Source organism: Castor canadensis, chromosome 1 (genome assembly GCF_047511655.1).
Source record: "Castor canadensis chromosome 1, mCasCan1.hap1v2, whole genome shotgun sequence".
NCBI lineage: Eukaryota > Metazoa > Chordata > Mammalia > Rodentia > Castoridae > Castor > Castor canadensis.
The window spans coordinates 149,198,610-149,342,788 of NC_133386.1; the positions used below are offsets into that span (position 1 = coordinate 149,198,610).

The window sequence follows — 144,179 nt, forward strand, 5'->3', positions numbered from 1 at the left end:
TCAAAGGAAAGCAGCAAATATGAAATACCCAGGTCAGTTTTCTTATTCCCTGGATATGGAAGACACCAGTAGAAGTTCATAGGTCAGCAGACAGCAAGGTGACATAGCTGGGTCTAATAAGGAAGACTGAGCTTAACTCAGAGATCATAGACTTGGGTAAGATTTTTAATTGCTTATTTAATCTGAAACATTCATTTGCAAATTTAAATAAAGTACACATTTGAAATGTGGCAAAAAGGAAGGAAATATCCAGAGTCCTAGATATAGGATAATATCCAAATTTTAGTTTAAATTCTAACACTAATAATCTGTGTGACCTTGAGAAAGTCACTTAACTTCCCTGGGCTTCAGTTTTTATCACCTGTCAAAGAAGGAAACTATATTATATGAACATAAAAATAACATAACAGTATAATTTTATGGTACTTGCTATTACAAGGATTACTTTATATAAGTGAGTGTAGTTTACTATAACAAAACCATCTCCATGGTTTAATTAATTTAAAAGTTACGTAGTACAACCCAGTGACTGACAGGTGGTGGCAGGTATGGTGATAATGGTAGGCGTGTATGTATGGGGGAGATTTTACCACACATATTATTCAGATCTGGTGGCTCCTTCAGAGTCTGTGTGGCTCTGTGATCACCTGGTACCTCTTTTTATTTATTTATTTTTTGGTGGTATTGGGGTTTAAACTCACGGCTTCATGCTTGCAAGTCAAGCTGTCTTCCACTTGAGCCATACCTCCAGCCCTCAATTAGTAGTTCTGAGTTCTCTCCAGGACCTTCACATTGAACCAGCAATCAAATAAAGAGTGTACAGATAATGGTCCTGGAGATTGTTTTAAGGGTCAGGCCTGGGATAAGCACTTCTATCAATAGTCCATTGACCAGGACTTTGTCATATGTTCCCACCCAACTCCAGAGGAGTCTTAAGCTATCTATTGTGCCCAATAGTAAAAGGAAAAATGATTTGGTGAACACAGAGCAGTCTCTGCCACAGCTTACCCTTCTGATCACCCAATTTTGGGTTCATTGTTGCCTCTATTCTCAAGGGAGGCAATCCAAGGTCCTAGCCAGCTCAAAGTTCACAATGTGAGATGTGCTTAGTTTTCTCCATCAGGTCTAGCTATGGTACTCTGTGGTCTGGTGACCTATGAACTAAAAAAGTTATACACCACCTCCAAATGCAATGGTGGAACAGGACCTGTATGACCTCACTATGATTCCCCACATTTGAAGGGGAAGAATGGGAGTCACAGCAATCACTGGGCCACACTAGCTCAGGAACACTAATGAGAGACACTGGAGAGGTCTCTGCTATGGACCAGGTGTGGTTTGCACGTCTGTCCATTGTAATTGAAGAATTGATCTCCAGGATGGCACTGTGTTGGGAGGTAGAGCCTAGTGAGAGGTTCTTAGGTCACTGGAGACAGGAGGTGTTTCTTGTTTAATCCCTTTGGTTGTTCTCATGAGAGAGCTGTTGTACAAGGAATAGTCTGGCTCTCCTGTCTCATTTCCCTCTGCTTCTTAGCTTGGTGTGTGATTGCTTGCTCTGACATCCACTCTTGTCATTGCCATCTGCTCTTTGCTATGAGGTCCTCACCAGAACTGAACTGAAGCAGGCACCATGCCCTTGAACCTCTGGCACCATCAGGTAAATAAGCCTCTTTTTCAGCTTGTATCTCAGCTGCATGCTTGTAATCCCAGCACTGAGGAGGCTGAGGCAGGGAGATCATGAATTTGAGGCTAGTCTGAGTAATGTAGCAAGACACTGTCTCAGAAAACCAAGGACTAGGGATGTAGCTCAGTGGTAGAGCACTTTGCCTAGCATGCTCAGGTCCCTGGGTTTAATCCCAACACTGCAAAACCAACAAAACTTCTTCATCAGTAGCCTGTGTCAGGTATTTCATTATAGTAATGAAAAGCTGACTAATATAGCCATTGTATCAGTTCTCTATTGCTGTACAACAAATTACCACATATTTAGTGACTTAACACAACAACCATTTCATATCTCACAGTTCCCATGGGTTAGAAGTCTGTTTGGGTTCAGCTGGGTCCTCTGCTTTGGTTCTCACCAGACTGAAATCAAGATGTCTGCTGGGCTAAGCTTGTATCTAGAGGCTCTGGAGAAGAATCCACTTTCAAACTCATTCGGGTACATGGCAAAATTCATTTCTTTGGGGTTGTAGAAACGAGGTCTGTGTTTCTCAGAGGCCCCTCCATTTCATAGCTGTATGACACACTGAGTCCTCATAGTTCTCATCCTCTGTCTTTCATTTCTACTCTTAACCAGAGCAAGCTCTCTGCTTTTAAAGGGCTGATGTGATTCCATTGGGCTAACCTGGATAATCTCCTTAAGGGTCAACTGTACCATGCAATGTAACATGATAAAAGAACTTACAGTTCATATTTTAAAACTCTAGGGGTTGGGATGGGAGATCCTTAGGGGACTATTTTAGAAATTCTGCCTATCACAGACATTGATTAGGTCCTGGTTCTGCTTTCTGGGAGAAACTTCCACATCCACTGTTCTCTGTGGCCTTTGACTTTTCTGGGAGGCCACATATGAAGTAGACATTAGGGAGCATGCTGTTTTTGTGGGGAACATAGCTTTTGCAGTTTGTTTCCCACTGGTATAAGCTTAAGATCCCAAAAGTTGTTTTCTACTTGAGCAGTTGAAGGAGTTTTTAGTCCTGGCTTGTGTTGCTTTGCAAATAGGATTCCCTCACAAACATAGATATCTGCTCTATTTGCTTCCATGTGTCCACAATCACACTCCAAATTCTCTCTCAGTCATTATTCCTCAGATGTATTTCTTTCCTGTCCTTACCCCATGCCATTCTGTCTCTCTGACTCAATATACCAAGTTCATTTGGACTGCAAATGGAAGGACTATGCTCTGAATCTATTCTTGCCATAAGGCTGAGTTGATCCATTTAACTGAGAATTTTATCAGTTCTTTTTTTCTTTCAAAGCTCTTTTTAGTCTGTTTGGGATTTAGAAAGAGTCAGGTTTTCTAATCCTTCAATCCCTCAAAGTTCTGAATACTCTATATTCTTTTTCATTTCTGATTCCAAATAGCCAATTCTTTCCCAAGTGCTTCTTTTTCTTAAAATATCTTGTCAAAATCAGCCAATAGATGATCAAATACTTTGACACCTGATTGCCTCCAAACACTTCTAGAGCTATGGGCTATCTACCTACTGCTATTTGAGTCATCATGGGTAAGACATTACCAAATGTTTTTGTTTAGTTTACAACATGGGTCACTATGTTTCCAGCCCCTGATATTTGTTTTCTGATACTTGACTGCTAAGCCACTTCCTCATATTTTGTAATTAAAGCACCCCATTTTTGGTTCAAGTGTATACATTAGTCAGGGTAGGCTAGCTGCAATAACAAAGATTCCTGACTCTCAGTAGCTTAACCCACTAAATTTTTACTTCTTACTCATGTTACAGTTTAACGTTGTGAGTACCCATCAAAGACCCTGCTCCACCCAGTGGTTCTACCATCTTCTCAAGCTTGAGAGATCTCACCAGAATCCTCAGATTTTGGTAGGCAGAGAAGGGAATAAAGAGGATGTAGAATATTGTGTATGAGAGTTTGTGTTTAGGGAATGAGACACAACAGGTCCACATTCCCCTGTACCTGCTTGAAGAAAGACCAAAAACTGCAGGCAAGTCGTGGAAACAGGGTTGGTGAAAACTCAGCAGCCTCGACCATAGCAAAATGTATTAATTAAAAAAAAAAGTCATAGACCAGGAAAGTACAGGAAATTAGGACGAGGATCTGAAGAGGAACTGATCAGGTCCCTGTGAGGTGACCCAGGGTCCAATGACCCAGTGGCTAGGAATCTCTGGCTTGGTTCTGGAGGCACTAGTATCTGAAGAAAGCTAATTCAGGGCTGGAGTATGATTGTGGCTTGGCTCCATAAAATGAGGAGGCATTTGGCTACTGCCAAAGGGTTTGGAAATATGCTTTTATTTTAAACTCAGATATGTGACACTCTACAGTTCAATGTTAGCACACCTGTGTGAGGCTTAACAGTGTTAGGGGCTGACAGCCAGTGATACCCATATCCAGCATCTCCCTCTCCATTCCCCTTGCCAGGCTATGTGAGGGGATCAACACGTATGGTTTTGTAGCAACCAGAAAGTGAAGGCTCTACTATGAGGTGATGTCAACAATTATACAAGCAACATATCACTCTGCAACTGGAGGTAGGTGACCAGACTCCCAGGGCTAAGCAGAAATGTCATGTTTCAGAGGCATTTTGAGGGAACTTTTATTTAGATCAAAGTCATGTTGGAAGTACAGGGCGTTTCCATGCCATGACTGCTTTGGCACAGCCACAACTGCTTCAGGCCGATCTTTGCTTTCCGGAAAAGATGGACTGATGAGTACTTTTTCAGCCATATCCTTGTAAATATGGCTACTCTTATGCTCCCTGTTGGAGACGTCCTTTTCTTTGATGTTTTTTACTTACAATGGAGTATAGATGAGAGCCTGTGCTTAAAATACACTTGCAGGCCTCTCTATGGGGCTGCTGGGGGTGTAGGAGCTCTTTGCACCTGCCTTCCTTGCCTTTGTCTCACCTGGAAACAGGGGCAGGAACTTGTGGTCAAGTGGACAATGGATCAACTCAGCCTGGTCCTCCTTTTATGGAGGCTGAGATTGGACATTGGTCACCCAGAGTCCTGCCCCACAGCTGCTCTTTCTCTAGATCTCCATTCACAGCTTGTCTCTGGCTCTGAGAGGCTCATACACCTTATGATCCTTCAGTTGTATCTGGCCCCTCTGGAAGAGGCCAGGTAACCATCCACCTGTGCCCCAAAGTACCTCTGCCGTGCTCAGCACCTCTTTACCTTAATGACACATCCTTGGTCAACCCTGGCTTGGGTTTCTCTCTCAGTCATTTCCCAGCCACTGCAAAGGATGCCCTTTTCAATAAATATGCTGTTTTAAAGTGGAGCCTAGTCTGGGGATGTGCGTGGGAGTGTCTCTCTGACTGTGAGCCCTTGAGCTTGGAAATGGTGTTGTTGCTAGTCTAGTTTCAGCTACTCAGAGTAGAATGAGAAATATTGCAACAAGCTGAGGTCACAAGAAAGATGTGACTTTTCTCATGGAGATGGAGTGGTGATGGTGCTGTTATTAGAAAACTGAAAAATGTCACCTATCCAAGGCTCTCCACCACCTTGAATGTTCACTTGTTCTTTTGTCCAGCAATTAATGACACTCTCCGAAGTGTCAGCCACCCTGTTAGGTACCTACCCATGACAGGGGTAAGACATGGTGCTTGTCTTTGAGGAAAAAGAGGAGATAGATGCATAAATAAGTTATGATGATAGACTGTAGGTGCAGGTCAAAAATAAAGATACTTAACAGGTGCCAGAAAGCACAGAGGAGGGAAGTGGCCAGAAGAAAAGAGAATGGCTGGAGAAAAACTAGTGAGTGGAGATACAGAGCAATGAGAGAAACAGTTTAGTTTGGGAATCAGAGATGATCTGAGTAACTAAGGATGATTGGGGGAGTAGGACTGGAATGGAAGGCATGCAGTTTTGGAGGAGGCAACATGGTGTAGGGCTCAGGAGCATAGCCTCTAGAGCCAGGCCATTGGGGTTTCAGTGCTGCTCCATGATTCCTAGCTGCAGGTGCTTGACAAGTTTGTCTTTTTATGCTTCAGTTTTCTTGTCTGAAAATAGGAAGAGCACTATCCATTTCAGAGTTTTCTTTTTGTCGAGGACTAAGTGAGTGAATATCTATACAGTACCAAAACAGTGTGTGTGGCTCATAATAAGTTCTATATGAGTGTTAGCAACAAAAGCAAACAGTAACAAAACCAAAACAAAAGCAACCACAGCAGAGCTCACAGAGAAACCAATGCCCTGGCAAAATGGATGAGGGGTGAATAAAGGCAGTGGCTGAAAAGGTGGGGAGAGATGTCAAATGGGAGATGGGATGTGCTCCTTGGTTTTATGCTACATAATGGGGGCTTCTCTGGAGCATACACTTGGCTTGCAAGTCCCTTGTGCACTGAAGCCCTGGGGTGTACCTGCCCCTTGCATGTGGATACACACAGAGTGAGAGATGGAAGCAGAAGGCATGTTCTCCTTGCTCTCTGGAGAGGCGGGTTCACTGTCTACAATTACAGTTGAAGGGAGAAAACAAACAGGAAACAGACTGTGCTGTACAGTAGTTTAGAACTGGCTTCTGAATTTGCCATTTGAAGGCATGAGTTTTCAGTGTTTTTCAAAACATCTTCAGTTCATGTGGACAGCTCACTGAATAGGTGCCCAGTGACTGTCCCACACCCAGTGAAAATCTGTGGATTGGCTTGACATGGGTCTTATTGATCCAGAGCACACACCCAGAGCACATTTTCATAGGGTTGTTGGCTTTGTGCACATGCGTGTTGTGTGTGTGGAACGTGTACTGATGCATACATATTAATTCACATCTTTCCATTTCATTTCAAGCACTGAGCTAAATTCAGCATATGCATTTTTCTGAGAAACCTTTCCTACTCTGTGAAAAGAGGCTGTGAGTTCAAAAGGGAGAAGGGGAAGCTGAAAGATAGTCATGGAAAATGGGGAGATATTCATGTTGTCACTCCAAATTCCAGGTCTGATCCTTACAGTCAGTATTGGTTTTCAAGCACAATTCTTCCTGATAACTGACTCCAGAGAGAAAAAAAGAGGACAGTGAGCTTCTAACTGTCCCTTAGTGAAGGTGTTTCAGTTCTCCTGAACCATCTGAGCTAGGGTAGGAGACTTTTCCTTCAGCTAGAGTTCCTTGGTGAAGGTCACTTCATCCACTGCCTGTTTTCCCAGGGCAGTTTTGTTGATCTTTCAAGAACATTAAGTTACTGTGTTTGAATAGCTCTTCACTATGGCTACTCCAAACCAGGCACTGAGTGTGAAGGAAGCCCTCCTCATTCCATGATGAGATGGGTGGCAGCATGTCCACACCTGGGCCTGACACACTATACTCAGGGGCAGGGTCGTGGGCTGAATTAGGTTTCCTACTGTTCTGTAGGTTGCTCTTGCTGGAGTCCTGAGCTCCACCAGGAGTCCCTCTGGGCTGCCGAGCAGGTGGATCTTCCTAGGGGCCCATCAGCCTGCTCCACACAAGAGTTATAGGATTTGTAGAGCCCCAGCACGATAGTCAAGACCAGCATCACAGCAGCCATCATCCAGATCACTTGCCAGTGCTGACACAGTTTGGGATACATGACTTGTAAGAAATGGACCAATTCTTCAAGTTTGCTGTCAATAAAAAAACAGGCAGAGATTTAATAGTGGGCACATATATGACGTCTCTGTCTGGGAATACCTTCTATGCTGCCAAGAGCAGCTTTTAGCATCACCTGGCAGCGATTATTCAAAATACCCCAGGCCTCCTGAATGAGAATCTTTGAAGTTATGGTGTAGGAATCTGTAGTCAAACTTCCTTAGGTGATTTTGTGGTCCATAACTTTGATGGTGGGTGCTACTGATCTGGAACACTCTATTGCTTCTTTATCATTTACCTACTCACACATGCTCGCAGCTACTGATAGCTGCCTCAGTGTAGAAGGTTAGCCAATGTACGCTCCCATGGATCCAGACAGGACCAGCATCTTCTCTGCACTCAGCTGTATTAGTGATTAGTTCCAAGTCTTAAACTAATCCCTTCCTCGGTAATGAGATGCATAATTCATTGTTCTCAGTCCCACCTCTGAGTCCAGAGTGGAAGAACTGTGCTGAACTCTCAGCAGTAACTTGATTTCCAGTGATAAATGACAAGATGAACCTCAAGAGTTCACTTTGAACCACTCCAAAGGCAACCAGAATATGGGTAGCCTCTAAACAACCTGAGTGGCTCATTTAGATGTTTTCTAAACTTCATATTCTTTCTCCAATTTCTCCCTCCTCCTCCTCTTCCTTCACTCTCTCCCTAATCTCTGCTCTCTCTTCCTTCCTTCCCCTTCATCTCGCTCTCCTTTGTACCTCTCTCCCCCTCCTCTTTTGTTTTGTTTTGTTACTTGTTACTTGCTACGTGGTCCAGGATGGCCTAGGACTCTGCATCAGTGCTGGGATTACACAGTGGCATGCACCACCATGCCCAGCTCCCCTCCATTTTTGTTGCTTTTCCCTCTTGTTTCTTTCCCAACTGCCTTTCAAAATAGTGACTAGTGAGAAGATGTTTGGTCAGAGCCCCATACCAGTGCTCTCTAGAGAAGGCCTGAACACATTCATCAAGCTAGATCCTGTTTTTATTTATTTTTTATTGGTTACAGAAGTAAAACTTTTGTCTTGCTGAGTGACTCTTGGGTGTTTCTTCTGATCATTGTTTTAGATCCTGTTTTTAATCATAGTTTTTTTTTTCTTTTAATAAATTGAGATATGAGACTACGGAGGATTACCAAACCAAATAGGTGGGGGAGGTGACTGAAGGATTCCTGAAGACCCCAAGGCTCACAGAGATATGGCAGCACTCTGGCCAGTTGGAAGCTCTAACGCAGAGTTAGTAAAAAATGGATGACTTGCCATGGATTGAAAACTCAAAAAACACCTCCTTTAGAAATTGGCCAGATGGCCAGACTGCTTGCCTCAGATTCTAAGGCTAAGTCAAGAGAACAGTGATTGGTTTCTCGTCCATGTGGGAACCCCATCAGGTCATTTCAGGTACAATTAAACAAAGCAAGAAAGTGAGCACATTAGCTGATGTGAAAATCATTGACTATTTTCACAATTGCTGGGAAGGGAGGCATCAGAAATGCAAGCTTATTTCCTTTCAGCTCTATTTAGATTAATTAGATTCTACTTAAACATAGTTGGAAGCCAAAATGGAGTTTTTCTTTGCAGCTGTATTTCCATGCTCCCAAACAGGCTGCTGGAGTTGGGGAGAATTCCCCTCTAAATCCACACTTAAGAGACGCCACAAAGCAGGAGGCCAAGGTCAGCTTTGTGATTCTTGGCTGGTCACCCATTCCAGCCTATTTTAGGTTAGATACAGAATTTACATTCTTCTGTTTTTTGTCCAGCTACCAAGCCATCAGCACTTGACAATGGTGACATACAGCACAACTTCTGTTTTCTGACTGTTGTTGGAAGACATCAGCCGTAAGTAAAGTCATCTGCCACAGCATCATTCTAACCCTGTGGAGCAGGTTTGAACAGGTGCTAGGAGAAAATCTAATTTTATGTCACACGTTATGGGTCTCAGTTGTTCAGTGTATTATAAATGTCAGAAGACTGTGTTCTCTGTTTTACTATTGTTAAGATACTGAGTTGATTCACCTAAAGTTCCTTTAAACTAATCCTCCAGAAAGCAATATTTATAATGGATTGCATTCTTACATATAACAGTGAAGAAACTCAGACTTTTGAGTTTGAGGTTGAAGCTCTTAAAATACGGGGCCAGCTGCTGGGCTTAGCTCAGTATTATAAAAGTAGGACACAGAACTTGTAATAACTTCAGACATTGCTTGTTAGTGAGGTACCAACATTTCATGGGGAAGTCATGTTAGAGTGCAGGAGCCTGCAGGCAACTCTGGGTGTAAGAGACTCAGGATGAGATTGTCTGGCATTGAAGATGACAGCACTCAGGGCTGTCTGTCTTGGGTTACAGGTGAGGAAGGGACCTTGTGACCATGTGTGGCCAATTTGTATGATAGCAATGTCATCCCTTATAGAGAAGATGTTGCCACACTGCTGGGCTTGAAAGGGTGAAGCTACATCCCTGTACTGAAGGATGAGGACACTTGTGAGCACCATGCTTAGGCCTGCTAACTGCCACCTAAGGAACACATATGCTCTCAAAACCAAAATGTAAAACTGAGAAGGAGTAAAGGTTGGAAGACCAGACAAGGCCGCTCAGGATTAGCAGGACCAAGAGGACATTCTCAGAAAGAGACCCAGACAAAGCCATAAAGCTTTCACTGGGGTTTCATGAAAGGGGTGATTGCTGCCAATTGCTGAGATAAGTTAGCTAGATAAGGCCTCTGCTTTGTAAACCAGACTGTTTATATTCTATGTACGCTCTCTGTTTATTTCTCTTTTGTTCTTTCTCAGTGTTTGGAAGCTCTAGCCTGTTTTAGCTATTTTCAGGGTGCCAAAGGAAGGCACCTTTTGTTCAGGCTTGGGCTTAACAATTTTAGAGGAGAAGAAGGCAGTATGGTGGCTTGAAAAATAAAAGCAGAGGACACCCAGAGGGAGGTGGGGTGGAGAGAGAACAGGACTCAGTTGCTTGGAGAAGGGGCTGTGCTTTCATTGTTAAACTTGAGCTTCTTTTATTAGGGGAGGAAGTGCCGGCACAGGCTGGGATAGCATTTTCCCCATTTCTCCTGGAGAGCTCTTCCCTTGAACAATGGGGTTGGACCCAGGTAGGCTGGGACAGCTCCTTCTAGTTGAATTGTCCACCAGTCGGCTCCGGTGATGGCTCCTATATGCTTTGAGGCATAGCCATCTGGCTTCTAATCTTCACTTACTACCTAATTCTTTGTGAGTGAGTGAGTGAGTTCCAGGGTTTGCCAGCAAGGAGGCATAGACATGTGCTCTGTCCCAAGTTCAGCAGCTGACCAGGTAATTATTTTGTCTGTAGATAGCCCAAACATCTAAAATTAAAGATTTCTGTGCATTGTTCCAAGTTTTCTGTGACTGTATTTTTAAAAAGAAAAATTCATGACTTGTGGTGTAAATGTCCTAATAGAAATAGTAGGGCAGAATATATGCAATTGGGACCATCCTGAAAATCCAAGATGTTGGTGTGGTCACTAGATCTATAAGGCAGAAGGACTTCTATGGGTACCAGTTTATTCTGTCCCTAAGGGCATACTTCTATGGGATAATCTCGGCCTAGCAGGGCTGAGACCTCATCACACAGAATGCCCTTGAACAAGATGAGGTGATTTCTCCTATTCTGCCTTCTCAAGACTGGGTAGCACTATAAATGGGACAAGATGCAGCACATATCAGCTCTTTATCTTCATGTTATGTTTCCCCCAATGCTTTACAGACAAATACACTTGCAACATGAAGTATCTTTAAGAAAAACCCAAATATTTCCAGTTCAAAGTGAAGAAGCTGTGTAGATGACCACACAAGATGGAAGGGGCCTGTTGGAGTCTCTCCTTTGCCACTGAGCTAAGTTTGTCCCAGTGTGTTCCCTATTCTTGTGCTTGTAAGAAACCCCCTTTAGTGTCTCAGTCAGCTCCCTTTGTCATGGCTCTTTTGTGGGAATGGCTGGGAAATGAGCTGACCACAGCATGGCTAGAAGGGAGTCAACTAATTGTCCTTCGTCCTTTTTTGGCTCCTAAGAGCTCTTGATGACTGTCTGCTCTGCCCATGACCATCTTGACCCCTCAGCTCTTGCAAATGTCCCAGTTGTTAACTATTTTGACTCTTGATTTCTTCTACTTCCTTCTCAAGTAAGTGCCCTGCTGGTTTCTGTTAGCCACTCACTTGGGATCCAGACCCACGGCTATCCCAAACTGGCATTTCCAGAGATTTTTGGGCAATTCGTTAATTAAATGAATTGTAACTCATTTCAGCAATGGCATGGTCTCCAAATGCAGGCTTCCCACCTGCTTCTCTGGTCCTTTTCCTCGTCCTCAGTTTCTTCTACTTCCTCAGGTTCCTCAGGACTCTCACTCTTCTGTTCTTCTTCATCCTCCTTCAGGTCTTGAAGTTCTTTGTTCTTCTTGAGACCTTCCTGGTATCTGGAGATTAAAAAAAATAATAATAAAAGCAATTGAGTCTGAAATGGCCAGACATGGAGCATCCTTTCCTGAGTTCCTGGAGGAGGGGACTCAAGCACCTTCAATAATAACGCACTTCCTGTGGTTCCACACAACAGGAAAAAGCTGGGAAGCTCTACTGGACCCCAGCATGGCTCATGTCAGTACAATTTCCCTCAATCCTCAGTCATCCTTCCTGTTTATGTGACAGTGAGACAAACTGACAGGGAAAAAATGTGAGACAGGGTCTCCTGCCTGGGTTCTTGTCCTACAAAACATTCTACAGAGATAAGATTGCATCTGCTCTCTGTGTAATCTGTGGCTTCAGCTTTGCAGCTGTAAAACAGAGAAGGTGACCCCAGTGCACAGGGCATTAGAATGTTTTTCAGACATGTCAGGGCCTGACCTAGAATGGCATTCAGTAAATGGTCACAAATCCCAAGCTTTCTGAGGGCGGACTACAGTTGTGGGTGAAAAGACAGACTTTCCTAGAGAGAACCTTCTGATTTCCTTCTTCAGGGACTAGTGCTGCCCTGAACATACTCTGTTTACTTGTCCTACAACTGGGTTTTTAACTCCAGCAGTCTGGCTTGGACGACTTTACCACTGTGTGTGACTGACACATAGAAGGCCCTGGATTTTGTGCCCATGGGAAGCTGCCTCTTCCTCAGGGATCACAGGGGTGTCATGCCAGGTTGGAGGTGATTTTCTTCCTGGAGGTCTAGGCTTGTGCCCTGCTCCATGCTGTCTTCCAGTGGCTGACAGCTGTCCCTAGCGCTACTGAAGCTCATTTAGAGAGGGGGATGGGTGAGGTAGAGGGACTCCAGTTCACAGGAGGAAAGGACGACCAGGGCAGTTCTAGGAAGCGGAGTTGCAGCTGCTCCTGGACATCGCTGGCACATGTGTCAGGAAGCCTCAGGCACCACCAAGAGGAACCTACCCTGGGCCCCTGATTTCCAGACCATTCTGGGCAGTAGCACTCTTGTGGCTTTGAGCCCAAAAAGAGAGTAGTCTAATTATCGACCTACCACACCCACTGACCCTGCTTCCTTCTGTCCTTCCTGTGGAACAATCTCACTCCTTCCTATGTAGTTCCTCCCTGAGGCAAGGAGGCCCTGGGGCCACTGGTTGCTTCCCTAAGAAACAGGAGAGGCCGTGGGAAGTTATCTTCTGAGACCTGCCAGGTGCCCTTAGGGTGGCTGAGGTCTGACTCACCCCTTGTTGTAGGCTTCTTCCTCCACCCTGGTCTTGGTCTCTTGGCTTATCTCCTCCAGGCAGCTCGGCGGTGGCACGGGAGCTGAGGCTTCACAGTCTGCCTCCCCATTTGTCTTTCCACTAGTGAGAAGAGGAAAGTATAGGGCGTCATTTCAGGGAGAGGATGAACATCTGCAAACAAAACCATGTCTTTGGCCTGATTCCTGGTTAGAAGTGAGGAAGCCAAGTTTAGGACTCTTTCAGTACATTTCAGATTTTTAAAAATCCTTCTACCCTGAGATAAGATTTTATAAAAGGCCCCACTCCATGAACCCTCCCCAGACCAACAAACACTGCATCACCTCCTCTTTTCCTTGTGCTCCCAATCCACCTTTATGCTTATTCCAAGTGCTGTGGTGAGTGGACAGATATGAGGAGCTACACAGTACTGAGATGAGAAAAACAAGAGCAGACCAAGACATTCTAGATCATTCTGTAGTCTACCTTGATCCTCATGACCCTATAGTCAATCTTTCAACTGTCTTCTCAGTATAATTACAATGAAGTCATAGGTTCATGACAATGAGGAATTGCAAAGGAGAAAATAAGAAAATGGTTTTTGCAAAGGTGGAACCTAGCAGAAGAGAATGAGCACTCCCCCTCCAAAAAAAGGGAAAGAAGAAAATGCAAGTAGTTACAATTTATAACATTTATGAACAGAAAATAACAAGGAGAGAATGTATTTATTGTAGATGGTCAGAAAAGGCTGGAATCAAAGCATGGGCCTGAAAGATGAAAGATGGTCAGCCATATACATAGCACTAGAAGACCATCTCAGGCAGGACAGGCAGGATGTCTGAAGATTGAGACACAATAGTGCTAGGAAACCTGAGGTGCTCAGTGTGGCAAGAGTTAAGTTTTAGACAGGATGAATTTGTGGTATGTGTTGAGGTATCCAGAAGAGATACCAAGTGGACAGTTGGATATGGCCAAGTGAGGCAGAGAAGTGGTCTCAACTGGAGATATTCACCTGGTGTCATCAGAATATGAATGCTGTTCAAAGCTAGGGGAATGGATAAGATTGTGGCGGGGGGAGTCAGCAAGAGGAAAGATGAGAGGAGGATTCCAGATATTTACTTAGCTCAGGTAGAGAAGGAGGAACACACAGAGCTGAAGAGGCAGGAGGAAGCCAGGAGAGTGTACAGTTTTGGGAGCCAGGGGACAAATGTATGTCACTATTTTCTGAGAGTGTGAATCTGAAGGGGACAAACTGACTTATTAAATTTGATAATGGAGAGGTCATGAGGAGCCTTGAGGTAACATTGGGAGGCAAGGACAGGTTGATGGGTTAATAAAGAAAAAAGAGGTGAGCAAGGCGGAGCCACAGGCAGTCATTTGACTTGGAAGGGGAATAGAGGAGTGTGTTGGAGTGCTGCTTCAGAGATGAAACCCCATCTGAATGCAGGCAGAAATGATCCAGCATAGAGGATGAGAGAAGGCAATGACCAAAGGAACCAAGACCTTAGAAAGGCAGAGAAACCTTTCATTGATTATAACAAAGGGAGGAAGAAGGTAAAGAGAGTGGGATGGAGATTGGTGAAGGAAGAGGTCCTATTGGTGGCTGAAAAGTTCTCTGTTAAGTGGAAGGCAAGGTTGTCTGCTGAGGGTGAAAAGTAGAGGGCCTGGGAAAGGTTGAGGAGAGACTAGAAAATGTAAGAGGGACACATGGGAACAAAGCGAAATAAAACATTCTAGAAAAATCATAGTAGGATGGCTGGGCATGCTGGGACCTCACTGGTGGTATGAATGGGATCACAAGTTTGAAGGAAGTGTCCTGACAGCCATGTTTTCCTACAGATCTGGCAGTCCACTGGGGTGTCCAAAATCCCAATGAGAGTAATGTTGTCATGGAGGAGGCCTCAAATAAGGCAAAACTGTGAGCAGAGCTTTCCAGCCGGGACACTGAGACATCACAGCTGCCAGCCACCCCCCTCACCTCTCAGGCAGAGCTTGGGAGTGCGCCTTCTGTCTGTTCCCCATTCTTGGCCTCAGTGTTCCATCTCTCAGTTTTCCCTCAGACCTTGAAAATTTACATTTCATTAGGCTGGAAACCAAAACCCATTGTGAACAAGAAAGATAACACTCTAAAAATACCACTATTCATAACATTACTCCCTTTGCAAATTCATTATCCACTCCCTTCCATGTGACCCTTGTCTAACGTGCAGTTTCCTATTTGTCCAAATGATTGGAGCAAGAGAAGAAAAACATAGCTACAGCCAAGGGCAGGATAGTAATTCCTTCATGAAATATATTTATATATTAGAAATGAAATATTGACATCAGACTTTTAATTTCTTTCCTCTACAGCTGTAGAGGTTCCTTAATGTTAAGTAAGTATGAAGGATGTGTAGAGGAAGAGAACTTGCCTGAGGTGAGCTTGGGTTCAAACCTCAGCTCCAACACACACAAATTATTTAACCCCCTTGAACTTCAGCTTCCTTAACTGTAAAATGGGATTAATAATACAGACTTGATGGTGATGGTATAAGAATTAAAGAAGATATAAGTAAACTTTCTGAAATAGGATACTCAACAAATTATACCTATTATTGTTATATAGTAAATTTATTGGTAAATGTTAGAAGCAATTTGAGCTTCTTCTAAACATGATCCATTAAAAAATATAAACTGATAAACTATCAGGCAATTATTCATATCTTAAAGAGAGAACTTGAAGCCAGGCACTGGTGGCTCATACCTATAATGGGTGACCGAGATTGGGAGGATCAAAGTTCAAGGAGAGCCTGGACAAATACTTTGAGAGAATCCATTTTCAAAATAACCAGAGCAAAATGGACTGGTGATGTGGCTCATGAGGTACAGCACCTGCTTTGCAAACATGAAGCCCTGAGTTCAAATCCTAGTCCTATCAAAATAAATAGATAAACAGATAGAGAACTTGATATGTATTACTGACACTTTAGAGTCAAATTAACCCTAAATGTGAACCTTAAATTTACATAAAGTTGTTCTAACAAATTTCTCAGGTGTATGTCCAATGTGTGTCTAACATGCTCATGCACCTTAGAGTTTTGTTGACAAAAATGACCACAAACAAGACTTTCACTGTGCTTGGATCACTGCTCTCTTGAGACTGGGACATTTTGCTGACAGAACCAGGAAGCCAGTTTTACTCAGCCTTCTACATATGGGTCTTCTGTCCATTTCAGCTGTCCTATGGGGCCTTCATATACAGTCTCTCATTGGTCTTCCCAATGTAAGAAGAACTAATACTGCATGTAGGGCTCTGTTCTGAGATCTCAACGTTAATGGATGACTCTATAAGGTATTGTCCTCAGTTTGACAGGTGAGGAAACCAAGCTATAAAAAATTAAATAACAAGCCCAGGATCATACAATCAGTGTGTGAAAGAGCTTGAATTCAACTCTATTCAGGTAGACACTCATCCATGCTTTTGGCTGCACCATGTGCCACCTATACAGGGTGTTATACTTCCTGATAGGCAAGAAACTCAAACTCATGTTAAGTGACTTGTCTATGATCATATTATTAGTGCTGGGACTCTCACTTTGGTCTTCTAATTTCATGTCACCTTCCAGGCCTCCTTAAGCCCTCCCTTTCTTTTTTTTTTTATTATTCATATGTGCATACAATGCTTGGGTCATTTCTCCTCCCTGCCCCCACCCCCTCCCTTACGACCCACTCCGTCCCCTCCCTCTCCTCCCACCCCCTCATACCTGGCAAAAACTATTTTGCCCTTATCTCTAATTTTGTTGAAGAGCGAGTATAAGCAATAATAGGAAGGACCAAGGGTTTTTGCTAGTTGAGATAAGGATAGCTATACAGGGAGTTGACTCACATCGATTTCCTGTGCGTGTGTGTTACCTTCTAGGTTAATTCTTTTTGATCTAACCTTTTCTCTAGTACCTGGTCCCCTTTTCCTATTGGCCTCAGTTGCTTTTAAGGTATCTGCTTTAATTTCTCTGCATTAAGGGCAACAAATGCTAGCTAGGTTTTTAGGTGTGTTACCTATCCTCATATCTCCCTTGTGTGCTCTCGCTTTTATCATGTGATCAAAGTCCAATCCCCTTGTTGTGTTTGCCCTTGATCTAATGTCCGCATATGAGGGAGAACATATGATTTTTGGTCTTTTGAAGCCCTCCCTTTCAATAGAAGTCTTTTCCTGGAGCTAAGTGGTGTATGGGGTATAAGGTATGTATTGTGTGAAGCCAATTTCAGCTGTAGGCTGGACCACAACCAAGGACACTGTCCTTCCTCCACAGGCTGCTGGCTAGAGTACGAGATGGGTGGGAGGGCCTTTGTTTAATCTGGGGCAGGGGGGTAGGAGTGAGGGTGGGGGGATTGCACAGTGTTTTCAGTGTTTGTCATCATCTTCTGAACTTTAGACTTGGCAATTAGTTCCCTAAATATCTTCTTCAACTACTTGAAAGTTTCTCCTCATGCACCTTTAAGACTCAGCTCAAACCCTTCTCCTCTGTGAAAGTTTTGCTGATGTCTTCCCCTCTCCCACAGTCTCTGGTTAAAGTGGATTGGATATTTCTGTCTCTCTGTCTCTGTCTCTGTCTTTCCCTATAATAGCATGGATCAAGAAGGCATTTTTTTCATATGTCTGTGATCACATGGGAGGGTCTGTGTTTGAGTCAGAACAATGCTCGGTGCACAGGAGGTGCCTTTAAGTGTTCATCGAGTTTCCTTGACTTCACTATAATTTATCTATTCCCTACCTACGAATCTTGTGAAATGGACAGGTCCCCTTGGTAAATTGTGATTTCTTGAGAACTTGGTGTTTGGGTTGGGCTAAAAGGAATCTGCATTCATGCTTATAAAGTAGAACTGAGCACAACTTGTGCCTACCCTAGGGATCTCTGGGCCAAACCCTCACGGAGCTAGGCATCTACTCCCAGCCTGACATCCTGTGCCTTTTTTCTGAGGTGGTTCATTAAAATGTGGTTCACTGTTTTCTCAGAGCTACCAAGTCAAAAGTGTTTGTCATTGTGCTCAGCTCTTAGTAATAAAAGGGGCTGATTCATCAAAATATGTTGTTGGCCAGGTAGGTATATTAGATTCAGTTTTCCCCACATAGCAAATAATATTTGAAAGTGACTCCTATCCTTTCCAATAGACATATCTATCTCTTGGGCACAGCAGTGTTTCTGAGACCCCTCCTCCCCCCAGCTCCTTCTACTAAGCCCAGTCCAGTGGACCTGAGGAAGAGAATCTTCTTACTCTCTGTTACTCAGTCCCACATTCCCAGGTTCATATGAGTTTATTGGGGGATAATTTGCTCCAGAATATTACCAACAGGAGGGCTTGCTTACTGTACAAGTTTAATGTCATATAAGATCTTTAAATAATTTACCTTGACTGCTTCCAAAGTACAGATGTGCTGTTAGAGATCATAGTTAACACTGCAGTGTGATTCACCAGCATAATGGCCACTTTTATGAAACTTGTTCTGGGCCTTCTTTCTGAGGTGATTCAGTCCCACCCCAGTTTTGCTGGTCCCTCAGTGACTGGCTCTGCACACACCCTATCTTTGCTACCCCCAGTCAACCCTCCTCTCCATTCCCATCCAGTTATAGGTTCTTCCAAAAGAGCCCTTAAATCCATCCTCTTCTCTTTAGTCATCCTGAACTTTTCCCTGTTCTTCTAATAAGAGATCAAGAGCACAAGCTATGCTATCTACTGCTGTGTAAACTCAGGCAAGTGACCATGTCTCTGCACATCAGTTCCTCATCTATAAGAGAGGGATAGTAATGTATACCTACTTCATGGAATTATTATGAGGATTAGATAAGATTCTTAATATACAGTAATTAGTGATGTGCTCAGCATATAGTGAGTATGTACTAAATAGTAATTGTAATTATCATCATCATTATCATTCTTGAATACTCCGTACTTTATTTGGTAAGATCCTGGAAGACTGTTAACCTCTTGTTCACCAACTTTATCATGTAACCTTTAGGTTTCAAGTAAGTTCCTAGGGGGAAATCTTTTCTAAGCCTTTCCTTGCGCCATCCTACACCCATACTGGGTTAGATGCTCATTTCCTTGTGTGTTGTTCTCTTAGCAACTTATACTTATGGCAACACCCACTACACTGTCTGACTTTTCCCACTAGAGTAGAGCTCCTTGAGAGCATTCCATGTGCCTGGCCCTTGATGAGTGATTGTCAAAGGAATGAAAGAATAAAAGATTATGAATATGCAGATCTTCCTAAGTGTGAAACTGCTCTTGACTTTGTTCTGTTTTAACTTTCAATGTTAACTTTAAACATCGCTCTCTATCTATATATTTCTTTAAGTCTACAGGTTCCCAAGCCATTGTTAAGTAGAGAGCATTTTCTTATGAAATGACCTAGAAGAACAAGGCTCAGAATTCTCTCACATCACACTGGGTATGCAGTCAGCTCCCCTGCATGTGCTTGTGATCTGGCCACAGGCTATTTGCTCTTCCTATCATGTGCCTAGCCAGTTCCCTTCCTACTTAGTTACTGAATGCTTGAGAAATAAAGAATCATTTTAATGTGAAGTTGAATGCAGCAATGTGGAAAGCAATGCCTATTAAATTAAACTCATTATTTCTCTTCAACATTCGGATAGGGTAGCTAGAATTCATGATCACTGTATAGAACAGAACATATGAATTCATTTTCATATTGTTTCTTATTGTTAGCTACTTGAGAATCTAATAGTTTCCAGTTTCATGAATTCAGATGGAAATCACTTAGCACGTTTTATAAATCCAGAGGGACAAGCTGTCATTAGTCTCGAGTCACTCCTCTTTTCAATATTCCCTTCCCTCTTTGCAGAGATCTCATTTGGGTGCATTCCCAGCAGGTGAGTCAGCTGCAGGCCACATGACTAGTAGCGACTTCTGGTCAGCCTTTGGAAAGAGCTTCAGACTCTTTGCTGGGAGCCTTTTGCCTGACACGCCTTGATTCTCACTCTGGGCCTTTCTCTCCTGATCCTAAACCCCTGGAAAGTTGATGCCACCAATAATCTTCATTGACACTCTAGATTTGGGGCTGCTGTCTGCTGTCCCCAACTTTGCACCCTAGATTCTCCTACCAAGGACAGCTCATGTGATAATCTCCACTGCCTTGTACAGAAGCTCAAAGCTAGGTGAACAGTAGCTATAGAGCCCAGGCCTTGCCCCACTGCATTAGGGTCTGTTGCGGGAGAGGAAGGTCTTCTGCCTTGACTGGCTCTGTAGGCCTAGAACTGGGGATAGGGAATGATGGGGGCCCTCTGGAATGGGATTAGTGTGCCCAAAAGTGAGGTTGACAGGGACCATTTTGGTGATCTCACTGAGAGTATATTTATGGAGCAATTTAGAGACCATGGACTAGGCACTATCCCTCTAGGGACTTGGTAAGATTATGCAGCCTGGTTACTTCCACATGGTGGTTAGTTCATCACCTCTTGACAATTTCCCTGCAGTGATGGAGAAGAGAGAGGAGGGGGGAAGATATACTTCATAACATGGAGGACCTGTAAACTTGTAGGCAGTGAGGTGTCAAAGGGGGTAAATACTAGGCAAACTGTGACACTAATCCAAGGGAGTCACTGAGAGAGGAGTGGGCAGTTGCACACACAGAGAGGTGAGAAACAGGCTGAGCTTGGAAGTGGGGAGTTTGGGAGATTGTCTACATTGACAAGGGGACCGGCATTTACATTCCTTGTCAGGTCAAGCAAAATTTTCTAACAGCAATGGTAAATGAAGGACTAAAGCTGTCTCAAGGCAAGGAAGAAGGAAGGATAAGGTGTAAGTTCCACCAAGTGAGGAAAGACACGAGGGGAAGGTTCTGAGAGGCGGCAGCTGCAATCCAGATGTTTTTCAACAAGCAAATGAAAGAACTTGAAAAGTAAGTTATAAACTTCTCTGAGTACATAGAAACAGTCTGTCTTCCTCTGGCTGAAGATGAAAAGACCTACAAATAGCCTAGGTGCCTAGAAAAGTCAGGCAAATCAGACACAGTTGGCTGCCAACCCAATACTCATCTTCCTTCCTCCTTTCTATCAGCAATACAATTTTGTTTGGGAATTTACTCTTCTTCATGAAGTTGCTGTGTTTCCGGAGAAGGTGATCCTCCCCCCAACTCCAGGAGTAGTTTAAGCCCTTAATGACAATTCCTTTCCCAAAGCCTATGGTTGGTTTAGAAAGCTACTATCTTCCCAGCTTGCCAATGAAGTAAGAGGGAAGGCTGTGAAAGCCTTCTGGGTTCATGCCCAAGAAAGAAAATGGGGGAGAAATGGTGCCTATCATATTCTAGAGATATTGTCCTGTCTAAGATCCCTGGAATTAGCAGCTATGATGAAGTCAACATGCAAAGTGGCCAGAGGCAAGGAATTGTAGGACTGAGCTGGAGCCCTGCCATGCCCCACAGCAGCAGCCCCACCTCTGTACTTGTTATTCAAGTCCTATTGAGTTGGGGCTTTCTTGTGTCCCTAAACCAAAGAACCCCAACCAACATCTCCCTTGGGCTCTTCTTACATTGGGTGCCCTGGGCCTCATTCACAGCATCTTCGTGGTCTGAGAATTTTGCAAAGTGGGTCTGAAATCTCTGTGGGTCTCAGAGTCTCGTTCATTTCCTCTAGAACTTAATTTTCTTTCCATTGCATTTTGGGGTTGAGGATAGGAGGAAAGACGATGAGCTAGGGAAACTTTCCTTAGGGATCCCCAAACATTAACAGAAAAATTGACAAACTTACTTTTCCAAAAGTGCAGGCAGTGCTGGGGTGACAGGTAGGTTGCCTTTCCCATTGGGTGATTCTGACTGGAGACAGAAAATTAAGGATGAGCAATGAAGGAGGAACCCAGGGCTGCTGGGTGATGATGGGGAAAGGCTGCTACTACCTCTCCTTTTTCCCTCATTCTTCCACTTTCAATCTGCATCAGAGTCCATGTGTTCACCCTTTCCCTCAGGCCTTCCCTGTCCTCTTGTCCCCAGGGTCCTGTCCCTCTAGGGCACCTATGGCTTGCTCCTTTTCTTCTCCTCTTCTATATTTCCTTGAGTGAAGAGCAGAGTTTATACTCTAAGGCTCCATTCTGGAGGGAAGCCATGAGTTTTTCTATGTCCTGTTTCCTGACTATGACAGAACACCAATGGGCAGGCTACCAAATGCAAGTCTTATGTTCCCCAGAATGGACCTGCACAAGTCATTCACTGCCCCCAGAGATAGGGCTCCAAGCACAACTGTCAGGAGATACCTGTCATGCTACATGCTCAAGCCAGCAGAATTTCTGTATAATCAATTCCCCAAGTTGCCCATGTTCTGTTGTTGCAGTGGATATGACTTAAGAAGTGTTTCTCAACTCTGGCTTCACCAGAATCATCTGGGGGAACCTTTTAAAAGTACAGAACCACTCCAGAGTCTTAGTGTAGGCAAGGTGTTTTCCAAATACTCTTTGTGGTTTTAATGTAGAACATTGGTTGCTGACCACTGGTCTAAAGAAATCTGTATTTGGAAAGCATATTTATGCATTTAGGTAGAATATGGAAAATAGGTCTGTTGAAACACACTAAGCAGCTCTTCCCATTCTCCTTTTCAATTTTTTCAGGTTGCTTTGTATTAGTGATTTGCGAGTTCAAGTTCATTTCATAGATGGCTGAAATACTGAATGTGAAAAGAGGTGAAAGAAACTTGAGAGCTATTGTTACCCATCAATGCCACAATACAGCTGGAATCTACTCTACCAACAGCTTTACACAATCAAATTGTTTCTTTATTATATAGTAGTGTTAATTAAGGATTTAGAGAAACCACTGGAGAAAGAATAGTTTCAGAGAGAAGTAACCATATATATGTAGGATGGGGATATGGAAAATGTTTTCTTATATAGAAACTATCTTTGTTTAAAGACATTGAAATGGATACTTTATTATCTATACATTCTTTCTATAGAAATATAAAGTCATCAAGAATAAAAGCTATCTTTTGTGCCATTGTCCAGAGATAACCATTACTAATAGTTTCACATATATCCTTCCTGAACTTTGTCTCTCTACAGATAGACACACATTTGGAATTATACAATAAATATACTAGTTTGCATATATATATAATTTAAATTTCTATTTATAGAATAAATTATAGACAGTAATTCTATCCAATAGAAACTCTTTACAGTGATATCCATAATTTATTCACCAGTCTCTGGTTCACTGGGTTGTTTTCAGTGTTTTGTTGTTATAGACAATGCTGAAATGAATCAAGGCAGGACAACACTGGGTTTAAGAACTTAGGCTCTAGGATCAGAGAGCTGAGGTTCAAAAGGCTCTGTCACTCACCATACATTACCACCTTCCACGGCAGAGCTGAACAAAACCATACCCACCTTAGAGAACTGTGATTCAAGCATGAAAGAGTGCTGTTCAGAAAGAACACTTTCTGAGCTCTTCAAGCCTTGCTCAAGGGCATCATGACCTCTTTTCGGAGTAGTTGAATACAGTTGTAGCCTGGGCTACATTGAGTTTTTTAGGCCATTACTCAAATTCTGTGCTGGAAATTTGCTCTCCTTGTTTTCCCTGCCCCGATCTTGGTCTCCCCACAATAATGACCATGAAGGAAAGGTCAAAGAGGATGGTCAGTCGACCTCATCATACTCACCAGGACTGGTAAGGAGGGGATGGGTGATGAGCTGGGTGATTGGCCAGGCAGGTTCAAGGCATTAAACTTGGGAACCACAGCAACACTGACCCTTCGGCGGGGCATGTTCTGTGGAAAGAGAAGCGACCCAGGCCTGCTGTCTCAGAGGTAGTCATAGTTCTAAGAGACCTGGAAAAACCTTATTAGGTCTCTAATATTCACTGGACATTTTGGGACATTGATGGTATTGGGAATTGGTGTGGAAAGAGTAACCAAGGTGGACCTGTTTGTGGTGAGTGATTTTTCAACATGTTCCTATTGTAGATTATGGATCCTCAAGAAGCAGAATGGAAATCACTCCCCCCTCCCCACTGTCTGAGTAACATTCTGATAATGTATACTGCCTATAGCAACCCCATGGCCTATTCATCATGTCCTGTTCATTTAAGGGATAGAGAGTCAGGGAAGGTGCATATAGGAGGAAAAGTGAGATGGCAGAGGCTAAACTAGCATTAAAGCTGAATGGAAACTCTGGATCCAATAGCGAAGGATTGCTTGGGTATCATGGAAACTTCTGTCACATGCCATCGGGGAGCCCCAGTACTCCTTGAACATGCATACCTTTCCCATCGTGAGGGACATGGACCGTGCTGTGCGGGGGACACCGTCTTCTGTAGCAGGAGGAAACAGAGAAGAGAACTCATGTAAGTTTCAGGTGAGACTCCAACAGGACCCAGGCAGTCAGAAACTAAGTCAAGGTATTTATGGGCCAGAACAGAACTCCAAGGGATGGCCTAAGATCTGGCCCAACACTCCAGTGGTCTGAGTGTTGGGGACACTGAGTTTGACACTTCACCCTCTGAGATGATCATCTGCAGAGTGGGGACTCTTAGACAAAACCCGTGTCATTGACCAACGATAATGATTTTTTTGTCATTGATTTTTTTCTAATCCCTCTTCCACCCACACATTGGTTTGGACATTATCTATTCAAGTTCCAATCTTTAATGCATGCCTTTATTATTTGACTTTAAAATTAATCAAGATCTCTATTCTTTTCCTGAATTGACCTTAAAGCAATAACAATCCTCTTCAACCTTAATTATCTTGTTTTTTACTCTTTTTTATTTCACCTTATTTTATATCCCTTAATTATTTGTTACGATTATTATTTTCTACAGTGGATGCTTATTTTGATACACCCACCTGCTTATGGGTATCTTTGATCATCATTCTTTCTAGCATTCTATTCTTTCTTTTGGACTCAATTTCATTCTTCCCTGACTACATTCTATAGCTGTTCTTTCAGCAAGGACCTGTGAGAGGTAAACTTTCTCATTACTTGTCTTAAAATGTCTTTACCTCGCCCTCAACCCTGCGTGATAGTTTGTATCTAAGTGTAATCTATAGGTTGACCATTATTTTCTCTCATACTTTAGGAGGTTACCCCATTTTCTTCTGGTACTCTTATTGCTTTTGTGGATTACATTCCTTTGTAAACAATCTTCTCTCTCTGGTTACTTTTAGACCTTCATTCATCTTGCTCTTCCGAGGTTTCCATTTTGCATGCTTTTATTTCTTCTGCTTGGAATTCACTATGCTTTCTGAATCCAACAAATTAGATCTTTCTTTAGTTTTAGAAATCTACAGCTATTCTTTCTTTGAATACTTTTTGTCCCTGATTTTCTCCTTATGGACCACCTAATAGATAGGTTACAGACTTTCTGACTCTATATCATATGTATCATGATGCTTCTTTTATTTTTTTAAGTTGCTGCATTCTGGGTAACTATCTGAAATCTATCTTCCAGTCATGATGGAGCTTCTAGTATTCTGGAATAGAATGGGTGTCAGGTGAGGAGGAAGAAATGCCGGGCAAACTGCACTCTGGTTCTTAGAGCCTCAGCTCAGCTGTGACACATTTCATTCACAAAGCCTGCCACATGCCTTGCCTAACTTCAAGGAGATGGTGAAGAATCTCAGAAGAAGGAGATCTGAAATACTGAGAAATCATCTTATCTATAGTAGCCACATCTACCACAACTAAACTGAGTTTTCTAATTCCATAACTCTAGTTCTTTTTTTGAAGAGTTCAATTTCAACTTTTTGATAACTGTATCATTTTGTTCTCATACTTTCCATCCATCTTTTTATGCCTCTAATAATTAAAAAATTTCTGGTGGTTCTGGCGTTTGAACTCAGGGCTTTGCACTTGCTAGAAAGGTACTCTACCACTTGAGCCACACCCTCAGTCCTTTTGCTTTTAGTTTTCTTTTCAGGTAGGGTCTCAAGTTAACTTTGCCTCAGTTGGCCTTAAGCCACGATCCTCCAGCCTCTGCTCCCTGAAAACTTGTGATTACAGGTGTGCTCCACCATATCTGGCCTTTAAATGCATCCTTTTTTAAAATTCAGATTATTTTACTATCTGATGTTTTTAGGATATAATTCAATAGTTTGGTGGGTCTGATGATTCTCATTCCTGATAGATTGTTTTCTTGTGTGTTTTATTATTTTACACTGTGAACTGGTCTTCAGTGAAGGATCCTACGTGCCCTGGGTACAGGGTGTATCTCTCCAGCGTGGCTGATAGTGTTCCTAGAGCTACCATCTTGCTGTTCTTTCAGATTTTTGCACATTGCATCATCGCTGCTGTCACTCTGGGCATGTACTTTTCCTATGAGGAAGGAGAAAGTATTTTTTCCTACTATAGCACAGAAGGAAACAGTCAAGCTTCCTTGTTTCTCTGCTGGCTGGTGATTGCTTTTACCTTATGCAAATCCTGTCCCAAGATACAGTCCTTGAAAGGTCTCTCTCTGTGTGAGTCTAGTGTCAACTCTACCAGGAGGGTTCAAGGCCTTATCTCAGATCACCTTGGAAGTGAATGCTCAGCCCCCAAATAACTGAGACTGACTCTATCTATCTCCAAGGAAGCTGCAGGGTCACAGCTTGGTTTCAGTTCTCTCTTTTCTTGTTCCTGCGTATTTCAATTTCTCTTCTTGTGGATTCAGCTATTCTTTGAGACTGCTTGCTTTACTTTTGTCCAGCAGCAAGTTTTGCAGTCAGCCAAAATAGCAGAACCAGGAAATATTCTTTATATATGAAGAGTTCAAATAAATTAATAAAACACCTATTTTACAAGTAAGTAGGTAAAGATCTTATAAAAGAATTTACAGGTGAGGCCCTGTGTTCAAATCCCAGGAACGCCAAAAAAAAAAAAAAGGAATTTACAAAATTGGAGGTATATATGTTTAATAAATATTTCAAAAAGCACAGAAACACAAATTATATTTTGGATCTAAAAAGTCATAGTTTTTAAAAAAAACAAGAATTGTGGTCAATGGCACAATGAATTAAGAACAATGATGGGCTGAAAGTTAATTAAATGGAAACCCAATGAGTTATATGACAATAATTTGCTCTAAAACCTTATACATATTTCCCAGAGCTAGTTTTTATACTTCTAGAAATCTAGCTTAAGGAAATAATCCCAAAGGCAGATAATCAGCATGTTGCATTAAAAATATTTTTTGAAGTACATCATTTTTGAAATCAGGGATTTTTATATCACTATAGTCTTTAAAGTCTCAGTGATAGACAAAGATTGCCAGAGTCATTTAAAGGCTTAAAAACACAAACACTATTAGAGAATTGTCAAAGCACATCTTATGGAACACCTCCTGAGTGGGTTCTGCCTGTCTGTCTGCCCCAGCCCAAGCCCATGTGGAGATACAGCCTGGAGAAACTGAGGTAGGTCTGACTATCCCCCAAACCATTGGCTCATGAGTCAAGCTCAGCTGTCATGCCTTTCCTATGAACATTCTTTTCATTCCCAGACTGAATGTGGGGTCTCAGCACACTCCCCATAAGAGTCTGTTTTCTTCTGTCACAGCAATGGCTATGCTGCCCTGGCCTCCCATAAGCTGGGAGCCCCTTTGGATCTGGGACTGTATGCCCTTTAACTCCACATTCCAGTATCATGTCGGGCATACCAAAGGTGCCCAATAAATGTAGATAGAATGAATAAATGAGACTCATGGGTAACTGTTCATCCCATAAATCTTTTTTGTTTGGTTGTTTTTTTTTGAGATAGGGTCTTGCTATGTAGCTGGCCTTAGACTCACCATCCTCCTCCCTCAGTATCTCAAGTACTGGGATTACAGGGGTGTGTCATCATGCACAAAGGTAGTTGCTAAGGTGGTTGGCAGGAGACCTTGGAACTTGCAGGGAAATAATAGGAGAACCCATGCACTAGCGTCCTAGGATTTTCTTTGGGGCAACTTTTACTTGCATTGCCAGTCAGGAGAGGTTTGTTAGAGGCCAGATGCCTGTGGGTCAAGGAGCCTGGCTGTTGAGATCCAAAGCAGACAGGAGCATGTGTACACTGCCTTTGGACTCTGGGACGTGTCACTGATATTCCCCAGGAAACTTGTGAACCTCCTGTTTACAAAGGTTTCTCCATCTGTTATACTTTCCCTCCTCCCGCCCTTGGTAACACGGATGTTTGCATTCCCCAGGGATTCCTGATGTGACAGCCTTTTCTCCAGCTTGGCACCCTCCTCAGACCAAGCCCAGACCCTGGCAGCACCCGAGGAGAGATTCTGGTCAGAGGTACTGTCATCTCCCTCCTGGGTTAAGCAAGAGCTTCCTAGCTCACCTTTTTCTACTCCAACTTTTACACACTGACTGCACTGTGTACACAGTCAATCCTCTAAAAATAAAACCTGGTCACGGCACGTGACGTAGGTGCACCATGACTTTCTGTGCTCTGGGACAAAGGCATGCTTGTTTGCATGGCCTGGCAGGTACTCCTGGTATGCCCAGTGTCACCTCCAACACGTCACCACCCTAACCCAGCATTGCAAACACATCAAACTGTTTTACCTTCTCTCACCCCAATCTTATGCTGTTTCTTTCCCACCCTCTTGACTGCAGAACTCCGATTTGTACACGAAGCCCCGACCAGGTGCCCTTAATTCCTGCAAGCAGAATCAGCCAACCTTCCTCCCTGCTCCGATAGCAATTTGTACAGAACTTACAAAAGTAGACTATTTCTTTAAAACATTTGCTGTTTTTTGGGTTTTTTAAAAAATCTAAACAAGATCTCCTTTAGCCAGGTCCTCACTCCACCCCCACTGCCCGGACTTCCTGCCACTTGGGCCGTGGTAACAGCATCTCTGTGGGGTTTGCTGCTGCTGGCTTGCCCCAATGGTGTAACTGGCATCCTGGGTTAGAGGGAGCCTGCTTAGACTACATATGTGATCATGCCATTTCCCTGATTAGAATCTTTGGTTGGATCCATAATGCTTTCAGAATAAAGCCCAAATTCCTTAGCATGTGCTACCTAAAATGTTCCAAAGCACAGAGACTCAAGGGTCTGAGGTGACTCTCACAAAGTAGAGGGGGCTGTTACAGCTTGTGGGCTTTGCACCTGCAGCCAGCCACTCTGGCTGGGTAGGGAGTCAGGTCACTTTGAGTCCCCAATGCCCCCGGCTCATGGGAGAATAGCTGCTCCAAGGGCCCGGAGGGCAGCATTGGGCAGAAGCAGGGAGACTTGCCCTACTAGAAATAGGTCCTGGGGCTGTCCTGATTCTTCTGCTCTTAGCTGAGAGCCACCAGAGGCCCACAATGCATGAACAACATGGGGGCTATAGGCTAGTTCCTTACCAGAAGGGCCACAACTGCGGCTTGAATTCTGATTTGCAAGTTTCTTAAACTCCATGAGTTCCGCGTGGTCCTTCTCGTACGTCCTCTTCAGATTTTCCACGTACTGCATCATCACCTCGGTTGCTTTGGACATGCGCTTTTCCTGCAGGGAAGAAGAGTGTGAGTGCAGGGGTAGTTGGAGAAAAGGTGCCATCGGTACTTGTCAAGCTCTGACTGAGGCTTTGGGTTGTGAGAATGGAAAGGACACAGGGACCCGTCAGCTGTGAATCTTCCCTGAGAGTCCGCTGCCCTCCATGTTGGGCTGAGAGCTGGTCAGACAGCTGTGTCCAAGGAGAACAAGAAAAGCATAGCCACCTGTTGCAGGTGGTGAGAGGAGGAAGGGATTGGGTAACATCCAGGCACCTAAAAATGGGAAAGAGGGACAATGATCATAAGCCAGGGAATCCCAAAAGGAGTCCAGTGGCAAGATCTCCCAGGGCTTATGTGCAGGTGAGGATTTATCCTCTCGACAGGAATCTTTTGGAGAGTAAAAGGGGGCTCCATTACAAATTATGCTAGGGCAATAGGCATGAACCAGGGCTGTCAGTGAGCCAGCACAGTGTAGTCATCCTGCTCATGTAGAAATCAAAAAGCAAATGGGTATGCTTGGAAGAGGAGCAGATGTATTAGGACTGGGTTGTGAAGGACCTTGGTGCAGGAACTGGGTCTTATTCTGAAGGAAAAGAAGACCTACTGAATGTCTTAAAGGTATGGCACAGTCAGATCATGAGTGAAGATAGCACTGAAGTCAGTGAGACTGGTGGCAGTGAGAGAACAGGGAAAGACAGAACATAAGCCTGAACTAGTCCAGTGGAACCAGAGAAGAAGGTGAGGATTGAGATGCAGAAGTCAGGGTTAGGGAGCCATTTAAAAAAGGGTGAAAGCATAGTGATACATGCCTGTAATCTCAGCACTTGGGAGGCTAGAACAGGAGGATTGCCAGTTTAAGGCTAGCCTGGGCTACAGAGAGAGACCAAATAAATAAATAATACAGAAGCCTGAAGATGGAATGAATAACAATGAGACTATCAACACACTGGAAAGTACACAGTGAGGATGGCTTTTCTTTGTTCTTCCCCTCTTCACGGGTCCCTAAGAGGACCTTGCTCAGGCCCTGTTTTTCCTTGAGGGATGTTCCCCTTAATTTCACTGGTAAAGGTCCCCACAACCATGTGGAGCTGAGACCAGCCACTTCCCAACATCCTCCTTATATTGCCTCTCCCAGCTGGGTGACTTCCTGGGCCACACTACTAAGTCAGGAGCACTTTCTCCAGAAGGACACAAGGGTGGATCAGCCATGTGGCTTGGCCTTCTTTCATTTCACAGGAGGTGCCCAGGGATGCACCCCAAGAACACTCTTTCACACCAGCTGGACCGCCAGACACAGGTCCATGATAGCAGCAACAGTTATAATGACATCCAAGTGCCTGCATGGCAGACAGCACAATCATCCCTCTTACAGCTAGGGTGTAGGGAGCGTTGTAACTGGCCCACGGTCACACAGCAAAAGAGGGGTGGAGCCAGGGTGGCCCCTCAACATCATGCTGGAGCTCTGTGTACTCTAGGACTTCAGAGGCCAAGAGGGAGCCCCATCTGGGCCTGAACCCCAGCTCTGCCACTTGCTAGAGCCATTACAGGTTTGGTATCCCTTATCTGAAGTGCTTGGGACCAGAGGATTTTAGGTTTTGGATTTTTTGGAGGTTTTGGAGTACTTGCATATACATTACGAGATCTCAGGGATGGGACTCAAATCTAAACATGATTCATTTGTGTTCCATACATATCTTATATGCATAACTTGAAGATAACTTTATACAGTATTTTTAGTACATGTGTTTTGTCTGTGACTTGTTGCATAAAGTCAGGTTTGGAATTTTCTATTTGTGGCAACATGTAGGTACTCAAAAACTTTGGATTTTCAGATGAGAGATGCTCAACCTGTATCTTTCTGAGTCTGCCTCTTCATCTGGGGAAAAGAATGGCCACTTTATAGGGTTACTACTGGAATAAAGTTTCCTAAAAGCATGCTTTTAGGAGTTCCATAGGAGTTGAACAGATATTTTATAAGAGCAGACAGGCAGGTTCTTCAGTCAAATACATTTGAGACATATTCAGACATAACAGGTCATGTTAAACAGGCCCTAGACCCAGCTATCACCAGGTGGTATCTCTTGTTGTCCCTGATCATGTCATCATGCTGGTTCCTGTGGGTAGAGCAGAGCCAGTCACCAAGTCTGGGCATTGTCTGGGCTCACCTGGCGGACAGCCCCCACCACCTCGGCTCGGCTGGAAAGACGGGCAGCCAGGCGGTGCAGGACTGCGATGTCCTCCAGCAGCTTCTGGTAGGTCTCACGGTGCTCACAGTGGTGCCAGAGTGATGCTGAGGACTGAGGAGCAACAAGGAGCATCACCTGCAGTGCTCACATAGTGCTATGGACCCAATGTCTGTGCCCTCCAAAATGTATATTCTGAGATCCTAATCCCCAATGTGAGGGATTAGGCCGTGGGGCCTTTGGGTGGTGATTAGGTCACAGGGTGGATCCCTCACAAGTGGGATTGGAACCCTCATAAAAGGGGCTCTAGAGAATTCTTTTGTTCTACCATGTCAGGGTAGAATGAGAAGTCAGCAGTCTGCAAGCCTGAAGAGGGCCCTCACCAAAACCTGACCAGGCTGCAACCTTGATCTTGGACTTCCAGCCTCCAGAACCATTAGAAATAAATGTTTATTGCTTAAGCCCCCAGCCTAGGACACTTTGTCATAGCAGCCAAGCTAACTAAAACACATTCCAAGCCTGGACTTGACCTCATCCTGACTGGGAGAAGAGGCCTCAGAAGGGCCCAGGCCAGTGTCTTCTAGGGACCGGAGAGGCCCATTGTGGATGCTCTCTACGTGGCTAACCTAACAGAATGAGTCATATCCAGGCCTCTGGTCCCCTCCTGAGAGGCTCCCAAGGGCTCAGAGACCTGACCACCAAGCCTTCAGAATCTCTGCTCTAGCTCCTCCAAGATCTCTGTGGACAACTGTCAGGATTTTGGCCTGATTTCTTATTTCAGGAAACTCTACTGAGTAACTGAGAGAAGCATAACACTCAGCATGGCCCTAATGACAGTCTCTCCTGCAGCAGTTCCTGAAATCAGGCCCCATAATTACCGTAATGGAAGTTTTGAAGTTTTCCAGTTCCTTTTCTGTGTTCTCCTCTGTCAGGTTGCGTTCTCTTTCAGCCTGGTTAATTCTAGATTCCAGGGTGTAGCTGTCATTTCTAAAGGCCAAGGACAGTTGCACAAACACGTTCTGTTGGGAACAAGAGTGTGGGAGAGGTGCTAGGAGGAGTTACCGCAGGGACTAAGGCTGCAGTGGGCTTCTTCCTTGAATTTTACAGCAGTCACCAAGGCAGCCATGTGCAAGTGCCTCCCAGTAAACCACACAAAAGATGGAAAAGTAGTAAACTGAGGTCCATGCTTGGCCTTCCCCAGGACCAGAAGGCCAAATGCATTTTACTAACAGGAGAGAATGACATTCTGTTTTTCTCTGAGTCTCAAGAAAATGAGATCTTGGGTTTGGGTTTCTATAAACATAGGCTAGTGCAGCGGATTGTATAAGCAGTTTGGATTTATTGCATGGGGGATTTTGCATAAAACCTCTGTATTTAAAGAAGCCCCATCTGAGATTTAAACCTTGATGATTTAAAGCAAACTTCAACTAGCATCTAGCCTGGGTATTCTAAGTTCTACATTCATAGCAGCCTTAAGTAGCTGCCAGGGGATTAAATAAAGCCAGGTGTGACTCAGTTAGGATAAGCTTTCTGGAATAAATATTCCATGCCCAAATGTTGTGGCATTCATGAATGAATTTTGAAAGGTCATATTGATTGTACATGCAATTCTTGGAATAATAGGAAGCTGCTGGTAAAGAGAAATAGACAAATGGACTCCATAAGAAGGAAGGACGGAAAGGAGAGAGGGAGAGAGGGAGGGAGGGAGGAAGGCAGGGAGGGAGGGAGGAAGGCTCTTTACAGCCTTCACCTGCTCTTCCTGAGCCAAGTGGTAGCAGATTTATACTCTGTGGTCCCTGACTCTGCTTGAGCTTCTGAAGTTCATATAACATGGCCCATGGCAAGCCATCTCCAGAGAACTGAAGGCATTGAACTGACTCCATGAAGATGATGGTAGAAATATCGAAAACAACTCCTGATCGCTTACTATCTGCTAGTACTACTGTGAGTTTTATGAACCTTACCTCATTTAATCTCACACGACCCTCTAGGTTATATCCATTTTATGGGTGAAGACTCTGAGACCCCAGAGGTCATTAACATGTTTGAGGTAACACAGGGAGCAGCAGAGCCAGGACTTAACTTTAGACTGTCTGATTCCAAAGCCTATTTTACTTCCACCTTGCTGACAGCTGACTGTGTTAGTATACACTTGAGGACAGGATCTGGCCATTAAGTTAACTGCCCGTGGCCCATCTCTACAGATGTTAGGGTGGGGTTTACGCTCACAGGCCAGTGGCGACCTACCAAATCTGTCAAGTCTGTGAATGAGGCTCAATGCTCAGTTCCCTCTGCCTGGTTATCCCCTTAAAGGAAGAATGACACAAAGAATTCTGAATTCAGTCAAAACACTTGGGTCCAAAATGTGGTTTTACTAAGGACTGGATTTGGAACATTTTGGGTAAATTATTTTATCACTTAGCTTTCTCCTCTGTTTTAATTCCTGCTCTGCCTGCTTTCAGAACTGAAAGTGTGACCCAGGAGTGTCTTGTGAACTGGTACAAGGCTCTTGCTGCTATCCTGTGATAGGCATTTCATGCTGATCTACCCTGTCACTAGGATGGAACAGAAGTTCCTCTTAGCTCACTTGCCACCCATACTGGGACAAGGAGTCATGATCAATTCAGGGGAGGCTGTGCTGTGGGCGATCCCACTGTCAGCCAACTTGGCTTTCTTGTAGTGGAAGCCCTCCAAAGGTAAGCATCATTTTCCTCTATACCAAAGTTTGAAACTTGAAATCTGGCCACCTTTTAATAATTTTGAAATAAATTTGGTACAATTCTGCAGCCTTCCAGCTGACTTTGTCACACATTTAAAGAACATAAATAGTTCTTGAAGGAATGTGGAATTCCCAACTACCTTCTCACCTCTGGCCTAATTTGTCAAAATCCTCCATTAACTGGGCAGGAGTGGGATTTCAGCACTTCAGGAGGGCTGGGTATGGCCATCCATGTTATCCCACAGTCACTCATTCTCACTTTTGTTTAAAAATGGGAGGGCCAGAGTCTGAGGCAGGAATGTTTTGAATAAGCCCAGTCAAGCAGAGGCACTGAATTTCATAAAGCAGTTGAGTCACTTACCTCAACTTCCTTTTCAGTAAGTGGAGGGGCACTGCAAAGATAAAAAAAGAAAAAGAAAAAATGCACAAATGAACTTTATCCAACCTGTTAAACAAACCCACAGGTGTCTCCAGGAATGGAGCAAGCTGAATTGATGAGATGGAAGCAACATGGAGTCCCTTTGTGTGCTCTGTCATCAGACACATTGACCCTCACAGAGGTAGTGTGGCAGAAAATAACAGACGCTGATGTCACTCCTTCAGCAGTGTCTCTACTGTCTCCATGACTTTACACAGCTGTTCTTCAACTGTAACATGGAAACAATACCATCTACTTTGCAGAAGTTTTATTATGAATATTTATATATGTATGTACATACATATATATATACACATACATGTATGGATAAACACGTGTGTGTGTATATGTGAATACGGTCACCCTCCATATCACTGGATTCAATAACTGTAAATTGAAAACATTCAAACAAATTGTGTCTGTACAAAGCACATTCAGACTTTTGGGGCATCACGACTGCTAAATAATATACATAACACCTATTTACATAGAATATGCATGGCGTTAGTCATCTAGAGATGACTTAAGGTACACAGGAGGAAACTCTTAAGTTGATACAAGAAAGAGTAGGAAATACTCTGGAGTTAGTAGGTATAGGTAAGAACTTTCTCAATGAAACCCCAGCAGCACAGCAACTAAGAGATAGCATAGATACATGGGACCTCATAAAACTAAAAAGCTTCTGTTCATCAAAAGAAATGGTCTCTAAACTGAAGAGAACACCCACAGAGTGGGAGAAAATATTTGCCAACTATACATCAGACAAAGGACTGATAACCAGAATATACAGGGAACTTAAAAAACTAAATTCTCCCAAAACTAATGAACCAATAAAGAAATGGGCAGGTGAACTAAACAGAACTTTCTCAAAAGAAGAAATTCAAATGGCCAGAAAACACATGAAAAAATGCTCACCATCTCTAGCAATAAAGGAAATGCAAATTAAAACCACACTAAGATTCCACCTCACCCCTGTTAGAATAGCCATCATCAGCAACACCACCAACAACAGGTGTTGGCGAGGATGCGGGGAAAAAGGAACCCTCTTACACTGTTGGTGGGAATGTAGACTAGTACAACCACTCTGGAAAAAAATTTGGAGGCTACTTAAAAAGCTGGACATCGATCTACCATTTGATCCAGCAATACCACTCTTGGGGATATACCCAAAAGACTGTTACTCCAGAGGCACCTGCACATCCATGTTTATTGCGGCACTATTCACAATAGCCAAGTTATGGAAACAGCCAAGATGCCCCAGCACTGACGAATGAATTAAGAAAATGTGGTATCTATACACAATGGAATTTTATGCAGCCATGAAGAAGAACGAAATGTTATCATTCGCTGGTAAATGGATGGAATTGGAGAACATCATTCTGAGTGAGGTTAGCCTGGCCCAAAAGACCAAAAATCGTATGTTCTCCCTCATATGTGGACATTAGATCAAGGGCAAACACAACAAGGGGATTGGACTATGAGCACATGATAAAAGCGAGAGCACACAAGGGAGGGGTGAGGATAGGTAAGACACCTAAAAAACTAGCTAGCATTTGTTGCCCTTAATGCAGAGAAACTAAAGCAAATACCTTAAAGCAACTGAGGCCAATAGGAAAAGGGGACCAGGAACTAGAGAAAAGGTTAGATTAAAAAGAATTAACCTAGAAGGTAACACCCACGCACAGGAAATCAATGTGAGTCAATGCCCTGTATAGCTATCCTTATCTCAACCAGCAAAACCCCTTGTTCCTTCCTATTATTGCTTATACTCTCTCTACAACAAAATTAGAGATAAGGGCAAAATAGTTTCTGCTGGGTATTGAGGGGGGGAGCGGGAGGGGGTGGAGTGGGTGGTAAGGGAGGGGGTGGGGGGGCAGGGGGGAGAAATAAACCAAGCCTTGTATGCACCTATGAATAATAAAAGAAAAATGAAAAAAAAAAAAAAAGGTACACAGGAGGATGTGATTTTTCTCTGCAGATACTGCCCCGTTTTATACAAGGGACTTAAGCATTTACGGATTTTGGTATCCATTCAGAGAGTGGGGTGGGGGTCCTGGAACTAATCCCCCACAGGATGACTGTATATGACATTCACAATCAATAGGCACTCAGGAAATGTTAGCTATTATCACAGGTCTGCTGTGAAGAATTAATAGGAAAATGCATGTGCATTTGTAATTTACAAACTGTACACCTTTGAGTTGCATTATAATTTTTCTGGAACTACCTAGGCCTGAAAAAGCCAACCCTCCCTGTCTCTGTGGGCTGGGCTAGAGAATAAAAGAGTGTGGCTGGAGTTCTTCTCCTTTGAGAAGCCCTCCGATGACTGGATTGAGAGTGACAAGAGAATCCCCGCTGGCACAGAGGTGACCTTCTGTAAGGTTCCTGTGCAGTTCCCACAGTCTGTGCCCAGTAAGCAGCACCCTTATCTGCACACTCACTCTGTGTGACTGACGCTGCTACCCTTGTTAATAACTAAAGCTGGCCCCATTCAAAGCCCAGATAATGTAAATAACACAAGGTCCTTTCCTGTGCTGGGTGGGGAGGCCAGGAGGGGTCCCAGCAGCATCACAGGACTTGGCGAGAGAGCACACCATCAATAAACTTCTCAGGAAACACAGCTTCCTCCCTTTGACGGGTGCAGAGGGACCCGAGAGCAAAGGTAGGGGGTCAGCCATCTCTGCAAGGGGCTGGTTCTCACCCTTCGTCAGGGACGGTGAGGGCCTTCCTGTCAGGATGAGGCAGCAAGACCCCATGGCTACCAAGTCAGCAGAGAACAGAACATGGGATAAACAACTGCAAAGATGTCTGATGCTTACAATTCTTGTCCCAACTGCACCCAGCAGGCCCCTTCCTCTGAGGGCCAACACTCTGTTCACTGGTGCGCGGAGCATACACACTGTCTGAATGATTTATCAAGGCCCCTGAGGGTGCCTCTGACTCCCAGGTTTGTTTGGATACTATGTGAAATTTACATACTTTCATAAATAATTAATCCAACTTACTTTCCCCTTTCCATGACTCACATGCTGCTTTTTTTGCTATCCAGCACATCAGCTCTGTTTTGTTTTTTTAATGTTGAAAACTGGAGACTCAGGGAGGCGTGATTTAGGCAAAGAAGCCACCCAACATGGTCAGCACCTGAGTCAGCTGTGCCTTAAAAACTGGTGTAGGCAGCTAGGAGGCAGAGGCGTGGACCAATGAAAGGTGAGAGAACCTTTCACATGACCCCTTGTGTATCTTCTTTTGATGAAATGTGTATTTAAATCCTCTGTCCATTTTGAGAACTTGGTCCTTTTTATTGAGTTACAATTATTCTTTATATATTCTAGAAACAAGTCCCTTATCAGATAAATGACTTGTAAGTAGTATTTTCTCCCATTCTTGGGTTGCCTTTTTTGTTGTTGGTGGTGGTGGTACTGGGGTTTGAACTCAGATCCTTGAGCTTGCTAGGCAGGTGCTCTACCACTTGAGCCACACCCCCAGCTTATCTTTCACTTTCTTGGTGCATTGTTTGGCAGCACAGACTTGTTATTTTGATGAGGCGATTCATCTATTTTTTAATCTTGCTGCTTGTGTTTTTGGTGTCATATCTTAAAAAAAAACAAACCATGGACTAACTGTAAAGATTTACTCCTCTGTTTTCTTCTAAGAGTTCTATAGTATTAATCTCTTACATTTAGGCCACTGGTCCATTTTGTGTTTAATTTTGTGCATTGTGCATTGTATGTGGCTTTCAGTTGTCTCAGCACCATTTGTTGACATTACTATTGTTTTTTTTGTTGTTTGTTTAATCTATTTGTCAAAAGTTTTGCATGGAAAGCTTCTTTTTGTCATTTGTATGTCTCAGATTCATTATTATTTATCATAATTGTCTTCCTCAACTCCCTACCCAGTGTTTTCACTCCTATGTCATTCTCTGTTTATGCTCTATTTCATGATCTTGCAACTTCACTATCGCAAATCTCAAACTGTTCACTTTTCAACCCATTTATAACTTGGGCTAACACCATCCCAAGTCCCAACTCACCCATGGTCTCATTTAGCCAGCACCACATCGTACCAACAACAGAGAACTTAGGACCCTTACTGTAAAAGCAATGAAGCCAACAAGACTTAGAAAGAAAAAGGACTTTCTCCCCACAAGAGAGGGGAGTCTGGTAGGTTTTCCAAGTAATTCTTCATATGGTTCTAAATCGTTCTACATCTCTGTCTATACAGGTATCAGTCCTAGAATCTCCCAGTTAGAGGTAAATGATGTATCTGGATTGAAACCCATGTTTCCTGGCTCAAAGTCCACCATCCTCTGCTACCATGAACCTCTGGTGAACTTCACGTCCTCAATGGCTGCACCCACTTGTGAACCCACATGCTCTTAGAGTTGGAAACACCCAGTCTGGCCCTTCTTATTCTTTTGTTTTGGATGCATTACCATTGTCTGGACCACTGGCCTTTCTGGGGGATAGGAACCAAGACTGATTCTCCGCTGTGTTCAACTGAGACTCTAACCCAGGGGCCACCCAATACAGGGTCTGCTGTAGCCCACATTCAGATTTTACCTTCCAGAGAGAGACTTGTGGACCCGCAGTTTGCGCAGCAGCACATCAGAAATATTGGGCATGACATCTAAGCCACTTTTTGACTCTTCATCCTCCATCGGTGGGGAGAATTCAGAAGGGAGCCCTGAAAAACAAAAGTGCTTCCTTAGAAAATGTCTGTTTGAAATCACAGCAGTACTATTGGCAACTGGTTTCAGGGGACAAGGAAGAGCCTCAAAACTTATTAGTACCTCATTATAAGCCAGTGGCTTTATACTTTTCATCTTACTTTATTCTCATAACGACCCACTGAAGTAGTACTTAATCACCTTATTTTACAGGTAGGAAATCCTAGTAAATAACAGACCTAGTAAATAATGCAGCTAGATTTCATTCTTCCCAAAGCACCCCACAGTACCAATCACAATCTCTCTCTCTGCTTATTTTTTTTTTTTTTTGAGACAGGTTCTTGCTATGTAGTCTAGGCTGGCTTTAAACTCACAATTCCCCTGCTTCAGTCTCCCAAGTGCTATCAAGCAAGATCTTGTGTCTGGGGTCAGATGCTGGTTTCTAAAAACTGGAAGCTGCTGAGTTTTAATGTTTGGAGAAAGAAACCTTCTATTTGACCAGCCTCTCAGGAAATTATCTTACCAAATTCTTCTTTCTCAAATAAATTCAAAAGTTCTATCTTCCAGATCCTGCCTAGAAATCTAATTTCCTACTCCCAGAAATAGGAATAGAAACAGGGATTTTCCAGGATAAAGCTAAGGTCACTAGACCTTTCACAGATCTCAGAAATACAGGTGCCTTCTGGTCAACAGAGCCAACAAAGAGCTTTTTGTTACCTCCTGAAATCATTGGTCTGTGCTGTAATGGCAGAAAGAGCAAACCAAGTATGCCCTTGCCCATAGATCTATCTTTCTCCTGTTTGAAAACAGCTCTGTGCCTCTCCAAAACATCCCTTCTGCAGCCACTAGCTCCATTTTTCCAGCTGTTCATTGTGGCCTAGTGTGGCCCATGATGAACAGATACCACCCATTACTTCACATTCTGTTCTGCTGCTATTCCAGATGTGCTCTGACAAGTTTTACACAGGAGGACACTGACATTTGTTATTCAAGCAGCGTAGACTTGCTCACCTTGCTATGGGCTCACAGTATATTTAGAGTTAAGTAAAGCCTCAAATCTGTTTTATTTGAGCCAGTTCAGTTATCCTCATCATACACAATGATTGCTCTCCATTTATATGCAAGAATTTACACTTATCCATGTGCTACTGTCCCTGATGACTGTTCATCTAGTAGCTTTCTGACCTGCTTGGTCATTTTCCAGGATTGTAGGCCGGGCTGAAGATCAAGACTATAGACACAGTTGTAGCAACCATCTAAATGGAGCTAAGACTAGGACTAGTGTGGATAGAAGCTTCATGAGGGAGACTAAGCAGACAGAAGAGGAGAGATAGTTGGGTTCAAGGTAAATAGTCTTTAAATATTTTGAGCTTTTAAATAACTGAATGGTATTTATAAGTTTCCTGATATTTAAAGTGCCCAAATAAAGGCTAGAGAGCCATTTGTCAGAGATGAGACAGTTCTTCTCTGGGTATAACCTTGGACTAGCTGGTCTCTTAACTACCTGTCAACTCTTGGGTTCAGTCCTGGCATTTATTGCTCTCTACATTTCCATGTGACAGATGGTAAACCTCATGTTGTCTCTGGCTTTTATTGTATGTTTGTATATCCCAACCACACGGAGTAGAGAACCAATTGAGCAGCGGGCCTCTGAGAACTCTGTATGATTGACTGAATCATCCAAAGGCTAATAATCAAGTGAAAGTCATATCAAAGCCTTTTGCCTGGAAGACTCCTCTAAGTTGGGCCAAAAAAAGAAAAAAAGAAAGAAAGAAGAAATAAACCAGTTTAGTTATGGCTTCTAGCATCTCCCTCCTGAATGCAACCCAAGTAACCTCAAAAAATTTAAAACCAGTCAGAAATATACCAGCGATGTTCAAATACAGGAAAAGGCAATAGTCTTTAAAAAATAGGGCTAGAAAAAGACAGAAATTACTAGGAGTAAATGTGGGGATCCTATTCTTTTCTTCTTCCCTACTGAATGAGTTCTAAAAGGCAGATGTGAAAGGCCAACTTTTGCCAGCATACCACAACAACATGAAGGGAAGTGGACAAGAGGGGGTGAGGAGGCAGCCCGTGGAGGAGTTCAGAGTGTTCCTCTAGAGTGGAACAGTCTCCATTCCACCATCCCAACACTTCAAAGAGAGAGAAAAATCTGCCTGTGTTGCCATTGAGATTTTCCTACTGGGGAGGAAAAAAGAGGAAAGACAGAATGATTGCACAGTGTTCTATCAGAGTTGCTTACCTTGAACAGTATGTAGGGATTTACCAGAGCAAAGACCAAAAATAAATAAAGCAAGCCCTTCTGATGGAGTGAGTGGCAGGAAACACATGGAAAGCCCCCAACTGAAGCCATCCTCTCCCCACTTTCCACTTCTGAAAAATAGCACAGTGACAGATTTCCTTGGATTTTTGTCTATCTTTTTCCTTCTTTTGCCTGGCAGAATAGTGAATGGATACTGGCAAGGGCTGGGTACAGTCTGGAAAACACATACCTAGGTATGCTGTCTCTACGATTCCACCCCAAATTGATGAAGCAGTCTAAAACCCACTACTGTCCACCCAATTTGGTATAATAAATTCAAGTTTTAGACTATGAACAAGAAAAGAAAATAAGCAGAAACCAGCCCTAAAAATACTGCTACTGATAGCTCTATCTAAACTTCCCCTTTTCTCTACCACCCAAGCACCCAAAGCAGACACAAAACACCCAATCTTCAACTAAAGGGCTGAGGAGAGAACAAAGAGATCACAGGTGAGGTAGGAAGGAGCCAACTCAATTATTAGACTAAATGGAAAATCCAGGTAAAAACATCCAGGTCACAAAGAATCAAAATAAAAACAAATGACATGGCAACTATACAAAAAATACTAAAGTCAAAAGAGGAAGGAAAGACGGAAGGAAGGTAGAAAGGGAAACACGTAGAACACAGATGTCAGGACGGAAACACATAGCTGCAAGAGACACACCAAAAATGCAACAATGCATTTCTGTGCAAAATATATGCCACAAATGCTTGACTCTAGGAGAAATTAGAACCTGAAAAAAAAATCAGGATGCAGATGAGAAGATCATACAGAGATGGAAGAGGATTTCTATTTAAGGAAAAAAACTGAAAACCAAAATAACTGAATGAACCAAGACATTGGAAAATTTGGAACTAGTAAGTATATTAAAAAATGAAGGAATATAACATATATAGATCCAAATTGAAATAGTAAAGAGGGTAGGAGAAGTTTAATGATCACAAAGAATGTAAAGAAGGAAAGAAGTGGGACTGGTGGAGTGGCTAAAGTGGTAGAGTGCCCTCCTAGCAAATGTGAAACCCTGAGTTCAAACCCCAGCACCACCAAAAGAAAACCAAAGTTAACCAAACAATGGAACAAAGAATCCATTCAAAGACATAATAGGAGAAACTTTGTCCTCAGTTGAGGAGAGTTTTGAACTTATAGGTTGGCTGAGTATATTATGCTTTTTTTTTTTTTTTTTAAAAAGAGATATATATAAAGAAGTACTTCTCCAGCTACCCTCACAGAACAAGTAAGATACCTACAGGGGGAGGTGGGGGCTAAGGGATACAGGCAACCAACAGGGAATACAGTTGGATCAACATGTTCTGAGTTCCAAGGGAAAGAGTTATCTAAGAATTACATAACCATGTAAGGTGGTCTTCAAGAATAGGACATTTTTAAACAAGTTGAACTCAAGGAACTTAGAACCTCTGCTCCCTCCTAAGAGAACTATTGGATAATGAAATCCAGCTAAACAAGGTATAAATTAAGATAATAAACTTGGGAGTGGTGAGCTATGGTAAAGGGACTAGAGGTGAGCAGGAGTTCTAATCTACTGAAAACCATGGTGGCAGGATGGAATAGAAATGTCATAACCTTGATGCTGTACAAAGAATTCAGCATTTGTATAGGTGGAGGTAGGAAGGCAGGGGGAAGTATGGAAGTGAGAAGAAAGGCTGCCTTTCTCATCTTTTCCTGCTGGAAGTCAGTAGGTGCCATTGTAGTGAGAAAATGTTCTGAATGTCAGTATTCCTGCTACTTTGGCATTTGGGGCCTTAATCCTAAAGACACTGTCTCTCCTAAGGCTAGCTAGTTCCTGGAGATAGGAAGCAGCTCTCCTTCAAGTGCCATCTTTGACATGCAAACCAATTGAGCTAGAACCTACACCCCCAACCATCTCTCACACACCAAGCGAATATCCCTGTCCTAAATCACTCTAGGCCCAGGTGTCTCACAACTAGATCCCTCCTCTCTAATCCAGAGTCTGCCAAAATTATTCAAATTATCCAATCCTAAACTTACTCAGGATACCTACCTCCCCAGCCCAACTCTTCCCATGAAAACCCAGTAATAGCTTGGGGACATGCTTCCCCTCCCCCTTCTTCTGCTACTTGTCCACTCCCACATGGGCCTAGGTGATGTGCTGTGCCTCCAGTTTTTAGGAATCTGTGAATAAAAACTTCCTTCATGACATTCATTTATGTGTCTGCTTGCCTTACCAAATCTGCTTAAAACAAATGCTGGGTACAAAGTTTAGAACCATCCAAAAACAGAAAAAAAAAAAAAAAAAAACAACCCTACCACAATGACTCCAGACCCTTATTGCATTTCATAATACATTTTTCATAACTAATTTCTACTCTTTGGAGGAAGCAATTACAAAAATTTAGCAAGTCCCACAGTTTCACTTCACTTTAATTTAAACTCAATTAAATTATAATAGTTTTGTTTCAAAAAAGTACATCTAGTGCAATCTCCTTCCTCCCTCCTTCTGTATTTATGGGTAAGGGGTGCTTGGTATAAGCTATTTTAAAATTTTTTCATTGTATTTGTCATTATTAGTTGAAATTTTTGATAGTTAACATGAACTATTTCTAACAAATACAATAAAATTATTTTCAAAATAATTTTTAAAAGCCTATACTTGCTCATCCCAAGGAAAACATTTCCTTCTAGCCATCATAGGGACACAGAAAAGTAACTTTTGGGGCTCTTGTTGAAGATGTTCTGATGACAGAATGGCCCACCCCAAAACCAAAGCTAGTGGTTGTGATAAACTTTCTTTGCATCTCTTCTCAGGAAGGCCTCTTCCCTGCATGAAATGTGAGGTTCCAAGCCCAGCCTTGGGGTGTCTGGACGGACCACCCGTTTCGTGCACCTCCCTGTCTCCACTCCCAACTCCATCAGAATCAAGGTCCACATAACCAACCACCACTTAGAACATTAGACTAAAAATAACTTCAGCATATGAACATCAGCTCCACATGGGATGCTCTTTCTTGTTTATTCCTCATTGTAGCTCTGTAAAGTAGAGCTTGCTATGCTTTTTTTCTGGGGAAACTGAAGCTCAGCTAAGTTAAGTTGAGTCCCCAGGGCCCAGCAAGCTAGTAGTGGAGCCCAGATGTGAGGCAGGTCTGCTAGCCTGTTGCACCTCTACTGCTTCCCAGGGCCATCCAACGTGTCCAAACCCAAACACACTGTCTTTGTCTCAAGTGAGTGCTCCTTCCCGTGCTCCTGGGCCTGACTGCTGTCACAGCCATGCACAGGCGCCTGGTGGTCTTCCTGGTCTCCCCCTTGACTCCACCCCCTCACCATGTCCTGCCAAGCTCACCTTCAAATAGCTCCCACATTCTGACCGTCTCACCACCCTCACCAGGCTGTTTTTCTGTTCTTTCTTTCTTTTATTTTTCCAGTGGTACTGGGGCTTAACTTTGACCTGGGCAAGCGCTTGAACCACACCCACAACCTTTTTTGCTGTGGTGATTTTTTCAGACAGGGTCTCAAGTTTTTGCCAGAGCCATCCTCAGAGTGTGATCCTCTGCTGAGATGCACGCAGCTGGGATCACAGGTGCGCACCACCTCTAACTGTTTGCCCAGGCTGGCCTTGAACTGCCTTCTTCCCTGTCTCTGCCTCCTGAGTAGTTGGGATCACAGGCATGTTCCACCATACTTGGCACCACCAGGCTGCCTCCATATCCTCTTAGACAGTGTCTTTTCTCTGGCCAGCTTTTGTCATCTATTATTCTAAAACACAGGTTTGATTCTAAGCTTCTGTGACCTACAAGCTTCTCTGGCTTTTCAAAATGTCCTAAATGAAATTCAGACTCATGAATTGTCACCCTCCCTGACCCCAGCCACTCTGTCAGCCTGGCTGCCAGTCTTTTGGGGGCAGATAGAACACACTTGGTTCACACAGGATTCCTTTTGTTCCTAAAACAAGCACTGGAAGTTGCCTGCATGCTTTGGTTCCCACTTTCTCCCTGTGTGAGATGCCTTCCTCTCCCTCAGATCAAAGCTGCTCCTCCTGGAAACTTCCCTGGCTTCCCTTTCTGAGCTGGCTGCTTCTTCCTCTCTGTTCCTAAGCACTTGATGTTCTGCTAATGTCTTACCACATTACATTGTAGTGACTTTGTCCACCCTCGTGATTTCCTCTCCTGGTCAGGAAGGCGAGCTCATTCATTCATGACTCCATCTCATATTCATTGAGGGCTTACTGTGTCCCAGGGGCTTCAAACTAAGGACATGGTGCTATACAAAACTGGCCCACCACTCTCCTCTGGGAGCTGGTTATTTTAGGGGACAGGGATTAATCAGAGAAAAATTCAAACATTTCATTTCACCTGGTAATTGTTTTTACAAAGGAGAAGGGATCTGGAAGTGCCAGGAAAGGGACATTTGGTGAAATGGGAGATCATCGGGCAAAGAAGAGGAGAAGAATACTCCACATACGTGCCAAGTCTAAGGTGTGTGGGGTGTGAGTTGCAGAAGGAAAGCCAAAGTGTTAACAGTGGGGTGGGGTCGGGGAGAGTGGTTCCAGAAGATGCTGGAATGGGGCCAACCACAAAAGGCCTTGCACGTCCTGCTAAGGATTCCAGCACTCATTTTTGAAACAGAATGCAGACACTGAAACAGATTTATACTCCAGAGACTCCTCTGGCTGCTGCCTGGGTCCTGGTTTGAGCCGGGTGAGAGGGTCAGGAGTGCACACTGAGGGACAAACTCTGAGGTGGTGGAATAGCTAAATGACTAATGACAGGAGCTGGGAAAAGGCTCCATCCTTGATGGTAGGGCCTGAACACAAGCCAGAAGCTTGCCCACATTTGCGTCTCCTTGGTCTTGAAATCACCTGCAAGTGATCAAAGAATGGAACGTTGTACAAAATGGTCCCAGAGAAGGGAGCTTGTTGGGTTGTTGGGAAACTCAGATCCAGCAGGGAAAAGAGCCTCCCAGTGCTCTCAGCACCTTAAGGACAGCCAAAACTCTCAAGACTCCAGAATGTTCTGATAAGGATCTTCCCATCTCCCAGAGGAACAGTCAACAAGCATCATAAGAGAGCCGAGTTTTCCGCATGAGCTCATGTGTACTGTTGAACTTAGAGCCTGTAACTCCTCTTGGGCCAGCACTCAGCATGCTCACAAGTCTTTGTCCTGGGTGTAGGAGGGGAAGAGGCTTTCAGAATATTAGAGAAGGAAGTTTCAGCTCTGCAGAGAGCGATGTCTTCCCCATCTCCAACACTGTCCTACGAACTGTGGAGCACGGAGTACACAAATGTCCCAGTTGGTTGACAAGATAGAGTGCTACAACCACGATGACAGACATCAAAATGAATGTGAGAACCAGATGCTGAGGTGCGTGCCTGTAATCCCAGTTACTTGGGAAGCAGAGATCAGGAGTATCAGCATTTGAGGACCGTCTGGGCAAAAAATTATCAAGACCCCATTTCCACCAACAAGCTGGGCTGTAATGCCAGCTACATGGGAGGCACAGATTAAGAGGCTCATGATTTAAGCCCAGACTGGGGCAAAAAACATGAAACTGAAAAACACCATCTGAAAATTAACTAAGGTAAAAAGGGCTGGCAGAGTAGCTCAAGTGGTAAGCCTTGCAAGCATGAGGCCCTGAGTTCAAACCCCAGTCCCATCAACAAAAAGGAGGAAGCGGAGGAGGAAAAGGAGGACAGGCTCCAGCTAAAGTCTAGTATCATCTAAAACACCAGCTCAGTGGTGCTGTTTAAACTGAGGAGGAAGAAAATGAGCAACTTGCCCAAGGCACTGCAGCTGGGAAATGATGAACTTGGGCTTCTAACCCCCAGCGCCCCAGACCTGAGCGGAAACTGGAGGAGGGGGAGTTCACAGAGCACCTGCCATGGTTAGTTTCTTCCTAAAGTCTCATGTTCATGGGAGTGAAATTCACTGACCTGATAATTGGACTTCAGAGATCCAGTGTATTCCCTATTAATATTGGATGTGAGGGTTTTTGGGTAGGCACTGGGCATCTAAATGGGCACAACTCCTATCAGCTAAGTTGGCAGTATGTGTGCACAAAATTAGAAATAGCTTTTGCTCAATCACTTGCACTTGTAGGAGAGGACCGCACAGAAAAGCGTGCATTTATATGAAGACATGTAGGAGAAAGTCCATTGGATCGTCGTTTAGAGAGAGAAATGGTGGAAGCAATACAGACATGAATAAGATATGGGTGGGGAACTATTTGTATCAGTTCAATTTTTAATTTAAAGATTAAAAAGTTCTATATGTATTAAGTGTGAGAAACTGTCTGAGTTTATTATTAAAAATGTCAATGTGACAGGCACCGAATGATCCACCAAGTCTGACCTCGTGGCTTTTAGCCAATGGTCCTGCTGGCAGCCAGCTGGCCCGCTTCCCTTCTGCTGGGCCTGGCGGCATGGCCACGTCAGCACCGGAAAATAGAAGCGAAAGGGATGGATACAATTTCTACTCTACTTATTCAACAACAACCACGGAAGTCTGCTCTGGACTTCTGCCCTCTCCTTCCCCCTAGCAGGAACCCAGATCTGCCTGTGACCACCTTTCACTTGTTCCAAGTCTTTTAGAATATTTGTTTGTTTGTTTGGCAGAACTGGGGTTTGAACTCAGGGCCTTGTGCTTGTTAAGCAAGCACTCTACCACTTAAGCCACACCTCTGACTCTTTTTGCTTTAGGTTATTTTTCAGAAGCCAACTTCCTGTGTAGCTGGGATTACAGACGTGTACCGCCATTTCTAGCATTTTTGTTACCCTGTTGCCCAAGCTAGCTTTGAAGCTCAGTCCTCTTGATCTCTGCCTCCCAAGTGGCTGGGATTATAGAAGCGTGCCACCATGCCCAGTTCACTTTGGAATTATTACTCATTTCTTCTTTCTACTATATATTGTTTTGGGCTTCTTTATGTCACGATGATTTAGATTTTATCTTAGCTAATTTAGGAAAGTTGCAAAATACTTTTTTTTATTTTGGGCAATACTGGGGTTTGAACTCAGGGCCTCACACTTGCTATTCTTGCTATAAGCCACTCTGCCAGCCTTGTTTTGTGGTGGGTATTTTTGAGATAGGGTCTCTCAAACTATCTGCCTGGGTGGCTTTGAACCTTGATCCTTCTGATCTCTGCCTCCCAAGTAGCTAGTATTACAGGTATGAGCCACTGGCACCTGGCTACAAAATACTGTAAAAAGAGATATTGATATACAGAATTTAATAGTATGTATAAAAGAAAAATGCCAAGACAAAATGAACGAATATCTGTACCCAGAAACAAGAAATCCAGAAAAGGGGGTTCATTTCCATATATGGAAAATTATTAACTTATATGATACACATGATTTTTTCAAGTACATTTGATAAAATTCAACATCAATCTTAAAACTTGCAAGGGAAAAATACTAATTTGAGGAAATATATAAAATAAGTAAAATACATACACATAGAGTATATTTTATTCCATATTACAAATTTTAGAATATCGAATAACATAAGAAAAATTTGAATAGTGCATTTATTTAATAAGACACATGATTCTTGAGAGAAAAAGGCAAAAATATCAATTCAATTAAAAGAAGAAGGGCTGGTGGAGTGGCTCAAGTGGTAGAGCACATGCCTAGCAAGTGTGAGGCCCTGAGTTCAAACCTCAGTATTGCCAGAAAAAAAGAAGAAGAAGAAAAAGGAAGGAAGGAAGGAAGGAAGAAAAAAGAAATAGAGGGAGAAGGAAAGAAAGAAAAAAGAAAGAAAGAAAGAACCATGCATGGTGGCACTTGGGAGGCTAAGGCAGAAGGATCTTGAGTCCAAGGCCAGCCTGAGCTACAGAGAGAAACTCTGTCTACAAAGGAAGGAAAGGAGAGAGGGAGGGAGGGAGACAGACAGACAAATGTTCTTAGCACCATTACTGAATTAGAGCATAGTGGGCTAGAGGAGTGTAAAGCACCTGCCTAGCAAGCATGAAGCCCTGAGTTCAAACCCTGGTACTACCAAAAAGAAAAAAAAGAAAGAGAATGGTGCTGAAGTAATGACACATACAGATAGACTCAGAGAAACACACACCCACTCACACACACAGGTGAACAACTGAGACAAATGGTGAACTGGATAAGATAAAAACAACTGATGGTTTGATTGTGAATTTGAAAAAGAAAGATGTTCTGCAAAGTGGTCAAGAGCCTTTGAAGTGAGACACATCTGGACTCTAATCCCAGGTTCAACAGTTGTGACTACGTGGCCTTACCTTCCATCAGCCTCAACTTCCTCATTTGCAAAGTGAGTATAGTAAGGTGACTATGTGAGCATTGAGTCAAATACTGTCAAGTGCTCAGCACAGTATCAGGCATAGAGTAATTACTCTAGTTACACCAGTGACACCACGAGTTAGTCACTGCAGTAATCACCCTGTCTTTTGTTAATAGACAAACATCACACCCAGCAGTGTTCATCTATGCCACTTATTATCAGCTAGAAAATCTAATGGAAAAACAGTCTTCTTCAAAACTCACATGTAATGTATTTCCATAAGACATAGAAGAGACATATACAAAGGACCTTAAGCCAGGCATGGTGGGGCATGCCTGTAATCTCAGCACTAAGGAGGTGGAGGCAGAAGGATCACATGTTCAAGGTCAACCTGGGTTACATGGTAAGATCTAAGGCAAAAAATTGTAAATCTTTTAGAGGCAAAAAAAAAAGGAATACCTAAATTAATAGAAAGACATACCATGTGCTTGAATGAGCAATGAATGCTTGCAAATTGTCGATTAGAGATCTATAATTGTAGAACAAACAGAACTGCCATTTGATCCAGTGATACCACTCTTGGGCATTACCTGAAGGAATGTAAGTCAGGATACAACAGAGACACCTGCACACCCAAGTTTATTGCAGCACTATTTGCAAAAGCCAAGCTATGGAAACAGCCAAGATGCCTTACAACAGATGGGTAGATTAAGAAAATGTGGTGTTTATATACAATGGAATTTTCTCAGCCATAAGGAAGAATGACACTATGTGATTTGAAAGTAAATGAATGCAATTGGAGGACATCATTTTAAGTAAAGAAAGTCAGGTTCAGAAAGACAAAAGCTGCATGTTTTCTCTCATACATAGAACATAGATCCAAAGATAAACATATACACAAAAACAAGCATGATCATATGGAAACTCATACGTAGAACGTTTGTAACAGTGGAACTCGGGGAAGGAGGGAGAGGAAAAGAGAACGATAGAGCATCAGTAATTCTGCATCCCATAAGATGTGAAGGTAGATGATATAAGGATGTGTACTGAAAACTGTGGAAAATGGGGGATGGGAGTAATAGAAAGGAAGCAATGGAAGGGGTTGAATGGACCAAAGTATAGTATTCTCACAGCGGGGATACACTGAGAAACCCCTTTGAACATCGACTTTGGAATTAATAATGAAAGACAAGACTGTAAAATAGGTACTGTGTGTGTGGGTACTAGTGTGGGGGGTGAGTGCAGGAGATGAAGGTGAGGGTGTATGGGTGATGGACTTCATATACATATACAAAATGGAACAAAGAAACCTCTTGCAACTGCTTTAAGTGGGCTGGGGGGGCTGTTGAGGGGGAGAGACGATGGGGCGACCTAACCAATGTACAGTATAAGCCTATTCAGAATTGTCACAATGAATTCCCCGTGTTCGACAAATACATCCTTAAAAAAAATGGGAAAAAATTCAGGCAGCTCTTTCTGAATCTAGTGCATGGGTTACAGCAGCCACAATTAAAATGTTGGTCAGATGGTATAGATGTCAAATGTGAATTGAGTTTCCGGAGCTTGCATACATTTAAACATCCATTTGTTTGTTTCTAGGTTGGAACACAAACTCCAATCTGCTGACCTTTTTTTTGGTGGTATTCAGGACCTCACCCTTGCTAGGCAGGCGCTCTACCAGTTGAGCCATGCCCTCAGCCCTTTTCTACATTAGTTATTTTTGCCTGAGCTGGCCTTATACTGTGAACCTCCTGCACAGTAGGATATATTATCATAAAGCAGTGCTTGAAATGGTGTGGTATTGAGAAGACTAAAGCAGAATGGGGGCCCATTACTAGCCTTTCGTATATATAAAAAGAATGCAATGTATGTGCCTGTCTAAGCACAAAACAAATACAAACACTATTAAAACATCATTGCAGTAATGCGATCAAAGTCTTAAAATAATTCTAGCTTAAAATGCAGTTCAGTGGCATTATCAAATAATAGATGAACTAGTTAGTAGAGAACAAATCTATTTTCCCACAGAGGGAGAAGTAATGTTTTTGTAATTATTGAGCCAATGGAAGACATCTCAAAGAAAGAGATAGGCAAAATGATTATATAAACAATTTACAATTTCTCTAAAATAACACTCCTTAAAGAGCAAAAAATGCTGGAATAAAAAATGTTGAGAAAATACAGCAATGAAGGGTTAATATCTGCCATGCATAGAGTTTACATTGATTACTAACAAAATCTAGGACTCAAATGGATCCATGGGCAAAGGAACACAAAGATAAATATTTAAAATTTTTAAGTTTGAATTTGCCAGGAAATTAATTGAAATAATAATGAAGTAGCATTTCACGTTAGTAATACATCATAATTGTGTCAGGGTTTTTTTTTTTTGCTTTTGGGACAGGGTCTCACCCTATAGCCCACGCTGGCTTCAAACTCTCCATCCTCCAGTCTCAGCCTACCAAGTGCTGGGATTACAGGAGTGAACCACCACTCCCAGCCGTAATGTTGTTGTTATTATTGATTATCTGGTTTTTACTATACAACATTGTGGCCATACAGACCAAAAGCAAAACAAAACCAAGAGCTGAGCACAGTGCTCACTCTTGTAATTCCAGCTACTCAGGAGGCAGAGATGGGGAGGATCTCAGTTCCAGGACAGCCCAGGCAAGAAGTTAGCAAGATCCCATTTCAACCAATAAGCTAGGCGTGGTAGTACTTACTTGTGATCCCAGCATGCAAGAGGATGTAAGTCAGAGGATTGGAGGCTGGCCTGGGCAAAAACCTGAGCCTCTACCTGAAAAATAACTAAAGCAGAAAAGGGCTGGAGGCGTGCTCAAGGGGGAGAACACCCGTCTATCAAGCACGAGGCCCTGAGCTCAAGCCCCAACCAGAACTAGTCATGCTTAGAAGAAAACCCTACACAAATATTGGTGGCACATAAACACTGGAGGAAATTTGGTAAAAGTAAGTGTTTGTACACTTTGATCCGCAGAATCTTAAGTCTTAGCATTTACTGCAAAGGAGCAACTTAAAGGAAGAAAGAAAAAACTCCAAGTACCAAATTGTTTGTAGTAGAGTTGTTAGTCACAGTTAAAGCAACTGTAAACATCTGAAGTACCCAACAAACAGATGCACCAATACAAAAGGAAATAGGCGCCCTGGAATTAGTTATGGAATAACTTAGGTGAGAAAAATTGAAAGGTAAAGTTATGCCTATATCATCAAATCAACTTATGGAAAATTACAAATATGGGAAAATAATGGGAATAAAAATTGTTACTTTTTCAGAATTTATGGGGTTGTCTATGAAATTTTAAGATCAGTTTTTCCTAGTGTTTTAAATCTCCTTTAATAAACAAATTTTAAAAATTAAAAGTAGAGAAGTGAACATCTGAAAAGATTCCTTTAAAGGTAGTTAATTTAAAAAAAAAACTAGTCTTTAACAAAACATGTTGGAAATTTTACTTCTGGGAACCTTTTTGTTTATGTTAATCACTGTATTTCAGATGGGGTTTTCCAATCATTTTGGCGACACCCCCAAAACAATCTGTAAGCAGACTTCCCCCTGAACACCAAGCATAGACAGCGTGGTAGGTGTGGGGCTTTTCAAAGGTAGTTCTGTGAGGCCTTGGGCCCACCCGGGTGCCTCAGCACCATGGGGGAAGACAGAAAGAAGGTTCCAGAAGGTGCCCCCGTACCTACTGACCTCTTCTCTGTTAATTTGTTGGAAGCGCCATACAGCTAAAAAAATGCTCCAGGCTGGTACTGGTGGCTCACGTCTATAATCCAAGCTACTCAGGAGGCTGAGATTGGGAAGATCATGGCTCAAAGCCAGCCCCAGGCACCCCCACCATCTCCAAAATAAGCAGAGCAAATGGATTGGAGGTATAGCTGAAGTGGTGGAGTACCTGCTTTGTAAGTGTGAAGCCCTGAGTTCAAACCCCAGTCCCACCAACAAAACAGAACAAAAACCGTGCCCCAGAACTGCTCCTGTGATGGCAAAATCAAAGTGGAGTGAGAGCCCTTTTCCTCCACTGTAGGAGCAATCCTGCCTCGCAGTCCACTGGAATGAACTGCCAATGATAACTTAGTTATTGTGGTTACCTTTAAAGGAGTGTATAAATCGTGTATGAATCCATTTCTGTGAGGGACCCAGAGAACTCCAATCTACAGAGACAGAAAGAAAGGTAGTGGCCAGCAGCCGGGGGTGGGATGATGGGCAGCTACTGTTTCAGAGATGTAAAAGTTGTGAAGGTGGATGGTGGTGACAGATGCACAATGAGGATGCACTTACTAACTGAACTCTGCTTAAAATGGCTAAAATAGAAATTTTATGTTACATAATTTTACCACAGTAAAAAATTAAAACCAAAGTGGGGGGGAGGGTTAGGATAAAGCTAATGAACTAGGAAAGACATTGGGAAGGAAAGGATTTCAGAGCTGGTGGGACTTACCCTCTGTTATAGGGACAGGTGTGAGGACTCAGAGGAGAAGAGTGACCACAGGTCAGGAGGGAGACAAGGACAAAGGCACAGAGGCAAGAGGGTGAGTGCCTCTGGGAGGAGGCCTGGGGAAAGGGAAGCACAAAGAGCCTGGCCTGCTGGGATCCCATCCCTCTGAATGCGCCCTCGTCCCTTACCATGCTTACGGTCACAGATTGCTTTTATGTACATGTCTCAGCGGCTCCCTGCCATGTCACACACAGTTTCATGCATTCACTTCTTCAATAAATACTTATTCGGGGCCTCCTCGTGCCCCCACTGCTGTGTGCACTTAGCAGTGGGGCTACAAGCATGCACGTGTGTGTACACACACACACACGCGCACACACACGATAATAATGGCTGACACTAAGCACCAGGTACTATTCTAGGTACATAGCAAATATAGTTTATTTAATTCATTTAATCTCCCTTACAACCTCCCCTCCCCTCCATTCCTCTCCTCTTCCCAAGTCCTGACTTAAAAAACTATGTAGCCCAGGTTGGCCTGGAACTCAAGGTCCTTCTGCCTCAAGCTCCTGAGTGCTGAGATTATAGATGTGCCTCACCATGCCTGGCTCCTGATAACCTTTCAGACAACTCTTAGCTCCATTTCACATGTGTGGTCGGGGGAGAGATCAGGCACAGAAGGGTCAAGTAGCCTGCCCAGACCACATGGCAGAGCCAGGACTCAAACTGGACAGTTGTGACTTGCAGTGGGGCTTTGTGGGTGTATGCTGAGGACGGTGTGGGGGTTGCCAAGAGCCAGGCTGGATCCCTGAGTCAGATCCAGGCGGGCCAGGACTCTACCTGTATTTTTGGATGATTGTGGTGGGGATGGGTGGTGAAGCAGAGAACAAGAGGCTTGGAGGAAGGGATGTGCAGTCACCCTGCAGGGTGGAGCTGGCCTATGGACTTTGTAGTGACAGCAGATTAGGAAGAGGTGGGTCTGGTGCCTTGAAAAGAGGAACTGGCCCATTTGGGTGGCTTCCTGGGTGTGAGGGGAAAGGCAGTGTCAGAGGTTCAGGCTGGGGGCACCTTCCAGATTCACTGTTGCTAACAGGGCTCAGGGGAGGCTGGTGGAAGGAGAAAGGCTTGGGGGGTGCTCTGCCTGGGCAGGAAACACCAGCTTCCCCCTTCACTCATCTGCAAATAGTAACTGAGTACCTGCTCCATGTCCAGTCTGCTAGCAGGAAGTCTAGTACTCACCGGCTTACCACCCTTGACCTGTGCACACAGTCCCCGTCCACCTACCTTTCTCTTGCTCAGCTGCCTCACTCAGTTCAGGAAGCTTGAGCCCCACCAGATTCTGATTCCTCATCAGGATGTGCTCCTTTGTGAGAGGAGAGAGACACGTGTCAGAGGATGACATCAGACTTCATTCTTCTCTGGGCCCCTCGGTGGTTCTGTAACCACTCAGCCTTAGCTGGGAATCACAGGGACAAAGGCAAAAGTGGGTGGGCAGGCATGGCATGGCGAGGCCTGAGGAACACCAGTTCCCCTCCCAGCTTATAAAGAAGCCATTGGCACCACATGGTTTGGGCATGGCTTGCTTATAAAGTCCGTGGGCCTCAGGGTAAATGCACAACTCAGTCACACTGTGGCTGGGGTTTGTAGAAGGCTGGAGGACAAACAGGAGAGCTAAGGGCCCCCTGAGGCTGCTCCTGGAAACAATCTTTGGTGACCTTGTGACTACCTGCAGCCTCCTGGCTGCCTTGGGGCTTCAGCAGGCAGAGCTGGGGAGATTTGGGATGCTGACCACAGGTAGGTGGCACAGGTAGGTTCACACCTGCTCTAAGTCAATTAGCATCAGAACCGGGTCCTTAAGTGGAAATGCTTGGGAGGATTTCTTGCCTCTTTCATTTGTGCCATCAATAGATTTTCAGCATCCTAGGCGGCAGAAGACCCTTGAGTGGTTGACCCCTGGGTGAAGAAGGACAGAAAGGGGCCAGCAGAGGGTGCTCATGATCCAAATGGAAGTCACAGGCCAGGCCCTTTGCCTGTATACCAAGCCAGAGGCCCACGTGTGCTCAGCTGCCAGGGTAGAGGTTAGTATTACAGGGCCTCTTGGCTGTCTAACTTTTTTTCTGGGCGAGAGAAACCTGCAGAGTGTGGCAGGGGGTGTTGGCTTGTCACCAAGGCCTTTGAGGTCCATGAAGGCAAATCCTTGGCAGTCTTGTCCATTCCATTTGGCTCCACCTTCCTTCAGAGATTTGGGAATGGGGCCCTTCATGGGTCGCTCCTCCAGGCCCTGTTCTGATCCACTAGTGACTTAGGGCTTTCTGGCCAGGGAATGTGGGGGAGGGGAGGACGGGGACATGTCTGTGTAAAGCATTCACATCAGCAGCAGGGCCCCAGCTCTCTCCCTGAGCCTCCACCTAGAACAGCATGGGAGATTTCTGAATTGGACAGTGGCCAGTGCTGGAATGTGTCCCCACTAGCACAGAAGTGCCCTCGCTTGTGCTGCAATGGTATCAGGGTCCTTGTTTCCTTTCCTGCCCCACACTCCTCTCTGCAGGGGAGCCAAGCTCCCTCTATGGAACCCCAATCGCCTTGGCTTGGCTTAGGCTTAGGTTGGCCTTCCAGGGAAGACAGGACTGGACCAGGACTTCATCCAATTATCTCTTCTGTTCTTCACAATCTGGTGTTCCCCTACATCTTTGGACATCCCGAGTCTCCCCTTTATAGCATGGCAGCTCTATGAGTGACCACTGGGCCCAGGTTGGTGGCCGGTGGAAGTTGAGGGACACTATGGGTGTTGGAAGGAATTCATCATGGACGGAGTGACAGCCCCTCATGGCCATTGTCAGAGCTATACCTAGATCTGTGGCCCTTGGTTAACAAGCAACAGGACAGAAAGCTGGGCACCATTACAAAAGGAAAACCTACTTTATCCTGGCCTCGCCCAGTCCTAGGCATGTTCACGCATTCCACCAGGGGGTCCTGTTTATGAGCCACTAGCTCCAACTGGAGGACCCAAATTGAGGGCCCATGTCTCCCTCCCCACATCCACCTTCCCTGAAGTGTGGCTTTGTGTGAAATGTGGCTACATCTCACAACTGACCTCTGCCTAGTAACAGGAGTAAAAACGGTAGAGAATTCACATGAGTGGGCCTGACTTCTCAGGGTTGGGAAGTTTTGGGCCCTGTGAGGTTCAAGTCCAGACCAGGGCTGTTCTGCCCCAAAGCCTGGCATCAGTCCAGAGGCCTGCAGCCCAGGGAGACCCTCCCCAGCTGGCCGCAGGAACCCACCTCACGGAGCTTGGTCAGTTTTTGCATGCGCACTGGCTGCACTTGGATCTGGAAATCTTTGAGTCCAGGAGCCTTGGCCAGCTTGCTGATGGCTTTGCCTGGAAACCGCTTCTCGTCCTCTGCCTGTGGCAGCTTGGCAAGCACTTTCTGCAGCCGGGGGCCAGGTTCTTCAGGGCTGCTGTCCCAGGAGACACCCCGTATCAGGGGGGGCCGAGACACAGGGGGCCGGAGCTCAGCTTTGGAGCTGACCTTGGAGCCCAGGGGCTCTTCAGCTGAGCCTTTTCCCTGGGAGGGAGGAGCCACCCCTCCTGAGCCCTGGGCTGGACTTCTTGGCAGAGGGTTGCCTTCCTTGGCTGTCTTCAGGAGTGGCCTCCCCAGCTCGCTGTCAGCAGGGCCAGGCTGGGGGCTGTTCAGGGCCATTTTCCCACTGCAGATTGCACCAGAAGCTGGGCCCTTGGGTGAGGTCTCGGAGTGTTGGAGGGGATCGAAGTTTTCCTTTTGTTCTATTGCAAGCTCTTTGGACTTCTCAACCATGGGAGAGCAAGGAGCCAGCTTGCCCTGAGACATTTTCCTCTGGTCATTCTGCTTCCGGTCAGCTAGCCCTTTGGGGACATTCTGAAAGAGACAAGGTAGATTTGAGACCCCGGAAGCTGAATAAGAAGGAGATGCAGATGCTGCCATGGGGCCCATTTGTGTATGAGTGTGTTTGTGTCGGGGGGGGCGGGGGGGAAGGGTTGTTTGGAATGTGGACCACGTAGAAAGGAATGGCTTCTCAGTCAGATCTGTGCTAGCAAAGAGGACCCACAAACAAGCCTGGGATCTGTAACACAGAGGGGACACAGGAACTGGCAATTCAAAGAGACCCACCCAAGGGGTAGGAGCTGAGGAGGAGAGTGGAATACAGTGTGGCTTTGACCCTAACTCAGCTGCCCTGGGTATCCTAAGCTTCTGGGAAACTGGGTACCCCACATGCAAATCATTCAAATTAGACAAAGCTCAAACTCACAGGATCGCCAAGGTGAGGTGAAGAGACGTCGGCCTCATCTCCCTTCTGTAGAGGAAGGAAACATATCAGCCTGCCATGGGAAGATGGCTGCTCCCTCCTAAAATGCCTCCCAGGAGTACTAGCATGGTACTAGTGGGTAAACTAGTACCCACTAGTTTACACATGGGTGTAAACACCCTCCACCCAGCACCTCGCTCCGGTGTCACACAGAGTCTTCCTGGAGTTATGGGCAAGGGGAGAGACCCTTGGCATAGAAATGGCAAGGGACCATTACCTGTGGTGGCGCTCCTGGCAGAGGGGACTGCAGGCTGCTGCATGCACCTAAACCTGGAATGATCCAGACACTAAGAAGTGATGCCAGCACCCCAGACCCTCAGCTGTCCCCTTTGCAAAAACTTGTCCCTTCCAGAATGTCTTCTCTTTAGCAACCTTAGGCCTGGGAGCCAGAAACATCAGTGTTTGCTACAAGCCTTCTACCTGCCAGCCAGGTTCTGTGGTGGCCCTCATTGAATCCCCACAGAAACCATATGGGGAAATTAGGGCATGGAAACCTCAAAGTTACATGGGCAGGAAGTGTCAGTACTGGGATTTGAACCCAGGTTGCCCAGCTAGAGCCTAAGCTTGCCTGATACATTACTCCTGCCCCCACAGACCTGCCCCTGCAGACCTGAGGGTGTGGCTCTGGACACAGCCAGGGAATGGGAAGACATCAAAATGCACAGTGGCCCAAATAAGCTCCTTGGTGGCTTCTCTCTGAGTACTCTCTGGGGACAGAGAGCCCATCACAGCTCCCTTTCCATAACCTTGTCTCTGTCCTCATCCCTACCAACCTCTTGCTGCCTCCCCACACCAGCCCCAACAGACATATATCTGCCTCCTCTGAGGAGGCCCAGCCAGGCCCAGCTGGGAGCCCCCAGGAGGAGGCTCAGCGGGAGTCCTGAATGGAAAGGCTGCAGAGGGCGAGGGAGAAGGTCTCTGGAATGCATCCTGGTCAGGCCAGGCTGAGCTGCCCCGAAAAGGGAGGGTCTTGATGCTGGACTTCACCTGGCAGGGGGTCGGGGGGGGTGGGGAACGGTGAACAGGCTGCTCCTAGAGGGCACAGGAGAAGCTACTGGGCTGAGGTTCGGGGAGGCAACTATGGAGGCAGCCACAAATGACTGCCATCTGTGAAGGATCAGGACGAAATCATCCTTTCCGGTATTTCTCATCCCTGGGAACTAGTCCTGCTTTGGTGGGGTCAGGGGCCTTTTCTGAACTGCTTTATGATTCCTATTATAGCCCAACCTTCCTTACTGCCAGCCAAAGAGGGGGCTCTTGGGTTATTTGGGGGGGGTGGACAGAGCAGGGGATGAGGCGGAGGTCACGCTCCTTAGCCTGCTGACCTGACTTCGGAACACATTCCAGAAACTGTGACCTGGCATTGCTTGGCAGGTAAGGCCTGTGAAGGCTGCACTTCATAAACATTCCAGTGTGGACTTGATTTCAAACGCTCCCGTGCCTCAAATCTGCCCAGGAAGAAGAGGGGCTCTCACATAGGAGTAGCAGCAGGGCTGAGGAAACGCTTTCCCTCAACCCAGAAATTCCCCCCAAGATACCTTCTCAGAAGCAAAGCTCCCACTACAGCTGGGGCCTGGTCCTTCCCTTCCTTCCCTCCAGCCCCACCTTGGAGGGGCCCAGGGCAGCCACTTGCACCTGCCCTACCTGACGGGGAGTCTCCGGGGCTGCTCCTGGACTTTCTCCCACGGCGCGTCAGGAATCTCTCACTCACCGACTTGGCTTCTTCCAGCAGGGCCAGGTTTTTCTTCTTGTCTTCCTCGGAGATGCTGATGTCCGGCAGCTGATCATTTACCAGGTCGATGACATGCCCCGCAGGGTCTGCACAAGGAGAGTGAGGTCGGAGTGAGAGCCACTGCAACCTTGACCCTGCACTGAGAGGCTCTGGCACGCACAGCTCAGCTCTGGGATGCTGCCTGGAGCTGACCCTGCCAGGTGCCCATGCATGGAGGGAGTGGCCTGGGGACAGACATAGCTTCCTTAGCAGGCCTGGCCCCAATGACTTATAGCTTATAGTTTCTGTAACCCATGGTCACAAGGCCACCTGGGGTTCCCAGAACTTCCCTAAACTCTGCTGTTAAAGGAAAACCAGCAGGAGACCCACCTCCAAATTGAGAGGAGCACATCTGCTCCTCTGATATGTTCCTACTTCCAGTCTCCATTTCTTTAACAAGCTAGTGGGATGAAGGTGTGGGTCAAGTCCAAAGATCCTGGGCCCCTGACACACTCCCATGGCCACCTCTGCAACCCCATTCTTCCCCTAAATTGCCACTTCTCAGCAGCCCCTCTGGATGAGCTGGGTGAATGACATCACCTCTTACCAGCTGCTCACAGACATGGAGGTCACTCCAGGTGCCTCCTTCTTCCTCAACCCCCATGTCCAGCCACCTGATCCAGTCCTGGCATTTACCTATAAATATCACTAGGACTGCCCTCATCTGTATTCGTGCTCATTAGCTCTTCCCTGGACAATAATATCAGCTACATAATAGGTCCCTGCCTTCACGCCATTCCCCAGGTCCCATCCTCCACTGCCTGTTAGTGTGACCGTCCTAGCATCTCATCTCCTGGGGACTCCTCATGGTCGTCAAGGTAACATCCAAACTGGGCCTGCCACTTTTGCTAGTCCCACGTACTCGTTCGAGGCCCCTCCCTCCAGCTCCTATTCTGCCTCCCCAGCCTCTCTTCTCACTTCTGGTATGAGTTCTTCATTTTCATTGGGTGAATCCCTCTGATTCGTCATTCCATTAGTTAGGAGGAGCTGACCTTCCCCACCACTGTCCCACCCTGAGTGCCAAGAGTAAGCCTGGGAATGTGTACCAGCTGTGGCCAATCAATGAAGGCAATCCAGTCGGCCACAGGGATTGGCTCAGGGATGGCCACGGGAGGTCAATGAGAACCAGTCATGGGAACTGTGTGGGGTGCCCGGGGAAGAATTCTCCATTGATGGGATGAAAGTGTGGAGGTGCTAGTGGACATTTTGTCACCATGGAGGAAGGGCCAGCCTAGGAGGAAAGCTAACACACAAGAAAGGAGGCTTGAGAGATGGTGACTAAAATCACCCAACTTGAACATTTGGATCCAGCACAAACCTTCATTATTATTATTATCATTGTTATTTTGGTGTAAGCTAATGTGAATTGGGCTTCTGTCATTTCAAAAAGACCTGACTGGTAGAAGAGCATTTGTTTCCTAACACAGGGCTCTGCACCGCTCTTGCTTCCCACCATGTCTCTTCTTCTAGCCGATGCCTTTCCTCCTTCTTGTCTACCTGCCCAACTCTGTAAGGGGAAGCTCAAGCACCATTGCTCTGGAATGTACCCAGCATTTATCCTTTCTGGGGAGAACTGGTTCCTTTCTTGCTGTGGTTTCCCTAACTCTTCTGTGAAGAGCCTTATAACACAGTGTCTTGCTTATTCACTGTTCAGTCTCCTCATAGACTGTGACCAACATGAAGTCAGGGACGAAGTCCATGTCATACCTCTGCTCCAGTGGCCCAGGGAAGGCTGTGAGAAACTGTGTGGGGAACAAGCAGGTGGCCAGGCAGACAGCTTTGCACTCAGCACACACAGCCGCCTGGATGTGGGCCTTGCTGGCAGGTCTGGAGAACGCTGTCCCTTTAGTCCCAGTACGCCCAGCTGTTCTGACTCTCTTTGATTTCCTCATCTTGCACTTTGTGTCCTGGTTTTGTCTTTTCAGCACAAGCATTAAAGTTAGGCCTCATATTTCTTCTGGACCCAAACACTAAGGGGTGGATCTACTCTGCCCTTTTGGGGGTAATTGAGGTGGGCTGCCTTGAGGAGTGGGAGGGGAGAAGGGAGCCAAGTCAGGTCAAGATGCCAGACCTCATTCTTCCTGCTCAAACACACTTTCAAGTTGACCTAGCTCTTACCCACAGAAGTCAGTGGAGCTGTGGAAACCTTCAAGTGTCGGTGAGAAGGCCTCCGCTGGGGACTGGGAGCTCTGAAAGACAGAGTCATCTTGTCAGGATAACAACTGAGATGGGCCTAAAGAGACCTGTACAGTCTTTCAGTGTCATTCTAGAGTGACCAGGAGTCCTCTGAGGCTCACCTTAGGGACTTGTCAGAAGCACAAAGTCTCAGGCCCCACCCCAAAGGATCGGAAACCCTGGAAGTGGCCCAGGCAGCTGTCATTCAACGAGTGTCCCTTCATTGTGAGGCATATTCAAGTTTTCCAACCATTGCTCCAAGGGATGTGACTGATTTACTACAGTATTTACTGTTTATTAGGTACAGAAACCTCACAAAATGTAAATAATTGTGGTCTGGTAGAGATACACAGGATTTCTGTTTGGGAGAAAAGATAAAAATATGGCTTCGTTGCCCTGCAGAACATTAAGCTATTTTATATCTGACTTAGAAATTTGACTCAAAATTCTTTTCCTCCCCACTGACTCCATGTGTATATCAATTTCTCATTTCCTCCTTTGGATCTAGTCTGTCATCCTGCTGCTTCCCTGGGTAACAACTGAAGTAAATCTTTGCTTACTAGGTGTGGATGAGATTTTCCTTCTAAATTTTTGAAAACTCTACCTAGACATTCTCATTCCAGCTGGATCAATGCATGGGCTGGTGCTGCAAAAAACCAGGTCAGTGACTTCCCTGGGCGTGTGAGCCAGTCTCTCCCAAGAGACCTTCTTCCACATGGGACCACTTTGGCCAGGGCAGGATTCTACATCAAAGATTCACATCTTTCAGGTTTGTCTGCAAATATCTGGGCAGCTACTATGGGAATCCCCCCCACCCCACCACATGGTTTGTGCTTTTCTTAAAATCTAGCCGAGTGCAAAGGACAGAATCCAGGAGAAAAAAATCATTTGGGCAGGGAAGATAATGGAAAAAAACCCCAAGATTTTGCTCCTATTTTGAAACACTGCTTGATAGCATTTTTGTCAATAGTGATACAAAGAACAAATTTATTTTAAAAAATATCACTCTCTGATCTCCACTGCATGTCATAGCACAAGGATCAGGCAGATATGTACCTGTTGGCCAGTTTTTTGTCCGTTTCTCCTTCTGGTGAACCGGCATCCCCGGTCAGAATGATTGTAGGTGGGCTGTGAAACAGTCCTGCAGAGGGAGGGTCCTGGGGTGCAGAACAAAAACACAGACAGAGTTGGGCTTGGGCTGATAGGAGCATGCAGGGTCTGGAGCTGCCACACTCATTCTACCATGGTGACACTCAAGCCATCGTGATCAGGACGCCAGTGCCATGTGTTTGCTTGTTTGTTTCAGTTTTATTGAGGTACAATTGATAAGTAAAAATTTTATATTCAGAGTTTACAATGAGGGTGTTTGTTTTTGATTTTTTGAGACAGTCTTGCTGTGTAACCCAGGTTGGCCTTGAACCTGTGATTCTCCTGCCTCTGGCAACCACTTCCATATCTTGACTATTCATTTGAATAAAACACAGATGCAGTTTGTTTGGATTATTCAGAAAAAAGGAAGGATAGGAGTTTCTCCTTCATTCCCCAGCAACTTCCACCCATTGTGACATGGTCCACTTTTCATCACTGAGATTAGGCACCACAGGCCTCTTGTTAGTTCTCACTAACAACACAAGAAAGAATGGGGCAGGCTCCTGGCACCATGGCCAGGCTGGCTGGAGACAATGAAAATTAAGAGAGAACACAGGACTTCCTCTCAGTCCTAACCTTCATCCACTGCTCCACCATTGGACAATTTCGACATTTCAGTAAAGGAAATTTGTCAGTGGAAAATGACATACAGCTTACTTTTTCTTACTTTGTATAAGTGAACAAATTTATATTTCTGAAATTAAAACAAAAGGTATGGGTTAGTCCTTAGAATTATTGTTTTTGGTGGTACTGGGGTTCAACTCAGGACCTCATGCTTGCTAGGCAAGCACTGTAACACTTGAGCCACACCCTTTCCTGCTTTTTAGTTATGTTTGGATAGGGCTCTGATTACAGATGTGTAGGGCTCCGATTACAGATGTGTAATCCCACGGTTGCTGCTGTGCCGTCGGAGCCATGGTGCCAGCCACCACCATGGACGCTTTCCCTGGGACGAGACCTTCTGCAGCCCCCAGGGGCCCCTCTGCAGCCAGGCAGAGCCAGGGTGGGGCTAAGCCTCCTGGCAAGGTGGGAGGACCCCCTCTTTCCTTCTCATGCTGTACCTTCTTGTTAAACCCATCTATAAAGTGCTCTGTGGACCTCGTAAATGTCACGGCTTGTAGTGAAAGTGCTTCCTTTCTATTTGCCTGTCCTCCCTCCATAGGCTTCAAACCTAAGGTGTCTCTGAGGAAGAGCCTTGTGCTGCTTCCCCTGCGGAAAGGATGCTTTGACTCACAAGCCCAAGGCCAGATCCCTGAGAAGTGGTTCCTCAGACTCTGTGTTCTTATCCAGGACTTGGTCGGTGCAAGGCACTATGGGGACTGGGCAGAGGGCCCTTGGACGCTCCCAGCATATGGAAGGGGAATTGGAGGAAGGGCTGTGCTGGGTGGGGAGTAAAGGGCAGCCCTGCCAACCGAAGACTCAGACAGACCTGGCTGCCGTTTCTGCTTGGCACCTATGTGCTGTGTGTCCTTGGGCAAGTTACTTAATCTTTCTGTGCTCTGTAATCATAATATCTAACTTTCAAGGTTGGTATGGAGACAATTAAAAATAATGTTGATAAAGCACCTAGCATGTGATCAACATTTTCAATAAATATCTATTGCACCATCAGGTTACTTTCTCATTCATCCAGAAAACACTTTTTGGGTGCCACCATGAGCCAAGGGCATCTTGAAATACAGAGTGAAGACCCTAAGGTGCTCACAGTCAGGCAAGGCATACAGAAAAGTGGCATACTTAGAATAAATATATGTAAGATGATAAGGGGTGGCCCACATTCTGCAAAATCTCAGAGGAAGAAAAGAAAGTCAGGAAAATGAGAAGACTGTATCAGAGTAGACATTTGAACGAGGGGCCTTGTGGGATGACTAGGAGCTTCTAAGACAGATAGTAGGGAGAGGTTTGGGGTCAAGGAAACAGCATTAGCAAAAGGCACAGCTGGAATTATAGACTTGTCAACGTAGCTGGAGCAGAAGCACAGCTATGAGGTATATGGGACAGGAGGTGTGGGAGTGGATTGAAGCTAGAATAAGAGATTGAAGCAGCCTCTGAATGACTTTGAATGCTTCTCCACTCAGTTGGATCTTATTGTTTTGGGGCAGAGAGCCCTGAATGTCAGACCTGGGAGTAATTTAACTGGCTTAAGAACAGAGAAATGTGGGAGCAAATCCATCCAAGAATCCTCATGACTCACACTGATGGAGATGGTGGAAGAGGTGGGGTATGGTGGAGCACACTTGTAATCCCAGTACTCAGGAGGCTGGGGCAGGAGGTTTGTGAGTTCTAGGCCAGCCTGGACTACATAGCAAGACCCTGGGGAAGGAGAGAGAGAGAGAGGACATGAATGATGATGGAAGAGGCCATGTTTTTAAAGCATCCATCCTCCCTATAGGAATTGACTGGCCAGAGCTTCCGTTCCTCTAACAACACAGCTGTCCGTCGTACCAAGGATGCCTCCTGGAAGCCTTGCCCAGGGAGCTTCCCAAAAAGCAGACCCTGTTCTCTAGACACTGTTGTCTTGGTGGCTGTGATGACCTGGCCATTTGCGTTGTCCTCCTGCTGCATCACCCTCCAGTTCCCATAGTGGCAAAATGGCCCACGGGCTTCTCTGCTCAGATGAAGGCTTTGCCAATAAAACGAAATGATCCGTGGGAAAGTGTCACATTGGTTACTGTAATAGACAATGGCTCTACTCTGAGAGCACAGGTTCTCCCATCTTTTGTCTACTGGGTCCCCCTGGTAAGAGGCTGGAGGCTTCCAGGGGTGAGTGGGGAAGCAGGAGGATCTTAGGTCCTGGTGTGGGGCCTCAGCACACACAGTGGCACTGTAGCAACTGCTGAGATCAAGAAGGGGAAGTGGTGTCAAAATGGCAGGTGGCAGGATGGAGGTGGTGGCAGACAGGTTGAGGAGTGAGCATCAAGATAAGTGGCGGAACTGGGGAAGAGGATGGAGGATGTCCCACTGTGTGGGCGCTCTGGAGAGAGGGGAGGCTGAAGCTTTCCCAGAGGTTTCTCTGCACATAGTTAAGAGAGTTTCTGGCTGGTGTGGTCAATTGCCTGCCAATTAAGGAATGAGCATCCTCTGAAACAGTCTCTGAGCTCAGAAGTGCAGATCAGAGACCCATGGGTCCTTTCTCTAGGAATAGTGCTTACAAGTTTTAAGATTAGCCACAAAAATTTCACAACTGGAAGAAATCATATGAAGGCCTGAATGTCCTGCTTTTCTTGAAATGGAAAGATCCAGCGATATTGGGTCCACATGAACACTTGGTTTGAGAGATCCTAAACTGGCTTACTCCAGTCATTTATGGTGCCCAGCTCTGAAGGCATTTGTGACTGTCCCTGTGTCAAGTGTGTCTGGCCTGGCTTCCTAGAGTGTGGGAGGTTTGCGCTTAAAATATCTCCCCCACTCTCGTCTTCTTGACTCATGTGTGACTCTTGCCATGGAAGCGTCAATAAAAACTCCCACGTGCTTACAGTACAGTACATGAGGCTCCCTTTTCTGAGTGGATTTGATCTGGACTGTGAATGTATGAGCTCTGAAAACTGCTCTTTTCGTGACTGCCATAATTAGAGACTTTCTTTTCTGAGTCCTCTGGTGAACAAAGAAGACTTGCACATTGGCTAGAATTTAATTTTCACATACATTATATCACAAGGCTTCGGTCAACCTTGTGGTGGGGCTTTCACAAATTCCCAGCATGCACTGATGCATGCTGGCTACATCCGTTTAAAGGGGTGGGATGGGCCTATCATGAACTAGCTGCTCATGTTTTAGTCCAGAAAAATAATTGTGGTAATGGTGGAGTATAGAGCCATTTTCAGGAATTAACTATATCAGTATCACAAGTAAGAAAAATACAGATTTTACTTTTATTTATTGGCATACTACTTATTCTCCCAAAGCAATTTGAAGTAACTGACAATAATACGGACACCACAAGATGTAAAATCATGAGACCATAAAATGGGAAAACATTTGGATAAATATAAACACCCATCGCAGAGGAAAAGAAATGCTTCCTCCAGCTAACTGCCAATGTGTTGGTTCGGAAGGTAACTGACCTGAAACCCAGGGCAGCTGTGACCACGTGGCCCAGGCTCTGAGAAGGCTGCTTTAGAAACCAGTTCAGCAGACAAACAAAACAACAGAAAAGGAAATTCATTCTTTACACTCAATTCTCAAAAGACACGAAAGGGGAACAAATCTTAACTCTCATCCTTGCCTCTCTTCTCTTCTTTTCTTTCCTACGCGTTTGTCACACTCCACATGGATGACTCCTCACTTGTTTACCCTTTCCACCCAAATCCTCTCTAGCTATCTCTTTATCTCTCTACCCATCTCTCTCCCCCTCTCTCTCCCCATCCATCCCTCTCTCTTCCTCTCTCTCCTTACCCATCCATATCTCTCTTTTTCTCTCCATCCATCTCTCCCTTCCTCTCTCTCCCTACCTACTCATCCATCTAATCCATCCATCCATCTTCTATTTCTCTTCACCTCTGTCTTCTCTCTCCTCACTCACTTCTCCCTCTTTCTTTCCATCTCTCTCTTCCCAGCTTTTACTACCACAGCTCCACCCAGTTTTGCCTGTGCAGGTTGTCTTAGCCTTTGACTGACTCACATGAGTTTAAAGTCTACAGAGGACGTTGGGGGGAGAAAGGGCCCAAACATGGTATGCACATATGTATAAATGAAAAAAAAAGTTTAGCTTTTAAAGTATGCTCCTTAAAACAAGTAAGTGTTCAAATAAATTTTCCATTCATATGTTCCTGTCATGATGTGACAAGGCAAAAAAACTACATAAATAAATAAAATAAAGTCTACAGAGGAAGACCCTCCTGTAAGAAGAGAGAGCACCATGCTGGCAATGTGAAGCTTCTGTTTGGAGTTTGGAAAGGGATGGAATCTGTGGACACTTGCACTTTCTTGCTGCTTATTCTGTCCATTCATCCAGGACATGGAGATGCCTATTGTGGCCAGAGTTTATGCTGTGTCCCAGGAGACAGAGGCGACCAGGCAGCCCTCTATGATGCTTCCTGTTGGCATGATGGGACGGAGAGAGGAGAAAAGAGGCTGGACCCGCCCCCCTAAAACTGATAGCACCTGCCAGGTGACTGCCTGGCAAGGCAGCAGAGGGGCTGCTTACTGGCTGAAGCCCGCCGGCAGCAACACTCTCCTGTGGCTGTTGTCTTGCGTGGGACTGCAGGTACCTCGCTCAGAGGAAGTGGGCAGAGACACCTGCACTGATGGGCAGAACCAAGCCATGGGTGGTGGGCACCACACAATTGCTAGGTGTTTGAAACCAGAAGGCACAAAGCTATAGGAAGGCAATCCTCTCACCCCCAAAGGGAATATCCTGGGAGGGTCTTCACGCTCTCCTTCCACTATGTGCAAGAGATGCACAAATAACAATGAAGGGTTCTTTCCCTACTTTGCTCACAGAATGCTGGGCAAGCTGACGCAATAGTGGGATCATTTATATTTTCCTTTTGTGTGTGTGTGGTACTGGGAATTGAACCCAGGGTCTCATGCACGAGCACTCTACCACGTGAGCCATATTCCCAGCACCTTTGTTTTTGTTTTCTTTTTGAGATAATAGTTCACTAACTTTGCCCAGGTTGGCCTTGAACTTGTGATTCTCCTGCCTCTGTCTCCTGAGTAGCTGGGATTACAGATGTGCACCACTACACTTGGCTCCATTCCCATCTTGAGTGGGCTGTTTTTGACTCTAGCAGAGACTGGAGAAATAACAAGTTCAGGAGACACAGTATTCTGATACAGCTTCCCTTTTACTTGTGTGACCTTGAGCAAGTTACTTACCTCTCTGTGCCTGTTACCTCATCTATAAATAGCTACCTTACATTAAACAGGTTAACACAGAAGAGGATTCCCAGATAAAATATGGAATGCTCAGTTATATTTGAATTTCAAGTGGACAATGAGCAATTTTTTAAATTTTTTAATTTAAGTATGTTCCACTGTTGCAGGGACCCGACTGCATTTTCATCCACCAGCTCTGGCAGCCCTGTATGGAAAGCCTGTGGATGACTACCTGGCACTCAGTGAGTGTTCATGGGTTAGAGTCACTGTTTACCTTTGGGATGGAGCTAATTCTTTTGAGATTGTTTTCCAGAAACCTTTGGTTCTTGGGTTTGAGTGTGACCAAACATTTGAGTGAAAGTCAGAGTTAATGGGAGTTAGATTAGCCCTTCTAGTCATGCAGCCAGGGAGCATCTTCCCTGGGGCACCTGGCCACACAAGCCCAGTGTCTCCCAGGAAGCCCACACCTAAGATCACCTTCACCTGGCTTCACCCCTAGTTCACCTGGCTGCTTCTCAACCAATAGATGCCTTGTGTGGGACACAGACCTCAGAAGTAAAGAAACAGGGTAGTAAAATATGGGTCGAAGGAAGTGACAGGTACTCAGACCTCCGGCATGATGGGCGCTGTGGCAGGTACCCCTCACACTTTCTCATTTAATCCTCCCAGCAATTCTGTGAATGAACCTCAGGATATTTATCTACAAACTGGGGGTGATAAGGTCCCCTGACGCCATGAAACATAGAGATGAGGTGAAGAGACAAAAGTGAAGCCCTGAACGTGGGGTTGGTCATGGATACATGCCTCTTCTCTTTCCTCTTCCTATTTTCATCCCTACTTTATTTTTTATTTGTTTTTTTGGGTAGGATTTGTGGGCTTTGTGCTTGCAAAGCAGGTGCTCTACCACTTGAGCCATACTGCCAATCCATTTTGCTCTGGTTATTTTGGAGATGGGATCTCGAGAACTGCTTGCCCAGGCTGACCTCCAGCTGCAATCCTCCAGATCTCAGCCTCCTGAGTAGGTGGGATTACAGGTGTGAGCCACTGATACCCAGCATCATCCCTACCTTACTAATGAAAAAGCTAACTTGCCCCTGTGCTGTGTAGCTTACAAACAGTGGAGGTGACTAAATACAGTCTGTGTCCTTCCCACAATGCCACACTGCTTTTCTGGCTGTCTCCCCATCGTTGGTCACACCTCCTCTAGTTCTTGGCATCTTGCAGGCCTCTGACACTCCTCTCTTATTTTTCTAAGCTGCACACATCCTCACAAATGGTGCATCTTCCTCCAGGAACCCTCAAGCAAGCACCAGGTTGAGTACACAGCTGGAGGAAGGACAACAAGGGCAGAAAATGCCTTGGGTTCACAGCCTCTCCTGCTGGTCCATGGGTCCAGGCTCCCCAGGGGTCCATTTCCCTTCCCTGGGGCCAGCCAAGCAGTGTGGGGCTGGTCCATTGCCCAAAAAGCTCACTCAATAATAAGATAGCAGATCACATTTTGTTCCCCTCAAATAAATCTTATAGAAACATTTAAGTGTTTATTTCACTCATAAATTCCCAGGAATGCACAGCAGTTTCCTAAGTGCCTGAACACAGGGATAAATATAGGCCAGTGTCATAGATGGGGATATTAGCTTCAAGTCCCCAATATCATGTGACTCAGCCTAGTCTAGGAAACTATAAGGAGCAGCCCCAGCTAGGCTGGGCAGGCATAGGGAGCATAGCTCCTGTGCAGGCCCCGGGTGACTGCTCAGAAGAGGAGGACCTCACGGGAAGGTAATGTGGGGTGGTGGAGAAGCTGGGTAGGCCTAGACTGGCATCCCACTGGGTGATTTCCAGCAAGTAGTCACTTCACTACCCCAATTTTCATGTTCTCAAATATCATATGGAACCAATAATCCCCATTTTCCAGATGTGTTTTAAAGATAAAAACAGATAAAGTAATAATGATGACAATGAGGGTGGTGGTGGTGAGTATGCACTGTTTAGCTGCGTCCCGTTTCCTCTCTTATACCCTGGGGACAGGCAGTGACTGCCTCAGGAGAGGGGAACCCCAGCCTCAAAGATGAGTTCTCTTAGGACAGGACAAAAGGACTCTCAGGGCACTTGCAAGAAAATGATGATTCCAGTAGCAAATCCAAGGCCAAGGGAGATAGTAGAAGTGCCTCTGCTGAGGTTTGCTGAACACTGGACTGGTTCCCTAGCCCCTAAAGTCTCCCTAGTGTTCCTCGTTATGGATCCCGCCTTGTGCCTAGGGCACTGCCTCTGCCAGACCCTTCTTCCTGCCATTGTCTATTCTAGTCCTGGAAGTGAGGGAATGTTGTCACCAGATTATCCTGCTTTCTTCATTCACACTCTTCCTCTTTCACCAACACATTTCAGAAGTGTGGATGTGCCCAATGCTATTGGCCTTCTTCTATGGACAGTCACTCAGCTAGCCAGACATTTGTCTATCAAGATCTTCTAGCCTCCCTTTCTAATGTTGTTCCTTCTTCCATTCCTTCCTCCCCTCAATCTAGATATTCAGTCATCTGGAAACCAATTATTCACCCAACCTACCATCCATCCATCCATCTCTTCCTTCCCTCCCTCCCTATTTCCCTTCTCTCTCTTTCTCCGTCCCTCCCTCCCTTCTTCTCTTGCTCTCTTCCTTCCCTCCCTCACTAAACTCCTACCACTGATAGAGTGAATGAGAGTAGAGATATACATGTGACCCCAAGTAGCTCACAGGCAGGGAAGACAGAAACAGAGGACAAGCATCTCCACTGCTCACAATAAGAACTGAGCACAAGTCATTGTAATATGCACTCCTGGCTATCTGTAACCACCAGTACCTCTGAAACACTTTCTGTTTGACTTAGGCACTCTCATAGCTTCAGTCTTCTGAGCTGAAGAGCTATGGTTCTTACTCTGTGACAGTCTTCTTGACCCTTCCCAAGCATCCTCATAGAGGATGGGACATCAAGCACCTGCTCCCCATGCCTGAGGCCCTGGTGCTCAAAACGCTGGCTTCACTGCTGGGTAGGGTGAGAAAGAGGCCAAGTTAGTAGAGACACCTCAGCAGGAAACTTGGGTGTGAATCTCCACTTAACCATGACACAACTATGTGAACTTTGACAGTGTCTTCATCCATGGAATAGACATAATGGCATATACCACAGAGGGGTGGGACCATATGGCAGTCCCAACAGATTTCTCCAGAATTCACTTGCCAGATGCTAATGCTTTACTGATAACTTCTGGGAAGATATTTCATTTTAGAGCTTAACTGAGGCTATTCTTCAAGAGGGTATGAGGAGATAAGAGGATGTTATGGTTTGACTCTGAAATGTCCCCCAAAGGCTCATGTGCTGAAGGCTTGGTCCCCAGCTAGTGGCACTATTTTGGGAGATGCTGGAAACTTTAGGAGGTGGGGCTTAGCTAAAGGAAGTAGGTGGTAGTGCAGGCACTACCCTGGAAACCTTGTTCCCACCCCTTCCTGTTGAGCTTTCTACTTCCTGTCTATCATGAGGTGAGTTGCTTTGCTCCACCATTATGCTCCCTGCCATGATGTCCTTCCTGCCTCACCACAGACCCAGAAACAATGGATCCAAGGGATCATGGACTGAAACCTCTGAAGCTGTGAGCCAAAATAAATCCTTCCTCCCTTTAAGCTGTTGTCTCAGGTATTTTGGTCATAGCTATGGAAGACTAGCCAACACAGTAGTCTACTACTTCCTTGAGTAGACTTCAAGGAAGATGAATTCAAAACCCAAGACGGAGTGTTCAAGTGCTTCCTTCCCAGGTTTCTGGTGATGAGGGGGTACTTACTAGCCTCAGTCTATAAAGTGGGATGCTAACAGTATCCGCTTCCTGGTGTAGTTGTGAAGTTATTGCACCAGAGTGCTTAGAGCTTAGAGTTGGTGGGAAAGTCCCTGCTCTTCCTATCCTTACCAGGTTCCAAGTGATCTACAGGCATTATCAATTTCATTTTCTTCTCATTCCTGATAGAGAGTCAGTTCTTTGGGTCATAAAGCTTTTTCCTCCAAGGGAAGCACATACTTCCCCAGCGGTCTCCAGAGAGGTATAGACAGAACCTGTCTTCTGGCCAGTGAAGACAGGACTTGCAGAGAGAGAAACTGGCCATCTCCTTCTGTTATAAGGCAAATTCTTAGGCTCTGGATTATCTCTGGATAGTGCAGAGCAAGGAGCCACCAGCTCTTGATACAGAAGGTCATAGGCAGACTGCTTCAGAAAGGATCAACATTCAATTGCAAATCTACCTGGATGCGAGCTCCTGAGAGCACGGCTTGGTTAGTCAATGCTCGACAAATATTTATTGAAGCAATTCAACAAACATTTCCCATATTTATGCAGTGCTCACCACAGGTAAATGGTCCTCTATTTCCTCTGTGCTCAAACTCTACTGAGTGTAGAGGAGCGTTTTCTGGACTAGAGAGAAAAAAAACCATAAACTGGTAAATGTTTCCTTGGCTTATGGCTATAAACACTGGAACCCAGGCCCGGCAACTTCTTTTTCATGTGATTTTGGACAACTGGCTTCACCTTTCCAAGCCTTAGTTTTCTGAGCTGCAAAATGAATGTAGTCATTGCTCCTTTATAAGAAAGTTAGGAAGTTAAACAAGATGAAGAGTGTAAAGACTGCAGTCTAGGAAACTTGAGGAGCCTATGTGTTAGTTTCTAACTATTCACTCTCTGAACTTGTGCTTTCCTGGGGAGATGATCTCTGCCCTTCCTACCTCAGGGTGGTGTTGGAAGATCAATTACAATGATGCATGTGGAAACTCTTGCAAACCCTTTGTGCTGTAGTAAGGACTGAGCACCTACTATGAGCAGAGCACTTTATATGTGTGTAATTTGGTTATTGAGGCCAAGCTGGGTTTGAATTTAGCTTCCCCTCTTAGTTGGATTATTGCATGTGCATTATTTGTCTTTTTCCTGTGCTTAGATTCTTTATCTGTAAGTAGGAATAATGGTGGTACCTTCCTCACTAGGGCATTGTGAGAATGAAATGAATAATGCATCCTAGCATTATGTCTGGCACACAGTAAGTACTCCATAAGGGTTGGCTGTTAGCAGCTGTTACTGTAGCCTTTGGCTTACAGATGAGGAAACTGGGACAAGATGAATTACTTATTCATGGTTGAACTTCAGGAAGTAGGGCCTAGAAGTTTCTACTTCATGGTGCTGTTCACACAGGTATGCCTAAGACCCAGAGTATTTCTGGTACCTCCAAGAAATCACTGAAGGCCTAGGCCAGGCCACAACAAGGGTCTGGTTTCTAGGAGTGTGTGTGTACCACATTGCACTGTTGTAACATCTGGGTGAAGGAGAATGAGGAAGTCACAAATGCAGATGTGTGCATGTCCCCTGGCCCCACATGAGGGAATGGTAAGCAGATGGGTCTGGTAAGACCCAGTGCATGGTTTGTAAATCACAGGACTGAGGCTTCTTCAGGGGCCCAGGTTGGTCCCCCTCTGACAAGTAGCTTTGGGAATATAGGAGAATGTCCTCCTGGTCCAGTTCCCAGAGCTCTCAGGGAGGGCCCAGTGGCAAAGTGAGCAGTGCTCAGTGCAGGAAACAGACTAGAAACACAGTCTCCAGGGCCAAGCTGCCAGGGTTCAAATTCTGGTCCTGCTACTTGTCAGCTATGTGACCTTAGAGGAAGACAGTTGAACTGTTTTGTGCCTCAGTTTTCTGAACTACAAAATGGAAATGATGACACCTACCTCATAAGGCTGATTGGAAGTTAAATGCTAAATACAGTTGAATTGTTTCTGGCACCTGGGGCTGCATGGTACAGCATGCTGAATGGGGTACAGCTGGATATGTCCTGAGGAAGGGGTAGGGGAAACTGTGGACACTGTGGTAGGAGCAAAGACTGAGGAACTAGAGAAAGGAGATGCTGGGAAGACCCACAAATTGCCTCTTCCATCTGTGGGATTTCTCTTGCTGCAGGCTGCTGTGGAGGGCAGCATGGAGGGAGGACACAGGGAGGACACAGGGAGGCAGATCCCAGCTCGCCCAGGACAGAGCTGCCAGTCATGCACAGGCTCCTGGTGGGTGGTGAATCTCTTGTCATGGAAATATTCCTGCAGAATCCGAAGAGTCACCCTGGATATTTCCACTCAGCAGGTTTGGGTGGCTCAGGAATCTGGGGTTCCATAAGTTCTCAAGGTGACTGATTTGGGGCTCATGTTATAGAGAGCTTTGCCTGTGTGAGAGGGACTTAGATGGGATCTGGGATCTCTCTACCTCTGATGAGCTGTTGTTCTGTAGTCCTCTAAGGTCCTGTTTCTGTTTCTGCCAGAGCCCTTGGCTACAGATTCTTCCTTTGAGTCCCTCCATATGTGGCCATAGGGACACAGCTGGGACAGAAGGAGAACATTGTTAGGAGGTTTTGTTTATGGTATTTGATTACAGCTTCTGATTAGAGGCCTAAAGTGGGTGTGTGAGTGAGTGAGAGAGAGAGAGAAAAAAAAAGAGAGAGAGAACACAGAGAAAGAAAATCAGAATCTAGTCCTATAGCTTTTGTATTTTTGTGTGAGAAGGCTTCAACAAGCACTCATGCCAATGATGGGAAATGGGGGCTGGGGCAGAGCATCCAAAGCTAGGGCTGGACCCCGGGGACCTGTAACTTAGAAGGATGCTCTGTTCCTTGCCTGCTTCACAGAGTGGGAATTCACATGAAACTGGGATTTCCGGCTGATCCTGGCCTGCCCTGTTTCCCTGGCTGCCTAGTTTCCGCGCTCCCAGGGACTCAGGCTCCAGCCCCTGGAGGCCTCAGCCTGGCTCTGGAGGCCTGACCCTCCCCCGAGGCTGTGGCTGCCTGAGGAGCCCAGTGTTGACCAGTGGATGCAATAAGGGTAGAAACCCTTTATTGGACTATGCCTGGCTGGCTTCTGGAGAACTCAGGGAGGCCCAGAGCCTGGCAGAAAGGGCAGAGTATAGAAGAATTTTTAATCTCATGTGTGCATACAGTCTGGGGGGGCGGCGGTCTAAACTGCCCCAGCCCCATCGTCATCCAGGCCTCAGGCAGGGATAGGCTGAAAAGACAGGGTGAGGGAGGCAGCAGCTAATGCTTGTCCTGGGTAGCACATGAAGAACCACAGACTTGAAGGTTAACTTGGCATTGTAACTCAAGGTCTCTGAACCAAGATGTAGAGGATCTGGGGTTCTTCAGAGTCCACACTTTTAAATCCTGTGCTCTGTCTTCCCTTACATGAGCTGAACTTCCTGGCCCCCAGCTATCCTGACTTTCTCTCACATCTTTTTCCTGTTGTGCTCCAGCAAGGCAGAAGCCACAGGGCCCTGCAAGCATTCTCTTGAGAGTCTTGATTTCCCTTGAGCACACAGGTAAAATCAGCACTCAAAGAGACTTCAGAGACCATCAGAGCCCACCCCATCAGTCTGTGTGGAAGCCTGGTTCTGGTTCAAGGTCACAGAACCAGAGACTGAGCTTGGGGAGCTGGAATCTGGAGCTGGTTACCTACAGCTCTCTTACCTCAACCTTGCAGCCAGCTCATGGATTCCTCCCCTGCTGGACCACCCCCAGAAACTCACCTTCACCCCATCCTAATGGAGCTGTAACTATGTGTGACTTGAAGCCACCAGGGCCAGGAGGGCCAAGAGGTTTTTGTGTCTCCTGAGGATATGGGTTGAAAGAACTTTTAGTTAAAGTTAGGTTTGGAACCAGGAAGAGTGGAATGCAATATAAAATCTTATCTTTCCTGGTAATAGAGTTGTATCTCTGCTCATCTTTTATTATTGTTTTAGGAATACTTTTATTCTTGGGGTAGTTGTTTAGGGGAATTGCCCAGGATTGGGGAGCTAGACTTTGTATGAGAATCTAATTCCAGGGCACTACAATTGTTAGTGAAGTGGAGGGGGTCAGGAATGGTTGTTGTGAGAGAAGACCAGGGCTGGGGAGCGAGACAGAGTCCAGGAAAGTCATGACCTGTGGCTCTGGGAGCAGTCACACTTGAATCCAACTGTGAGTGTTTTGCTCCATGCTGTCATTCCTTTCTTTAATCCCAAAGATCCCTGAATTTGGCAGTCTTGACAGCTACTGACAAGTACGCACTGGGGCCCTGTATGTCCCAGGCTGCTCAAACAAACCTGAACTTGAGCCTGCAGATAGAAAGATGGGGTCTTAGGCCATGGTCATTGAGACATTCAAGGAAAGGGCATTACCCCCAGTGCTTCCAGGTCATGTCAGACTCATAAACTTGGGATATGCAGCTACAAGAGTCCATTCTTTTCTAAGTATTTGTCGTCTAAGTTCCCACAGTCATGATGTGTAAGAAACCAAATGTCATCATAACGTGAAAGTATTCACTAGGAATCTGCCTATCTAGAAAAATAATGCTCACTCATACATTCTTCCCTCACTGAGCAAATGTCTATCCCATCTGGCTCTGGTCAGCATGGGTGACAGATGTAAGAGGATGACACAAGTTCAGGACAAACCAACTGCAAAGTTCATGAAGTCAAAGAAAACAATGTTGGAAAACCTTATGAGCAAGCTTTGAGGATCTGATGGAGCCCGACCAGTCCAGAAGAATTTACAAAAACAAGAAGGATGACAGCAAGATAGGTTCTTCAAAAAGGGAAAGAGTTGAATGTTGGAAGATTTAAAGAGATCCTTGGGAAAATGGATGAAGTCCTTAAATATTAAACAAGCTCTTAATGAAGGTACTGTAAGTAAGATGTGAGGAACGTGGTACGCAAGCATATTAATTTGTTGGTATTTAAAAAAAAGCAACAACATGTCAGCTGGGCACCAGTGGCTCACTTCTGCAATCCTAGCTACTTGGGAGGCAGAGATCAGGAGGATTGTTGTTCGAGGCCAGCCTAGGCAAATGGTTCCCAAGACCCTAACTTGAAAATACTCAATGTAAAAAAGGGCTGGCAGAGTGGCTCAAGTGGTAGCATGCCTGCATAAGGCCCTGAGTTCAAACTCCAGTACCACCAAAACAAAAAAGTTTAATACCAAAATCAGCACATGATTAATTCATTGTTCAATCTAAAAATGATAACATATGTGTAGCATAAATAACTTATTTTCATAATTTCATTTGCACAAGAAAAATCTCAGTGATACTCTCTTAGCTTATTTTCATCATTTCCTGTTTTATAATAAAATTTCATTGAAAACTTTTCTCATCATTTACTATGAAGTTTTGATTATCATTTCAAGCAGATTTACTGGAAGTGGCCTTTGGTTGTACCCACTACTCTGCTGTGACCAGGCTGTCAGTGCTGATGGCAATTTTTTCACCTTTCTCCAGTGCAGGAGGGAGCCTATGGGGCAAGGGTGATTGGACTCCCCATGGAGCTGCAGTTGACACAGCCTAGGTGGTTCCACACACAGGATATGCAGGACAGAGCCTACTGCAAGTAAACTCAGATTTGTCAGTGTGAAAGCCACACACGTTCCCCAAGTGCCTACTGCAGCCTACACGGACTGTCAGCAACCCTCTGGCCAGTTGAGAGCTGTGGCCTCTGCCCAGGGCACTTGACTTGGCCCCCAGCCAGGCTAGCCACAGACAAAGAGGGGCACTTACTTGGCTCTGGGCTGCCTGTGACTCTCCGGGGGGCTCCTCATCCTCAGGAATGTGGGGCATGGCAGCCTCCTGGCTGGAGTGGCCGCTTGTGCCCGGAACCTCCGCTGCGTCAGCCCCAAAGATGCTCCAAGAGGCCTGGGTTCCACAGGCTGGGGAGACGCCAAAAGGACAAGTCAAATTCCTTCCCATTGCTGTCCCAAGCTGGGTTCCATTTCCAGGAGCCAAGAGCCACACAGAGAGCCTGCTTGAGTTTGCATCAACGCCAGAGGTCAAACTAGGCTAGGAGTGGGCATTTGGAATTACATTTCCTCCTGCTTTCTGGCTTTGTTTACAAAAGCCAGAGGTGACCTTTTGCATCTAATTTGGTCCTTACAGTAAACAGAGCTATTCCAGAAGGGAGAAAAGTGCCTCAGACTTCTCAAAGCCATAAGCAATGGAAGCTACTCCACTGGAATCAGATTGTATTTGTACAGCGTTTATTGAGCTCCTACTGGATGCTAGCCACTATCCTAAGAACATTACTAACGTCATCTAATTGAATCCTCATGACAACCTCTGACATAGGCGTTAGGAGTCCCATTCTATAGATGAGGGAGCTGTCTCTAGGAATGGAAGCCATCACCCACAAATCACATGAAAACTCAAGTGTCTGCATCCAGATCTTCCGGATCCAAAGCCAGGGCTCTTTCCAATACACTACACAGCCTCAATGGCTGTGTGTCCTGACTTTGTCCCCATGGAGAGAACAAAGGTCACTGCCATTTACTGAGTACCTACTGTATCCCCAGGTCCAGGTCAGGTGTTGCTCTCTGCTGGAAGCTGCAGGAGAAAGAGCCAGAAAGCTTTGCCACCTCCCATGACATTAGGTGTTCTTCCTGTTTCACAGAAAGGGCTCAGTAAAGCCCCAACGATAGAGCAGCACAGGGCAGGCTGGGATCTGGCATCAGCCACAATTGACCCATCCCACTGTTGCCAACACGCACACCTCTGGACCTGGCTCCCTGAAGCAGGCGAGGTGTCTGATTCATTGCAAATATTCAAAAGACTCATCAAAAACTGGTTGTTGATTTGTGTTTAAAGAACTAGAAATCTTGAGTCCCAGGATTTGTCAAGGTGACCACCGTCTTGGCTATTGTCATTTGCCCTGAATGAGTAACCCCACTCAGTTCTAAAATAGTTGGGGTGACCTCTGCTGGCCATCTTGAGAAATCTCATCTCAAATAGACCATCCATGGTCTGGATTATTCAAGGAGCATGGAGTCCAGCCAGTGATGGCAGGCAGTTGGAAAACAGTGTAATGAGGTAAGTAACTCGAAAACAAGAAGTTTTGACACTTCAGAAAAGGGCTCCTAACTATGGAAACTGAGAGAGTGGGACATGGTTTTAGTGGCGGTCCTACATTAGAAATGGTATTCGAGCTCAACTGTAACAGTAAGATGTGAACGGAACTTATCTGGACAGAATAGCTGGGGGCTGAGCAGGAGAGATGAGATCGAAGAGAAGAAAACACGCTGGGCAGACCTAACCTGGCTCTTGGGAATGAGAGCCATGCGGCCAGGGCTCTGTGTCTCCCAGCTCAAGCAGCTACTGTATGAATAAACTGAGAATCAGGTTTGCTGGAAAATGAGCTCTGTGATTCATTTCCACGATCTTTTCTTAGTCCTCAGCAGTGACAACAGTGGTAAAGTATGTGTAACAGGGGTTGAGGGTAGCAAAAGAGAATCTACAAACCCCAATTCTACCAGACAAGTGGGCTGCACTTCTCAGGCACCCTCTTAAAGTTCAGTGTGATGAATGTCTAAGTCCATCCTGTCTTAATAGGAACATGGTTTCCAAAACATGGGAAGTGCCCATTCCATGGCTCCTTTATGCCTTCATGTACGCAAAGCGTAGTGTGCTCTGTAGGCTAAGAAGGATTTAGAAAAATTGGGGCATGTTCAGAGAAGGGGAAGCAGATGGTAGGAGGACAAGAATTTGTGTTCACAGAACTAGAGACCGTTAGCTGGGATAAAGGAAGCTGCAAGGCGAAATACAATTCCTTCTTAGATATTCGAAAGGCCTTCATGTGGTTCTGTTGTCTGCAGAGGACAGATGCACGATCAATCCTGAAAGGTCACATGAAGGAAGGCAAAGGAAACCTGCTGGCTGGAATCAGCTGAAGAGGACACAGGACACATTTAAGGTTCCTGTGAGAGTTCCAGCACAGGCTGGGGCAAGGCTCAGGGCTTTCTAACCACCATAAGGGCCTTTGCCAACTCTAAACTCTTTAGGAGTTCCTTAAAGTCCTGGACTTTCCTAGTCACAACCACCCAGAAGGCATGATGTTCCCATCCCAGGATTCCAGACTAGAAATATCCCATAATATAACCCTCCATTCCCCCACCCCTTTTCTTCAAGAAAGACCTCAGCCAGTCCCTTGTCAGAAACAAAACAGCAATGAACCAAGTCAGACAAACACACGAGTGTCAGCTGCAGCAGGATGAAGGCAGAGGAGATGCTGGCTGAGGTCCCACCCGTGACAAGATGGAACCCAAATTCCTGGTGGGTGGGGAGAACCCAAGCAGCCCCGCCTGCCGGACCATTCCCACGCTGCTCCTGCCCTGTTTGCTTTCTCTCCCATCCATTATTATAAACTTCCCACTTAAAATAGCAAGGTAGGGGTCCAGTTCCACCCCCAGGGTGACATCTGGGTTCTGTGGGATCTCGTGGGCACGCGGACCTCTCATCCCTCATGGCAGAGTCTGGAATAGAACCTGCAGGATGCGGAGATCTAGAGCACTGGCCCATAAAAGGAGAAAACATTGAGTAATGTTTGGTTCTCCATCCCACAGCTCCCTCTTCAACCCACTGCCCAGCCCTTTCGGCTGCCTCTCCAGCCTGGTCAGGAAAGGATCAGGCAGGTTGGTCCTAAGAGCCAGTCAGCCCTTTTGACTCTACTCATTCTGCCTCCAGCTAGTGCTTAAGTAAAACCTGGCCCATTTCACAGGAAGAGAAACTGAGGTACAGTCCAGTTATCTTTGTATGTGGTACAAATTATCCAAGAGCCTCTGGTGGGGTAACTATCCAATTATTTGTGTAAATGAAGGATTAGAAATCCCTAAATTGTTGGCGAAGTGGCTCAAGTGGTAGAGTGACTGCCTAGCAAACATGAGGCCTTGAGTTCAAACCCTGTACAGTAAAAAAAAGAAAGATAAATATTTTATCTACCTCTACTCATGAAAGAAAGCAACGAATGTACTTTTGTTATGTTTTTGTGCATCAGACTGCTTACTGAGCATCAGACAGCTATCCACAAGTGCTGTGTTGTCAAACTCCCATGAGATGGGTTGTCTTGCTGCCATTTAATATATTAAGGAACTAAAGCTCAGAGAGACTCAGCAAGTTGCTAAATATCACACAGCTCGTAAGTAGCAGGTCAAGGATTATATTCCTGGCTAGTCTGGGTCCAAAGCCTGTCATCTTCTCCCTCTTTTCCAGTGGGCAGGGCCTCAGCATTCATTGCTGTAGGGTGGTTGCAGCAGCAGGGAAGCCCAGACCCAGCCTTCCTTGTAGGTCCTAATGGTTTGCTATGTCCCAGCAAACACAGGGGGCTCTCCTCAGGCAGGAGTCAGGGTGAAGATGTCTCCTCAATGTGCTCAGCCACCCTGGGAGGATGCTATTACTGTTAACACAATTAGTACCATTTTACAGATAAGGAAATGGAGGCCAAAACACATTGTCTGTGAATAGCAGTGCCAGGCGTCCCTGAGTGACTGGCCAGCTCCCTGAAGGGCCAAGCCTGCTGGCTGTGAGTGGCATTCTTGGCAGTCAGGGACCTCTCCCAGAGCCTTGCGACCTGCACAGAGGAGATCAAATCCCTGGCGGAAACCCCAGTGTCCCAGGACCCCAGCCTGCATGCGGCGTGGCTCTCAGTCTCTGTTAATGTCTGGGAGTCAAGACAGCAGCCAAGAGGCCCTTCTGGGAATGAAGGGGTTAAACTGGCCTCTACTGACCTCGCTGGGGTGACTCAGTCTTCTCAGAAGGGAGAGTTTTGTTCTTCCAGCTTGGGATTTTTGCTTTCATTTAGCACACAAGGAATGTGAGAGCGATTAGGCTGCTATTAATACCACTGCAGCCTCTCTCTGGATGACGAGCTGAGGGAGGGGGCTGCCTGGGGTGACTCCCACATAGCTCTCTTAGCCCCTTGGCAAATCCACAGGGGCCCTGCTTCCCCTGCTCCCACTTTTGCAGACATGGAGCTGAGGCCCAGAAAGGGACAGGGACTTGACCAAAGCCATACCTGGAAGGGGGGTGGAGATGCACCATCAAAGAAGGCCCCCAAATCCCTGCTCCCCAGGTCCAACTATACCTAGCGGCTTTCTAGCATCCATGTTTAAGGGCTGGGATCCTAGCAGAGAGTAAGCCAATGTGTCCACACCATGAGTGCAGGGCCTCCCCTTCTCCCTTCTCCCTTGTGGTCTCACTCACAGGAGAGAGGGCTCTCTTGCCCCTGCCCTCACTCAGGACAGCCTTGGAGAATCTCCTCGGGCATCAGAGGTGAGCCAGGCCAACTGCACGACTCTGCAGTCATGTCTGCACCTACACGTGGGCCTAGCAGGGACCAGCTTAAAGCACCTCCTCCTGCTTCCTAACTTTGGAATGCTTGAGAACTAGGCAGGTAGAGTCACGACTCTCCCTTAGCCTCTTCCTACTTGGATTAGTCTCTCTTGGCCTCAGTTTCCAGTAATAGTTCTTATCTTTTTGGGTTGTTGTGAGGATTAAATTAGGGAGCATATGCAAGGCACTGGTATCCAGCATGCACTCAGCTCAGATCAGGCAGCTGAGTTCTGTTAGCCCCAGTCAGGCCCCATATTCTGCTGCTCTCCCCAGAGTACTCAGAAACCCCAGGAGGGTCCCTTGCAAGTCAAGGACACACAGTCCTCACCTGGACAGGACTTCTCTGTACAGACAAGCAGATAAATCATCATCGGACACAACTGGAATGAAACCCACCAGAGGCCATGACCTCCCAGGACCTGATAACTCCCCCTGCTGTAGGGTGGCCAGAGTCTGAAGGAAGTGGGCTGAGAGTCATTCTACAAACATGACTGGGCTGAGAGAGGGGGTACAGGGTTGTGGGCATTCTGGATCTGTGCTGTGGTCAGTCCCAGTCTATGCTAAGGTGAGTCCCAAGTCTGTGCTGTGGTCAGTCCAGGGTCTGACCATTTCCAAAACCACAGTTCTTTCTGCCACCCCTGTGGTGATGGTCAGTCTCAAAGGACAAAGGTTTCCATTTACAAGTAACACAAAGTAACACACTAGTTACTGGGACCCTTCTGCAAGAGGGACAGGCATAGTGCCCAGTCACACAGGTAGATGGGTGAATGAACACTGCCACATCCAACTGTCCATAGGGGCCCTAAATTCTCTCCTGAAAGCAGCTTTGGATGGAAGGGAACAGTGAGAGAGCAGGGGTAGGTGGAGAAGGTGGAGATGTGGAGCGAAAACCTCAGGGGCCACAGAGAGAGGAGGAGGAGCAACTAACTGGCAGGCTTTCCCAGGACTTGCCCCTTCAGCTCTGCCCTCTGTGGTCCCTTGGCTGGAAGCAGAGGACCCTGACTTGGCTATGCTTTTGGGGAAGCTGACCCCCAACACCTCAATTCCCCAGGATCTGTGCCTGCCTGGGAAACCTTGTCAGGGCCAATTGTCTTTGGTCATGCTGTCCCCTCTTTTGATTGATATAAGTTTTGTGGGCAGAGTGTTCTGGGGTTGAGCCAGCCCCTTCTCAATCCAGGACCAGGCCACATCAGAAGAAGAGGCTGAGGCAGCTCCTCGGGAGGACTGTGAGTGCTGGGCTGCACAGGAAGTGGGGAGGGAGCCCACCAAGATAGGTGCAATAAGCCACTAAAGCCTCTCACTTCCCCTGACCCATGGCCCTTCCCACAGACAAGCTGGGACATTACAGGTGCTCATAGCCTGGGGGATTTGTAGCAATTGTGGGTGGAGAAATGCAAACTGAGTCTTGCCTTTTAGGTCTCAAACATGGAAAAGGCTCAGAGAAAAAGGATTTGGGAGGAAACAACCCATGGTAGAATAACTAAGACAGGAAAGGTAGAGACATAAAGACAGAGTAGACACAGCAGAGTCCCTGTGTCCTGCTTCCCTGGGGAAGTGGGAAACCCCACATCTGAGAACAGAGAGGTCTTGGGTCCCATTTTCCAGACAGAGCCTTAGGGAGAAGCTTCCAAAGAGGGAAGTGGCTATTGGTAGGTCTATACAGGGGGGCCTCTGGACACCCTCTCAGGGGCTCTTATACCCCAGGGGTGGGGACACCACCATCACTTCTGTGCACCAAGGAGCAGAGTTGTCAGGCCTGGGGCTGTCTAGGGAAGAATGACTCAATGGTTACCTACCAGTCAAGAACCGATAGAAAGCATGGAGAATGTGTTGTCAAGGCTGGTCAGGACGGGCGACATGGAGCCCTAGGGCATCACCATCACCACTAGAACTTAGGAGTCCCTTGGAACAAATGCCACTCTGGAGCAAGAAGTTGGCTAAGGAAACCCTGAAATGTTTGAACTCCAGGACCTACACCCCTTGAAAGATGGTTAAGTCAGGACTAGACCGACCTCCCTCCCCTTCTTTCCCCCTTCTCCCCACCATGACAGGAAATAAACTGAAACATCTCCCCAGGTTTCCTTTCCAGCTTGTTCACTTCAGTAATTCTTTTTTTAAAAATAAGTCCACTTGAAAACATTTTCTCTTCTTGGAAATATGTGCAATTGCCCAACCCGAGGCAGTTCAAAGGCCCCCGGAACAGCAGAAAAGTATCTGAGTCTCCCATTTAGCTCCGGGCAGAAATAAATCTTGCCCAGTTCTCTTTGTTCCAAGCTGTCCGGCAGCCTCTTCCCTGAGTCATTCACCATGGGGTGACATGAGTCATCATCTCTAGGGTCAAGGACCACATGGTATTCCCAGGTTTAAGAGACCCCATTACCAGCAGGATCTCAAGGGGTCACTGGGGTTGGCTCTGCCCTTCCCATATAGATGACCTTGAAGGCCATTCAGCCTAGCTGAGCCTGGATTTCTAGGCCTTTCTTCCTGTGCTTTTCAGGAGTCTCTGCAGTGGCTGTTGAGCTGCTTGTACAACTCACAAGGAAAAGTTTTCCAGAATTTTGTGAGGTGGTCATTAGACATTATTAAAAATTAAATGACATAAACTTACAACTAAATAAATGATATTAAAAGCAAAAGCAATAAACACTCAAGTATCTACTTTCTAATTATTTTACCAGGTGTTACAATGATCTACACTCTTGAGACGACTGATTTCTGTAGCATGGACACTAAGGATGAGCCAAGGTCCATCTCTTCACAGCTCCATCAGCAGTGATGTCTATACGAAGCTTGAGACTGGTCATAGTGGGAGCATCTGCATTCAAAAAGGAGCAAAGGCTATGTATCAGAGCCTTTGTCCCACAGAAAGCTGGCTATGAAGTGTTTACCTGCACACCACTGAGCCACTCAATCCCAGGCCCCCTTCTTCAAGCTCCTGCCAGGGTATAGAAGGACCATAGACGTGACAGCATAGTGTCACCGTGCGGCAGCACAGTGATGGAGATTTGACTGTCAATTGCCTTTGGACAACTCTTCCTAAGTGTACCATGGGAACCTCACACTCATCAGAACCCATCGCTTCTTCCCTCCCCAGTCCACTTCTTGGGTGCTCTAAGGAATAGCACTGAAACTGAAAACCCAGTCATCATGACACCTCTAGCTCCATCACCCTCCATGTTCATTAGATTCCAAGTCCTACCAATCCTAGCTCAGAATGTCTTCAACCACTTCCCATCTCCCCATCTCTGCCACCTCACCATGGTTCTATATGACCTGAGTCACTGCAACAGACCTCCTGTCTGGCCCTTCCAACCACCTTCCACAGTGCTGCCATAGCATTCTGTCTAAAGCACAAATCGAATTGGCCTTTCTCTTCTTAAAATATTTCAGTGTTTCATTTTTCCTTGGGACCATTCTGTCAAGCCTCCAGCCCCTCTCTGTGGCCTTCCCCCCTCTTTTAGCCTTCAATACACTCTATACTCTAATCACAATGGACCAGCAGTCAACTTCTAAATACGCCCTGCTTTTTTAAACTCCCTGCACATATACTGTTCCCTATGCCTGGCTGCCATCCATCTCTTTTCTATACCTCATGAACTCCAGCCTACACTTCAAGACCCAGTTCCCCCCTTCACTCCAGAAAAAGTTATTCCTTTCCTGTATTTCTTCCTACTGCTGTTGTAGATAATTATCACAAACTTGATGGCTTAAAATAGCACAAATTTATTATCTGGCAATCAGAAGTCCAAATTTGGTCTCAGTTGGCTAAAATCCAAGTGTCTGCAGGACTGTGTTCCTCCTGGAGGCTTAAGGGGAGAAGCCAACTCCTCACTATTTCCAGCTGCTAGAGGCCGGCATATGCCCTGGTTGGCGACCCCTTCCCCCACTGTCCTTGCCAGCAGAGAAGCTGGCCTCTTCTCTTTCCCACCCCCCGACCTCTACTTCACTTTCACATTGCCTTCTCTGACTCTGGCCATCATCTTCTTTGTGTAAGGACTCTAGAGGTTACGCTGGGCCCACACAGATGATGCAGGGTAATCTCCCCATCTAAGCCCTATCTAAGCATGTTTGATTCAATTATTTCTGCAAAGGCCCTTTTGCCATTTAAGATAACATATTCATGGGTTCCAAGATTAGGATGTAAAGACCTGGGAGGAGATTATTTAACCTACTGCATGCTTCTCCCATAGTGCTTTGCACAAATCTCAACTCAGTTAGAATTGGAACACCTTGAAAGCAGAGATTACACCTTATTCATACTTTCATGAATAACTTTATAAATACTCATATTTTGATGACTTCCATCCAGTATGGGGCCAACCAAAGAAGAACCACTCACTAAATATTTGATGAATTAATGAATGTCACTATATCTCTACTAAGCAGAAAAGGGGGCTTTGCTTTAATTGTCAATAGTTTCTGTGAAAACAGAGTTCATGCAGAAGTGACATACCTAAGTCCTTCTGGGGCCAGGTAGGTGGGATGAACAACAGAGCCACCCTGAATGAGGACAGTGATGGGCCAGAGAGTACAAGTGCCATTTATCTGGGGCAGCTACTATTCAGTTTTGAGGTCATGAAGAAATATCATCTTTTGTTGACCAGCTCCTCCAATTTCCAAGAAAAGCCAAAACTCTAGTGCTAAAAATAAAGTCACCCAATTTAGAAATGTTAAAGCTAAAACAAAAATTTAGATACATCATGAAGGCCAAACACATACATCTCTGGGGAATTCATTCCGCAGCCACCAGTTACCACCTCTGATTTATACCCTAAAAAATATTCTTTTGGGTCTTTGCTAATTAATCTAATTCGAATCAAGTCAAATGAGCAGGGCCAACTACAGATGCTCTCTAAGAAGGCAGAAAGTTAAGCAGAGCCTGGCTCTTCTTGGAGACTGACGATTCCCTGGCCGTCCCCACAGGTCCTGTTCTCAGAGTGTTTGTGACCTTGTTCGTCTCTCCTTGCTTTCTGGGCCTGGGAAAGGTGCCTGAGATGCCCCTTTGCCTGTGTTCACCTCAGTCCTTCATGGGAGGCCAGGCCTTGCTCCATGCACAGTGCCTCCACAGGCGAGGCCAGGCCTCTGGAAATGTCATCAATCCAAACTCAGCCCCAGAGCAAGGACAAGAATGCACCACCGCACCCTGCTGTGCTGGGGATGTGGGAGTGAAATAGACCAGGCTGCATTCCAGTTCTGCCCCTGATGGCTCAGGGACCCTGGCAAAGCAACAAACTTCTCAATGTGCCATTCGTAAAATGGGGTTCAGAAACTTCCCTCACAGGGCTATCATGGGATTTAAGTAAGAGAATGCAATTGTAAAGTATGCAGCCCATAGGAGATGTTTATGACGGGTTGCCTTACCTCTGAGAAAGAAAATATTGCTACCATAAGTCACCTTTGCTTCATGCGACAACAGGGACATTGGTTATAGCCTAGGTACCCTCTTTTCCACGCACTTCACAGGTTTGGCATTCTGGTTTTCCAGCTCACAGGAAATGAACAGCAGCAAAAATGGGCCACAAGCCAGGAAGCTGCAGCCCGGCAGGGCAGAGACCACTCGGCCCAGTGCGCGCTTCCTCTGCCCCTTCCTGGCCGCGGAGCCGTCCTGCCTGCCAGGCCGGCGCGGACTCGCTGGGCGTGAGAAAGGCTTCGCTGCGGGATGCTTGGAAACCACCGATTTAGGTTTTTGTCCAAAATCGTTAATCTGGGTAAAGTTTTCAGATATATGTTTTTTTCCACGATACACTGAGTGAGGGGAATAAAGCATGCTTTATTAGTGTGGTTCTACTTTTCATTTCACATCACATACATTGTTACGCGTATACATTGTACGTGAAGTATACGCATGCGTACATACGACTTAGCTTTATCTGCCCATGGGGGAGATGGCACAGGGGAGATAAGAAAGTCAGAATCCAAATGTTGAAAGTGGCTGTCTTCAAGTGGAATTATGAATATGCTCAATTTACATATTTACATTATTTATGTCTCTATTTTTCCACTTTCCTACAATGAGCATGACTTACTGGCATATTAAATGAGGAAATTGTTGGGGTGGGGGGACTGCTTCTTTGGTGTCCTGAAACATTACTATCTCTGATGACCACAGGTCCCTAATTGTTCATTTCAGCATGTTCTAGTTGAGGTCTGGACCTTTCCTTTCTGTGCGATTTCCTGTCTGGAGCTCTCACTCATCCTTTTTGTCTCACTGTGTTGCCCCAGGTTGGCCTCGAACTCTTGATTCTTCTTCCTCAGCCTTCTGAGTGGTGGGGTTACAGGCACATGACACCATGCCAAGTTGTCGCTCATCCTTTAGTACTCAGGTCAGATGTCTCTTCCGCCAGGAAGCCTGCGCTGACGTCGCCCTCTGGTGTCTGCCTTCTGGGCCCCGCAGTGTCTTGTTCCCCTTCCCGCTCATCACTGTGTTTTGTAGTAATTTGTGTAGTGAATCTAACATTATTGACTTTTTTCCTACTCAGTCTTTCTAAGGTCTATGATAAGTTTCTATAAACTCTCCGAGGTAAAATGCTCCAAGGTGGTGTGAAGAACTTGACTCTGCTGAGCCCCCTCAGCTGGGCCAGGCCTCCCCTCCTTCGATCCCCCTTCCCAGCCACACTTCATTGAAAACTTACGTTCAGATGACAAGGCCAGGGTGTGATTCATGTCCAAGGGTTTCTTAAACAGACAAACAAGTGAGTATGTGATTGAACAGGTGAAAGAAACGGTATTACATAGTCCACAAAACAGAGAGGTTGGGTACAAATCCATCCTGATTTTGAGGATGAGGTCATTGGCTCAGGTCCAGCTCTTCATGCTGGCTTCTGAGAGTCTGTGTATAGGATGCTGTTAGGTCCCTTCAGGCCCATCAAGCTGGCTTGACGCCTCTGGCCTTCTCCCTGTGATGGGGGACAATGGTTCCCAGAGACCTGCCCCAGAGGAAGGGGTGAGTCCAGGGGCTAGACTGACCTAACATCAGCCAACGACCTCTTTCTTGGAGCTTCTGGCCTCTGCACCCAAAGATATCCATTCCTCAGGAGGGGATGAGGACAGGGAAAAGCCGTGTTTTTGTCCACATTTGTTCTATCAAGTGCCATCCATGCTGCAAGGAGTAGCTTGTCTAGAAAGCCAGAAGCAACACCCTAATCCCAAACTTGCTTGACTCAGTAACACTCTCCCCAACACACAAAGCTCTCCAGTTCCACATGTGCTCTCTTTGCCAGCTCCTCCCTTCCACTTCCCTTCCGCTTTCCCTTCCTTCCCAGTTTTGTTCTAGGAAGTACCCAATAGAGGAAAGTCAGAAAAAGATGGCCTTCTTGATACCTGCCTAAGTCATCCACCCACTTAAGAAGTGCTTGCCGACACAAGGGAGGGGTGAGGATAGGTAAGACACCTAAAAAACTAGCTAGCATTTGTTGCCTTCAACGCAGAGAAACTAAAGCAGATACCTTAAATGCAACTGAGGCCAATAGGAGAAGGGGACCAGGAACTAGAGAAAAGGTGAGATCAAAAAGAATTAACCTAGAAGGTAACACACATGCACAGGAAATCAATGTGAGTCAATGCCCTGTATAGCTATCCTTATCTCAACCAGCAAAACCCCTTGTTCCTTCCTATTATTGCTTACACTCTCTCTTCAACAAAATTAGAGATAAGGGCAAAATAGTTTCTGCCAGGTACTGAGGGCGGGGTGGGGGGGAATGGGTGGGGGCAGGGGGGAGAAATGACCCAAGCATTGTATGCACATATGAATAAAAAAAAAAAAGACCATAAACACTGAAAAAAAAATGACCTAAATTTAATAAACGGTCCAAACTTGATATCTCTGGGCCCCATTGATAAACAAGAATAACAGCAAGAATGATGAAATATACCAGGTGTCCAAAACAAACGCGAGTACTTTTCCCAAGGCAAATTTAAGCCAAACACTCAACCCACTTTTTCACCATAAATATCCTTGATATTAGAGCACTCATTGCACCTGTTATCAGAAGTGCTCACACCCGTGTCTGGGTTATGTACTATCCTTTCCTTGCTTTGCTTCACTAATAAACTTTCTTGGTCTCTAGAAAAAAAAAAAAAAAAAAAAAGAAGTGCTTGCGAGTACGTTCCACGTATTAGGTACTGTGCTAGGCACTGGGGCTGCCTTTGCCAGGAAGCCTTCCCTGACCTTCTCTAGATGTTGTGTACTCTTGGCCTGTGACAGCACTGTGTGTAGCTGTCCTGGTCTGCTGTGCAGTGGTTTCTGTTTCCCATACATTGGCCTCATCTGTCAAGTCTGAATGCAGAGAGCTTTCTTTTGTGCCCCTCTATGGGAGTATAGCATAGATCCAAAGCAATTGTTTAACACCCAAGCGGGTCCCTTCTTTTGACAATTTGGATTCTTGAACTCCAATCTTGTTGTTCTGCTACACACCCAGTACATATTAGCTCCTGAATGCTCTCAGCTCTGTGAGGAAGATATTACAGCTCCTTTTTATAGATGAGGAAACCAAGCCTCAGAAAGGCAATGTGGTTTGCTCTAGACACTCAGTCAAAACATAGAGTCAGGATTAAACTGGTCTCCAGTGCCCAGAATGGAGCTGTTGGCCTGTCCCTAGAGAGGCCTCATTCCTTTCTTCTCCAACCTCAGGAGAGACAAAACAAAGGCATTGGGAGATGTTTTCTGATGGGGATCTTGATTGTTCTGAATCACAGTGCTCCCTCAAGGTTAGCACGGCAACACAAGTGAGGTGCAGCCCCTCTCTAGAAACTGAAAGTTCTTGTCACAGCATCCTCTGGGGTGGAGAGGAAGCAGCTGATAGCATCTGTGACAAAGACAAGAGAAAGCTCTTCCTGAGCAGGTGGGATGGAGTGCTCCAGCTCTTGTGCAGCCTCTCTTCATCTCCATGCTGGGAGCCCTGGGTCCAGCACCCAGGGACTGGGATGCAGGGCAGAGTCTGCTCTAACCTGTGCTCCATGAAGCCAAAGGCAAGACGAGGATAGGGCCTTTTGGGGAACTATGAGCAGACTGCAATGCTAGCTGCCATGTGGAAATGAGTTCCTCACCACTTGGGCCTCAGTCTCCCCATTTCCACAATACAGGATTGGGATAAATTGCCAACCTGTGTCCTACTTTTGGCCACACGAGTCTGGAATCCTTGTTTCCTACTGAGAGCAGTTGGTAATCTAGGCTGGAGGCAGCCTTTCTTCTGGTCATCACATCCTCTGGTCACAGTGATTGGCTGGAAGATGAGTTATGTGACCTGGTCATAGCCAATGAGGCACAATAAGACTTTGTTGGGCATCCTGGGAAAGAGATTTTTACTTTTAACTATAGTCCTTGAATTTAAAGAGGGTGAAAATAGAACCCCTCTTGTGATAGTGAAGAATGTGTCTAAGAATGAAAGGAATATGAAACAGCACAGCTAACAGCCAAAAAAGAAACCAGGCCCTGGGACTAGCCTCTGAGGCCCTGATCAAGCTGTGCCTGATATCCCTGGGTTTTCTGTTTTGACAACCAACAAATGCCCTTTTTTTCTTCTTGAGCTGCCTTATTTTGGTTTTTTTTTTTTTAGCACTTTCCATAAAGAGTTGTAACTGGCACCAACACCCTAGCTTTGTAAAGTTGCCTGTACAGGATCTTTCTTAGCACCAAAGACTTCTCTTGCCTCTCTGCTCTGCTGCTTACATGAGAGTATAGGATGGAAAACTTGGATCTAGAGCCAAAAAGGTAGCATGACACAAATCAAGAAATGTTCACTGAGTCAAATTTCAACCTTCAAGTGATCTTCAAAGAGCATTGCTTCTTGGGACTGACCGAGGTGAAAGGGATTTCGACTCTCAGCCCTCCCCAGAAGAGCAGACTCCAAGATAAGCCCAGAAAACAATGAGCTGTTGGAACAGGCTCACAGCTCTCTGCTTAGGATCCATGCTCCAGAATTTGGAGTGAGGGTTCCCCCGTGCAGGACCAGAAGGAAGTTAACACCTTACCCACCCAGGCCAGCAGTAGGATGGGAGCTGCTATGGATCTTGGTCAGAGTCATTTCTTTCATCAATAGATCCTGATCTGAATGCTGGGAGAGTGGCTATATGTACATGGAGCCTGTGTTCAAATACAGACCAACATGTCTGTTGGTGATCCGGACCTGTGCAAAGCATTGTAGGACCTGAGTCCTTAAAAGCAATTAGAGCCCAGACTATGGTAAACCTGAAACAGCAGAGGTGGGTTGGGCTGGGGTGAGTACAGGTAGGAGCTTGGGAAGGGCCCTCCCAACAGCAATGCTGGAGGTGTGAGGCACAGTGTCCTGCTACTTAAATGGGTGCGTGCAACTGTGGCTGCTTCATGATACAAGACAGGAAGGAACCACAGGGAATTTCCTGGGGGGAGGTCCCATAGGGAGAGAAGGAGGGTGTGGGAGTGACTCCCAGGCATCAGCAGGGAAAGAACTGACATTTATTGGACCAGGTGCTCTAGCTGACTCTCCATCCTTGGTCACAGCCAGTCCTTACAACAGCCTTGCATAGTTCAAGAATGTCTGTTTGACGGGGCAGAAAGCCAAAGCTCTGAAAGGGTGAAATAATGCTCCATGCGTCACGGTTACTAGGCACGTACTGTGAACTGGGTTTGAGCTCAGAGTCATCTAACCACGCCCAGGATTTTGATCAGTATCCCATGATGAGGCTTCTGGGACCATTCAGAACCAACCTGCAGCGGCATCAACAACTTCAAGAATAACCACCACCAAAAAAATTTGACACACAACCAAAAGGGGCTTTTCTGGATAAGCCTTTGCCAATTCATCATGGAGAAGGTATTGTTTTGAACAATCAGACCCACAGTTTTCTGTCCGTTACAGTGCAGTTCATTATACATGTGACAACTCAACTTAGCTTGACTGTTTGGTAAACATCCCAGAGTTCATGCTGGGGGTTAAGCTGAGTCACTCTCATGAAGCTTTTCCTTGCCTCTATAAAAGTCTGAGTTATGAGAGCACCAAAAGAGCATTCCAGCTAGGGCCAGGCACGAGTTGCCTCAGCAGTTCTGCAGGGGCCGTCCGGGAGGGGCAGGCAGGGAAGCAGGACCCTCCCAGGCTGGGTCCCAGTCATGAGGGGCACAGGCCCTGGGAAATGACTGGCACTGGACAGGGTTTATTGGCTGTCCCCGTGGGTTAAATCTAGCCATCCCAGCCCCTTTCTCCTGATGAGCTGATATTTAACCAGAAAATGGACCTCTGGAAGGGCTGCTTCTTCTCTTGAAAGAGTCAGTCTTCCACACAGCTGGCAAAGCCTTTCTGAAACATAACTGTGGCATCCTTCTCCCTTAATTAATATATCACAGTGGCATCCCATGCACTGGTGTGCTGGAATCAGCTGAGGTACTTGAAAAAGTGCAGATTCCTGGGCCCTCCATAGAGCTGCTGAATCTGAATTTGGGAATGGGCTCAAGGATTGGCATGGTTATCAGCCCTGGGAGGACTGATGCAGCTTGTCCCAGAGGCCTCAGGTCTAGCCATAGGCATGCACGCGAGACCTTTCTACTCGGAGTAGAACTTGGTTGTTCTCCAAAATATCCCACACCCCAGCGTCACCTAATGCTCCAATTTCCAGGATATTCCATATGCTGTCAAACCTCAATGCTGCTCCTGCCTAGAAGACCATCTTCCTCACCTTGTCTCCATGGAGGACTCTTCCCATCCTGCAGGAAACACTTTATTCTCCTTTCCACATTATTCCTTCTGCCCCATCTCTTTTTGACATTTTAAATTGCTTGGTTGGAAACACAGACTTTTAACCTGTTCAAAGTATCTAGTAGAGGGTCTGGCACAAAGTAACTATCAGAATGGTAGCTGTTATTATTCTTATTCCTATATTATTATGACATTCCTCTAATAGAGTTCAACAAATTGTGAGTAAATATTTATTGGAACAAAACCACAGCCATTCATTTGTGTATTGCCTATAGCTATTCTCATACTACAAGGACACTTGAGTAGTTGAATGAATGCCTATTCATTGTCTAACCCATAAAACCAAAATATTTACTGTCTTTTTCAGAAAAGTTGGCCAACTCTGCTCCAGTATAATTGCAATAATTTGTTTTTAGATTGATGTCCCCACCCGGCTGACAGCAACTCAAGGGTCTTCATGGAAGACTCCTACTCATCCTTCAAAACCCAGTGTTTCTCATCTTTGTATCCCTAACACTTGATATATAGTTAGGGGCACTATCTAATTGAAGCAAAGAATTCTTCAGCCTAGTTTAAATGCATAGCACACACCTATACAGATCCCTGAGGGAAGATGGGACAAATCCTCTGGAGGATCAGGGCTGAGAAAACTGGGGAAATAAAGGACAAACGGGAATTAAAAAGAGTATCTCAGCAGTCCTGTTCTAAGACTGTGTCTCCCTCATCCAGGGCAGGGGAAGTATTGGCTTGGTGCATAACAGTTTCATGGCCTCCCTCGCAACCCCAGCACCCTAGGCCTTGCAGTTAGATGATTTTCTCTGATGGACAGGGGAGGAAAAAACCCCTTCTAGGAAATTGTCTTTTCAAATGTTAGTGGATTCCCATTAGCCAAGAAAGCAATCACAGGTGGTCCAAATGGTGCAAGGATCCCTCTGGTCCTTACAGTGACCAACTTGGGTCTGCCCATTTTTAATAAAGGAACTGATTGATATTTTTTTTCTCTGCAGATTTACATCTTGTTTAGCTTCCATGAACTCACATTTTCTGAGCAAAGTCTGTGGTGGGAAGAACTAGGATTTCAAAGCAGTGAGAACTGCCTTCTCTAGCTGGTTATGAAAGCACTCTGTGACCTTGACCAGTCATGCCCCTCTCTGAGCCTGACTTTCAGCTTCTATACAATGACTTTAAGGTTTTTGGCTCCCTGGAGTGCTGGCCAGAGGACTGGCCTCCCTCAGATGCTGGGAACCAAAGTCCTGAGAACAGATAGCCTACTAGAGATTCTTGCTTCTTCTGTGCCCCTGCACTAGGACCATACACTGTAGCTCTCCCATGCAAGTACAGCAACTCCTTTCTACCGTCCTTTCTTGAGAAAGGACTGTGTTTTAAGGAAAACCTTGTTTTAAGAAACAAGCAGATACTCAGAAGATAAGAAAGCCACCAGTGTAGAAAGCTGGGCGCTGGTGAAATGGAAACACTGAGCAAGTCCCTGAGATGAGAGATCATGGTGGAGGAAGGCCGAAGTCCATCCTTTCCTTGAGCCTCTGGGAGTGGGCAGCCCATCTCCTCTTTCAGAGGCAACATCCCCTTCCCCTCCTCCCTCCTGCAGACATCTCCACAGGCCCAAATCCTGAGCCTGCAGGAGCCTGGTTATCTCAGGCAAATCTGCCATACTGTAGCTTGTGCTGGTTTTTATTGATTTCCCTGTGGGTGATTTATAACTGCCTGCTTCCTAAAAGGGCTTGTGGCCAAATGTCAATAAAACCACTCAAAGGCCAAGAGAGTTAAAAATAACAGCTGGAAAAGGGAGGGGAGAGAGGGGAAAGAGAGAGAGAGAGAGAGAGAGAGAGAGAGAGCTAACTGCATGCTGAGGTGGGACTAGTCCCCAGCACCAGGGCCTGGTTGGGGAAATTCAAGCCTCTGTTCCTTCTGACATCACCATTTGAGATGAACAGCACCTTGCTTTTGCCTATTGCAAGAATTGCAGAGCAAGGAGGAGACAAAGCTTGAATTTCTAAAACTGATTCTTAGCTCTAAAGGGAGTAAAGTTAGAGTGAGGTCTTACATTTGGAGACTTGGAAGTTCACTTTGTAGAAGGATACCTTATGCAAGTATGTCACCATGCCATCTACACATCAGCATCTGGAATTGTTTTTGCTTTGCTTTTTAAAAATGTATTTATTTGTTTATTTGCTGGCTTAAATAACAGGCAGTTGTTTCTTCATGGTTCTGGAGGTTGGAAGTCTGAGATCAAAGCTCTAGGTGTTTCCATTCCTAGTGAAGTCTCTCTTCCTGACTTGTAGGGAGATGTGTTCTCACATGGTTACAGTGGAAGGGATTCAGGAAGAAAGGGAGGGAGAGAGAGAGAGAAGAGAGAGACAGAGGAAGGAAGGGAGGGAGGGAAATAGAGAGGGAAAGAGGGAAGGAGGGAGGAGGAGAGAGAGAGAGAAGAAAGAGACAGAGGAAGGAAGGGAGGAAGGGCAAGAGAGAGAGAGAAGGCAGTATAAATAGAGATTAAGGTGTGTGCATGTCTGAGTCTGATGGCTGGTCACTGAACCTCCCTGATGTGGCTTTAGAGTAGACCCTGACTACAGCTTCAGGAGAATGCAAAACCAAAACCATGCCCAGGATCCTTTAGCTTGGGGACAATAAACAGTGACCTTTAATTCTGGCTGCAGATCCCTGTCATTGGGTGGTCGTGGTGAATGTGTTTCTTCATAAATTTTCAACTAAGCGGACATCAGATCTCTTGGAGGAAAGCCATGAAGGCCATTGTTACGGGCTGCATTGTGCTCCCCCCAAATTCTTATGCTGAAACCCTAAGCCCCAATGCTTCAGAATATGACTGTATTTGGAGATAAGGCCTTTAAAGAGGTGTTAAGTTAAAATGAGGCCATTAGGGTGGGCCCTAAGCCAATTTGACTGCCGTCCTTATAAGAAGAGGAATTTGGATGCCCAGAGACACCAGGGGTGTAATGCACGGAGGAAAACATCTTGTGAGGACATGGCAAGAAGGTGCCATCTACAAGCCAGGGAAAAGCCTCAGAAGAAATCAAACCAGCACCATGTGGTGGTGTGGTGGTAAGTGCCTATAGTCCCTGCTTCCAGAGACGCCAAGGTAGGAGGACTGAGATCCAAGACTAGCCTGTCAAAAATGCAAGACCCTATCTGAAAAACAAACTAAAAAGCAAAAAGGACTGGGGACAAGGCTCAAGTGGTAGGCTCTGAGTTCAATCTCCAATATCATAAAGAAGAATAAGAAAGGAGAAAGAAGAGGAAGAGAAGGAGAGGACGGCAAAGCAGGAGAAATCAAAGCTGCTGACACTTTGACCTTGGACCTTCTCCAGAACTGTTAGAAAATGTGTTTCTGTTGCTTAAGCCACCCGGTCTATTGCATTTTCCTATGGAAACCCTAATATACCGATATAGCTATTGATATGCTTTCTGAGATACATCATATTTAAATTCAGCTCTGTTTCAAACTCCTAATCTTTGAGGTTGACATCAGTGAAATTTGAAGAATAATTGCTTTAGTGTTTTTCTAGGCCAACCACAAAGCTCCCCTCAGGACCTTTCCAATGAAATAAAAAGGCTTTGGATTAGGCCCCAAGAATTCTGCCCTGGAAGAAGTAAAGCTCAACTGACAAATGATACTAACTTGTGTATAGAAAATTCTGAGCAATCCACCAAAAAAACTATTAGGATGGGTTTAGTAAGAGTTTAGGGTCCAAGACTGATATAAAAATATCAATTATATTTCTATACACTAGCGATGAATGAGCTGAAAATGAAAGTAAGAAAACATTTCCATTCACAATCACATAAAATACTTAGGAATACACAAAATGAAATAAATGCAAATTTTATTTTATGGAAGTTAAAAACATAGTTGAAAAGAAATTAAAGAAGACCTAAGTGGATGGAATGACATCCCGTATTCATATGTTAGAGGACTTAATAATTTTGTTAAGGTAGAGCTACTCCCCATATTCATCTACAGATTCAACACAATCTCTTTCAGAAACATAACTGCCTTTTTTGAAGGGTAAAAATTAACATTTTTGAAAACATTTTCAAAAATCGACAAGCAGAAATTTCCAATTTCATATGGAATTGTAATGAATCAATAAAACAGCCTTGAAAAAGAAGAGATGTGTAGATCAGTAGAACAGATTTAAGAGTTTCTAAGTGAATGCTTACATTCATAGCCAGGAGATTTCGACAAGGGTGTGAGACAATTCAGTGGGAAAAAGAACAGTCTTCTTGTAAGTCTCCACTCCCATTTCCTGCATGAGGAGCAGAAAATGTTTTTCCCTTTCCCCCCATTTCACCCCACTTTTATCTTGCTATACTAAATTCCTTTCCTAAAAAACTTTACTATTACTTTTATTGCCAAAAAAATTTAGCTTTTTTTCAATAGATGGTTCTAGAACAACTGGATAGTCACATGCAAATAAGGAACGTTGGATTCTTCCTACACCAAACACAAAAACCTGAAATGGAAGAGCCAAAACTAATTGGTTTTTTTTGTTTCTTTGGTTTTTTTTTTTTTAGTGCTGGGGTTTGAACTCAGGTCTTTGTTCTTGCTAGGCAAGTGCTGTACTGCTTGAGCCCTACTCCAAACCCCCAAACTAAAATTCTTTGTGTTTTGGGGTTAGATAATACCTTATTAAATACAACATCATAAACACAGGCAACAAAAGAAAAATAAATCAGTTGGACTTCATTAGAATAAAAACTTTTGTGCTACAAATGATTCTATCAAGAAAGTGAAAAGCTAACCCACAGAATAAGAGAAAGTCTTTTCAAAAAGTATATTTATGCCAGAAGCATAGCTCAAGTGCTAGAGACCTTGCCTTGCATGTGTGGGACCTTGAGTTTAAACCTCAGTACCACCAAAATAAAAGTATATATAAAAGCATATATGTATATATATAAAAGAACTCTTACAACTCAATAATAAAAAGACAACATAATCTATAAATGGGTGAAAGCTTTGAATAGTCATATCCAAATAATGTAAACAAATGGCCAATTAACCACCAGGGATATGCAAATAAAAGCAATAATTGAGATACCAAATCACTCCCATTAGGGTAGCTAAAATTAAAAAGCCAGCTAACAAGTGTTGACATCAGTGTGGATGAACTGGAGCACTTACGTATTGCTGATATACACAGTAAACGTATTGACATTTTGGAAAGCAGTCTGGCAGTGCCTCTAAAGGTTAAACAAAGTTTTCATATTGACCCACCAGTTCTACTCCGAGGTGTATACTCGAGAGAAATGAAAACGCATGTCCACATGCTACCACGCAGACAGGGTTCTGAGCAGCATGTTTCATAACAGTCAAAAGGTGGACATAGACCAGATGTTCAACAAGTAACCAATGGGTTACTGGATACTGCTCACTTATAAATGAAGCACTGATACATTATAAAATATGACATGAGTGAAAGGATGAACCTCCAAAACATTGTGCTAAGTGAAAGAAGCCAGTCACAAAAGACCACATATTGTAAGCTCCTTTTATGTTCAGTGTCTACAATCGAAAAGACTATAGAGCTAGAAAGTAATTTAGCCTAGGGTTGGCAGGATGGGGAGAATAATGGAAAAGTGACTGTGAATTGGCATGAGGTTTCTTTTGGGGAGATGGAAATATTCTAGAATTAGATGGTGATGATAGCTACATAACTCTCTTAAAATAAAAACCAGTGGATTCTACACTTTAAATAAGTGAATTTTATGGTAATTAATAAAGCTGGTGTTTTCTTTGGCAGTGCTAGAGTTTGAACTAAGAGCCTCCCTCTTGCTAGGCAGGTACTCTACCACTTGAGCCACACCTCCAGCCCCCAAAACTGTTTTAAAATAAAAAATAAATGTTGAGAAAGAGAGGCAGAGAAAGCTAGCTTTAGTTCTAACCAGCTAAAGTTTCCTCAAACATAAAAGGTGAAAATTAAGCTAGATCATTTCTAAGTTCTCTTCTACTTCTAAAATCCCTGAGTGTACATAATGCAAGAAAAATGGATGAGGCAAATTGATGGAGTTTGCGTGTAGAATGGGGTTAAGTGGGGAGAAGTGAAGAAGGTGGAGACAAGAAAAAAGCTAGAAGGAACAGTAAGAGATGAAGGGACGTGGGTTCTGAGAGACAAACACAAGGAGGCCAGACTCCACTGGAAAAGAAAGACAAGTCCGTCAAGATGCAAGTGCAGATCACGCATCCATTCTTCCACTGAGAAAATATCCATGAGCACCTACAAATGCTGAACTCGGTGGAGTCATAAACCTGGCAGATGGGACCACTCAGCTCAAGGGTGAGAGACAGAGCAGCAAATACACAAGTACAAGCACCGACAGTGAGAGCTACAAGGCAGCAGTTCGAGACGCTCTAGAAGCATACAGGTTTATCCGCGCGCGTGTGCACACCCACGCACCGCACTCAACCACGATCAACAGTCCCTACCACAGGATCGGTTTTTTGTGAGGCATTTGGAATTCTGCCAGTAAAGACATTCAAATGGATGTTGTGTTTTTACAAGCATGGGGAAAAAAGGGGATGGTATCTCGTAGGTCTCACCCTGATGTCTCTGTGAAATAAGGCTTTCTAGGCACCAGTGGCTCACGCCTGTAATCCCAGCTACTCGGGAGGCAGAGATCAGGAGGATCATTGTTGGAAGCCAGCCCAGGCAAATAGTTTGTGAGACCCTACCTCAAAAATACTCAACACACAACAAAAGGGTTGGTGGAGTGGCTCAAGTGGTACAGCACCTGCCTAGCAAGTGTGAGGCCCTGAGTTCAAGTCCCAGTACCGCCAAAAAAAAAAAAAGTTCAAGAACAGGAGTCATTCACAGTCAGACATACCAAGTCCTGTTTGCCATTCCACAGGAAGGACCAACTGTGGAAAAAGAGAGGAACGTGAGCTATTAAAAGCACACCAGCTCTACAGCTCTGGACTTTCTTCTGCAAACTTCAGAACACATTCGGTGCCATTCCCCTTTCAGCCTCTCCAGATGTGACCAGGTAAGGGCATCACACACTGCTGTATTCCCCTGCCTGTGGCAGCTCTGCTGCTGATGGGCTTGTGAAAGGGAATTTCAGTTCAGCAGGAAAAGTGGCCCTGAGCCCTGCAAATGTTGGTTCCCTGCTTATTCAGCCATATCTGGGGAGAGAAATATGGAGAAGTTTCTAGATATTTCTTGTTCTGATACCTGTTTTTCTAACTGCAGACTTAGCCAGAGTCCAAGCTGAACAATATTCCTAAGGAACATTGAGTCTCTCCTTAAGACGGCAGTTCGTCCTTCTGTAAGTTCATGAAGGGTTCTCTTTGGAGAAGCTGGTGTTGGTTGCTGTGGGTACAATCAGGAGCTGCACAGAACCCCCGGCAGGGAGGGCTTGGTCACTGGCCTGTAGATTCTGGGCAGACGGCACCAGCACTGGGCTGGGAAGCAGCCCTTGGGTCCTGAAGGTCTCCTTGGCTGCCCACCACTTGGAGCAGTAGTGAATTAATGTGGTTCAGGTTCCAAAAATAGTAGTCAGAACATCTAAAATTGCCATCCATCCTGGGCTGAACCAGGCTCTTGGGAATGTTTCTAAAATGTCCCTACTTATACAGCATGCCCTGTGTCAGACCCTAACTTTGAGCTGGGCCACTGTTAATTCTTCTGGTTCTGTTTGCTTCTGCCCACTCCCTCTCTGTTTGGAAGCTGCTTCCCAAACAGAAAATCCTTGAGATTTACGCCTCAACTTGCTGTTGCTAAATCGGAGGTCTTTAACCCAGCAACAAGCTTCAAAGGGCAGAAACAGCCCCTTGGAGAAGTGGCCTGAGTGGCCCTGTCACCGAGTTACAACTTCATTCCTGAAAATGAACATTGGGGAGGTAGAATCACCAGGGGAGTCTCTGGTAGCTGCTGATGCCAGAGAGAGCCATTCCTACAGGGACTGGTCTTTCACTCCTAAAATTCTTCTGGGATTCCCAGAAACTCTATCATCATGAAGATGTGTCATCCCCAGCATACCTCAGTGCTTTGCCCATCCCGTGTGGGGACTGCCCCTTCTTCTCTCTTCCCTGACTCACCAATGCCCTCGCCCTCTTGTGCCACACCTCCCTAAGGGTGGGCAAGTGGAGAAGTTCAGTAAGTTTGTCTGCAGGGAAGCATTTGGCTGGCTATCTTTGTCTAGGTCCCCTCTCATGTCTAGGAATCACCTTCTGCACCATCTGCATTGGCCAAGACTCCCAGTTGCCTCGCTCACAGAGCAGAAGTGATGTAGAGAAGGAGAGCTCTGCCTCTTACCGACTGGCCAATCTTCTAACAATTAAGGGGTCAGGCTCTATAACCATGTCAAAGGTTTCTGATTTAAATAGTTTGGGTGTCTCTGGCCTAAAGAAAAAACTCTGCAACTTAAGTCACACTCCCAGTCCTTTTGGCTTTAGTTATTTTTTGAATAGACTTTTGTGTTTTTGTACAGGGCCAGCCTGGGACCGTGATCCTTCTACCCATGCACGTGCCCTCACACCCTGCTTGCTCTTTGAAATAGGTTATCGCTAACTTTTTGCCTGGACTAGCCTTAAACCACAATCCTCTTATCTTTGCCTCCCAAGTAGCTGGGATTACAGGTATGAGCTACTTTATCCAGCCCAAGTGACTCAATCTTTGTGAGCATATGATTTGTTTCACATTTTTTTTCTAGCTGAGCCCAGTCATATTGCCTCTCAATGGCCTCACTTTGCCTCCCTGAAAGATGCTAATAGCATAAAACAGAAAATGTTCAAGAGGTGGGAAGGGAACACAAGTTAGTCTACACCTCAGTTTCCTCCATTATACAATGGAAGTAATAGTTTCTGTGTCTGAATTGTTGAGATGATGAATTGCGTAAAGTACTTGGCACATGGTGCTTTGTGGGGGACACTGCAGTGTGGCCCATCTGGTACACAGTCCCCTCCCGGTATCAGCAGCATCTTCATTGTGCTGGATGGAGATGGTTGACCTTGCTGTGGGAGTTGTGTCTATAACACAGGACTGGTCCATCAGAACCTTCCCCCCTTCAGACCTCTGTTTCTGGTGATTTATTAAGGATGAGGCCAGTGAATTCAATTTGATGACCTCATCTCTTGCCTCTCAGTCCATGTTCTACCACTATGATTGTTCTCAAAGATAGCAGAGAAGACTCCTTACCTTCCTGCTGCCTGAAGATTGAGTCCCGGCTTCCTCATTCCACCTTCAAAGCCCTCTGCAATCTGATCCTAATTGTCCTCTGATCTTATCCCTCATAACCATCTCTCCTGGCTCTGTGTGTGCTGTGCCTCGTTCATCCGACTGGCTCTCACTCAGCACCTCTCTCTGCATGTTCCCACTCCCCTGCCATTTCCCTAGAAGACCTTCCAATTCTTACCTACCTTCCACAATCCCACCTACTCATTTCTCTTATCTTCTAAGCTCAACTTAAATATCTCCCTGTCCTTAGATACATAGTGCTGCTTGGTCTGTCGTATGTGTCATATTCGTGTGACTTAGTCATCTCCAGGTCCCCTTGCACAAGGTGTGCCCACAGAGACCCTTGGTGAATTTGTCAGCACAGATCTCAGCCAACAAGCTCTGATCATCTCACCCATTTCCTCAACCACACTCTAGAAGATGGAGCCTAAGATTGGGGTCACCTCCCTGTCTCACTTCTCCCCTGAGGCCAGGAGAGCAGGGAGAGTATCATGGAGGTAAGGGAGAAGAGGGGCTTGGGAACACAGGAGCATGCAGGACTTCTCAGCACTTCATTGCATCTTCCATATAGGACTTTCTGTCATGAAACTTCTTGCTGTGACTTGGGGGATCAGTGTGTGTGTGTGTGTGTGTGTGTGTGTGTCTTATGGCCCAGATATTCCCAGAGTACCAGGGGACAGTGTGCAGGCAGTCCTGTCATGTGAAGACAGTTGCCTGGGGCCCAGTTCAAATGTAGAGTGTGATGCAGCAGATCTGAGGCAGCCATCAGGATTCTGCATCTCTCACCTGCTTCCCAGTGATGCTGATGCTGCCTGGTGCTAGACTAGAGTTTGGATAAGGAGGCAGCGGGGACAGGGCTAACTATCCATTAGGTGCACTAGGAATAGGGCTGAGGCCTATAAAATGTTTTTATTCCAAAATCAGAAGAAAAAAAAAAGTAGATTCTTAGGTCAAAGAAAATGTTTTAATAAGTAATGGTAGTATATTTAGCTTTCTGCCAGCATAGTCATAAAATCCAATTTTTAATATTTCCCATAAGGAGAAAGGGATCCATGAAGGCAAAATTGCCTGGGGCCCACAAAAAATGCCTGGGGTGGGGGTGTGATATGAGGGGAGAAGTGGGTGTGGCTTTGCTACCTACAGTGCATGACTGACTCTCTGGTCAACAGGCTCTGTGGTCCTCAGGAAAGGTCAAGGAGATACAGTGAAAGCAAATGCTGTGCAGCGTTAGCTAGCTGTGTGAACACTTTCCCGGGTCTCATCAGGTTAACCAGGTTTCCTCCACTTAGGGGGTTTTGAAGGGGTATCCAAGTATCCAGGGCCTCCTGTCCACCCCTCTCCCCATTACTGATGCCTATGAGGTTCATCCCTTCTAAGGAACTGACCTCCAGTGTGGATGCTCCCAGCTCCTGTTCCCAGATGCCACACACACCTGCTCCCAAAGCCAGAGAACTTGTAGCAGAGAGTCCAATAGCATGACGGAAGGGGAACCAGGGCTCTAGCAGTGCCTTTGTTAGTGACACAACCAAGACCATCTGTTCTGATCTGAGCAGTGAACGTCTGAAAGCATGAGTTAAGGGCCTTGTTAACAAAACAGAGGGAAGAGGCAATCTCCTCAGCAGTAAATGGTTCCTTCAGCAGAGCCTTGCATTTATTTGGGACCTGATGCTAGTCCAACTGTCGCCAAAGTCACTGCAGGGGTTTTTAGAGAATGAACATCAACATTGTCTCTACTGATACTCTTGCAGTCCCCTTCCTTGTCACAAACACAGTGTCTGCCACAAAAATTGCTCTGATATGGCCTCCATATCAGAGCAATGAACAGTTGCTCTGTAAATGAACAGTTCACAGATGAGGAAACTGAAGCCTCAGAAAGGAGAAATGATTTGTTCAAGAGCACAGCGTGCATTGGAGGCAGAACCAGGCCTAGAACTTCTTCTATGTCTTCATCATTTCAGCTCAGGAAGTGGCACCAGGTATGACTGTTAAAAAGACTTTCACTGTCTTCAAACCATGATGGATCCATCCATCCATCCATCCATCCATCCATCCATCCATCCACCCATTTACCCACCCATCCATTCACTATCTACCAAGAACTTACTATAAACTTGCTCCAGTGTAGTTTGCCCTAATAGCCTCTATAAACTAATAAACTAACCTTTTTGAAATCTTACTGGCTCAGCCTCTGCTCCCTCCTGGCAGAGGGAATTTCCATCTCTTGATGGGTTGCAGGTGCTTTACACCAACAGCAATATGGCCTTGGCTCTGGCACCTTCCCACCGTGTGTAGTTCTTAGCGAACCCTCAACCTTCCAAAGCCCTGGTTTTCTCATCAGTAAAATGGAGATAACATAACCCATCTCACAGGGTGTGGAAAAAACAGGAATCAATACATGTAAGGCCCTTAACATAGTATTTCACTGGTGCTTGATAAACGCTAGTCACAGGGTAGTAATAATATGTACATTAATACTCTTCTTGCTACTGTCACATGAAATGAATCACTGTAGATTTCAGCAAATGGAGCCTTCCTCCCTGGGCTCTAAAAAGCTGGGCTCTCTTTCTTTGTGTGCCTCAGCAATTTTCGTACTTTCTAAACTATAGGAATGATGGCAAAATGGGGACAACTTGCCAAGTGTTTCTGAATCTAAGGTGCCCATTAGCAGCCACATCCATTTTCCTCTGCTGTGCCCAGTGGGCCTGAGGTCAGTTTGTCCCCAAGTGAGGGAAAGTCCTGTGATGCCCATGTGTGTTGGGAATGTTGGCTATACATAGGGCTGCCTTCCAAAGTATTAAGAGGTGAAAGCCCCACGTGCAAAGGATATGATGAGGTATGTGTGGAAGAAGCCCAGGAAATTCTCTCTGTATTTGCTGAGGAGTGGGGAGGTTTACAGACAGAGACCTCCAGAAGGCAGGACAGAAAGGCCATGACAACTTCGTAGGTAACAAGATCCTTTAAAGACACTTGATTTCAGCAATTTCCCTTTCTTGAGGAACCTCTGTACACACAGGATGACTCCCCAAGGCCACATCTGTGTCCCATAATCGTGATCACTGTTCATGGCTATCATTCCCATGCCAGGCCTGTTGAGATCTGGCTCCTAAAAACTTAGACAGAGGCTAGGAGCCATTGGAGCTGGTCAAGGTGGCCAATGCCCTAGAGCAGTGGTCTCTGTAGTCATTTTACATGCCCATGGACTACAGGAAGAAAATTTGAAACGGTACCTGTTTTTATTAGAAAGTGGGAACAAATGAAACTTCCTTAATATTTATTAAACAGATTGGCGATGGTGCCCTTATTCAGTCCATATGGTGAGAGGTCACAGTCACATCTGGTTGTGAGACTCCTAAGGGCATGGCACAGCGGGGATTCCATAACGCTCAGACACCAACCCAGTACCTGTGTATTCATTTGCTTTCAGTGAAAGGTGACATAGGTTATATGTGCCCAGGTGGATTAGTGAAATACACTTAGTTTAACCAAACTAAAACAGGCATGTGGTTTACAAGTCTCCTGCAAAAAAAAAATAAAATGTGAAATGAAGATACTGAACTAAAACTGCAAGCATCTCTCAAAATGTTTGCAAGCTGGTAGATAAAACTGAAAATTTAGCATCTACTCAGAAAGAAGGAACCCCTTTTCCACTTGAGGTGTCTGAACTGGGTATCCTCTGCCTTCTCTCCTGCCCTGTCCTGAGCAGGTTCTGTTCCTTGCTCCAGAGTGACACCATGGATGGTATCATTTGGCCTTCTTTCCTCGCTGGCTGGGTTTGGCCAATGGACCAGCAAGAGATAGAGAGAGTTGGGTGTCCTTTTCCCATTCCCTCCCACTTCATCTCTGACAGGAAGGGACCTCCTTCCCTGGCTCCCAGGCTTACTGGCTTCTAGCAATGCCATTTCTTTCTCTTGCCCCTTCCTGCTGGGGCTGGACTTCCTGATGTTCTCTTTTTGGTGGCTGGGCATCATCCTTGTGGGCTCCTACACAGCTGTAAGTAGCCTATTTGTTGAAGATGCTTGAACCATTTGGCCTGGATTGGTTCCTGTGGGACCCTGATTGATAAAATGTCTCTTTCAGCCATAACAGTCATTAAAGTCAGAGGCTATCCTAAATGCCAAACCAAGATTTTAAAAACTAATAAAGCATTGGGCTGGGGGTATAGCTCAAACAGTAGAGTGCCTGCTAAACAAACAGAAGGACCTGAGTTCAAACCCCAGTACTGCCAAAATAAAAAAATAATCCATAACTAGTCACATGTTTCTTGCTAAAGGATACCTTTTTTTTTTTTTAGGAAATCAGAAATGTTGTTGGCACTGTTTTTTTAGTATGATATTTATAATACTACTTCATTTTCCTCATTCTTAAAAAAATTCTGTTTTTACATTTTGTAAAATATTTGACATTAATACAATAGCTCCTGCTGAAACTATTCCAGGAATGGGGGAAGGGAAGATAAAGGAAAATGATGGAGGGGGTGAATTCAACTATGATATATTGTAAGAACATTTGTAAATGACACAAGGCATTCCCAGTACAATTTTGAAAAAAGAATAATAAATAAATAAAATAGCACTTTAAAAATATAATAGCTCATGAATATGATTTAAAATAAAGAAATATATAAGGCAGAGGCAGGAGGATCATGAGTTCCAGGCCAGTCTCAAAACAAACAAAAAATAAGATCATAGTTTGAATTTCAGTGGCTATACTGTCAATAGAATAAAAAATAGAATTTAAAAAATAAATATATATAAATTGGAAGTGCATGTTTAAAAAAATTTTTTTTAAATCTCTAATAAGATGTACTATAAACAAACCTTTGACTAGACAGCCTGTGCCCTAGAGAGGTTGGCAGCTGCCTCGGCAGCCCCCATAGCTGCTCTTCCTGAGGCTTGGCTGTCTGCTTCTTCCCTTGAATCTCCAAAACACCTTCCAATAAATCAAAACTCTCTCTTGTGGTAGCCCACATGGGGTCTGAAACTTGATAACCAAGGAACTGTAACCAACAAAGAGAACCTGAGGAGTTCCTTGTGTGTCACATGGAGACAGGCTATGTGAGTGCCACCATTTGTACAGTACTTTTCTACAGCAAAAAGAGACTCTCCTAACCTTCCCAGAGGAAAGAGTCTCCCTCCTGGTTCTGTGGGAGTCTGTCTGCTTGGGCCACATCATGGCTTAGGTGTTACCCCTCTGAATTTACTGCCTTCCACCAAAATCTCTATCTCTCAGGAATTTTGCTCTCTCACACTCAGTTAGCACACCGACATTCAGAATTGTTTAAGTCTTTGTGAGTTTGATTATTGTGAGGCAGTCTCTTCCAACTCACAAACCAAGCTTAGGATAGGCCCAGGATCAAAGATGGTGCTCCTTAGGGGAGCCTATTAGATGCCAAGTAGCCAGGTTCCTCCTGAAAACATGTGTCCTCCTTATTATCACTTTCGAAGTTACATTACAGACCAATTGAACCTCAGCTAAGAAAGAAGAAAGGGTCTCAGATAAGAAACTCAGGAGGACATTATAGTCTTTTGACCAGGGAGCCAATCCACAAACAGGTTGAAAATATCAAGACAAGACAGTCCTTGGGAAACTGGATCATTTAGGTCCCAAAATAGAGGAGTCCTGTGTGCTTGTTAACCTGGGCTCCAACAATTATTATATTACTTATTGAGCATTTAGATGTGTGTCATACTTTAGACATAACCAGCCGTTTCATCTTCAGTTTCCCTTTGGGCTGTCCTATTACTACCATTAGCCCTCATTTATAGGTGAGGGGAGTTGCAGTCACACTGTAACCTATGCAGCTGGTGTTGGAACCCAGGCCATCTGCTACTCTCAACTGCCTCTGGTGACCATGGGAAACCTATGAACTTTGAGGCAGAAACCTTGGTGAGCCATAGACTCACAGAAGTCACTGTACGCTGACAGAGGAGGGCATGACAGTTCTTGCCAGTATAAAGCTCACAATTCTAGACTTGTGTTTTCCTTCTAAATAGAAGGATTTGATCATGAATAGGGATATGAGAGCCAATAAAGACTGTCACCTACTCAAAGAGGACAAGAGGTGCAAAGTAGAGCAGGCATGGATGGCCTTACTCCTGCCTAAGAGCTCAGGGCCTCTGTTCTGAGCAACAGCCCTGGGGCCTTCTGGTTTGGTTCTTGTAGGAGCAACAACAAAAGGTGGGTATTCTTGCTCTGCCCTGCATCCAAGGTGTAAGCCAGAGAGTCTCAAAGAGCTGCGAACTGGGGGTCTGGTGGTTGTTGGTTTAACTCCTCACTCTTCACTTACTAGTCGCTAGTAGCCAGGTATGATATTAAATGCCTGTAATCCCAGCACTCAGGAGGATCTCAAATTCTAGGCCAGTCTGGGCAGTGAGACTCTGCCTCAAAAAACCAAACCAAACGAGCGAACAAAAAAAGACTAGTTACTAGTTAGTGGTCTTAGATAAGTGACTGAACCTCCCTGTGTCTGTTTGCTCGTGACTGTCTCTGAAATGGCTAACATATGGGTTTAGTGAAATGTTAGATATAAAATGCTGCCACATACACCATGCTCAAACAACAGTGGCCCATTCTCCTCTTTCCTCTTGGCTACCTGAAGGAAGTAATCCAAAAGAAGGAGGAGATAAGAGATCATTCGGTTCCTGTCTGGAGTTATTTAAATAGAATTTTGGTCGGAAAACAGATCACTCCAGATACTTCTAGAAGGATGCTTGTCTTATTCAGAGAAGGCCATGCCAAGCAAGTCCCCCACCAGGCATCTTTGAAGAAGAAACAATGAGCTCCCATCAAGTGGAAAAGGCAGACCCTGCGGCCTCAACCCTCCCTGTCTCTCACTAGGGCATGGCACAAGTGTAACGAGGTGCACATCACCTGAGAGACCAGATTGGCAACTGAGCATGAGCCAGGACCTCACTGCACGTCCAAGAGTGTAACAGTCCCGAGAAACGGCTCTGTAGTGAGCTCCAAAGCATATTCATATCCACAGCTCAGGCCTTCCTGCAGCCTTTCCCTGGGGAAGAAGCAGGATGCAGGAAATAAGTGTTCTACTCTGCTCCATGCTCTGAGGCTTCAAGGCCCTGCCTCCACCGCAGGGGTGTATGGGGTTGGGGATATGTCTGCTTGATGCACTATTAGAAAGTCTGATTGTCTGTCCATGTAACCCATCTTGTCCAATTTCTGCTTTAGTCTCTGAATCCAATAGGCCTCAGAACTTAAGGGACTCCATCTTAAAGACTCCATCAGGTGCCAAAGGCACTTTTTCCTCACCTAAAGAAAAAGTCCTTTACCTCCTTTGGGTTGTCTATACAGGTGAGAACTGGACCTGGGATTGTGGATGGTCAGAGCCTCAAACCCAGTCTTCTTGATGGCACCTCTGAAGTGGAACAGACTGGTGGTAGAACCAAGAATAGCTGGTGTGTGCTGACTGCTAAGTACACACACTAAGGCTAAGGGCTTCAGCCTTTCCCAGTGCACACTCTCATTCTTACAGAAAACTGAGGCTTGAGCGATTGGTGCATTGTGAGGAATACAGCCGGTCAGTGATGGGGGCACATGATCAGTCCAAGGACCACACTTCCCAGCGGGGCACTCGCTGTCTGCAGCACGAGCTGCCATTTCCCATGCGATGATGAGGGAATTGCTGGTGAACACTGTACCATCTCTCCACTCAGGCGCACTGCGCTTTGGAACACACCTATACAAGTGACATCCAGGTCTTTAAGCTTTCTCCTTCTGAGGAGCCAAGAGCCTCAGGCTTTCTGGAACTATCCTCCTGTTGGCAGATCAGCAGCAGAACTGACATGGAGGCTAGGGAGGCCACTCTGGGAACCACACCCTAAACCTACAGGCTTGCTTTGAGCAGCCCCTCCCGATGGCCCATGAATTCCTAAATTTCCCTTGATTTGTTGGGATGGCTCAGCATCCCCCACACCCTGCCCTCACTGAGTACCCCATCCCACCAAGCCAATGCTACCCAAATTTGACTCATTGTACACGACTCTCACCATTCTTGCCACGTCCGGTTCCACCTGTTTATTTAATACTTAATATTCTTTCCTTTCACTAGCAATGGGCCTCAAAGTCACCGAGACTGAAATCCGAGCTCTGCCATGTACTAGCTTGGTGTGTTGGGCAAGTTCCTTGTCCACTGCTGTCTGTGCCTCAGTTTCCTATCTATATACTACTTCCTTATCTGTAACTGCTTCCGGGGGCTGCCATGGGAACTAAATGAGCTACTGCAGGTAAAGCATTTGAACAGCACCTGGCACACAGCAAGCACTCAAAGCCCTGGGGACTACTGTCATGCCATTTATTTAAAAGGGAAACTTTATGTCCCTCTCTTATTTAAAATTCAGTACCACTTACCACAAATAGATTTTGATAAAAATAAAGTAACGAAAACAGTTATTACATTCCAGCTGTTGCCTGGCAAAGGCTCTGTGCCAAGACCTGCTATCATTTTGTCAAGAAGAGAAACAAGCAAGTGTCAGAAAGATGTCAAAAGTATGCTGAGTTCAAAGGGGAGTGACAACTTCTGGACCTCCTTGAGCATGTCCTGGTTCTAGCAATTCTCATTCCCAGACAAAGCTGGATAGCTAGTTACTGGACCTCAAATAGAGCAATTCCTCCTTGGTGCAAAAAAAGAACAAGAAAAAAACAATAGCATTCTGACATGTGATTGTGTGTATAAGACAAAACCAGCGTCCTACTTACAATCACCTTGCAGAATAAGCCCACACTGAGGGCCACATGGCACAAGCCCACCTCTGTGAGCTGAGTCCCCAAATGCTACCAATGTGGAAAAGCCGTCATGTTGTGTGTGCCCCTGAGATAGTCTCAAAGGAAGCCTGCATTTGTAAAGGCAGTGACAGGAAGGTTGATTAAACTGTTGCACAGTTCAAATTCCTCAGCATTATAAAACCATAGCAAAATCATGTTTGGAGACTCTTTAATGTGATGGAGAAATGATTATGATGGAATGTTCAGTTAAAAATCAGACCACAAAGCCATGTTTTCAGTAAGACCTTAATTTTATATAGTATGGAGGAATACAAAGAAAGAAAGAAGGCTGGCAGAATAGCTCAAGTGGTAGAGTGCCTGCCTAGCAAGCATAAGGCCTTGAGTTCAAACCCCAGTACCACCAAAAAAAAAGAAAGAAAGAAAGATAGTATTTATCTCAGAGTGATGAGATGCTGGATGGGGTTTCATCTCTATATTTATCTATGAATTTGTTATGTACACTCATTTCTATATTTCCCAAGAAAGTTTAGTAAGGACCAATATATGACTTTTATTAACAGAAAAAAATGAATAAAAGGAAATAGGGAGGGGCTGGATATGGTGATGTATGCCTGTAATTCCAGCTACATGGGAGATGTAGACAGGAGGATCACAGTCCAGTCTGATCCCAGGCAAAAGCACAAGACATTATCTGCAAAATAGCTAAAGCAAAAAGGACTGGAGCATGGCTCAAGTGGTAGAAGTTCTGCCTAGCAAACACAGGGCCCTGAGTGCAAACCCTAGAAACACACACACACACACACAAAGTAATTGAAAGAACTAACCAGCTTTGATTAAGCCCTTCCTTATCCAACTTTTTTTTTTTAATGTTTATTGCTGGCTGGGAAAGAAGGTTTGACTGACTGTCACCTGCTTTCTGTATCCCCTAGAGAAGGGCTGACAGAAAAGGCAGGGTTTGTCACCTCTTCTGAGACACTGGGTCCAAAGACCCATCCAGTGAGGCTAACCTGGGCTGTCACCTGAACTCACGCAGAGTCTGGCCTCCAATAGCCATAGGGCTGAGCCCTAATACAAGGAGTGAATTTAGTAACAGATCTTGCCCAGGTCCTGCCATCCAATTCAATTAACATCAATTCCTTCCCCTCTCTCTTTTTCACTACATCCTATATCTGAATTCAGTTCCCTACCTTCCTCTCCCGAGATGCAGGAGCAGGAGCAGAGGCTAAGGGCTTCAATCGCTCTCCTCCCCTTCCACTTGGTCCTCTACTTCTCCTTGAGCAGCAAACAGAACCCTTCTGCTGACTGTTGAGACACAGCAAGGATGGCTGAGGGAAGTCCAGAGGTTTTGTGGGGTACCCAGGGGAGGCTGTGGGAGATAGATAACTAGAGAGCCCACATTGCATCCTCTCAGGCCTGACCACAGTATCTGTTTGTCAGGAACACGTGCTTAATGAAGCCTGGGTGCTGGTTAACCAGGACACACTTTACAAGCATTACATCCATTTATTCAAACACAGTCGATCCTGAGCACTTAGTAGGCTCCCAGTGTCATTCTGAGTACTGTACACACAGCAGGGAGCTGTCAGTCTCCACCCCTGTGGGAGTAGGGACATCCATCCAGCCTTATTCTGAAGGCTTAGAGGAAGAGGTGGGGGCTGTTTGGGAAGCTGAGAACCTGTTCTGGGTAGCTCAGCCCATCAGCTAAGGGATCCACCTTCCTGTCTTAGACTTGCAGAACCCCTCACCCCAAAACTACCGGCCCCCTAGACCCCTTGGGAACTCACTTTCAAGTATGAGGTATCACATGGCCCTAAATAAACCTATCCAAGATACTAAATCCCCTGCTCTGTCACATGGCGGATGGATGAGCTTGACAAGTCCTTGAGCACCCTCTAGCCCCAGTGTCCTCGCCTATGAAATCTACGTACAGATATATTCCTCCTAGCCTTGTTGTGGAGGCTCATGACCACTGTGACAACACTAGATGCAGCGTGTTGGGAGAGAGTCAGTGCTTCTCCTACTGCCCTCTCAGACAATGGACAAAGCGGAGATGAATAGGCATAGCAGTCAAGAGCAGAGCCTCCAGAGATGGGCCGATGCCAGGTGGGGTCAGATGCTGGGGTCAAATGCTGGTCAAATACCTCTCTGCTACAAGATGAGGGCGGTGGGCTGTGTGAACTGCATGTTTGCGTCCCCCACCCCCTGAAAACATGCTTGTTGGGATAATTGATTGTGTCGTAACAATTAGTACAGCCACCCTTCCCGGATGATATTAGCGAGTGCATGGAAATGCTTCAGTTACCATCAATCACAGAGGAAGGGACATCAGTGTGACAGCCACCAGCAAACATACACATATACACGTGTGCACACCCATGCACACACAACACTGAGTCGTGGACCAAACAAACATGACAATGACAACTATTTTGTCCAGTAGATTAAGAACTATAAGTGCTACTGGAGGCACTCAGTTGGGTGGAGGGGCAGGAACCAGGGCTAGAGTCACACAGACCTGGGTGCAAGTCCCAGCTCTGCTTCTTCTTGCTGGTGACCTTAGGCAAGTCACTTAACCAGAGTTTCCTCCTTTGTGAAAGTGTTGGGGGGAGGGGGAGGTAATGCCACCTGCCTCATGGGCATGCACCACTGGCCCTGGTGAAAGAAACTCTTTCCTCTCTTGTGCCCCCCACCTGGCAGTCCTGGGTGGGTTCTTCCTTCTCCTTGAAGAAGACACAGCTCAGACTGAGCCCTGGGCTGCCTGACTTCCCTCCCTGAAGACTGCAAAGAGAAAAGCAGCTGTTGCTCTGGAAGGCAGAGTGGTGGCCAGGGGTCCCAGACCCCACTGCTGTTTACACAGGCTGCACAGCCTCTCCGGCTTTTATGACTGTTTACTGCGCAGGAGGGAGCCAGGCTGCTGGGCCTCTCCTCAGCTGTGGCTCCCACTTCCTGCCCTTTGGAGAAAGTCAGTCTGAGTGTAGGTCACTCTAGGAACAGCTCCGACTCCAGCTTCTGGAGGGGAGCTGGGCTGGGGCACAGACAGACAGACAGACACATTCCTCCTCTAAGGAACAGTAAAAGGCTCAGGAGATGGGGGGAGCTGGAGACAAAAGGAGAGATGGGGACAAGATAAAAACAGAGGCTGCGGCCAGAGCACAGGACAGGAGGGTCCTGGACAGAAATAGGAGCAGGGTCAAGGGTGAAGACAGGCAGGACCAGCACAGGTTCACAAACACAGAGGTGCAAGGGAGCAGAGGAAAGACACAGGAAGCCCAGGGGAGAAAGGCCTTCCACGCCGGTTGCCTTGCACAGTTTCAGGACCCCTCTATTGCCACAAAGGGGACCCCACGAAAGCTAGAGGATAGGAATCTTCAGTGAGAAGCCACATCTTCACCCCAAAGTAAGCACGCTTTCCAACAACCAACAAACAGGGTATCACTTAGGAGCGATAAGTTCTTATTTAAACTTCTTATTTAAAACTTAAGAAGGCAACAATAAAAAGTCAGCTGAAATGCTGTCCCACCAAGTCAACTCCCCTGAAAGTTAAGAGATCAGCGCCCCATGCCAGCACTCTGTACCTTTAAGGAGGAGAAGGCTTTCTTCCTTCTGCTTCCCTCCAGGCTGAAGAGGCAGGTTATTCTAGGATATAGCGATGACTTACCTAAAACTGAGTTATTCCCCTTTCCTCCTCTGGCCAGCCTCTCTTCACTCTGGGGAGCTTTTACCATTTAAGGTCAATGTTACATCTGGCTCCGGAGGGAGCTCTGGCTGCAGAGCCCCAGCCGCCTGCCCGCCTCCTCCAAGAGGGGCTGGGATTTGGAGCCAAAGCTCCTCTAGGGCCCCCTGCAGCCCAGCTCTGGGGGCTAAAGGCAGGGAAGCCCACCAGCTGGCTCGGGGCTCAGGGCAGGCTGGGCCTGTGAAGTAATGACTCACTCCTGGTCCCTCCCGCAGCACCCCCACAGCTGATGGCAGGGCTCATGCCCCTGGACACTGTGCTGGGCAGACAGGGACAAAGGCCACTTTGCATACCTGCCTCCCACCCTGGAGTCTCCAGCAAGCATGTGAGCCTGCATAAGACCCTGGCCCGGTGCCAGAAGAGGCTGGGAATGTTTCCTGTCCTGAAGATTTGGGAACGAGGGCTGCTCCCACCTTAAACCCTTGGGATTACCAGAGAGAAGGGCGCCAGAGGTCTGGCATTAGAGCACTGAGCACAAGCCCAGGGGTCGATCTTGGCTAACAGTCCTGTGTTCTTACCATCATGAAGCCTCAGTCTCCTCATCTCTAAAGTGGGAGTAACAATGACAATCCCTAGCTCACTGAGTCACTCGGGGGATGAAAAGAGACAATAGTCACATGGTTCATGCAGGGCAAGCATGAATGGGCTTCTGTCTCCACCCAGACACAGGTGGGAAGGGCTGCCTTTCTCCTGTCCATCCTCACTCTTCACCCTTCTAAGTGCAGTGCCCATCCAAGGCCAAGGAGTGCCATACTTAGGACAACCACAGGAGGACTCCAGCCCAGAGATGCTGTAGGTGGGATTGCCAGATAATTACAGGATGCTCACTTAAATTTGATGTTCAGATAAACAACGCACACTTATATCAGGGTAAGGGTGTTCAAGTGTTGATGGGGCATGGGTGTATTAACAGATTGTGTGCCGTTCATCTGAAGTTTACAGAATCCTGTATTTTTATTTGCCAGATCAGAGAATCTTAGCCCTGGGTCATCACCCCAGAGAACATGCACCAGACATGGGCAAGAGCAGTAGAAGTCGGAGCTCTGAAGCCTGTGGCCTCACGACCTCCTGATGATAGCTGTGGGACCTGCACAGTCCTCATCCCAGCCCCTAGCAACTTCCAGGTAGTCACCATAGTGGTGTCAGGCATTTGCCAGAGTCTGACATGCCCCCCATCCCTGCCCTCCATCCCAGGCCTCCTCAGCATGTAATCCTGGCCTGTCTGTCCTCCCAGGTGTTTGGAGAGGTCCCTGACAGAGTTGGGAGCAAGCTGTAGGTTACCCTCATTAGCAATTGCATTTTGTGGATAAATGCAGAGGAGGCTCCCTTGGGTACTTGCACGCTTTCTCTCAATATCCACACCTGTCCATCTACGGGTACAGGCTCCCACCTGCAAAGTCACAAGATGGGAACTACTAGAATTGCAAATAGGGGGAGTAGAGAGCACTTGCCAAACTCTTTAACACTGCTTTACCAAGTTCAGTGCGATCAGAATCCCCAAGTGCAAAGCTCTTCTCTCTTCTTTCAGAAATTTTAGCTCCATGGAACTAGGAAAATGCATTTAAATTAAGGCCCTCAGGTGATTCTCCTTATTCCCTACCTGGGGAAGGTTGCTCCAGTGATTGATGTCGGGAACCCAGCAGCCGTTATTACAGGGACCCCTGAAAACCAGAGGCTGAAACAGAGCTTTAGGCTTTGTGTGCATGTGAGTGTGTGCACATGGTGTACAAATATATGATGTACAAAACCATATACTAAGCTCCTTCTGTATTCCTGGCACTATATTATGTGCTTTACAGAAGGGAGGCATGTATCTCACAAGCATCTTACAAAATAGAATTAGTATATCTTTCCCTCATAAAGGAAACCAAGATCTTAAGACTCTTTGCTCTTTACTGTACTGCTGTCCCTTCTGCCAGAGTTTGTTAATCTGGGGTTCCTGGATGGCCTTTGTGGGTCTCTGAGCCAGCTGAAATTGTATACAAAACATTTTGTGATTTGTGTTTTTCTTGGGTACAGGCCCATAGCCTTCGCAAAGGGGTTACCAAATAACTTTTTTTTATAAAATCACTGCACTTACACCAGCATTTTACACACCCACCAGTAATGTGGGTGTGTAAAATGGAGCAAGCTCTATACAGGACATTTAGCACTATCAAGACTGTAAGGCTTGTACCCTTTGACCTAATTCTACTTCTAGGAATTTACTCTACAAACATACTCCCTCACTTGGGAATGACAGATGAACAGGATTATTCATTGCAGCATTGCTTATAAAAGCAAAAGGATTAAAATGACATAAATGTCCACTAATTAGGGGCCATAAAAGAAGATGGGGCACAGCCACAACAAAGGGTGAGAAAGCTGTCAGTCTACTGATAGGAAAAGCCTCCAAGATATATATATATAGTTACATGAGAAAGGTAAGATAAAAGAACAGTGTCTCCCAAATGCTGCCATTAGAATAATATATATATATTCATGCATACACATTCAGGTGTTTATGTATGAGCATAAGCTCACTAAAATTAGCACAAAAACAAATAACATTAACATGGCATTAATGGGAAAGTGGGCAGAAGCTAGGATGAAGGCTATCCACTTATACCTTGTTTCTGCATTTAAAGTCTTGGACCATAGGAATAAATCATGTGTTTACATTTAATAATAAAAGTAATGATAAAACAAAAGCATTGCTTTGAACAGGAAATTAATCAATTCATCCTCCAGCCCTGCCTCCTCCAAGTACTAGATGATGCTGATTAAAGGTTACTGCCATACTTTTTCTTTAACCTTTTATTTTGGAATAATTACAGACACAGGAAGTTGCAAAAATAGTACAGAGCCCCATGGACCCATCACCCTGCTTCCTTCAACAACAACGTCTCTCATCACTGTTACATAACTCATTTTTAAAACCAGGAAGTTGGCATTGGAACATTACTTTCAACTAGACCGTAAATCTAGCTCTAAAGGGTATTTTTTTTTTAATGTAATCTTCTCACAGCTCATTCATTTGTTTAAGTGTTTGTTGAGCACCTTTAGTGCTGGCCGTTGGGATGTGGTGGCAGCACTTCCGACCCATCCCTGCCCTCATGGCAGGTAGACTGGTTGCAGCGACCTTATGAGTCAAATGTAAGCAGTGTCACGGAGGCCTTGGAACCCAGCAATGCACAAGGAGTGCTGACCTTAGCTCTATAAAAGGAACTGTGTCCCTTGCTGTCCTGGTCATGGAGCTTCACAGCTTGCCCGAAAGCTGACTTTTAATCCTTAAAAGAGCATGTGCAATTATGCTGGCTATATTTATCCTCGTTCCTGGAGCCACACAGGGATTTGGCCTCGCTCTACCAAAATCTCCAGCTCATCCCTCATCCCATTAGAGACAATCATGTGACTTCAGCATGGAAGCATGGACCAGCAGAGGCACACCGGAATGCAGCTCAGAGAGGTTGTCAATTGGCCATCTGACCTGGGGCCAGAGAAGAAATTTTAAAATCCCAGGGAAACAAAAGCACATCCTGGGACCAAGGAAGCCAAAGGAGGAGAGACAGCTTCCTGCCAAGAACACAGCCAGTTCTGGCTTGATTCCTCACTGGGAGTTTGATTTTCCTGGCTCTTTTCTACTTAGGGATTCTGTGATGAACACAGGACTTAGTGGGCCCTGAGTGAGTAACCAGATGAGAGATCAAATCAGCAGGACTAGCATCCAGGCAACAACGCCAGGTGTCACTTACTGAACACGATGCCAAGCCAATGACTTTTTTTTTTTTTTTTTTTTTTTGCAGCACTGGGGTTTGAACTCAAGGCCTCACGCTTGCTAGGCAGGCGCTCTACCACTTGAGCCACTCCGCCAGCACCACATCAATGACTTTATGCACATAGTCTAAGGGCATCCTCACCAAATCCATGTAAGGCCGACATCCTGATGTCGGACATGAGAACACCGAGAGCTGGAGAGCTGAAGGAGCTTGCCACTGTCTCATGGATTGCAAGCCTAGGTCATTCTGGTTCTTGAACCCCCAGGTGACAAGTCAAGAGCAGAATGGGAGCACGGATTCTTGGTCTCCCTCTCCCTCTTACTAGGTTCGGGTCTCCCTCTCCCTCATACCATTAAAATAACAAAGGACTCCCTTAAAACAAGGCCTGGTGGCTCATGCCTGTAATCCTAGCTACTTGGGAGGCTGAGATAAGGAGGGTCATGCTTTGAGGCCAGTTGCAGCAAAAAAAAAAAAAAGTTTGTGAAACCCCATTTCAAAGAAAAAAGCTGAGCATGGTGGTGCGTGCCTGTCATCCCAGCTACTGTGGGAACCATAAACTAGGAGGATTGTGATCCAGGCCAACCTGGACAGAAATTGAGACCCTGTCTCAAAAATAACCATAGAAAAAAGGGCTGGAGTATGTGTGGCTGAAGTGGTAGACCACCTGCCTAGCAAGTGTGAAGCCCTGAGTTCACCCCAGTACCACCCCACCCCCAAAAAGAACTCCTTTAAAATGAATATATTCAAACCCAGGATGATGGCACATGCCTGTAATCTCAGCACTTGGGAAGTTGAGGCAAAAGGATCCTGAGTTTGAGGTCAGTCTGTGCTACATTTTAAAAAAAATGTGTAGACAAAATATCAGTCCTTCTTTCCCTCTCTCTGTCCCCTCCCTGTATGAGCAGAAGGCAGATTTGACCATGAGAATCTGTTCTACAGAAGTAGTTAAAGGGAGTTTCCTCTAGTCATAGGACTTGGAAAACAAGGATTTTTTTATTATAAGGCTTTCTCTTCTATCTGATTTTATTTTTTTGGTGGGACTGGGGATTGAATTCAGGGCTTCACACTTGGCAAAGCAGGTGTTCTAGGGCTGGCAGAATGACTCAAGTGGTAAAGTGCCTGCCTGGCAAGCTTGATCTTAAGGCCCTGAGTTCAGACTCCAGTACTACCAGAAAAAAAAAAAAAAAAGCAGGCATCTATCTCTTAAGCCACACCTCCAGTCTGTTTTGCTCTGGTTATTTTGGAGATGGGGTCTTGGAAACTATTTACCCAGGCTGGTCTCACACCTCTATCCTCCTGATTTCAGCCTCCCAAGTAACTAGGATTACAGGTGTGAGCCACTGGCTCCCAATTTCTATCTGATTCTTTTAAAAAGCCATCTGGAGGTACTACCATGTTTTAAAAATTCTTTTAAAATAAACAAAAAATTAAAGCTGTCCCCAGATTTCTTGCCACCAGAAATAGGCCCTGTGGCATAAAAAGAAGAGAGCAAGGGTCCTGGCATCCTTGGTGCAGGGAACAATTGCTGGAAGTTACCATCTACTTTCCCCACTGTCTCAAGGGCATGACTTCCCCATTTATTCCAAGACCGGCCCTGTGTACACACCTTGCACCTGGGCCCTTGCTAAACGGGAAGGTTATAGCGGTGAGCAAGACATGACTCCTGCCTTCAGGGGCTGATGGCTGAAGACAAGTTAGTAACATCTATCAAACAAGATGTGTGAAAACTCCTTGTCAATTGGATTTTCTGACTTGTCATTAGTAAAACTATTCTAGTCGACAGAATGAAGCCAGATACGGTGATGTATATACTGTAACCCCAGCACTCAGGAGGCTGTGGCAGAAGAATTGTGAATTCGAGGTGAGCCTGGGCTACATAGTGAGACCCTGGTTTAAGAAAACAACAAAACAAAAATCAAAAAAGAAGGAATGTGACCTATGCTATGGGTAGGCATGGTCCAATGTCATGTTGGAGTCCTTGAACTTGAACCAGGCGCTGCAGGAGTTCCATGGAAGAAGGGAAAATGCTGGAAAGATTAGCTTCCTCAAGGAGTTGGCATTTGAGGCAGGTCAAGGTTTCAAAGGATGTCGAGTGGCTCAAGGAAGATATTCCTAGAGGAGGATGACATGCAGGCATCACTGTGGCAAAGTGTCCAGGAGCAGGGGTTCTCTGCTGGAGTTGGCTGAGTAGGTCAGATTATAAAGGATCCTTCACCACAGGTTTAAGAGTTTAGACTTAACCTCTGTGTGGCTGGGAGCCCTGGGAAGCTGCTAAGCAGACAAAGTGCATGATGACAGCTGGGTTTTGGGAGACTGCTCTAGGGCAAGGGGATTCGTGAGGTCCTGGAAAGACTGGACTTGGAGACCACAAGGAACTGTGGAGAATTTAATTAACCTCCCAATGTCAGTTTCCTCTTCTTCAAAACGATCGACACTGGGGATTGCCTTCAAAATGGTTAAATGTTATTGCCCAGATACTGACAAATTAGAGTGGTACCAGTGGTTTTCCTACCACAGCTGGGCTCTGGATGTGCCCTGCAGAATCAGGCATCAACTATTCAGTTGCCAAACCCTGGGGTGGTCCAGGAAATCCTGGGGGAGAGGTGAGGGCAAGTGGGATGATGGGAGGAGCAGTTGAGGGCCCCAGGAGAGGAGCTATCTAACAACTGGCTCCAAATAGCTCATTTGAGCAATGCATGACCTTGGTGGGGAGTGAGGTTGAACCACATCCTGGTCCTCCTGAAATTCTCCATAAAGATGTGGCCCTAAAGAGAGTGGGAGATGTCAGCAGGCATGGTGGTGCGTGTCTGTAATGTCAGCTACCTGGGAGGTGGAGGTAAGAGGATGGAGAGTTTGAAGCCATCCTGGGCAGTTAGTGAGACCCTATCTCAAAAACACAAGATACAAAACAAAAAGAGGGCTGGGGGCATGGCTCATGTGGCAAAGTACTTGCTTAGCCTGTGCTGTTGCACATGTGCCCTGGGTTCAATACCCAGTAGCACAGAAAGAAAAAGAAAGAAAGAAAGAAAGAAAGAAAAAGAGTGGGAGATGTCATGGGTGACCAGGTTGAGCAACTGGGTATGTTGTGAGTCAGTTATTGAGAAGAGAAAGCCAGGAGAAACTGAGACAGAACACCTGGGCAGGGAGCTCAAGTGTTCCATTTTGGACACGTTACACTGTAGTTGACATGAACTATCCAAGCAGAGGTGACACATGGATGGTCGAACATGGAAAAGTGGTAAGAGCAGTGATGAGGAGTCCAGATGAGAGACACATTCCAGAGTTTGGGGAATGTCAGCATGTCAGGGAAGTCAGGAGTAGGAGGGTGTAAGGTTAGGATGATCTGAACCCATTTTGAGATGCTGGTGGGCTGTCCAGGAGGACGTGCAGGTGGTTACAAACGCAGAGTTGCCAGGACTGCTGTTTAAGAGAGGTGCGGACTGATGGTGTGGGTTTAACAAGTGGGATCTCTGGAAGAACTTAATTCAGAGGTCTCTGCATACTGTGGAAGGTCAAGAACTTCAAGGAGAGCACAGAGGAAAAGCTGCATTCTGAGTTAGCACCTGTGCCTCCACGGAGGGTTCGTGAACAAGACCACTCTTGGCTGCAGAGGGTTAACTGGGGATTCTGGTGGTCCACATCGTCCAGTGCACCCAGTGAACTGACAGGAATTCATACTTCAGCCTAACTGGACCCCATTCATAGGCCAAAAGAATTCTGAAGTTCACTAAAGAGAAACTCAGCATTGGAAACCTGCCATTTGATATTGGAACTTTTCTGCCTTCCCTACCTAGTTGTGAGATCTTAAAGGCGGGGACCCAGGCAATACATTTCTATAACAGAAATAACAGCAACGACAATGGCAACACATTGATTATCTGTCATGTGGCAGGCACTGTGCTGGGCCCCTTCTGTGGACAATCTTACTTAATCCTCACTAACGTGGTGAGACCGGCATGTTATTATCATTTATTCCCATCAACCCATCCAGATGGTGAGGAGAATGAAGCTCAGTGCTGTTAAGTGACTCAACCAAGGCAAGTAAGGGGTCAGAAAGCAAGCTTGGATTTTTTTGGGGGGGGCGTGAGACTGGGATTTTGAACTCAGGGCTTTGTGCTTATAAAGCAGGTGCTCTACCATTTGAGTCACAAGTCCTGTTCATAAGCTTGGATTTTAATTTGGTCAAACTCCAGAACCAGCATCTAAAGCCAACACCCCATACTGCCTCCTTATGCAATGCCCCAGGGCCAAGTTTAATGTCTGACACCTGATAGATGTCCTGAAAAATGCTGGCCAGATTAAAATGGGAAGAAGGAAAGAGCAAACTATGAATACGGGCAAGTGGCTTCCAGGACTGATTTGTGGGAAGGGTGAATTAAAGGGAGAAAGAACTGGGCAGAAAGGAGCCCCAAGAACATCAGAAATGTCCAGGGGATGGTGCAGGGATCAGAATAGCCTGGAGATCCAGAATTAAAATCCCATCCCTACTAAGTCAGAAGAGAGGCCCAGGTACAATGGTTTGGGGCAGCTTAGTGAATAAAGTCATGGACACTTGCCTGCTGGAGAAAACAAAAACCCAGGCCAGGCAAGGCAGGGAATGCAGCCTCTGCCTCCAATCAGACCTTCTTGGCTTGGGCAGGGGAAGATGGGGCAGGACTGGGAAGGCCAGAAAAGCTGCAGAAGCTCAGAGGGCAGAGAGGCCTCTGGGGCCTGGGACACTGAGAAGGAGTGGTATGGGAGGTGGGAGCTTCAGCTGGTAGATGTTACCCAACTACTACAAGCCAAGCACCCAAGCACTGTGCTAAGATGGATTTTATTATTCCTATTTTATACATGGAGAAACTGAGATTAAAAAAAGTTAAGCACTTGCCTGGGGTCTCAAAGGTAGGCTGAAGCTGACTAGAATTAAAGTTGAAGTAAACCCTCTTTCCACAGGACCACTCTGCCCGGGGTGTCAGAGCTAGTGAGAAGCATCTGACCTACTCTAAGAAGATCACAGAGGTCAGATGGTCTTATGGTTTACAGGCACTTGCTAGGGGGAACCTACTTAACATTTTTAGAGGCCCATGTCTCTGAAAATCTCACCATAAGCTATGGGCCCAGTCCCCAGAAAAGTACACACATGCCTGTAGGATTAGGGAGGTACTTTCCTGGGGTTTACAACCCCTCTGAAGCTCTTCCACTGGCCTCTCCTTAAAGCCTTCACTCTACAGCATCTATCAATTACCTTCTCCCTACTTGAATTCTTTGAGGGAGAGAGAGCTCATTACTTTATATGGCAGTCCACTCTAACAGTAGAAAATTCTATATCCTTCTAGTTCTCTCTATGGAGAAATGAAGAACCAATCTTTCAAATATCAGCAATAACTACAGCATGCTTATGACTCCAGTCAAGACCGAATCATCTGTTTAACCCTTTGTCCCATGCTGGACTTGCTCCACTGAACACCACCTGCGTTGCCAGAGTCCCTCTCACAATGCAATGCCCAGAATAGCATCAGAGACAGCTGGTGTCATCCAGCCAACCAGCTCTTTATTCAGGGAATTCTGATTCCCTATGACTGGGACACTAGTCATAGTGTTGGCACTTGTCCTAGTTGTGTTGTTACTGGGCTCATAGCAAACCCCTGGTCCAATGACACCCTCAGATCTTTATCACAGGGGTTGAGCTATCCCTACTTTGTCTCCCACATTTGTAAACTAAGGAGTAACATTGTGATCTCAGCCTGTTCCTCCAACACAGGATTTGTATCCTGGTGCCATGACACAACAGATTGTTTATCTCACCAAAGGAAGAGTCAAACCTTTCTCAGATTCTCCCTTCTGGCTTCACATAGTTTTTCTGTTGGATGGAAAAGGGAAAGAGATGTGAAGCAGAAGAGGATTTTTGAGGTTTTCGAGCTGACATTCCACCCTGTGATGAATGCTAACAAAAGCTGTATTTCACTAATCCTGAAAGGATGCTTGGCCTTGCTGGTTCACTGCCTGCTCCATGAGACCTTCTCCAGCCCAGAGCATGGTGGTTTTTCTTTTCAAAAGCCTTTGAAGTTGCAAAGGGCACATATGGCTGTTTAAGAGCAAATCCCAGAGAAGTTTAGTAAGAAGTTGTCCAACTGAAATCTAACTGAATTAAATAGATATCACAATGATAAAAGAAGAAAAAGATGACATTCATCCTCATCTCCCTCATGTGTAAACCTTGAATTGTTCAGAGGTTTAATTCTTGGAGCGAGATTCTTTTCTGTCCATACTTACAGCCAAGAGTGTCTTATCCAAGCTCATTATTTTAAATACCATCTACACTCTGAAGTTTTTTTTTTTTTTTTTTTTTTTGCAGTAGAGGGGTTTGAATTCAGGGACTACACCTTGAGCCACTCTGCCACCCCTTTTTTTGTGATTTTTTTTTTTTTTTTTGGAGATAGAGTCTTACAAACTATTTGCCTAGGCTGGTTTCGAACCGTGGTCCTCCTGATCTCTGCCTCCTGAGTAACTAGGATTATAGGCTTGAGCCACCAGAGCCTTGCTTAAAAATTCTTAAGCATTATATCATGCTTAGGCCTCTCCCCCAAGTCACACATCCAGCTGTCACTTGACACTTCTTCGTGACCATATTTAACTTATTCCATACAACTCCAGGACCTGCTCTTACATCAGTCTTCTCCATCTCAGTAAATAGCAAGTCCATCCTTCAAGGTGCTGAAGTACAAAACATAAGTCATTTGTGATTCCCTTTCTACTTTGTACACACCCCTCTAGGAAGCCATTATAGAGTCCTATTGGCTCTCTGTTCAACCTGTGCTCAGAATGGTCAACCTGTGACCATTTCTTACCATCTTTGCCACCACAACCCTGGTCTAAGCCACCATAGTTCCCAGTAGTGTAACCAGTACACTCGCCTTCTAACTGCTCCCCTGCCCTCACAGTGCAGGGAGAGGAATTCTTTTCCATTATGCTAAATCATGCCCTTCCTCAGCTCGTAACTCTGGCTTAAGAGACTCTACATGATCAGATCCTGGTCTCTGGGACCTCACCCCCATCTCACTGGCCTCACCATTCCTGGCTTATTATTCCATCCACCCCTGGGTTTACTATTCTTATGCCTGAAATAGTCGTCCTCAGTTATTGTCTGCTGGCCTCACTTCTTCCACGTTCTTTGGTCTCTTTTCCACTGTCACCTCACAGGGATACCTTCTATGAATATTAAGTCTAAAGCCTCATCTCTACCTGGTGGCTCTCTATCCTCTCTTTTATTCTTTTCTAGACTATCTAATCCATCCTATATTTCTGTTGTTTATGTCCTGCCCCCAAAATGTGAAAGTGGGAACTTTGTTTTGTCTCCTGTTGTATCCTGGTGCTTACAACAGTGCCTGGCACATAGCTGAGCACTCAGTAAATATTTCTTGACAGATTGAATGGATGAATGGATGAATTTACTTAGTACCTACTAAGTGCTATTTTGACACACATTTTACAAATGAATTAGTTGGTGTTCAAATATCTCATAGGTGTAAGAGCCAAGATTTGAACCAGATCTTAGGAGGAAAACCATGTTGGACGTTAAGAAATGTTGAAGGAAATATGGGGAGAAGTGGAGCAGAAAAGGAAAATCATTAGATATCACAGACTTTACCAGGTATCATGCAATATTCATTCTCAAAACGCATTCCCCAAAAGTGTTTGCCGGAATCTTCCAGGTAAGAGAATGAAGCTTAGAGAAGATCACAGAGCTGCTAATGACAGAACTTGGCCTGGACACCCCAAGGCTCATGTTCTTTCCTTCAATGATAAAGGAAGTTCTGGGCTTCAGAATTTGATTCCCTCCCCCATCCTGGAAATCCATTTTCAAAAGCTGCCTGATGAAAATGCCACCTAAATCCAAGTTCATGAAAAGAAATTTTAACAAAATCAGGGGAGGATGGAGGAAATGCAGAATAGCTCTTCTGTAGATCTATCTTCTAGACAGTAGTTTACCTGGCTATTTTATTTCCATACAGGCAGTAAATCCAGAGACGTTGTTCTGAAAGGTTGTTAGCACTCCTGGGGCCACGTGAGGGTAATACCAAGCAGACCCACATTTTCTCTCCTCCTTCTTGGGACTGTGGACCCTGTGCCATTATTTATTTTTTTCAGGTCATTCTGGGTGCAAGGTTCTACAGCCTCAGTACCTCTTTTATTTCAACAATGACAAAAACTGTACAAACCAATTATCTGAGCACATCCTCCAAACATGGAGAAGTATCTGTGCTTCAGAATTCACAAATGCCCCATCCAAACAGTTTGTTTTTATAACCTTGAACTTTCACATTTAAAATAAACCATGTACTAGACGAAAGAATTCATTTTGGATCTGAGCCTTCCTTTGTGATCTTCCTTCCTTCTTCTGGATGAAAAGCAACAGACATCTCTTAAACCATCTAATCCTGTTTCAGACTCTGAAAAGCTAGTTTAGAGGGGTGCTAGGGACCTCCATCATCTTCCTTGAGTAGGATGATGCCTGCCATGTATTTCTGAATGTTCAGAGCATCATGGGATTGAAACACTAAAGGCAGGATCCTAAGGACGGACACTTGGATAATGGCTTTTTCCTAAGAGCAGCAGGGGCCTGAGTGGAGAGGGTTGCCCTTATGCAGGTGCACAGCCTTTGGCAGCCACCTTGGCTTAGCACAAGAGTTGTCATCCTAGGGCTTCAGAGATTACCTACTCGTGCTTTGAATGTAGATGTGGGGTGTTGAGGTGGGGATTCTGGTGGGCAAGTAATGGTGTGACCCAGAAAGACTATGAGAGAATTTGCTTTTATGCAAGAGTTTGCTATTATATAAGAGGTGAAGAAGTGGAGTCCAGCAGAGCACAGAACTAGATGTAATACCAGCTTGCAAATGAGCTCCAAAAACACCGGAAAACACAGAGAAAAACAGAATAGGATCTCAGGGGCTAAAGCCAAAGGGACTTCCCAGGAAGGAAAGAATAGGGATCTAAGGTCAGCGGAGGAGACAGGAAGGGAAGGGTTTTATACCTCCAGAAGCTGAAAGGCCCACCACAGTCTTTAGGGAACACAGCACAAGCCACAGAGAATAGTCTTTGGCCAGAGTGGGGGCTCAAAGCTACAATTTAACATCCACAGCTCAATATTCACTCTTTCATTCATTCATTGAATAAACATGGACTTTTCTCTACTTCCTCCTAACTGTTCTTTTTTTGATGGTATTGGAGTTTGAACTCAGGGCCTACAACTTAAGGCATTCCACCAGTCCGTTTTTTATGACGGGCTTTTTTTGAGATAGGGTCTCACGAGGCCTGAGCTGGCTTCAAACCATGATCCTCCTGATTTCTGCCTCCTGAGTAGCTAGGACTATGGGCATGAGCCACTGGCACTCAGCTCTCTGGAGTGTTCTTACTGCTTGCTTTTGTCCAGAAAAATCTCCCCTGTGCTTATAACATACTGCAGAGGGGACCAGACAACAGTGACTGAAGGACTCAGCCCCTTGCATTTCCCTTCTTCTGCTTTTGCCTGTTTCCTTCTTAGATACTCCCTCTGCTGCTGCAAAGCTGGGAGCCTTCTCCAGAGGAAATTAGGATGCCTGCTCTCTATCTCCATACCTGCAAGTCAAAACTGCCAGCTGCCTGGTTCCAGCTCCCAAGGTCTGAGGCTGCTCCAGAGTGCCCTTGATTCTGTGCCCCACCCTCATTTACCAACAATGACCACCTTCTCTGGCCAAGTCCATCTCTGGCTGCATGCTGGACACCCCTTCTCCACACCAGGAACTCAGCTAGAAAACGGGGTAAGATAGACCGAGCTCCAGAGCAGATGACCTCGTTCACAGGAGAGGGCCCCATTTCTGTAAAAAACAAACCTATTCAGCCAAGAACAACTCAGGTACTTTAAATCACTGAGAAAACTCCAGGTGGCCAAGTCTTTCCTTTCTGGACCAGGTTGGTCCAGGCTTTAAGCTTCCCAACCCTTGGCATTTGGAAAGTAACTGATCACCACTTCTTCTAATAAACCGTGTCCTCTAGTTCTGTTAAAAAGGCAGGTTAGTGGGAGGTTTCTGAGTTGTAAATGTATGCAAAGGGAAATCTGATGATCTCAGTTTCATATTATATTTGGTTTTGCATTCAGCAAATATCTTATACCAATAAAAATGAAACCCCAATTAATCTTTAAAGGCAGTAGTAGAGTGAATGTCTTCTGCTACAGTGGTGACTGTATCTCACAGTGACTGTGGTCACCTATCATGCATACTGTAAATGTACTTTCTGGGGGCTAGGCATGGTGGCTTACTCCTGCAATCCCAGCTATTTGGGAGGCAGAGTCCAAAAGGATCATGGTTCAAGGCTAGCCCAGGCAAAAAGTTAGCAAGACCCCCATCTCAATCAACAAATCATGCATGAAGTTGAGCATCTTTAATCTTAGCTATGCCAGCAGCATAGGAGGATGGTGGTCCAAGGCCAACCCCTGGCAAAATGAGTGACTCTATTCAAAAAATAAGTACAGCAAAAGGGGCTGGGGACATGACTCAAGTGGTAGAGCACCTGCTTAGCAAGCACAAGGCCCTGAGTTCAAACCCCAGTACTGCCACAAACAGCAATCAAAAAAAGTACATTGTGGGACTCTATGTGAGATTAGAGGTAGGGAGTGAGGAAGAGGTGAAATTCTGTCATTTATAAGAAGGTTTCTGAAAGATTCCCACTGAAATTTGAGAACCACTGTCCTAACCAGTGAAAGAAAAAAACTAACAGACTAATGAGCTCATGTGAAATGAAGTTTTAGAATCCCCCAAATGCCTGTGATTTCTCTCAAAATATGCAATTACTTGCAAGAGACTGCTGGTAGGATCTAAACAGGAAAACAAAGACAAGAACACGAATTCCTCAAAGTGTAAGAATAACTCGTTCCAGGGAGGAGATGGCCTGGCCCTGGTGCAGAGGTGGGGAGAGCTGCAGAGACAGAGGTGTTCAGGGTTGGCAGGCACCCTCCCTTCTGGCAGCTATAACAGCAGACTGGGACAGGGTGGGGGCTAGCAACCAACTGTCCATCTGGGCACAAGGCTGAGCAACAGGAATGCTGAGGGGCACCCCAGCATTTTGGGAATGTCCCTCCTCCTCCACACAACTGCAGGTTTCAGTAGATGCTCGCACACCTCCTCAGCAAGAAGATTCCTGCTTAATGAAAGGCAGCATGAGAGCTAGGGATGGAACTCAGTGGTTAAGTGTTTGCCTAGCGTGCACAAGGCCCTGGATCAGATCCCCAGTATCGAAAATTAATTAATTAATTAATTAATTTTTTAAAAAGGCAGTCTGAGATCTCAGTGCTTTTTGACCACGGGTTCAGGCACGTGAGCAAACCTACAACAAGATGGAACAGCAATGTCTGCTGAGGGCTTGTGAGTGTCTCTTTCCTACAAAGGGAGAGGCATGGCAAGAGACTGTCTCTTCTTGCTCTGCTCATCATGGAGTCTGGCTGTGATACCTGGGCCTGCAGCAGCCATATTGCTACCAATCTGAGACTGATATTGGGACAGAACCAAGAGGCAGAGCTAAGGCCCTGGAATTTGGGGCCATCCTGGCCCTGGGCTTCTAATGCTGTGAGATAATTGTCTTTAATGTGCAGGCTATTTGAATTAAGTTTCTGTACCTTGTACCTAAATTATCCTAATTGTTAGACAGGACCTCTTAAAATATCCAGTCTTGTATAGGATAATAGGAAATCAGAGAGAGAGAGAGAGAGAGAGAGAGAGAGAGAGAGAGAGAGAGAGAGAGAGATTTAATGATTATAAGAGTTGACAGTAGAATTTCTTCTTGGGAGAACACAGCTTTACTGGGATAAACATAAACATCTTAAGAATTATTAGGGAAATTTCAAAGATCTGAGCACCAACAGGGTAAGAAGTGTCAACTGGGGACTACTGTATATTATAAAAGAAGAAGGAGACCCCTGGATGCTTTGGAGGAAGACATGACAGAAACAGGGAAGAGAGAGAAGGCTGTGGGGCACATGAAAGGGCCCCATCCCCCTTGCTAGGCTCAAAAATAATCACTAGGAGTGGGTTTCTTGTGGACACCAGTGAAGAGGTGAACTGCACACACAGGTTGACATGAGGCATTTTAATCAGACATGGCTTACTCAGTTGCAAGGGCCCAGGAGGAGAGGCACCATGAGAATTCACAGTAGACTTGGGGAGTGCTTTGGCCTTTCCTGGACAGTGGAATTTGGGATTGAAAGCAACCTCTTCTAGAACTCAGATGCTAAGGAGGCCCCAGCCAACAATAGAAAGCTTATCACTCTGTTTTGGGAGAAGGCCAAAGCTGTGACCAAGACCTCACTAGGTTAGCGCTCATCCATTGAGGTACAAAAAGCCCAGACAGTATGAAGGGAAAAAACAAAGGAAAAAAAAAGTAAAACCTGTTCTAATGTCCAGCATTTGAAGAATGCAGTATCCCTGAGAGGTAGAGCAGCTGGAACTACTAAACAGGCATGGTGCCACAAAAACAGCCCAGAAGAAGCTAGCAAACATGAGAGAGCACTGCCTCTGGCAGACATGGTTGGTCATTGTCCTCTTTCCTGGACCTGGCCAGTTGTAAGTGCCCCATAGGCTTAGACCTTCTATCCATATGTAACAAGGGGTCTGATGAAACTGTCAAACCGTGCCACCACTCCTCATCCTTGCTGTTTTATGGAATTGAAGCAGTGAAATCATTAAAAGAGGCCTCTCTATGAGTGACAGAGGACCCCAAGTGGCACAAGAGCAGCTGGGGCCTTCTTATCTTTTTCTATAACTCATATGTGAGTCAGTCACGTAGAAGACATGGGAGAATTGGGAGAAGCAGTTCTGGCTTCAGAGATGAGTCTGGAGGATGGAATCATGGCTCTTGGGTTTCTTAGGCTGTGGCACCTGAATAAGGGCAAGCCTTGAAGACACAGACAGCTCAGGCACTTATCCATCTGACCAAGAAGCTGGAGTATGGAGCAGAATGGTGAAAACAACTGATCAGGATTGCATAGCTAGGCAGGGTACCCAGCAGCACTCCTGGCTCACTGTCCAGAATTCCAGCTGTTGCTGACTTGGACATCTTGTGCTCATCTTACCACTTGAGGTACCACCATTACTCTAGATCCATGCTACTGGGGGACATTAACAATTATCTCTCCATTTGGTCCCTACATATGCCAGTCAGAATCTTCTGTGTGACCTGCCAATCAGTCATATCCTCTAGCACTTGCCCAGCTAGAAGGGCCCAATCCTGGTCCCCTGCATGTCCCTGATCATCCTGCATTAAATACCTGTTTGTTTACTTTGACTCCTAACCTGTGAGCCCCCACAGCTCAGAGGTCACACTGCATCTCTCTCCTCTCAACCTTCCTTTCTTCACTCACTCTTCTTCCCACTCCTCCTTCTCTATACTCAATGAAATCCTATGAAGAAAATCCTCTTAACTCTCTGTCTCTTACTACTTGCTTTCCTCAAAATTTCCATACTTGTTGAAAATGCTGCACAAAGAGATTCCAAGATGGTGACTAGAGGGAGGAAGCAGAAAGTGTGCTTCCTAAAGTAAAATCTTGGCGAGACGCTGGAGATACACCTTGCAGGAAAAACAACCAAGAAGAGGTAAAACTCTGATACTGCCACACCCCCAGCCTGCCCATAGCATCCCCACTCCACAGTAAACAGAGAAACCAAGAGGGTTCCAGCACCGCCAGATGCCAGCTCTTACTGGCTCGAGAGAAGCAGACTACCAGATATCACCATTGTTATTATTACAAGCTAGACAATACTGAATTACACAGAGTACAGGGACAGTAACAACAGCAAGGGTAATGACGGGAAGATGGAAAAAAGAGGGAAACCTGTCCCCCCCTAGTAATGAATTAGCACAGGAACCAGAGGGAAATGAAGAAAACAGACACTCAGACCCAGACTCCAACAAAATGAAGATAAACTATGCCAAAGAATCCAAAGAAGCCCACAAAAACAATCTTGCCCAAAAACAGGCAGGAGTAGCAATACTTATCTCTAACAAAGTAAACTTCAAACCTACATTGATCAAATGAGATAAAGAAGGACATTCCATACTAATAAAAGGGGAAATAGACCAAAAGGAAATAATAATTATCAACCTATATGCACCCAATGTCAATGCATCCAATTTCATCAAACATACCCTGAAAGACCTAAAAGCATATATTAACTCCAACACAGGGGTTGTGGGAGACTTTAACACCCCATTATCATCAATAGATAAACAAACAAAAAATCAATAAAGAAATACTAGATCTAAAATATACCATAGAGCAAATGGACCTAGTTGATGTCTACAGAACATTTCATCCAACTTCTACACAATATATATTATTCTCAGCAGCCCATGGAACCTTCTCCAAAATAGATCATATCCTAGGGCACAAAACAAGCCTCAGCAAATATAAGGAAATAGAAATTATACCATGCATTCTATCTGACCACAATGCAATAAAACTAGAACTCAACAACAAAAATAAAGACAAAAACATGCAAACAGCTGGAAACATAATAACTCATTGCTTTACGAAAAATGGGTCATTGATGAAATAAAAGAGGAAATTAAAAAGTTCCTAGAAGTCAATGAAAATGAAAACACACCTACCGGAACCTGTGGGACACAGCAAAGGCAGTCCTGAGAGGAAAGTTTATAGCCATGAGTGCATATATTAAAAAGACTGAAAGATCTCAAATCAATGACCTAATGATACATCTCAAACTCTTAGAAAAACAAGAACAAGCAAATCCCAAAACAAGTAGAAGGATAGAAATAATAAAAATAAGAGCTGAAATCAATGAAATAGAAACCAAAAACACCATACAAAGAATTAATGAAGCAAAAAGTTGGTTCTTTGAAAAAATAAACAAGATCGATAGACCCCTGGCAAACCTGAACAAAATGAGGAGAGAAAAAAACCAAATTAGTAAAATCAGGAATGAAAAAGGGAAGATAACAACAAATACCATGGAAGTCCAGGAAATCATCAGAGACTACTTTGAGAACCTATATTCAAATAAATTCGAAAATCTTAAAGAAATGGACAGATTTTTAGATACTTATGATCATCCAAAACTGAGACAAGAGGACATAAATCACCTGAATAGATCTATAACAAAAAATGAAATTGAAGCAGCAATCAAGAGTCTCCCCAAAAAGAAAAGTCCAGGACCTGATGGATTCTCTGCTGAATTCTATCAGACCTTTAAAGAAGAACTGATACCAACCCTCCTTAAACTGTTCCACGAAATAGAAAGGGAAGGAAAACTGCCAAACACATTTTAAGAAGCCAGTATTACACTTATCCCAAAACCAGGCAAAGACACCTCCAAAAAGGAGAACTATAGGCCAATCTCCTTAATGAACATTGATGCAAAAATCCACAATAAAATAATGGCAAACCGAATTCAACAACACATCAAAAAGATTATTCACCACAACCAAGTAGGCTTCATCCCAGGGATGCAGGGGTGGTTCAACATACGAAAATCAATAAAGGTAATAAACCACATTAACAGAAGCAAAGACAAAAACCACTTGATCATCTCAATAGATGCAGAAAAAGCCTTTGATAAGATCCAACATCATTTCGTGATAAAAGCTCTAAGAAAACTAGGAATAGAAGGAAAGTTCCTCAACATTATAAAAGCTATATATGACAAACCTACAGCCAGCATTATACTTAATGGAGAAAAACTGAAACCATTCACTCTAAAATCAGGAACCAGACAAGGATGCCCACTATCTCCACTCCTATTCAACATAGTACTGGAATTCCTAGCCAGAGCAATTAGGCAAGAAGAAGGAATAAAAGGAATACAAATAGGTAAAGAAACTGTCAAAATATCCCTATTTGTAGACAATATGATCCTATACATAAAGGCCCCAAAAACTCTACTCAAAAGCTCCTAGACACCATCAATAGCTACAGCAAGGTAGCAGGATATAAAATCAACATAGAAAAATCATTAGCATTTCTATACCCTAATAATGAACAAACTGAGAAAGAATGTATGAAAACAATTCCATTTACAATAGCCTCAAAAAAAATCAAATACCTAGGTGTAAACCTAACAAAAGATGTGAAAGACCTCTACAAGGAAAACTATAAACTTCTTAAGAAAGAGATTGAGGAAGACTATAGAAAGTGGAGAGATCTCCCATGCTCATGGATTGGTAGAATCAACATAGTAAAAATGTCTATACTCCCAAAAGTAATCTACATGTTTAATGCAATTCCCATCAAAATCCCAAAGAGATTGAAAAATCTACTGTTAAATTTATATGGAAACACAAGAGGCCACGAATAGCCAAGGCAATCTTAGTAAAAAGAACAACGCTAGAAGTATCACAATACCCGACTTCAAACTATATTACAAAGCAATAGTAATAAAAACAGCATGGTACTGGCACAAAAACAGACATGAAGACCAGTGGAACAGAATAGAGGACCCGAATATGAAACCACACAACATAACCAACTTATCTTTGACAAAGGGACTAAAAATACACAATGGAGAAAAGATAGCCTCTTCAACAAAAACTGCTGGGAAAACTGGTTAGCAGTCTGCAAAAAACTGAAACTAGATCCATGTATATCACCCTATACCAATAGTAACTCAAAATGGATCAAGGATCTTAATATCAGACCCCAAACTCTAAAGTTGGTACAGGAAAGAGTAGGAAATGCTCTGGAATTAATAGGTATAGGCAAGAACTTTCTCAATGGAATCCCAGCAGCTTAGCAACTAAGAGATAGCATAGATAAATGGGACTTCATAAAACTAAAAAGCTTCTGCTCATCAAAAGAAATGGTCTCTAAACTGAAGAGAACACCCACAGAATGGGAGAAAATATTTGCCAGCTACACACCAGATAGAGGGTTGATAATCAGAATATATAGGGAACTCAAAAAAGTAAATTCTCCCAAAATTAATGAACCAATAAAGAAATGGGCAAGTGAACTAAACAGAACTTTCTCAAAAGAAGAAATTCAAATGGCCAAAAAACACATGAAAAAATGCTCACCATCTCTAGCAATAAAGGAAATGCAAATTAAAACCACACTAAGATTCCACCTCACCCCTGTTAGAATAGCCATCATCAGCAACACCACCAACAACAGGTGTTGGCGAGGATGTGGGGAAAAAGGAACCCTCTTACACTGTTGGTGGGAATGTAGACTAGTACAACCACTCTGGAAAAAAATTTGGAGGCTACTTAAAAAGCTAGACATTGATCTACCATTTGATCCAGCAATACCACTCTTGGGGATATACTCAAAATACTGTGACACAGGTTACTCCACCTGCACACCCATGTTTATTGTGGCACTATTCGCAATAGCCAAGTTATGGGAACAGCCAAGATGCCCCACTACTGACGAATGGATCAAGAAAATCTGGTACCTATACACAATGGAATTTTATGCAGCTACGAAGAAGAACGAAATGTTATCATTCGCTGGTAAATGGATGGAATTGGAGAACATGATTCTGAGTAAAGTTAACCTGGCTCAAAAGACCAAAAATCGTATGTTCTCCCTCATATGTGGACATTAGATCAAGGGCAAACACAACAATGGGATTGGACTTTGATCACATGATAAAGCGAGAGCACACAAGGGAAGTATGAGGATAGGTGAGACATCCACAAAACTAGATAGCATTTGTTGCCCTCAACACAGAGAAACTAAAGCAGATACCTTAAAGCAACAGAGGCCAATAGGAGAAGGGGACCAGGAACTAGAGAAAAGGTTAGTTCAAGAAGAATTAACTTAGAAGGTAACACACACGCACAGGAAAGCAATGTGAGTCAATGCCCTGTATAGCTATCCTTATCTCAACCAGCAAAAACCCTTGTTCCTTCCTATTATTGCTTATACTCTCTCTACAACAAAATTAGAGATAAGGGCAAAATAGTTTCTGCCTGGAAGCCAGGGGGTAGTGGGGTAGAGGGAGGGGGTGGGTAATTAAGGGAGGGGGCAAGGGGGAAGAGGAGGGAAAAGACCCAAACATTGTATGTACATAAGAATAACAAAAAATGTCCATACTTGTCAATGAGGGTTTTATGCTAAGTCTTTTTTTAAAAGCTTCTGTTGAATGGAAACTTCTTCAAATCAGGATCATGCATTATTATTTAGCCATGATTGCCAACCTGTGTAACCTGTGGATAGTCAATATTTGATGAATTGAGCTGAACTAGAAGATGAAATTAGAAAGGCAAGTTGAGGGTAGTTCCCAGAAAAGAAAACCTGACTCCATGTTCTCCACAAAACCAGCACAGCTCAAGGATACATTTGAAGGGGAGGAAGCTGCAGCACCCCCAGACCTGGCTGCACACCAAGGGCTCACTGTCAATCCCCAGCTGTCACCAGCCTCATATTGGGCACCCCAGGAATTGTTGCTGGGTTCACAGAGCCTTGACCTGGTTGAGATGCAGACATGACAACTGCCCAAATCCAGGTCACCTGGATGCTGATGCCACCAGTGGCCGACCCAGACACTTAAGGGTCCCACTGTCGTGCTTCACTTTCTGAACAGAACCGTGTTGAGTGTGGCTCCCCTTGGAGCATGGGTTAGGGAGAATCAGTCATGACACTAGGCTCCAGCTAACAGCAATAAGAGATTGGGTGTCAGAAGTCTTAGAGGCCACAAAATTTCTTCTGTTCTGTCCTGCACACACCCCAATGTCCCTTTGGCTTTTTACTTCCCCACTGCATTTGTTGTGGCATAGGAAGTTCCATTATCAGCTGTGGGTACTCCTTGCTTTCCTGTTCCACTGAGGAGCAGGATCTCTACAAAACAGGGAGAGTGGTAGAGGCCTCCAAAGGTTTTAGGGAACAGGTCCCAGTGATGTTGGGACTTGCTGTGGGGCATGGAGCTTCTTCAGAGTGACGTGGGTTAGAGGTAGATGAGAAGGAGGTAGACAAAGTCTGGATCTGGCCCAAGCCCTAAGCCTCAGTGATACAACATGACACCTAGCTCAGATGTGGCCTGCAGAACACTCAGAACTTGCAACCACTTTCATCATCACCCCTGTCTCCCCTGTTTAGGGAAAAAAGGAAGAAAAAAAACTTCAGAATTTGGCATCTACCCATGACCCTTGAAGCCTGTGACCTGCTACTACCCACATGCTACTGATATACCAGGTAGGTGAAGCAGAACGCAGCTCACTCATCACCTAACGCCACCTGAAATCCCATCAATAACCAGGGGTTTATTAAAACTTCTGACAAATAGTGAAAACATACTATTATGGTTTGAATTATACCACCCCAAAATTCATATGTAGGAGTCCCAACCCCCATACCTTACTTAGAAATAGAGTTGTTGCAGATTTGCAGGTGCAATTAGTTAAGATGAGATCACTAGGTGGCCCTAATCCAATATGACTATTAGTAAAACATGGAAATTTGAACACAAAGATACATAGGGAGAGGGCACCATGTGAAGAGACATAGGGAGACAATGGTATCTACAAACCAAGGAGAGGGGCCTGAAATAGATCCTTTCCTTACAAGGAATCAATCCTGAGTCAGGTGCAGTGGCTCACACCTGTAATCCCAGTTACTATGTAGGTTAGGAGGATTATGGTTCATGGTCAGAACAGGGCAAAAAGTTATTGAGACCCCCATCTCAAAAACAAGCCATATATGGTGGTGCAGGATTATAGTCCTAGCTATTCAGGAGGTATAGGTAGGAGGATCACCATCCAAGGCTGGCCTGGGAAAAAAAGCAAGAAACCCTTCTGAAAAATAAACTAAAACAAAAAAAGGGCTAGGAGTGTGACCCAGGTGGTAGATTGCTTGCCTAGCAAGCCCAAGGTAAGGAGTTCAAACTCAGTACTGCAAAAGAAGAAGATAGAGGAGGAGGAGGAAGAACCAACTGTAGAATACCTTGATTTTGAACTTCTAGTCTCCAGAACTGTGAAACGATAAATGTCTGTTACTTAAGTCTTACCATGTGTGGTGTTTTGTTATAGCAGCCTTAATAAACTAATCACATGCTTTAAAGATTCTCACTACAACCATGCCTATTTATTTCCGTTATCCTTACAACACCTCACTGAGTTAAGTTCTTTAACTTATCCTCATTGTGCAATTGAGGACTCTAAGGCTCTGAAAGGTAAGGAAATTTGCCCAAGGTATTAAGTTGCTGCTCTGGTTTGAATATGAAATGTCTTCGACGGGCTGGTGGTGCTATTTTGGGAGATTCTGAAAATTTTAGGAGGTGGGACTTAGCTGGAGGAAGTAGGTCATTGGGATGTGTCCTTAGGGGCTGTCTTGCCCCAGGCCCTTCTCTTTCTGACTGCTTTTGGGTGAGCGTCTTCTCCCACAAGCTGTTGCTGCCATGGTATTCTGCCTACCACAGGCCCTGAATCAAGGAAGCCAAGGACCATGGACTGCAACCTTTGAAACCAAAAGCCAGAATAAATCTTTCCTCCTTTTAAGTTGTTCTGTCAGTTATTTTGTCACAGCCACAAAAAGTCTAACAGTTGCTGAGACATTATTTGAACTCTGCTGCTCCACTCTGGAGTCCCAGTTTTTTTCTCCATGTCACCCATTGCCACCTGGGCCAGAAGGGATGGCCTTCTGAGTAATGCTTTGGTGTAGCCTGGGCTCAAGTGGGCTGTGCCGAGTAATCACACTTTTCACGTGGACATGCTAATACGCTGTTGTTGCCCACATAAATGGGCTTCCTGCTCATGCCACTCAGGACAGACAGCAAGTGACAGCTCCCAAAAGGCCACACAGGCGCTAGAGAGGCCAAGAGACCAGAAAGGTATGACAGTGGAGGCCCAGCTGGCAGTAGAAGTCAAGAAGACAAGCTCCATATCCATGGGCCTGGAAGGTTGGATTGCAGCTCTCCAGAGAGAGTGGCACTGGGCAGCAAGAGAAGCTGTGAGAATCCAGGGCAGGCAGGGAACAGATGGGCAGTTATTCCACATAAAGGTGGAATCAGGTCTGGGGCAGAACAGGGCTAATCAGAGGGACAGCCATGCAAGGCCTGGGACCACAAAGATCAGGAAAGCTCAATTCAAGGTTAGAGTGATGCCAGGACTGACCAGAAGGCAGGGTACACCAAGGTCAGAAGTAATGGGTCTCAGACACGAACTCCCCTGAAGCTGACTTTGGTGAGAACAAGAAGAGGAAAAGATGCTTCTTGTGCAATTGCCAGAGAAATAATTCCCCTCTACAAATGATGCAAAAGGGGAATCCTGTGCAAGGTGGACGACCCTAATGGAGGTACAGAGTCATGGAGTGCTTACGTTTGGGGATCCTTGGTTCAAGTCCAAGGATCATAAATGGCCTTCAGCAGCTTCGGAACAAAACATGCCCTCTTCATTTCTCTTCTGAATCCAGGTCCTCCCTTCCTGCCAGATGGCATACTAACAGGCCCAGCAGACATGCCCCAGCCACTTCCCAGGGGTTCCAGCCACTATCAGCTGCCCACAATTGCTTCCCCAAGTGTCTGGAGTGTAAGATATGGACTTACAGGCTCATCAAATGAGGCCAAGGCCAGGCTTCAGAAGTTGGTGACAATGTACTTGCTTCTCCCTTGGGCTCTGCTCATATATCTTTCCAACCTGCTGCGATTTTCTCAGGTGCTCGGGTCTCCCTTTGATGGGGCATGAACATGCATTTTAAATGGTGTCAGTTATGTACTCCAATATGCACCATGGAAAATATGTCCCATTCGGTGTGGATGTGGAGACTGGGATGTAAGTGCCACACATCTACAACTCCTGGCCTGTACCTTTCCTGGTGTTCATGACCACTCTATCCACAGGCCCTGACTTCCAAGCTTGTCAGCCCATGGGCTGGGAGCTAAGGTGGATTCCAGGGCCAGTTTGGCCTCCATGACATCAGAATAAAGCATGAGGACTGGCACACACCAGATAGCCATATTTAGGTATTGATCTGCTGGATTTCAGGAAGATCACCTCAATTCTCAGATTCTAGAAATACACATTCTAAACTGGGGTTTCTTTCCAACTCCCCGCACAGGGAAACAGTACAGGCATAATTCTTACAGCCTTTTGGGTTAACAACTTAACAAACAATGTAGAGAAATCCCCACCCTTCGACCCAGTAATTGCATCTTCGTGATGCTATTCAAGGGAAACACTTCAAAAGACAGGACTATGTCCATTCATGAATGTGTCAACTTGCTAAGGCTGAGAGGCCTTGGGGAGGGGTCACTTGGCAGAACACTCATCTCCTGTTGTCAGCTGCCTCTAATTTCCCCTGTTCTCCCTCCACTCCAGCTGGCCTCAGAGGCTCCAATTCCTCCCCACCCTGGGTTATACTGAGCAACCCAGCTCTCCACAGCTCCGTCGTCAGCACCCTTCCACTCTTAGCCCTCTGATGCTCAGCTGAACCAAGAGCCCTCCAATCGACACCAACTCCCCACTCCACAGAAGGCAGTGAAAGTTGTATTTCAGCATGTTTTTTCTTCCCTTCTCATATACTACGGAATATTAGACAACTGCTAGGGAAAAATGTACGGTAGATGTGTACAAACTGGCATACAAAAAGATGTCCGTGATTTTTCATCAAATAGGAAAAATTCAGCCAGGTTGCAGGGCAATATAAAGCATGATGGCAATGTATCCATAGGGTCTGGTGGGTTCCGTGTCATACTGTTAACCACAGTTGTCACCTGTGGTGGGAACTGAGATTGGGAGGAGGTAGGTTGTGAAGGAGAACATTTGCTTTTTTCCTTCTTATAACTGTGCTATTTGAATTTTTTTCTTTTCTTTTTTTTGAGACTGGGTCCTACTATATAGCCCAGGCAGCCTTGAACTCATGATCCTCTTGCTTAAGCCTTCTGAGTGCTGGGATTATAAGACCTATGATACCATGCCTGGCCTGGAAATTTTTTTTGGTACTGGGATTTGAACTCAGGGCCTCATTCTTGCTAGTCATGCTCCTAGCTCCTAAAATATTCTTTTAATAATGAAAATATAATAATTGTGCAATTAAAAAAAAAGATACAGGACTCCTGCTTGGAAAAGGCAGGGCAAGAAATGCCATGTCCTGCCTTCTTGAAAAAGGAAAGCTTAACCTTTAGCGGATTTGCCAGCTTCTCCTTCATCCTCCACTGGCTGTAGAAGCTGGGGCGGGGGGTGCTCCTGCTGGAGGCCTTGCTGAGAGAGCTGCTAAATGTGCCTGCGTTAAATGCTTATGCGTTACTGGTCACTACTGCTAAGAACATTTCGCCCTGAACCTTTCCAGATCTCCTGCCTGCATGCAGTGCCAGGGTGGTCCAAGCATGGAAGACCATTCCATGGGTCTCTTTCCTTAGGCAGGAGGTAT

General features: G+C 45.2%; 1 protein-coding gene across 5 annotated transcripts; it reads right to left on the bottom strand.

Moving 5' to 3' along the window:
• Positions 1–3,961: 3,961 nt before the first annotated feature.
• Positions 3,962–117,270, bottom strand: Irag1 (inositol 1,4,5-triphosphate receptor associated 1). Of its 5 annotated transcripts, none has more exons than XM_074041334.1 (21): positions 117,015–117,266; positions 79,147–79,295; positions 63,668–63,768; positions 62,555–62,625; positions 60,310–60,483; positions 58,883–58,935; positions 58,609–58,653; positions 57,603–58,217; positions 55,606–55,684; positions 39,235–39,358; positions 34,619–34,649; positions 32,417–32,557; positions 31,521–31,652; positions 29,227–29,368; positions 24,184–24,233; positions 23,584–23,691; positions 21,685–21,749; positions 14,919–15,002; positions 12,944–13,063; positions 11,576–11,710; positions 3,962–7,274 (listed from the first exon to the last, which is right to left on the bottom strand). In XM_074041334.1, exons 1-21 carry the CDS (start codon positions 117,079–117,081, stop codon positions 7,031–7,033), a joined length of 2,730 nt encoding a protein of 909 aa, XP_073897435.1. In that variant the 5' UTR covers positions 117,082–117,266; the 3' UTR covers positions 3,962–7,030. The 5 variants fall into 5 exon arrangements, with proteins under 5 accessions (XP_073897435.1, XP_073897453.1, XP_073897446.1 ...); XM_074041352.1 differs by having other exon boundaries at positions 116,932–117,047; XM_074041345.1 differs by lacking the exon at positions 79,147–79,295 and having other exon boundaries at positions 62,559–62,625; positions 117,015–117,270.
• Positions 117,271–144,179: the final 26,909 nt, after the last annotated feature.

Bases quoted from the DNA above. Each gene is read 5' to 3' on its own strand.
- Irag1 (XM_074041334.1), bottom strand. From the start codon at position 117,081: ATGGTAAAAGCTCCCCAGAGTGAAGAGAGGCTGGCCAGAGGAGGAAAG. The intron at 29,369-31,520 runs GTGAGCCCAGAC...TCTTCCCTGCAG, and splicing joins TGGTGGGGGCTGTCCGCCAG to GAAAAGCGCATGTCCAAAGC. The intron at 11,711-12,943 runs GTGAGTCAGACC...TTTAATCTCCAG, and splicing joins GAAGAAGCCTACAACAAGGG to ATACCAGGAAGGTCTCAAGA.